This window comes from Lagenorhynchus albirostris, chromosome 1 (genome assembly GCF_949774975.1).
Source record: "Lagenorhynchus albirostris chromosome 1, mLagAlb1.1, whole genome shotgun sequence".
NCBI classification, from domain to species: Eukaryota; Metazoa; Chordata; class Mammalia; order Artiodactyla; family Delphinidae; genus Lagenorhynchus; species Lagenorhynchus albirostris.
Window position 1 is genome coordinate 94,210,832 of NC_083095.1, and position 144,179 is coordinate 94,355,010.

Below are 144,179 nucleotides of genomic sequence, written 5' to 3' on the forward strand. Positions count from 1 at the left end.
TAGTTGAGGATGAAACAGAAATAATATAAACTAAAAGGTAAATCTGAGCCAAAAAGATAAAAGGCAAATTCAAAGCTGTTGTAAAACTAAACGCGATTTTAAATCCAACTAACAAACATGTGGAAATTAAACTTAAATGAGAAAAAGCATAAATGGATAATGCAGGTTTCAGACAGGCAAAGTAAATGTTAACTGTAAACCCATTTCAGCTGTCCACCGATCTGGAGTTTTTACTGTCAGCCATACGGATCCTAGTGGGTCGTAATTCTGAGGAGGAAGTGATTATACTGGGAAAACAGAGGTCATAGGCAAAACAATAACAAAATGCTGGGGCTCGTCTTCAACACAAATTGAAGTCAGAAGTGGAGATGTAACCTCATTTTTGGTGAAAATGACCAGGAAGAATAAACAAAGAAAGAAAACAGTTCTTTCTCTCCTTCAGGCAAAAGGGAATAAAATACCAGTAAACAAGAAAAACTAATAAAGAGAATTCCTAAGCCTAGATAAACAGTCCCCACTTTGATCGGGGTGGGTATGCAAACCAGGCTGCAAGGCCCTTATAGTGGTTCTGAAAAGCAAGCTGAGGAGAGATGCCTTGTGGGTGCTTGTAAGAAATTTCAGCCTAAAGATGTTCACCTCCTTCACCATCTGCTTTCTCTGCTCTGCCTTCTTGGGCTAACAGTATGATGCTAAACTATGGAGCTTGTCTCTCATGCTTACCCAACAATTAAGAGAATTCCTGAGTCCCCCCAAATTCTCTCAGTTTGATTAAGGCAGGTGTCCAAATCAGGTTGCTATGGAATAAGGATCTGTTCTACTGAACGCTGTCAACTCAATGCATAATTTACCTAACCCAGCCATGCCTTCCAAGAGGCCAGAGGCAAAGCTTTTCTAGGAAAACAAAGGAAGAAAAGTGCATCTGCAGTATTTAAGTCGAATGTCCAGAACTCCTGGACAACGAGGAATAAGACTATAGCACAACTAATAGGAACATGACATGGACCTTACAGTAGAAAATTCTTGCTGGGACAATTCTCAACTACAAAAAAATGTACAATGTGGCTCAAGTTTCATATTAAAACTAGTAAATCCCAGGTATCCAGACTTCCACTCATATTTTTTTTTATCAGAATTGTCTGTTATGTGAAGTGCCTAAAGAAAGGAACAATGTACATATGACAGCATTCAAACTCAAAGGCACAGGGCCTTGGAAGGGTCAGTGTAATGAGGGGCTTTAAAGCTTAAGCATCTTTTGCTTCATGGCACATCTATCTCTGCCAATGCATCACTGTGTAGTTCCTTTAAACAGTTGTTTACTGCATTTCATTGACTCATAGACTTTTAACCTGGAAATATGAACTGGCTTGTCCGTGGCCATACAGCTAGCTGGTGGAAAAGTCAGGGATCAAGCCAGTCTTTTGAATCCAAATCCAGAACTGTGTTCCCTACACCCACTACACCTCCAGCTACTTTGTACACACTCCTAATCATCCAAAAGTAGCTCAGATTCTTGGTTTCAGGCAGTCAATAAAAGGTCTTAATTATCTAGCACCTTAAAATAATGAACACTTCTAACATTTAGAAGTAAAGTAACCTAAATGGAAGCTGGCAGGTGTTACATGGTGCCATATGCCACGCTGGTGATAGCCCAGCCCTCTCCTGCTAAAGCTCATGGCTGTTCTCCATTTCTTCTAGAATCAGGTGCCAGGGCTAATTAAATTGCAGATTAAAGCCCAAGGCACCACTAGGGGGCTAGCTGGTGAGCTGGGGCTGTTTAGAAAGCACAAAACAGTCCCTTCTATTTGATTTCCACAGACACTGGGATTAAATTAGTAAAGCAATCCAATATTTCCTCCACATGATATATCCATTCATTCATTCATTCAACATTCTTAATGAGCACCTTAGGACACAGGACACATCAACCTCTCCCCTCAAGAAATTTACAATCCATTTGAGGAGATGATAGGAAATGAACTCATGGAAAGAAGTTAAGATGGAGCAAGCGTAGGAAGATCAGGAGAGGCGAGAGAGAGGTTCCTTGAGGTGGAACTGATCCAGGCAGCCTTCATGGAGGAGGCGGAGCCTATAAGCTCCTGGGAGGAACTAAGCAGGGAGCCTCTTGATCCTTCCACCCCTTGGTTAAACAAAGTAAAGTCTCAGTGACACTAAGGAGCAGGACACATCAGCCACTTGCCTAGGGATCGGTTAATTTCTGAAGTTACCCCAAAGTGGAAGAAAAAGTTATTGGGGACCCAGTCTCCTCACTGTACACAGGCCCCCTGGGATCAGCCTTGGGACTGACAGACAGATGAGCATTTCTTCAGGACACTGGCTCACTTGGAATAGTGGCTCTCAGTCACATTAAACCCAGTGCTCTTTTTATAACAAATCATTTGTAACTCTCCCTTTGTTATGCTCAAATGAAAACCAGAGGTAAAACAATCTGCCTATACAAAGAATTTCCCTTCTGAAATCCATAATTTCAGAAAAATTAATACATTCACTACATTATATTCAAGAAACAAAGAAAAGCAGTTTTAAAGTAAAATAATAAGTATGTCAATACCTGAAAAAAGTGTGTACACAGCTACAACTGGAAGATCTAGTGAGTAGCTGGATGTCTGCACCTACATGCAGAATGACCATGAATGCAGTAGATATAAATGCACACAGATACACACGTGTTTTAAGGGTCACTCAACTACTGTGATTGGCATTGCCATTCATATTATTTTCCAGAATGGTGAACAACCCTCAGTAAAAATTCTGAACAAAATTTACCACCTTCATTCAATCTTGCACTCCTGAGAAATTCAATGTATGTTAAAACTGTAAAAAAAAAAATCCTTTGTGTTTATATATAAAATGAAATTGGATGCTAGACCCAGATAATTATGAACAAGATTTTCACAGACATGAACATCCAGTGGGATGTTTGAAAGTCCAGCAACATAGTCCCTTGTGGTGTGGACTGTCCTGACCACTGTAGAACATCTGACATTTCTGCCCATGTCCACTAAGTATTAGTGGCACCACCCGCCCCTGCCCCCGCCCCCCATCATTGTGACGAATGCCTCCATAAATTTCCAAAAATGCTTCTTAGCAGGTGGAACCACCTCTCTGGGAAGTCTAAATAACAGGGCAGGGGTATATGTTGTTGTGGGGGAATCTTCCAAAAGCTAGAGTTAGGAGTTTTCTGCTCACCCTATTGCCCTCTGTGATGGTTAATTTTATGTGTCAACTTGACTGGGCGGGCCATGGGGTGCCCAGCTATCTGACCAAACATTCTGGGTGTTTCTATGAGTGTATTTTGGGATGAGATTAACATTTAAATCAGCTGAGTAAAGCAGATTGCCCTCCCTAATGTGGGTAGGCCTCATCCAATCCATTGAAGCTCTGAATAGAGTAAAAAGCCTGACACTCCCTCAAGTAAGAGAGAATCCTCCTGTCTGTCTTCAAATTGAAAAATTGACTTTTTCCTGTCTTAGACCTTGAACTGAAACATGGACTCTTCCTGGGCCTTGAGCCTGCTGGCATTCAGACTGGAAGCACACCATCAGACTCCCAGGTCTCCAGCTTGCCAACACCCTCCACGTATTGTCGCCCTCCATAATGACATGAACCAGCTCCTTATAATAAATCTCTGTGTGTGTGTGGGGGGGGGGTGTGTGTGGGGGTGTATACAGACTATCTATATATTATCTATACTTTTCTGTATACACATCCTATTGGTTCTGTTTCTCTGAAGAGCCTTAACTAATACACTCTCACACAAGTTTGAGCCATGTCCTTGCCCTGCCCTGCCTCCTGCCTTCTGGTCCCCCATCCCAGAGTCCTGGGCTCTCACCATCATAGCCATAGTCCACCCTAAGATACCCTGAAGCACTGTATGAGGAGGCTCCAGCTTCAGCACACAGGACCCCACCCCACCCCAAACTCAGCATGAACCAGGCAGTGGCAAACAGGAAGGGGAGGGAAGGCCAACAAGGCACCCTTTAGAACTGACTGGCCCCTGGGGCTTTGGCCCCTTTTTCAGTATCTGTTTGGACATTCAGGTTTAGAGTCTCTTTTGAAACAGGGAGGACCTTTGGGGAAAGACATCGGTATTAGTAGTGCTTCCCCAGGAAGGTCCAGAGGGCCAGGGCCAAAGGCAGGGAAGTTTTACAAGGTAGGCAGATGTAGAGAACCCCCTTCAAACACCACCTGGGATAGAGAGAGTTTCTCAAAGGAGCACCCTCTCTCACTGGACAGAGGAGATGGCAGTGTGCAACTGTGATTACTTCCCCTTCTGCGAGTGAATCCTGTGGTCAGGAAAGGAGGCCTCAGAAAGAAACTGTAGGAAAGATATTTCATTTTATCAGGTATTTGCTCACTCATTCAAAATTGCATTAAATGTCTACTGTATGCCAGGCATGCATTAAGTTCTGAGAATATAATGATGAGCAAGGTGTAGGCCTATACTTAAGGAGCTCACAGCCTGGCAGGAAGATAGGTAAAAAGGCAACTGTAAAATGATGGGATATACACCAGGATAGGTAAACACAATTGCAGTGGGAACACATAGCTGGGGCACCTAACCCTCCCAAGGAGGTGGGGTCAGGGATGAGGAAGGCTCTCCAGAGGGACCACCAGAGGTCAAGTGTTTTATTTATTGAAGTGTAGTTGACATACAATATTATGTTAGTTTCAGGTATAAAACACAGTGATTCAATATTTTTATTTTTTATTTTTTACATCTTTATTGGAGTATAATTGCTTTATAATGGTGCGGTAGTTTCTGCTTTATAACAAAGTGAATCAGTTATACATATACATATGTTCCCATATCCCTTCCCTCTTGCATCTCCCTCCCTCCCACCCTCCCTATCCCACCCCTCTAGGTGGTCACAAAGCACCGAGCTGATCTCCCTGTGCTATGTGGCTGCTTCCCACTAGCCATCTGTTTACGTTTGGTAGTGTATATATGTCCATGCCACTCTCTCGCTTTGTCACAGCTTACCCTTCCCCCTCCCCATATCCTCAAGTCCATTCTCTAGTAGGTCTGTGTCTTTATTCCTGTCTTACCCCTAGGTTCTTCATGACATTTTTTTTTCTTAAATTCCATATATATGTGTTAGCATACGGTATTTGTCTTTCTCTTTCTGACTTACTTCACTCTGTATGACAGACTCTAGGTCCATCCACCTCATTACAAATAGCTCAATTTCGTTTCTTTTTATGGCTGAGTAATATTCCATTGTATATATGTGCCACATCTTCTTTATCCATTCATCCAATGATGGACACTTAGGTTGTTTCCATCTCTGGGCTGTTGTAAATAGAGCTGCAATGAACATTTTGGTACATGACTCTTTTTGAATTATGGTTTTCTCAGGGTATATGCCCAGTAGTGGGATTGCTGGGGTCATCTGGTAGTTCTATTTGTAGTTTTTTAAGGAACCTCCATACTGTTCTCCACAGTGGCTGTATCAATTTACATTCCCACCAACAGTGCAAGAGGGTTCCCTTTTCTCCACACCCTCTCCAGCATTTATTGTTTCTAGATTTTTTGATGATGGCCATTCTGACTGGTGTGAGATGATATCTCATTGTAGTTTTGATTTGCATTTCTCTAATGATTACTGATGTTGAGCATTCTTTCATGTGTTTGTTGACAGACTGTATATCTTCTTTGGAGAAATGTCTATTTAGGTTTTCTGCCCATTTTTGATTTGGGTTGTTTGTTTTTTTGTTATTGAGCTGCATGAGCTGCTTATAAATTTTGGAGATTAATCCTTTGTCAGTTGCTTCGTTTGCAAATATTTTCTCCCATTCTGAGGGTTGTCTTTTGGTCTTCTTTATGGTTTCCTTTGCTGTGCAAAAGCTTTGAAGTTTCATTAGGTCCCATTGGTTTATTTTTGTTTTTATTTCCATTGCTCTAGGAGGTGGGTCAAAAAGGATCTTGCTGTGATTTATGTCATAAAGTGTTCTGCCTATGTTTTCCTCTAAGAGTTTGATAGTTTCTGGCCTTACATTTAGGTCTTTAATCCATTTTGAGCTTATTTTTGTGTATGGTGTTAGGGAGTGATCTAATCTCATACTTTTACATGAACCTGTCCAGTTTTCCCAGCACCACTTATTGAAGAGGCTGTCCTTTCTCCACTGTACATTCCTGCCTCCTTTATCAAAAATAAGGTGACCCTTTGTACCTGGGTTTATTTCTAGGCTTTCTATCCTGTTCCATTGATCTTTCTGTTTTTGTGCCAGTCCCATACTGTCTTGATTACTGTAGCTTTGTAGTATAGTCTGAAGTCAGGGAGCCTGATTCCTCCAGCTCCGTTTTTCGTTCTCAAGATTGCTTTGGCTATTCGGGGTCTTTTGTGTTTCCATACAAATTGTGAAATTTTTTGTTCTAGTTCTGTGAAAAATGCCAGTGGTAGTTTGATAGGGATTGCATTGAATCTGTAGATTGCTCTGGGTAGTAGAGTCATTTTCACAATGTTGATTCTTCCAATCTAAGAACATGGTATATCTCTCCATCTATTTGTATCATCTTTAATTTCTTTCATCAGTGTCTTATAATTTTCTGCATACAGGTCTTTTGTCTCCTTAGGTAGGTTTATTCCTAGATATTTTATTCTTTTTGTTGCAATGGTAAATGGGAGTGTTTTCTTGATTTCACTTTCGGATTTTTTATCATTAGTGTATAGGAATGCCAGAGATTTCTGTGCGTTAATTTTGTATCCTGCTACTTTACCAAATTCATTGATTACCTCTAGTAGTTTTCTGGTAGCATCTTTAGGATTCTCTATGTATAGTGTCATGTCATCTGCAAACAGTGACAGCTTTACTTCTTCTTTTCCAATTTGGATTCCTTTTATTTCCTTTTCTTCTCTGATTTTTGTGGCTAAAACTTCCAAAACTATGTTGAATAAGAGTGGTAAGAGTGGGCAACCTTGTCTTGTTCCTGATCTTAGTGGAAATGCTTTCAGTTTTTCACCATTGAGGACAATGTGGGCTGTGGGTTTGTCATATATGGCCTTTATTACGTTGAGGAAAGTTCCTTCTATGCCTACTTTCTGCAGGGTTTTTATCATAAATGGGTGTTGAATTTTGTCAAAAGCTTTCTCTGCATCTATTGAGATGATCATATGGTTTTTCTCCTTCAGTTTGTTAAGATGGTGTATCACGTTGATTGATTTGCGTATATTGAAGAATCCTTGCATTCCTGGGATAAACCCCACTTGACCATGGTGTATGATCCTTTTAATGTGCTGTTGGATTCTGTTTGCTACTATTTTGTTGAGGATTTTTGTATCTATGTTCATCAGTGATATTGGCCTGTAGTTTTCTTTCTTTGTGACATCCTTGTCTGGTTTTGGTATCAGGGTGATGGTGGCCTCGTAGAATGAGTTTGGGAGTGTTCCTCCCTCTGCTATATTTTGGAAGAGTTTGAGAAGGATAGCTGTTAGCTCTTCTCTAAATGTTTGATAGAATTCGCCTGTGAAGCCATCTGGTCCTGGGCTTTTGTTTGTTGGAAGACTTTTAATCACAGTTTCAACTTCAGTGCTTGTGATTGGTCTGTTCATATTTTCTATTTCTTCCTGATTCAGTCTTGGCAGGTTGTGCATTTCTAAGAATTCCTTCCAGGTTGTCCATTTTATTGGCATAGAGTTGCTTGTAGTAATCTCTCATGATCTTTTGTATTTCTGCAGTGTCAGTTGTTACTTCTTTTTCATTTCTAATTCTATTGATTTGAGTCTTCTCCCTTTTTTTCTTGATGAGTCTGGCTAATGGTTTATCAATTTTGTTTATCTTCTCAAAGAACCAGCTTTTAGTTTTATTGATCTTTGCTACCGTTTCCTTCATTTCCTTTTCATTTATTTCTGATCTGATTTTTATGATTTCCTTCCTTCTGCTAACGTTGGGGTTTTTTTGTTCTTCTTTCTCTAATTGCTTTAGGTGCAAGGTTAGGTTGTTTATTCAAGATGTTTCCTGTTTCTTAAGGTAAGATTGTATTGCTATAAACTTCCCTCTTAGAACTGCTTTTGCTGCATCCCATAGGTTTTGGGTCGTTGTGTCTCCATTGTCATTTGTTTCTAGGTATTTTTTTATTTCCTCTTTGATTTCTTCAGTGATCACTTCGTTATTAAATAGTGTATTGTTTAGCCTCCATGTGTTTGTATTTTTTACAGATCTTTTCCCGTAATTGATATCTAGTCTCATAGCATTGTGGTCGGAAAAGATACTTGATACAATTTCAATGTTCTTAAATTTACCAAGGTTTGATTTGTGACCCAAGATATGATCTATCCTGGAGAATGTTTCATGAGAACTTGAGAAAGATGTGTATTCTGTTGTTTTTGGATGGAATGTCCTATAAATATCAATTAAGTCCATCTTGTTTAATGTATCATTTAAAGCTTGTGTTTCCTTATTTATTTTCATTTTGGATGATCTGTCCATTGGTGAAAGTGTGGTGTTGAAGTCCCCTACTATGAATGTGTTACTGTCGATTTCCCCTTTTATGGCTGTTAGTATTTTCCTCATGTACTGAGGTGCTCCTATGTTGGGTGCATAAATCTTTACAATTGTTATATCTTCTTCTTGGATTGATCCCTTGATCATTATGTAGTGTCCTTCTTTGTCTCTTCTAATAGTCTTTATTTTAAAGTCTATTTTGTCTGATATGAGAATTGCTACTCCAGCTTCCTTTTGGTTTCCATTTACATGGAATATCTTTTTCCATCCCCTTACTTTCAGTCTGTATGTGTCTCTAGGTCTGAAGTGGGTCTCTTGTAGACAGCATATATATGGGTCTTGTTTTTGTATCCATTCAGCCAATCTGTGTCTTTTGGTGGGAGCATTTAGTCCATTTACATTTAAGGTAATTATCGATATGTATGTTCCTATTCCCATTTTCTTAATTGTTTTGGGTTCGTTATTGTAGGTCTTTTCCTTCTCTTGTGTTTCTTGCCTAGAGAAGTTCCTTTAGCATTTGTTGTAAAGCTGGTTTGGTGGGGCTGAACTCTCAGCTTTTGCTTGTCTGTAAAGGTTTTAATTTCTCCATCAAATCTGAATGAGATCCTTGCTGGGTAGAGTAACCTTGGTTGCAGGTTTTTCTCTTTCATCACTTTAAATATGTCCTGCCAGTCCCTTCTGGCTTGCAGTTTCTGCTGAAAGATCAGCTGTTAACCTTATGGGGATTCCCTTGTGTGTTATTTATTGTTTTTTCCCTTGCTGCTTTGAATATGTTTTCTTTGTATTTAATTTTTGACAGTTTGATTAATATGTGTCTTGGCGTATTTCTCATTGGATTTATCCTGTATGGAACTCTCTGTGCTTCCTGGACTTTATTAACTATTTCCTTTCCCATATTAGGGAAGTTTTCAACTATAATCTCTTCAAATATTTTCTCAGTCCCCTTCGTTATCTCTTCTTCTTCTGGAACCCCTATAATTCGAATGTTGGTGCATTTAATGTTGTCCCAGAGGTCTCTGAGACTGTCCTTAATTCTTTTCATTCTTTTTTCTTTATTCTGCTCTGCAGTAGTTATTTCCACTACTTTATCTTCCAGGTCACTTACCGTTCTTCTGCCTCAGTTATTCTGCTATTGATCCCATCTAGAGTACTTCTAATTTCATTTATTGTGTTGTTCATCGTTGCTTGTTTCATCTTTAGTTCTTCTAGGTCCTTGTTACATGTTTCTTGCATTTTGTCTATTTTATTTCCAAGATTTTGGATCATCTTTACTATCATTATTCTGAATTCTTTTTCAGGTAGACTGCCTATTTCCTCTTCATTTGTTAGGTCTGGTGGGTTTTTATCTTGCTCCTTCATCTGCTGTGTGTTTTTCTGTCTCCTCATTTTGCTTATCTTACTGTGTTTGGGGTCTCCTTTTTGTAGGCTGCAGGTTCATAGTTCCCGTTGTTTTTGGTGTCTGTCCCCAGTGGCTAAAGTTGGCTCAGTTGGTTGTGTAGGCTTCCTGGTGGAGGGGACTAGTGCCTGTGTTCTGGTGGATGAGGCTGGATCTTGTCTTTCTGGTGGGCAGGTCCACGTCTGGTGGTGTGTTTTGGGGTGTCTGTGGACTTATTATGATTTTAGGCAGCCTCTCTGCTAATGGGTGGGGTTGTGTTCCTGTCTTGCTAATTGTTTGTCATAGGGTGTCCCGCACTGTAGCTTGCTGGTCGTTGAGTGAAGCTGGGTGCTGGTGTTGAGATGGAGATCTCTGGGAGATTTTCGCCATTTGATATTATGTGGAGCTGGGAGGTCTCTTGTGGACCAGTGTCCTGAAGTTGGCTCTCCCACCTCAGAGGCACAGCACTGACTCCTGGCTGTAGCACCAAGAACCTTTCATCCACACGGCTCAGAATAAAAGGGAGAAAAAGTAGAAAGAAAGAAAGAAAGAGAGAGAGAGAGGGAGGGAGGGAGGGAGGGAGGAAGCCAGGCAGGCGGGAAGGAAGGAAAGAAAGAAAGAACTAAAGAAGATAAAATAAAGTAAGATAAAATAAAATAAAGTTATTAAAATAAAAAATAATTATTAAGAAAAAAACATTTTTTAAAAAAAGAAAAAAAAAAGGACGGATAGAGCCCTAGGACAAATGGTGGAAGCAAAGCTATACAGACAAAATCTCACACAGAAGCATACACATACACACAAAAAGAGGATAAGGGGAAAAAATAATAAATCTTGCTCTCAAAGTCCACCTTCTCAATTTGGGATGATTCGTTGTCTATTCATGTATTCCACAGATGCAGGGTACATCAAGTTGATTGTGGAGCTTTAATCCACTGCTTCTGAGGCTGCTGGGAGAGATTTCCCTTTCTCTTCTTTGTTCTCACAGCTCCCAGGGCTCAGCTTTGGATTTGGCCCGGCCTCTGCGTGTAGGTCGCCGGAGGGCGTCTGTTCTTCGCCCAGACAGGACGGGGTTAAAGGAGCCACTGATTCAGGGCCTCCGGCTCACTCAGGCTGGGGGCAGGGAGGGGTACGGAGTGCGGGCGTGACATTGCACCAGCCTGAGGCGCACCGTGCGTTCTCCCGGGGAAGTTGTCCCTGGGTCCCGGGACCCTGGCAGTGGTGAGGTGCACAGGCTCCCTGGAAGGGGGGTGTGAATAGTGACCTGTGCTCGCACACAGGCTTCTTGGTGGCGGCAGCAGCAGCCTTAGCGTCTCATGCCTGTCTCTGGGGTCAGCGCTTTTAGCCGCGGTTCGCACCCGTCTCTGGAGCTCCTTTAAGCAGCGCTCTTAATCTCTCCTCGTGCACCAGGAAACAAAGCGGGAAGAAAAAGTCTCTTGCCTCTTCGGCAGGTCCAGACTTTTCCCCGAACTCCCTCCCAGCTAGCCGTGGTGCACTAACCCCCTGCAGGCTGTGTTCATGCCGCCAACCCCAGTCCTCTCCCTGCACTCCGACCGAAGCCGAGCCTCAGCTCCCAGCCCCACCCGCCCCGGCGGGTGAGCAGACAAGCCTCTCGGGCTGGTGAGTGCTGGTCGGCACCGATCCTCTGTGTGGGAATCTCCTCGCTTTGCCCTCCGCACCCCTGTTGCTGCGCTCTTCTGCGCGGCTCCGAAGCTTTCCCCCGCCACCACCCGCAGTCTCCACCCGCGAAGGGGCTTCCTAGTGTGTGGAATCCTTTCCTCCTTCACAGCTCCCTCCCACTGGTGCAGGGCCCGTCCCTATTCTTTGTCTCTGTTTATTCTTTTTTCTTTTGCCCTACCCAGGTACGTGGGGACTTTCTAGCCTTTTGGGAGGTCTGAGGTCTTCTGCCAGCGTTCAGTAGGTGTTCTGTAGGAGTTGTTCCACGTGTAGATGTATTTCTGGTGTATCTGTGGGGAGGAAAGTGGTCGCCGCGTCTTACTCTTCCGCCATCTTCCCCTCGTCCTCTCAATATTTTTATACATTATGAAATGGTCACCACTATGAGTCTAGTTACCATCTATCACCGTACAAGTTATCACAGTATTATTAGCTATGTTGCCTGTGCTGTACAGAACATCCCCATGACTTATTTTGTAACTGTAAGTTTGTGCCTCTTAATCCTCTTTACCTATTTTGCCCATCCTCCCACTCCCCTCTCCTCTGGCAACCACTAGTTTGTTCTCTGTATCTGAGTCTATTTCTGTTTTGTTATGTTTGTTCTTTTATTTTATTTTTTTTAGATTCCACGTATAAGTGATATCGTATGGTATTTGTCTTTCTCTGTCTGAGTTATTTCACTTAGCATAATTTTGAAGAATGAATTTAAGTTGGGCAAATAGAGAAGGGAAGAAGGACAAAACAGGCTAGAGATGAGCGGTGCTATGGCAGGGAGCAGGAAAGGAGAAGTTACCTCCCGGAAGCTGGAAGAAGGAATATAAGGTACAGTGTGGAATGGTGAGAGACAGACCAGAGGGAATAGGCAGGGGTCAGATCATGGGGGGCCCTGTATGAACCATGCCAGCAAGTTTGTTTTTCACTTTGAAGGCAATAGGAAGCAACCTAAATATTTTAAGCAAGGGAGTGACATGATCAGATTTGTATGATAAACATATCACTGGGACTGAAGAGTCAAATATAGGTGCATTAACTAGCAGACTGGGAACAGGAAGAGCATTAGGGAAAGTGCTGCAGTGGTCTGGTTGAGGCATGATGGGGACCCAAATTAAGGCACAGGGCAGAAAGGAAGGAAGGGGTATAAGGAATATCAAGTGGGGAAAGGATTCGTGTACACACACACACACACACACACACACACACACACATGCAACTGATTGATAAAATATTTTTTAAAACCTTGCCATCACTAATAAAGCAATAAAAAGTAAAATGGTATGCTGTTTCCTTCCATCAGCTTGATAAGGGTTTTTGTTTTGTTTGAGGGAATAAAGGAGCAGGAGACTTGGGGAAAGTTTGGATGTGTTGAGTTTGAGGTCACTGTGGGCCTCCAGGTGGAGACCATTGGTAGTTGGCTCTGTGGGTCTAGAGCTCAAAAGAGAAGCCTAGGCTACAGACAGAGTTTGGGAGTCCTCCATGGTAGGTGGTGGTCAGAAGCTTTGGAAGTAGGTGAAGTTACCAAGAGAGAGTCTATAGAGAGGCTGTAAGGCAAAACCCAGGAGAATACTGGCCATCAAGGTGAACAGAGGTTGAAGAGCAGTTGAAGGAGGCTGAGAAGGAATGGTCAGAGAAATAGGAGGAAAACTAGAAGAAAGTAATGTCATGGAAGCCAAGGGAGGAAGGAGTGACAAGAAGGAGGGAGTGATGAAGAGTGCCAAATGTTGCAGAGAGGTCAAACAAGACTGACCTTTAGGCTGAAAAGTATGTATTGTATTTAGCAAACAAGTCATCAGTGACTTCTTTTATTTCACTTAATGTTCATTATTTATTTCATCCCTCTCCCCCATTTCCTTTGTATTAATTAACTCAAGTTGCTATTCAGTTCTTTTATTTTCCTTGTTACTTTGGGAGCTGTACTCTTCCATTCTACAATCTGCCTCCTTTGTGTCACTCAGTCAGACCTATTATATGAAGACGTGTCCAACTATTTCCTCCAGATTCTTTATTCTCCTGCTGTTCTTCCTCCTCTGCAGGATGAAATCTTTAGAATGCGTTCACTTCCCACTCTCACACAGCAACATGAGACCTGTGGAAAACTTTTACTTCCCCTCTTTCTCCTTCAGTACTTTTAGTTCCAGGCTTTTCCCCTTGAAATATGTCTCTTCTATTTTGAGCACTTCTATTACACATTTCTAAATGGTCTTTTATTATCCATCCAAATATAACTAATTATATATTGTACAGATTCTTGCTCAACATTATTTGTTTTCTTTTCCATCCTCCCTCTATCCTGAAGCCTTTAAGCTGATTCATTTATTGTTTGGTTAGATCGTTTCTTAACATCTTTTTCTCTGATGAAAGATGTGGGTGACATGTCCTTTGAATCCTTGCATATCCTCAAATATATTCCTATTCCTCTGACAGGGGAGTAAGACCTTGCTACAGTATTCTCAGTATGCAGGGTTTTTTTTCTGGTAATCTTTGCATGATTCACTCCAGTCTTCTCTGCCTCAAGTGTTATAGATAAGAAAGTTGATGCCCCCGTGATACTTCTTCCTCTGTAAGTAACTTGTACTTTCTTTCTGGAAGAGTATAGGTTTTCTTTTTATTCTCAGACCAGTAATTTACCAAGCTATGACTCATTTGTCTTGCCCACAACTTACTGAAACCTTCCAACCAGCAGACTCAGTCCTTTAATTTAGCTTGGAAATTTTACTTCCTATTACTTAAGTACTACCTCTTTTCCATCTCCTTAATTTGCAGATCTTATCTTCTGGTTTCAGAAAGTCTTTTTATGCTCTACTGCAATCTTTACATCCTGATCTTATTTTTAAAGTTATCATTGTTCTCTGCTATTGGTTTGGTTTCATGCAAGCCTCTTCTAAGTATTGCTCGTCCCTCTTATGGTAGTCTTTTCTTATGTCTGCTCTCTGGGCTCCGTTCCAGCCGCTAGGGTACCTTAAGAAGGAGCAGACCCACAAATGGTGGGTATTAGTCCCCTTATCAAGGCCACAGGAGGAAGACTCTCATTTCCCAGTTTTCTCACATCTCCTACTCTCAGGAACAAAGATAAACTCAGTGCACCTGTATGATTCCTCTCCCTCTCATCTAGCCAGGTCCCTTTGCCAGGATACCTACTGATGCCAGATACTGGTGCCTTCTTATGAACACAGAAGAAGGGGCAATTTAGAGAGCAGGTGCTTACATGCCCAGCTTTAAGAAAGCAGGATGATTCCATTCAAGAAGTCATCTCAGAGTAATATCTGAGATGGATCCAGAGTAGGAAGACCTGGGCCCTCCTTCCCCCGACAAACACACCAATTCAGCAGCAATTCATGGACAGATTCTCTCAGTGAGAAATCCAGAAACCAACTGAAAGTCTCATGCACCCCAGGCAAACAGTAAGCCAGACTTGCTGAAGCTACTAGGGACACCCTTTTGCCAGAATTGCTACCCCCAGCACAGCTCTATATGATCAAGAAGAAAAACCTTAGCTCCCAGTTTCTCCTAGGAAGGAAAAGAGTTGTTTCACATGTCCAGTGCCCCAAATTTTCTGCGGGGGCTTCCCATAGAACTGGCTTCCATCTTGCCAGTCTTGGAGCTCTGATGTATCCAGCACAGTCTAACCACACAGAGGAGAACAGAGACAGCTATGTGGACTGGTAGATACCATGGCTTCTCCCCTCTACTCAGCACAGAGTGAACAAACAAAAGCCATAGCTGCCTGATTCTCCTTGGCAAGGGAAAGATTTCTTCAGGCTTCTAATACCACAACTTTCTGGGGGTTTCCTACAGGACTGACATCTGACTTGCTTGTCTTGGAATGTTGATGTGACCTGGCAAAATCTAGCCACCTGGGGGCTAGTGAGAACAGAGAGAGATTTGGGCTGGCAGTCACCATAGTATCCTTTCATGTTTCAGCATAGAGCAAGCAGGTTTTTTTTAAAAACCCAGTTCCCAGATTCTCCCTGTGGAGGGAAGAAGTTGGACAGAGTGTCCAATGACCCTAGACACCTGGGGATTGCAAAGAACAAAAGAAATGGACTAGGTTAGCATGAAAGACTGAGAGGCCCTCAGAATTGCTGGCCAGGCTGATTGGTGGGAGTCTCCTCCTGTACAAGGCCAGTCTGCTTTGTCTAGTGCACAGACACTAACACAGAAGGCCAAGGAAAAGGTGTGCCAAACAATGTAACAACATAAATCTCCAGAGAACTACCCTAATGAAATGGAATTATATGATCTATCTGACAGAGAATTAAAAATAACTGTCATAAAGATACTCACTGGGGTCAAGAAAACAATGCATGAACAAAATTATAATTTTAACTAAGAGATAGAAAATGTTAAGAAAAGGACCAAACAGGAATCATGGAGCTGAAGAACACAATAACTGAACTGAGAAATTTACTAGAGGAGCTCAGCAACTCACTAGATTAAATAGAAAAAAGGATCAGTGAACTCAAAGACGAGTCATTGAAAATAATTCAGTCAGAAGAGCAAAAAGAAAAACAGAATGAAAAACAGTGTAGAAAGTTTTAGGGACTTATGGGACATTATTAAATAGACCGATAGATGCATTGTGAGAATCCCAGAAGGATCAAAGAGAGAATGGACTAGAAAGTTTATTCAAAGAAATAATGGCTGAATACTTCCCAAATATGGGGAAGGAAATAGACATCCAGATCCAAGAAACCCAAAACACATCAAATAAGGTGAACCAAAAAAAAAAAAAACCCACAAAACCCCACATTAGGCACATTATAATCAAATTGTCAAAAGTCAAAGACAAAGAATTTTAAAAGCAGCAAGAGGAAAGCAACTTGTCACATACAAGTGAGCCACCATAAAACAATCAGTGATTTCTCAGCAGAAACTTTGCAGGCCAAAAGGGAATGGTATGATATATTCATAGTGCTCAAAGGAAAAAACTGCCACCAAAAATACTACACCTGGCAAAAACTGCCCTTCAGAAATGAAGATAAGGGACTTTCCTGGCCGTTCAGTGGTTAAGACTCCACGCTTCCGCTGCAGGGGGGTGTGGGTTCGATCCCTGGTCGGGGAACTAAGATCCTGCATGCCGTATGGTGCAGCAAATAAAGAAAGAAAGAAAGAAAGAATTTCCAGACAAACAAAAGCTGAGGGAGTTCATCACCACTAGACCTCCTAATAATAAATGCTAAAGGGAAGTTCTTCAAATTGAAATAAAAGGGTACTAAAAACAACACAATAGTATAAGAAAGCATGAAAATCTTGGTAAAGGTAAATATATACACAAATGCAGAGTTCTGTATTACTGTAATGATGGTGGGTAAATCATTTTTAATTCTCGTATATAAGTTAAAAAACAAAAGTACTAAAAATAACTATAACTAAAAAATATGTTAAAAGAGATACAACATGAATACATGTAAATTGTGACAACAGTAACATAAGGAGGGTCAGGAGAAATTAAAGGGTGGAGTCTTTGTATGTGATTGAATTTAAGTTATCAGCTTAAAATAGATTGTTATAACTATAAGATATTTTATGTAAGCCTCAAAGTAACCATAGACACAAAAATACCTAAAGTTACACAAAAGAAAAAGGAATCAAGGCCTATCAATACAAAAATAAAAATCAACAAAATACAAAGTAAGACAGCAAGAGAGGAAAAAGACAGGCAAAAGAATTACAAGATTAACAGAAAACAACATAATGGTCATAGGAAATCCTTCCCTATAAATAATTACTTTAAATGTAAATGGATTAAACTCTTCAATCAAAAGACAAAGAGTGACTAGAAGGATAAGAAAACAAGACCCAACTACATGCTGTCTACAAGAAACTCAGTTTAGATTAAGGGCATACGTAGCTGAAAATGAAGAGATTGAAAAAGATATTCCATACAAATGGTAACCAAAAGAGAGTAAAAGTGGCTAAGCTTCTATCAGACAAAATAAACTTTAAGGCAAAAATTGTTACAAGAGACAAATAAGTATATAAGATAAAAGTGTCAATCTACCAGGAAGATATAACAATATATATACATATATACACACCCAACATCAGAGCACTTCAACATATAAGTAAACATCAACAGAACTGAAGGGGAAAATAGAAAGCAATAGAAAAATGGTAGAATATTTCAGTACCTCACTTTCAATAATGGATAGAACATTCAGACAGAAGATTGATAAGAAAACATGGGACTTGAACAACACTATAGACCAAATGACCCTAACAGATATACACAGAACATTCTGCCCAATAGCAGAACACACATTCTTCTCAAGTACACATTGAACTTTCTCCAGGGTAGATCACATGTTAGGTCACAAAACAAGTCTTAACAAATTTAAGATTATTATCTTTTCTGACCACAGTGGAATTAAACTAGAAATCAATACCAGAAGGAAAACTGGAAAATTCACAAATGTCTGGAAATTAAACAACACACTCTTAAACAACAATTAGCTCAAAGAAGAGATCAAAAAGAAAATTAGAAAACTACCTCAAGACAAACAGAAACAAAATACAATATACTGAAACATACGGGATGTAGCAAAAAAAATACTAAGAGGAAATTTTATTGAGATAAATGCCTACACTATAAATGAAGGAAGATATCAAATAAAAACCTAACTTTACACCTCAAGAAAAACAATGAACAAACTAAGGCCAGAGTTAGTCAAAGAATGGAAATAAAGATTAGAGCAGAAATAAATAGAGTATAGAAAATCAACAGGAAAAAACAACAAAACTAAGAACTGGTTCTTTGAAATGATAAACCCTAAGCTAGACTAAGAACAAAAGAGAGAAGACTCAAATAAATAAAATCATCAGTGAAAGAGGAGACATTACCACCCATGCCACCGAAATAAAAGGATCAAAAGAGACTACTATGAATAATCATACACCAACAAATTGGATGACCTAGAAGAAATTGGTAAGTTTCTAGAAACATACACTCATGTATGTTTCATGAGACTGAATCATGAAGACATAGAAAATATGAATAGACCTGTAACTCGTATAGCGATTGAATGAGTAATCAAAAACCTCCCAAAAAAGTAAAGCCTAGGCCTAATACCAGTAGTATTAATGCCAATCCTTCTCAAAGTCTTTCAAAAGATTTAAAAGGAGGGAGCATTTCCACACTCATTTTATGAGGCCAACATTACCCTGATAACAAAGGCAGATAAAGACACCGCAAAAAAAAAAAAAAAAAAAAAAAACCCTGCAGGTTAACATCCATGATAAATATAGACGTAAAAATCCTCAACAAAATACTAGCAAATTGAATCCAACAGCACATTAAAAGAATCATACACCATAACCAAATGGAATTTATCTCTGGGTTGCTAAAGTCTTTCAACAGATGGAAATTAATTAATGTGTGCCACCACATAACAGAATAAAGGGAAAAAATCTCATGATTGTTGCAATAGATACAGAATAATATTTGACAGATTCAACATTCTTTCATGATAATAACCCCTCAACAAACTAAGAACAGCATAAAAGTACCTCCATATAATAAAGGTCATATATGAGAAGCCCACAGCTAACATCATACTCAATAGTGAAGAACTAAAGCTTTTCCTCTAAGATCAGAAACAAGGTAAGTATGCCTACATTCACCACTTTTAGTCAACATAGTACTGGAAGTCCTACCAGAGCAAATAGGTAAGAAAAGAAACAAAAGACATCCAAACTGGAAGGAAAGAAATAAAGTTGACCTTGTTTGCAGAAAACACAATTTTATAAATAGAAAACCCTAAAGACTCCATTAGAAACCGTTAGAATAAACAAATTCAGTAAAGATACAAAAATCAGTTGTGTTTCTATACACAAAGAGCAAACTATCTGAAAAGGAAATTAAGAGAACAGTCCCTTTACAATAGCACAAAATAATAAAATACTTAGGAATAAATTTAACTAAGGAAGTAAAAGACTTACATACTGAAAACTACAAAACTGGTGAAAGAAATCAAAGAAAATATACACAAATGGAAAGACAGTTTGTGATCACGGATTAGAAGACTTAATGTTGTTAAAATGTCCATAGTACCCAAAGTTATCTACAGATTCAATCCCTATCAAAATCCCAATGGCAGTTTTTACAGAAATAGGATAAACAATTCTAAAATTCATATGGACCCACAAAAGACCATGAATAGCCAAATCAATCTTGAGAAAGAAGCACAAAGCTGGAGGCATCACACTTCCTGATTTCAACATATATTACAAAACTATAGTAGTCAAAACAGTATGGTACTGGCATGAAGACAGAAGTATAGAGAATGAACCAGAATAGAGATCCCTGAAATAAATCCATGCATATACAATCAATTGATCTTTGACAAGTGTGCTGAGAAATACTCAAAGGGAAAATTATAGTCTCTTCAACAAATGGTGTTGCGAAAACTGGATATATATATAAAAAAGAATGAAATTGGACCCTTATATCATACACAAAAAGCAACTCAAAATGGATTAAAGACTTAAATGTAAGACCTGAAGCTCTGTAACTTCTAGAAGAAAACATAGTGGAAATTCTTCATGACATTGGTCTTGGTAATGATTTCATGGATCTAACACAAAAAGCACAGGCAGCAGAAGCAAAATAGACAAGTGAGACTACATCCAACTAAAAAGCTTCTGCACAGCAAAAGAAACAATCAACAGAGTAAAAAGGCAACATATGGAATGGGAAAAAATATTTGCAAACCATATGTCTGATAAGGGGTTAATCTCCAAACTATATAAGGAACTCCTACAACTCCATAGCACAAAAACTAATAACCTGATTAAAGAAATGGGCTAACTACTTAAATAGACATTTCTCCAAATAATACAAACACATGGCCAACAGGTACATGAAAAACTGCTCAGCATCACTAATCATCATGAAAATACAAATCTAAACCATAATGAGATATCATTTCACACTGGCTATCATCAAAAAACCAAAAGTCAACAGTGTTGGTGAGAATGTAGAGAAACTGAAACCTTTGTACACTGTTGGTAGGATTGTAAAATGGTACAGCTGCTATGGTACAGTATGAAGTTTCCTCAAAAAGTTAAAAATAGGACTATCACATGATCCAGCAATCCCACTCTTGAGTATTCACCCAAAAGAATTGAAATCAGGATCTCAAGGAGATTTCTGCACTTCTGTGTTCATTGTAGCATTATTCACAATAGCCAAGATGTGGAAACAACCTAAATGTCCATCAACAGATGAATGGATAAAGAAAATGTGGTATATACATACAATGGAACATTATACAGCCTTTAAAAAAGAAAGAAATTCTGCAATATGAGACAACATGGATGAGCCTTGAGGACATTATGCTAAAAAGGCATTATGAAAAAAGTCATCATGAAAGACAAATACTACATGATTTCATTTATGTGAGGTATCTAAAATAGTCAAGTTCATAGAAACAAAGAGTGGAATGGTGGTTGCCAGAGACTGGGGATGAGCCAGGGAAGATGAAATAGTTACTAATCAAAGGATGTAATATTTTAGTTAAGCAAGATGAATACATCCTAGAGATCTGCTGTATAACATTGTACCTATAGTCAGCAATACTGTATCATATACTTAAAACTTTGTAAAGCAGGTAGAGCTCATGTTAAGTGTTTTTACCATGATAACATGTTTTGAAAGAAGGTAAAATGACACACAAGAATAATTCATTCCTAGTTGTTTTGTAAGATCGTGAAACAAAGAATGAGAGAGAGAGAGGATGGGAGAGATGAAGCCCAGTATCACAGCTGTGCACATCTCTTAGAAAAAAAGAAAAAGAAGTCATCGCAGTCAGGCTCTGTAGTCTGATCTGCACTCCCCCTGGCTGGGGATAGTCCTCCAATGCCTGGCTTCAGTCCCCTGGCTCTGTAGACGTAGTGCCATCTTCTCCAGTCTTGATATTGGCAGGAATACCTTTTGGTCCCTCCCACTTAGCATCTGGAGAGATGAGGCATATATAATCTTGCTTGTCACTCTGGCTTCTGATCCCAGGAAGAAAAGGTCCTGGGCTCTCAGACTCCTACTTAACCTTTCTTTCAGGTTCACTATTCATCTCTGAGATGCAGAGATGATGGTTCCACTACCTAGTCTCCAGGAAATCATATTCTGACATCATTGCTCTCTGTGAACCCTCCATAAAATGTTAGACTGGGGACTGGTTTCCTCTCCCTTGTGAATCTCACACATTCTAGCATTCAGTGCTTATGCCGCCTTTGTTTTTAAGCCTTGGAGCCAAGTGCCACTCTAAGCCCTTTTCCATTTCATCACATTGAATCCTTTCCCTGCCCTATTTTCCCCTACTTTCTGCCCATGATCTTGAGCATTCCTAACTGGCCAAAATTTGGGCCAAGAAGGTTCCCACTTTCAATGAAGAGGGCATGGATAAATGCTGGTGAGGTTACAACAGGATGATCTTGAGCAAGGCACTTAACCCCACCTGAGCCTTGCTTTTCCATCTGTGAAATGGTTGTAAGACTTACCCTGCTCACTTCACAGGCTTATTATGGGGTTCAAATGACATGAGAAAGTACTTTGAAAACTGAACTGCTCTACACATATAAAGCTTTGTTTTGTCCTTGCAAAAACAGCGGTTCAAGTTTCTTTTAAGTGGGGCTTTGCAGTATTATCTTACTTCCACGGATTTAGCCATTTCAAAGCCAGTCTTGGAGCTCCTCTTCATATTTTTCCTTCAGCCTCTGAAAACAATCACTTTTTTTATTTACTGAAAGGCCATAACTCCAGATGAAAAAGAAGACTTCTCAACAGTCTGACAGGGTTACAATTAAGAGTCTACTAATGTTGGAATTTGGGGACCTGTCTGTCACTAATCAGGTGGAAATGTGGACATGGAGATGTGCCCATGTCCCCCTTCAAGGAAGGACTTGCTGCAGGGAGTGAGGTCAAGGTGTGCCTCAGCTTCAAGAGCCGCGGGGCCCAAGGCCACACCCTCCCCAGGGCAGCCCACATCTGCCCTGTGACCCAGAGAGAAGAGGGAGGAAGCCCAGTCATTCTGGCCTGACACAGGACACTGATGGGCAATGCTCAATCCAGAGCTTCCCAGTGGGCTGGCCAAGGCTTGGCAGAACTGCACTGAGTTGGACTTCTCTTTCTGCCCAATCCTGCTTCCTCTTTCTTTCCTTCATAGGTGCTGATCCCTAATATATATCTTGCACCCCAAATTGTATCTCAGTATCTGCTTCAGGGAACCCAGTCTGTGACAATTGGCTACCATGTGCTAAAAGGGCAGGATGGGATGGGGGGGTATGTTTACTGTAAACAAAGGAAACAAAGCACAGAAAGGGTAGAGGGGAAATTTGAGATAGCACTGCTGTACAACCTTGGATAGCTCCATGTCCAACAATAATTGGGCTGCTCAAAGGCCTAAGAAACTATAACTATGATAGGTGGAAATCTGTTACCTGATCAACTTAGACCAAAATCTCATAAGGGAAGCAATATCATCTAGCCTTATTCCTAACCTAGGCATAACCTGATTTGGTGGTCTCAGCCTGAAGCACCAAAGGCTGACTTCTCAGAAAATGCAAATATCTGCTGGGTATTATATAAAAACCCCAGCTAGTATCAAGATTAGCCAAATCATCTAAATGTTAGTTGCAGTTATATTTTTCAGCTACCTTTAAATGTACAGTGAAAGAGAAAGTGGCACTTTCTAGAACTCAGTGTTTTCTTATTTCATTTGGAAAAGTGGGTTTAAAGGCTGAGATTTAGCCTGGTGTGGGTCAGAGATCATACATAGTTTCTGTAGTGACAGGAGCCACTGCAAACCCTGCAAGAAAAGGTAATCTTTGAAAACGAAACACTGCCTCTGTCATCCACCAAACCAACCCCCCCCACACACACATACACTTAAAACCCCTCACTGGCTTCCCACTCCTCTAACAGTAAAGACCCCAGCCCTACAAAGTCCCACCCTCAGAGACTGGCCCCTAACTCTGTCTCCAGCCTCATTTCACTCCCTCCCCTCCTTGCTTCCAGTGCTCTCCATGCTGCAGCCACATTGGCCTTCTTAATGGTTCCTCAAACAAGCCATGGTACCTCCTGTTATAGGGCCTCACACATGCTCTCCCCTCTGCCTGCAACTCTCCCACCCAAACTGTCACCTAGTTAATGACGACTCACCTTTAGTTTCCAACTCAAGCACCATCAGTTCCTCTGGGAAGCCTTCCCTGGCACCACACTCCACGTCTAGGACAGGTACCTCGGTGATATAATCTCACAGAATCACACTCCTTTATTTCAGGGCATCCATCTCATCATCTCATTTAGAATTATGCCCTCTCATCTGTGAGTACTTGGTTTATCTGTCTCCCCTCTTAGACTGTAGGCTTCAGGAAGGCAGGAATGGTGTCTGGGTTTGCTCTCTATCTTATTCCTAGTTCCTGGCACAGTTCCTGGCAGATAGTAAGCACTCGATTTGTTGAATAAGTGGATAAATGAATCGTTAAATGAATGAACAAACAAGGAAAATGAGAGAATTTCTAACTTTGGTTGGGTGGCTTGAAGTTTCTTGGGGTTAAAATGTAGAAATGGGGAGTTAAAACCAGAGGTGGTTGGGCGGAAGATAGACGTACATGCTGGCAATTATTAGAGAGACTTTCTCCCTAACCGGTGGCAAAGAGGAAGGGTGGGGCTGGGGAGGCAGCAAAGCACCATCAGAAGTCACAACATAGCTGCCAACCTTTGGACCAAAATACCCAAGTGCCAGGCCTTAAAGTAAATGAAAATTATTCACTTCACAATCAGGAGAAAATGCCATGGAATTGAAGTTGGAGCATATTCTTGAATTGGATTTTATTCTCCAGGGCCCTAAAGTTAACCAGCTGGAATCATTTTCTAAGGACCATTCTATTTAACCTTTGGAAACGAAGCATCTGCCTTTTAATGGAAAAACTACTTCTCACCGTAAAGATAGCACATGATGTTCTTGGCTTCTTTGGTCTCCAGAAAAGGAAACTCAGATATCTCCCCATGTCCTTGCTGTGTCTTGAACCCCCTATATCAACAAAACAGGCCAGATTAATAGCTAACTTTATTTTTTAATAATAGGTAGAATGTACCAGCTCATCCAGAGAATACTAGACAGGGCAGCCTACACAGACATACCAGCCTCTCAAAAAGTCTCAGGAGGCTTAGGAAGCCACAGATTGAAGCGCCCCACATAACCAATCTCAAAGTCACTGTATTCAGACAAAAGGCCAAGTTTACCACCCACTCAAAGTTCTGTTCCTTAAAAAGCATTGACAATCAATTAATCAAATATTACTACTTTGCACAAGTCCATGCTGTGATGGACACAGTGAAGAGAGGTCCCTTCCTTAAGCATACTATAACCCAACTAAAGAACTAAGATCTGGAAGAACTAAGGAGTTGGTCAACAGCACAGGCACAGTATATGGATATCAGCAAGTTCAGACAGCCCATAGCCAACCACACTAAAGTCCATTGAACATCTTCTACTGCCTGTGGGCTCTGAACCAGAAAGGGTGGGGATGTGTGTGTCAGGCTACTTTCACTCTCCTGACCATTAGACAGGCAGCCTTCCAAGGAAGGTGGGGCCTGTTCTGTGGCATAAGCAGGGTTTCATTCTTAAGCCCTACCACCACTACACACACATCATTTAACATAGCCTTGCCCTCACCATACAGCCTTTCATTCGTTTGTTAATTTGCTCATTTAACAGGTAATTATTGAATGGCCATTTTAAGCGAGGGACTGTGCTGGTTGTTGGGGGGAGACAGGGTTAAACAGGATGTGACCCCTAACCTCAGGAGCTGTATACTCTGTTGTTAATGGTGGGCATTGGTGACAGATGGTCTGGCAATAGAAACTGTATGAATGTTAGGCTAAAGAGAAGCTCAGGAGGCTCCATGGGACTCCAACTGCTTACACTGAAAAAGCTGCTTGTCTTGTTCATTTCTGTACCTCCAACACCCATTACTGTGCCCAGCACACAGTAGGCGCTCAGTAAGTTTTTAGTGACATAATGAAAATCTTACTGGGGCCGACCGACCTCCAACTCTGTCTCTCCATGGCTTCTCCCCATTGGTCCTAAGCCTGACAGTTGGCATCCTATGCCTAGATGAAAAGAGATGAGGGCACATGGCAGTTCTTCCAATAGGTCATAATATGTTAGAGTTGGGAGGAACTGGACAACATTTTCTGTATCACCCCCATCCCCTCCCATACATCATGTCCCCGTAGTTGAGGTCCTTCATGAACCACTTGGGCCTTCATGCTTTCCTGATTCCTCATCCTGGATGTTCTTTTAAGAATATGCAAGTTGGTCAATGTCCCAATTAAAACTCAGGAATCCAGACCTTGACACAGAACCTTGAAGCTCCAGCTGGCTCAGTGGCAGGGAGCCACCTCCTCCTCTGAGATAATGGGCTGTGGAAACCGCAATCTTGTCTTCTAGTTGTGGCTTCCCACACGACCAGGGCCTCCTGCAGGCCCTGGGGCCCCAGGGAGGCAGAGCCATTCTAGAGAAAGCTGAGAAAAATAGGGATGAAGAGGTCCTTGGAGGAGACTGAGAAGTGACCTCAGTCACTTGGGGGAGGGGGGGACAGTGGCCCTTGAGGCACAGCAAGCAAATGAGCTAACAAGAAATGGTGGGGGCTGTGAAGCGGTAGCCAGGAGGTATGAGGCAACTGCCCCCTCAAGTAAGACAGGCTAAGTAAGGTAAGGTCCAGCAGGGACCCAGAGTCCGAACCCTTCAGCCAGAGAGCACCTCAGAATCAGTCCAGAGTGGTCTTGGGACATGTCAAAGCCCCCCAGCTGGCTAGCAGCATGATAGGGTTTGAACCAGTTCTCCTGATTTCCACTCTGGAGTTTTTTTTTCTCATCACCTTGCTACCTCCCAGATATGGGTCTCATGGGAGAGTTCTTGGCCTGTCACATCCTGAATAATCTCCCTTCACAGATAATTCCTGCTTGTCATGCAGGGCTGGGCTTTTCTGGATGGGTGGCTTTTTTAACCCTCCAATGCCAGCTGTTTCCCTGTCTCTAGCCATTCCCTTCCTAGGAAAGATCGAGTGGGGTCTTCAGTGGCCACATGAGGCCTTATGACCCTGGGGAGGAATGATAGGCAGCCTGGGACCCAGCCCAGCAGCAGACCTCCCAGGGACAGTGGGCACATGCCTTGGCATCTGGGCATGCTGATCCTTTTCTCCAGAGAGGGCAGTGTGGGGGGAGGAGGGGGTGGAATCCAGCGACTTCTCAGGCCATAAGAATTCCTGCTCTCCCCCTCAGTCTGACCCTCGTTCTGCCCGTCTGGGCCACGGCAATGCCCACGCGCAGGGCAGCGGGGGAAAAGGAAGGAGAGACGGGTTTGCTGGTTTGCTTGGCTGGGCACCAGGAGCGTGAGCCCTGCCCCCCTCCGCGGACTGTCTCCACTCGCTCCTCTCCCCCTCTCCGCCTGCCTGTCCCTCCGGGCTGCTCGGGCGCCACCACTACTGTCCCCAACCCGCCCCGCCAGCCAGGCCAAAAGGGCGGCGTGACTCACGGCGCTGCCACCAGCCCACAGCTTGCCCACAGCGTATAAAGGCTGCGGGGTTGAAAGGTGGCAGAGCCTTGCCCGACCTGGCCCGAGGCGCACAGAGTATGGCCGGAGGCGCGGAGCGAGGCCGCGGGGACGCGGGCTGGGGGCTGCGCGGCGCCCTGGCCGCCGTGGCCCTGCTCTCGGCGCTCAATGCTGTGGGCACGGTGTTCGCGCTGTGCCAGTGGCGCGGGCTGAGCGCGGCGCTGCGAGCGCTGGAGGCACAGCGTGGCCGGGAGCAGCGCGAGGATAGCGCCCTGCGCGCCTTCCTGGCGGAGCTGAGTCACGCACCTCGCCGGGCGTCCGCGCCACCGCCAGATCCTGTGAGCGCCGCGCGCAACAAGCGCAGCCACGGCGGGGAGCCGGCGCAGCACATCCGCGCCGAGAGCCACGACATGCTGTTGATGATGACCTACTCCATGGTGCCGGTAGGCGGGGTCTCAGCTCCCCTTGACGCCCCCGCCGGGGTGAGCGGCGTACAGTGTGGGGAGAGAGCCCTAGACGCCCTCTCCTCCCCTGGCCAGACGGCAAGGTGCCGTGGGGAGAGGTCCTGGGTGTGAGCCCTCTGGGGAAGTCACCTTGGCAAGCACCTTAACCCTCTGGGGTCACTTTCTTCATTGTTAAATGGGGGAGGGAGTGAAGGGGTAAGTCTTCCACCTCTGACGTCGTTCAGTCTGCAGATAAATGAGGGGAGTAGGCAGTGTTTTTAAGAGCCTGCTTCCTAACTTTGGACATAAGTTTTCACCTTCTGGTGTGCCAGGAGCCACAGCAGCCCCGGGCTGTGCCTGTGCAATTCGTAGGGGCCCCCTGAGAGCACGGAGGTAGCATTTCTGAGAGAGCGCAGGCTTCTTCAATAAAGGGATTCTTTCCCTGGCATGATCTAGTGGTCCGGCGTTTCACCTGGCCTCGGCTCATCAGCTCAAGACTGCCGACCTAATAGTCTCTGTTTAAGTGAAAACAATCAGCCCTAATTTTACCAACCCCGGGACCTTTCTACGGAGAAACTTAATCTTGTGTCTAAAGTGCTTACAAATAGTGGAAATCAACATAGAGCAATTTTTTAAAACGCAATGTCAAAGCTGTGGTTCATCATATGGGCTCTAAAAAGTCTATGGAACTTCAGAAAATGTCAGCGTGTGCTCTCGCAGGCGCGTGCATCTAGGGAGAGTCCATAGCTTTTCGTTAGATTTTCAAAGGGGCTCCATTGCACTACCCCCAGAAGGTTTAAGAAACACTGCTGTTAAAAAAAGTATTTAAAGCAAAGCCTCAGAAATCTGTTTTCTAGTGTTAACTTTCTTTGCTTTTGCTGATTTTAACTCAGTAATTACACATTTAGATCACATTGCAGTTCCCCATTTCATTTCATTATCCGTTACAACCACTATGGTCTTATTTCACTTTAAAATTACAAAGATTTCAGTTCTGTCACCTCAAGTCAAGTGTGAGCCATATTTTGGAATCCTAGGTATTTGAAGATAAATCCACTTAAACCTGTTATAGAAGTTTAAAAATATCTTACATGAGCTGAAGTGCTTTTAAAACTACATGAAGGACTTCCCTGGTGGCCCAGTGGTTGGGAGTCCGCCTGCCAATGCGAGGGGGGAGGGGGGAGGGGAGGAGGAGGGTGGGGGAAGAGTTCGTGTCCTGGTCCGGCAGGATCCCACATGCGGCATAGCGGCTGGGCCCCTGCACCACGGCTGCTGAGCCTGCGCTCTGGAGCCCCTGCGTGAGCCACAGCTAGTGAGCCTGGGAGCCACAACTGCTGAGGCCCGCGCGCCTGGAGCCCATGCTCTGAGGCAGGAGGGGACCCTGCAATGAGGGGCCCGAGCACCGCGGCTGAGAGTGGCCCCGGCTCGCCGCGGCTGGAGAGGGCCCGTGGGCAGCGGCAGGGACCCAACGCAGCCAAAAATCAATCAATCAATCAAGGAGTATTTTATATAAAAAAGATAAAGTAAAACTACATGGAAGTACTACACACTTCAAACACATCTTTTGAGAAAGATCACATTTTCCATTCCTGGATTCAGTTTTTACCCACGTTATCATTTAGAAATCTGGGCCCAAGCAAAAATTTCGAAAAAAAGAACTCTGTAAAACAAAGAGATCTCCTTAAGAGAATTCACTCTTTCTTGGCTCTCCGCCACACATTTTGAGGGGTTTTTGAAATCATCTGAGAAGGATGCATCTGAACATCAACATTTTATATTTTTAATCCTGCTTTTAAGGTAGAGGCTTATGTATCCAAATTGCATCCTGTTCGGTCGCTAACCCAAGAGAACGCAGAGACTCATTTCTGTGTCAATATGAAAGCTGATTTAACTGCCACCACCTGCTCTGTTGCAAGTCAGCAGAAACATTACATTTGTCAGGCTGAGAAGCACTTGTAGATTATCCCCAACTCATCTTCCACTTGCAATGGGTGTGCTTTGACCTTTTGGAGTCACTGAGGGACTTTCTATGCAGGCCAGGAGAAAGCCACTATCATATTCCTCTTGGGAGTAGTTCTCAAACAGTAGGCTTAGGGATCACCTGGGAACATATTAAAAATGCAGATTTCAGGGCCCCACCCTCAGATTTGTAGAATTATAATCTCCAGAATTGGCTTCCTTCCTGATCCCCATTTCCCCCACCTTCCCAACCCCTTGATGAGTTTCATACAGGTGGTCTAGGTGCCACACTTTGAGAAAAGCTCCTCTAGCCCAAGGCTTCTTTAATGCACATGTGAATATTTTGGGGATCTTGTTAAAATACAGATTCTGATTCAGAAGGTCTAAGTTGGGGCCTGAGCTTCTGCGTTTGTAGCAAGTTCCCGCTGACATCAGTGCTGCTGGTCTGAGAAAAACACTTTGAATAATACCGTTCCAGAGCAGTGGTTGCACATGGAAATCATATGGGGAGTTTAAACATGACTGATACCTAGGCCCCACCTCCCAGAGATTCTGAATTAATTGATAGGGGTGGTGCCCACTCACCAACACAAAGGACCTTGGCATGCCTTCCTGATGACGGTCAGCTGTGTTAAGCATCTCACGCTCATCAGTTCTCCCTTGAGGCCTCTACTTTGGGCAGAGGAACCAACTTAATTGGTGAAAAGCCCTTTACATACTTTATTTTAGCAACACTCTCACCATTCACCTTTGCAGATTTTTCTCATTTTTACTCTCTGTTTTTCTCAGAACAGAGCATTATTCACATGAGGAAACAATTTTTAAGAACTTTCTCAGGGCACCTTGAGTAGAAAAGCTGCTAAGAGAACTATTTAGTGTACAGCATGGAGTTCAATGTGCCCACTTTTGAAGATTGAAGTCTACACTTTCCCTTGCCCTTTTATATAGCACCAGTAGGTCTTGAATGAGGGTGAAATCAGAAGCCCCATGTCCTTAGAGATCTAGGAACAAAGAAGTAAGCTGTATGCAGACTAATTTCAGCATTTCAAAAAGTCTTCCAAAAAAGTCTTCTTAAGCCAACTGACACTTCTAAGTTCTGTGCTTTTGGCTGAAAGTACATCAACTCAGCGTGGTCATTCTGGTTAGCACAGTCTGACCGGAAACTGATTGGCAGCTGTAAATGACTTTGTTGAAAGGGCAACATAACTAATTATTACTTAAGTACAGTTAGTTTGGTACGGCCAAACACATTAAATCTTTAAAAGTAAGTGGCTACTTTGGAGAAAAGTAATAAAAGGGGCCCTGGGTACCAGTGAGTAATGGAACCCATCTGCCAGGAACTCCTGCAGGAGATGCTGCTTCTGTTTAGTCTCCACTCCCTCACCACCCCTCTTCTCCCTCTTCCTCTCATCAGTTGCTCTTTCTCACCCATTCTTCAGATCTCACTCTTATTGATGTTCTGGTAGCTTTATCATCCTCCCTGAAATCTTAGGTCGAGCACCCAAGAAAGTTTCACTTCTCACAATGTGCACCTTAACAAGCTTTAAATAGATCAAAGATTTACATTTAAAAAATGAAACTCTAAAATTGCTAGAAGAAAATATGAGTAAATTCATTTTTAATTTTGGAATGGGGAATACCTTTCTTTCAAACTATAACTCAAAAGCCTGAAGCAAACAATGAAATAAGTAAATTTAACCACATTTAAAAGGCACACACAACAACAAAACTGCATCACAAACAATAAAAACAAATGCATACACCATAAACAGAGGCAAAAGATAAATGACAAACTGGAAAGAAATATTTGCAGCTCATATCATAGGTACAGGGCTACTCTTCTGAATATATATAGCAGTTCTAGAAGTTGATTTAAAAAGATAAGAATTTAATAGGGAAATCTGCAACAGAAATAGGAATTCAGTAGGAGTATGGAACAGATAGTTCTCAGGAAAAGAAATACAAATTTCTCTTAAAAACACAGGAAAAGAACTCTTGATTCAAAAATGCAAATTACAACTGCTCTGAAATATAATTTTTACCTGTCAGAATGGCAACTGCAAAGGTTTGTCGACATATTCTGTTGGGGAAACTGAAGGGAAACAGACATGCTCTTGCATTGCTGTTTGGAGTGCAAAATGCTACAACCCATATGGAAGCCAATTTGGCAATACCTTTGGATTACAAACCCATTTACCCTCTGACCCAGTAATCTTGCTTGTGGGAATTTATCCTGCACAACAGACTTTATCACCTCTGAAATGACGTATGCACATGGTTATTCATTGCAGAATATTTGTAAAAAGAGAAGACTGTTAACCTGTGTCCACTACAGGACTAGTTAAATAAACTGACCTATACATCCACTGGGATACGAGGTAGCTGTAAAACAAGAATAAGTAAATTCTCTGTGTTCTGCTATGGGAACAATCCCCAGGATATATTTTAAGTGACAAAAGTGTAAGGAAGAAGGGGGAAAAAATAAATGAAATTAACAAAAGTATTTACTTAGGGAGGGTGGGGATGAGGTGGGAATGAGCCTTTCACTGCATAGCTTTGTGCATCATTTTGACTTTTGAACCATGTGATTGTGTTACTCTTATCGTGAGTGAAAAGGCCATAAGCACAAGGTTGCATGGCAGCTGCCCCTGGGCTGGGGGCCATAGGGCATGGTAGGGACTGCTCCAGCCCACGGTTCATGTGCTGTGTCTATAGGGGAGGCTTTTGCTATGGCTGCTGTATGAGAACGAGAGCCCAGTGTGCCTGATCTTTTAATTTTGTCAAGAAAAGTAAAAAATCTGACCTTTTATGTGAAATCTCTTGGCTTTGAAGTATTGACAAAAATTCCCTCAAAATGGTTTTGAATTGACTGGCAGTGTGTTGGGCAAACAACACTCACATTGTTAGGGGCCATGTTAGGACTTCCAAGCTTAGTTTGCAGCAGGCTCACCTCATAATAATGAGTAGTTTTGAACAAAAATGGCTTTATTTAGTTCCAGCACAACCTCCACCCCCACCACTGATTTCCCAGCCTGGTTCTGAAAGGATAGTGGTATCTAGGCCATTGTTATCATTATTGGTGGTTAAATGGAGATGGTTTTTTGCATTCAGTTTGGTTTGGTTTGTTTCATTTTGTTTTGTTTCTGGCTGTCTCTAAACATTAACTCCACCTTCGGAGGATGGAGATTTCCTGTCACTATGGCTTTTCACAAACATGTGTTCTGAAGGTCATTCTCAAGGAGGAGATTCCAGATATGTTAAGCAGTAATGCATTATAGCAAACAGAACTTTTCATGATGATTGCTATGAGGTACACTTATATGGATCTATGCATTATCTTGTTTACAGGGGACAAAAATTACATTACCTGTAGTTACAACTTCTGCTTGTATGGATGCTATATTTCCTTGAAGGAAAGGAAGGTAACCCCTGCCTTTCCCACTCGAACTGGGTCACTTCCAGGGTGTAAAAGCTGAGGATTTAGACCAGGGGTTAACAAACTATGGCCTAAGGTCAAATCAAGCCTGCTACTTGTTTTTGTGCAGCCCGTGACTTAAGAATGATTTTTAAATTTATAAATGGATAGGAAAAAAAAAATAAAAAGAGGAATAATATTTCACGACACCTGAACATTATATGAAATTCAGGTTTCAGTAACCATAAATACAGTTTTACTGGAATACATCCATGCCCACTTGTTTATGTACTGTCTGTGGCTGCTTGACACATGACAACCGGAGAACTGAGTAGTTGCGCCAGAGACCATACGGCCCACGAAGCCTAATATATTTTCTGTCTTGTCCTTTGCAGAAAACTTTGCCAACCTCTCATTTAGACAGTGGTCCATGGGAACGGAGGGGTGCTAGGGATGGTTCCTTTGGAGAGCTAATTTAGTAAAATCAGGGTTCTTCTAGCATAGGGTTAACCCTGGAGTTTAAGACCTCCCACAAGGAAACAGAGCCCAGGACAGAGCTGCCCTGAGACTGTGGTTTCACTCTAGAGGGAGGCTGTGGGGCTGAACCAGCCCTTAAGCCTTTGCTCCCCATAAGCTGACTTCCCAAGTCAAGAGCAGTCAGTGTTAGGACAGCTTTTAGCCACCCATTTAACCCCATATCTAGGCCTTGTTTCACACCCCATCTATTCTCTTCAGTTGAAGGGGAGAAACATATACCCCATTAGGTCCTGTCACATGAAGTGGACCCTAATGAGAGCTCAGAGGCCTGATAGAGCAGAACAAAAAAAGACTGGGCAGCCAAAGTAATAACCCACACGGAGAGACTGGGAGGTGGGTTTCTGTGGCCTTCCTCATAGCAGCATGTGCACGTGGGCACTTGGGATGTCACACCTGACACTGTGGGGTTAATTTGCACGTTAGAAGCCATTTCCAGGTATCAAGGGTAAGAGAGAATTTGAAGCTACATCTCTGCTAAGACTGTGTCTGGTATTGGTACTGTGAACACACCCATAAACTTCACTCACGTATCAGGTCATGATGGTATGTGAGGAAGACAGGAGAGAGTTGGCCCCTTAGCTACATCCTTCAGACACTTTCTTCATTGACACATATTTTGCACACATGAAAATAAAGCATTCAGTGTAGATGTACAGTTGTCATGATTCTCTAAGGATTTATGTGAGAAACAAATGGGTCAAGACTGAGCATCTGGACCCGTAGGGACAGGGAAGTTGTGTTGACCACATGAAAGGCATTAAACCATTTGGACCGCTCTCAGGTCCTGTGGCTATTCAAAAGTTCCTAGCTTCTTTCTAGCCAAAGCAGCAGAGGTGAGGGCAACAGGAACAAGCCTGCTGAGCCTTTACAGCCTGAGCAGGATGGACCTGCTTGGGCCTGGTGAATTGTCCACTCTCATCTTTTTCTGCTGTTTCCCTGCCTTTCCTTCAACCTTCACTGCCACTGTGCCAAGGATAAAATGAACTCAAAGTCATGGTCCCCCCCTGGAAAAGTGCCACTCCAGTCTGGGGAGACAGCAGAATCCCTCAGACCTGCCTGTCATTTTGTACCACTGCCCACTAGATGACAGGCTGAGATCCTTGGGCAGAGAGCCCTGTCTGGGTGAGTTGCAGAACAACTGCTCAGATCACGGGTCTTCCAATGCCAAGGGGCTGTTCATCCTCTGTAAAGCCCATGTCTCAGGATCCATCTTTGGCTGTTCCAAGCTCACCTCCACATGGCGCTACTGCCACCTTCAGCCATTGTGTTCCTGCCCTTAACTTGAGAGACCTGGGATTCCTTCTTCACAGTCAGGTTTGCAGCCCAATTCTCTCTCCCTGATGCTTCCCTGAGGTATGTTGTGGCAGTCGTCTGACACACGAGTCAGACAGGTTCTCATCCCGGGCCCACAGCTTGGTAGCTGGGTGACCTTGGGCAAGTCTTTTAATTTCCCCAACCCTCAGTTTCCTCCTCTGTAAGATTAAGATAATAGTATGCACCTCATAGGACTGTTAGGAGGTTTAAGGGAAATAATGTAGGTAAAGGACAGTGCCTGGTATAGTCAGTTTCCAGTAAGTGTTCATTGGTGCTGTTACTGAGATTAATCACTATGACTTTATCATGCAGCCCTCCTTGTCCAAAGCCCTCAGTATCTTGTTTCTGGGTTTACTCTTCATCTCCATTTTCTTCAGAATGCCAAGTTGTCTGATCATATGTGCTTTTATCAGCTGCTGCTTCGGGATCATATTTGGCCTTTTGAAGCCTAGGGTGGCATCACACCAACCTAAATCATCTTGTCATTGAAAACAAAACAGAATTAGCCTTGATATGGGAACAAGCCTTCTTCAACAGTTCAGGCTTTCCTGGGGCCTCACCCCTTCTTCATGGCCACTGATGACGAGGTTTGACACCCACTAGAAGAGAGTCACATTCACCCCATTTCTGACTGGCGTAGCTGTTGTTTACTCCTGCTGATTCCTGTTGGTGGCAGTCCTGAAAAAAGTTTTGGGTGCTTTCATTTGGAAAATTGACAAAATGTGAGTGGAAGGTAGAGCAAAAAACTTCTAAGAAAGGAGAACAATTTACTTCTTAGGGGTCTCATGTTCTCTAGGATATAGGTACCTGTGTGAGAACTATCAAAATAGTCTTTATATCTGATAAAACATACTTATCTGGAAAAAAAGACATTAAAAAAAAATCTACATTATTCAAACTCTCCTTCCCTCCCTCCCCCCCCCGCACCAGAAAAAATCCTTGGCCAAATCTAGTTGACATTCAAGCTTCATTTACATGCATTTTATCTACAGACTAAAGGTCATGTTGTGTAAAACAAGATGATGATTTTAGGTTGTAATTCTTCTACAAAGGGAGCATTTTTCAGCCCATCAGTTGCTTTTTTTTTTATGTAGCTCTTTGGGTTTTAATAGCTCTATATTTTAAGTAGATATAATTTACTTCTAGTCTGACTAAAGTTGAGACACAATTTTCTTTACTGAAAGGTAGAGTTAAAACAACAAGGCCAACTAAAGATCACTTAAAATGCAATTTGTTCTGAACACAATAGGTAGAATAACCCCTTCATCTTGCCACTCAGAAAGTTTCTTGTGCTTATCAAAGTGCTGGGAACTTTGGAGATCCTGCATTGGCTGTATGTAAAAACTGAGAAGGATTTGGAAATGCATTGTGGATAACTGTACCCAAGCTAAAATGATGGGCTGGCAGCTGCAAAATAATTCCCCAGTTTTTCAGTAACTTAGTGTGATTGGGGTCTGGAATCCTTTCCCTCAAAGGTAGAAAAGGCCTTCTCCCTTTAGGCAGCATTTGAGGACCTTGGAATCAATCCCTGTGAACAGGAAGACCTTTAGAGAAAAATCCTTTACAGTAAGTATCAGGGCAGTGACAAAGAGAGAAAATCAATCCTCACTAAAGTGATGAAGGCAGGTTTCATGGAGGAGACAGAACTTGTAATGGGCAATGAAGGGTTGGTGAAATTTGAGCAGGCAAGGAGGGAAAATCATTCCAAGTTCAGGTAATAACTTGAGCCAAGGTCTAGGGACAGGAATGAACGTAGTACAAGGCTTGGAAGAGCAAGAAGCTTTCCTGCACTGGGGAGTTTGGGCTGTGGGAGAGGAATTAAGATGGCTACATGAGAGAGAGCCTTGAATTTCTACTTTTGAAAAGTTGAGAATGAATCTGATGGGCAATTGGGAGAATTTTTCAAGGGGCAATCATGAAGAATGTGGTTTTATAGGACAGGTCTGTCTGTACAATGCAGGAAGGACTGCACAGGGGAGAGACAAGAGACAGGAAGAAAGTTAGGAAATTATTGCATTAGTCCAGGCAGGAAATGGTTCTGTCTGGCTAAGGTGATGGCATCAGAAATGGAGAAGATATAGATCCTAGAAATACCAAGAAATAAGGATGCATTGAAGTTGGGAACTAATTGGATATAAGAAAGAGAAAGGAGCCACCTGGTCCAGATCTATCCAAAGATGGTAGCATCATGGACAGAATTGAGGAACCTAAAGTGGGTTAGTTTAGAAGTGAGGATGCTAAATTTGTTTTGAGACTGAATATGAGAGGAAAAAGAGGGAAGGAAAACTGAAGGGTAAAAGAATATTCAAGGAAAGGAGAACCCATTTCTTCCAAGAAGAATTCTGTCTTCTCTATGAGAGGTCTTTACAAGTCTAAAAATTAAAAGGCAGACCCGAAAGCCTTTATGTGTGTTTACTCCTAGCTCCCCTCTTAGCTGTGTGACCTTTAACAGATCACTCAACCTCTCTGAATCTCAGTTTCCTCATTCTTAAGAAGGCAATGACAGTAGTATCTACCTTAGGTGTTATCATAAGGATTCAATTCAATAATCTATGTGAAGTCCTTAGCATGGTGCCTAGAACTCAATATATGTTAGCTTGTTGTTACTGATATTTAGTATTTCTCAAATCCTTCCTTTTTGTGCTTCAGGGACTTTTGAAGCCTTGTAATTAAAACAATGGAGATTGAATCAATAGAACTTGCCAGAGAAAGGGCAGGTTCTAGAATAACTCCAAGGTCTGGCGTCTCGGGTGCCATAAGGGAAAGACACAGACTTCTAGAAAGAATGTTATTTCCCAGATAGTCATTTTTATGGTTCATGGGTTCAATATATATGCTTGGTATTGAATTTAGGGACGTTAATTATACTAAGGATAATTTGCAAATATTTTATTCATGTTCAAGGTGAACTCATGCATTTATCCTTTCATAGACCAAATCTTTTTGAACCCCATAGGAACAGCATGTTTGTCAAACCAACAGTTCCATCCAGCCAGTGTTCTGATGCTAACATCATCAACGATTATTTTGTGGGTGAGCATCTCAACCCAAGGACCTCCTCTAAATATTTTCTGGGCTAACCACTTGTAGCTATTCTCTGAGCGGAGGGAGGAGGAGACTGAGCAGGGAGTAGGTTGCCAAAACATCTTCACAAATGTTTTTGCTATGTACAAAGAATGCCAAAGGGCAGAGTTTGGGATAATGGATTAATTCTTTGTCCATTCCCCCAACATTGGACAAGTTACTTAACTATGGTTTATGTATACTTTTCTGACTATAAGGTGAAGATAAGAATGCTTAGATAAAAATCAAAAATTAACTGAAGATGCTTGTTGAAGGAAACAATGTGAGCACAAAATATTGTTATTAACAGTTAGTGAGAGATTATTCCAGCAGTACTCCTGCTTCAGAAAACTCCATTAGAGACCTGGGGGAGACAAGTGATTCTTAGCTCACTTCAAAACACTCATCTCTTCCACCCCTAACCTCTTCTGCACTTATTGTCTGTATCACACAACTAAAACTTTGTTTGTGTACAGTTTTGGTCTCTAATTTGTCATCTTTGGTCACCTTGTCTCTTTAAATATATCTCCACTCTTCGCTAGACCTCTAGTGAGGTATTTGATGAATACCTCTTCACTCATAAAATGCATCCACAACTCAGCAAGGGCAAATATAGACTAAGGTATCTGACAGTCTCTGAACCTAGTTCCTTTTCATACTAAGAGTTTTGGAGGTGTGTGTTAGTTTCGGCATGTAGTTACTGAGCACCTACTATATCACAGGCACAACTGTGGGTGCACAAGAAACAGTATGAACAAACCATGCAAATCCCTGTCCTGTTGGGGCTTATGTTCAGTGGGGGAAGGGGGGAGGAGCCGACAAGAACCAAAGTAAGTAAATTATCTACAATATTAGAAAGCGATGAGTGCTGTGAAGAGCAATAAAGCAGTGTTGAGGACTAGGGAGCAGGAAGGGGAAGATGCAACTGGAAGTCTTCTGGGTGGGGAAGGCCTCACTAAGAAGGTGACATTTGAGCAAAAACTTGAAGGAGGTGAGGGAGTGAGCCATGTGGAAATCTAGGGGCAGGCTGTTTAGGCAGAGGGAACAGCAAGTGCAAAGACCCTGAGATAGGAGAGTGTCCCCAGAGCACAAGGAACAGCAAGAAGACTGGGAGAGGATAACTGGGGGAAGGAAAGACAAGAGGACCAGTTCAAGTAGGGCCTTGCAGGCTGTTGTAAAGCCTTTATGGGGAGTCTTTGGAGGATTTTAGGCAGAGGAGTGATATGATCTGACCTGCCTTTTCAAAGGATCACTATGATGGGACTAGACTCTCTGTGTGGGGAGGGTGGGCAGTGGTAGCAGGGAGGCCATTTATTTAGCTACTGCAGTAAAAAAAGACAGTGGCTGAGGCCAGGGTGGTAGCAGTAGAATGATAAATGGACAGGGTCTAGATATGTCTGATGTCCAGCTGATGGAATTTGCTGACAGCTTGAATATGAGTGGGGGAAGAAAGGAGTTCAGTGACTTCAGGGTTAGTGGCCAAGCAGTGGAAAGATAGAATTGCCATTAATGAGATAGAAGAATTGCATATGGAATAATTTTGAGGGGAATATCAGGAGTTCAGTTTGGGGTATGTTGACATTGAGATTTCTGTTAGATGTTCAAGTGAAGATATTGAAGAGGCAGCTGAATACCAGAGTCTGGGAGGGAAGGAATTCCAGTTGGAGGTATACCCAGGAAATAGTGGAGATGCTGAGCATGATAATACTCATGACCTGGACACAGGGAGTTTCTAACCAAGAGTCTATCTACTTCTTATTAAACCCAGATTATTTTACTTAAAACTCTTGTATAAACAACAAATTATATTAATTAACTATATTGCAAGCTTTTTGTACCCAGAGATTGTCTTACCTTTATAAACATAGGGCCCAACTTATCAAGTATTTGTTAATGAATAAATAGGTACTTCTAAGTCATCAGAAATACCTTGGAAAGAAGTTGAAAAGAAATCTTTCAGGGATTAGGTAATATGTAAGTCAGTATAACAGATGCTAAGCGCCTGTTCCAGGCAGTGTGGGTGCACACTGTGGTGATAGGAAAAACAAGAAAGGAGCCCTCAGGGAACTCATCAGCTAGTGGGAGGGGAAAATCCTCAAGCACATATGACAGAACGAAGGGTAGTAAGACCCGAAGAGAAGTAAGAATAAAATCCAGTGGGCAATCAAGAAAGGTTTCAAGAAGAAGGTGGCATTTGAGCTGAAACTTGGGAGATGGGCATGGCTTCAGAAAGGGAAAAAGGCCCTTGAACGGTAGGTGGTTCGTTTTAGGTGGAGCATGATAGAGGGAGATGTAAGAAATGTCTGCAGTCCTGGCCTTCATTCTTGAAAATTATTTTGAATATAGAATTGAGAATGTTTCCCTTTTAGTACTTGAAAGACGTCACCCCACTATCTTCTCACTTGCCTGTTTGCAATGAGAAGCCTGCTGTTCTTGTCTTTGTTCCTCTCTGTGGGTTGTGTCTTTTCTTCCTCTGGCTGCTCCTAAGATTTACCCTTTACTGAATGTTTTAAGCAGTTTTATTATTATATGCCTTAGTGTCATTTTCTTCATGTTTCTTTTGCTTGTGTTTTGCTGAGCTTATTGGAAATGTGGGTTTATAGTTCTCATTAAAATTGGGAAATTTTCTGCCATTATTTCTTCAGATATTTTTCTGCCCACCCTGCCAGCCGGGGACTCTAATTACACATGTATTGGGCTACTTTAAGTTTTTCCACAGCTCACTGATGACCTGTTTGCTTTTTAAGTCTTTTTTCTCCATGTGTTCCATTTTGTCTAGTTTCTATTGTTATGTCTTCAAATTCATTAATCTTTCTTCTGCTCTTAGTCCCACTCAGTGTACTTTTCACCTCAGACATTCTAACTTTCATTTCTATAAATTTGAATTGGGTGTTTTTTAATATTTTTTAATTTTCTATTTAACATGTTTAGTCTTCCCTCTAGCTTATTTTTTTTTTTTTTTTTGTGGTACGCAGTCCTCTCACTGTTGTGGCCACTCCAGTTGTGGAGCACAGGCTCCGGATGCGCAGGCTCAGTGGCCATGGCTCACGGGCCCAGCCGCTCCACGGCATGTGGGATCTTCCCGGACCGGGGCACGAACCCGTGTCCCCTGCACTGGCAGGCGGACTCTCAGCCACTGCGCCACCAGGGAAGCCCGCCTCTAGCTTCTTGAATGTTCTCTTTCCTGCTGAGGAATGAAGAATTCATTCATTCACAGCTTACTGTGTGGAAACTATTGGCTATGTGTTGAGGTTATAAAAATAAACAAGATATATACTTCCCCTCCCCAAAGTGCTTACAATTAGTGGGGAACAAACAAGTAACCAGGCAATGACAAGAGTGCCCTGATGGGAGAAGTGAGGGATGCTGTGGGGGAGATAAGAACATCTCCAACCTGAGATGGGGAAGAAAGACTTTTGGGAAAGCGACATCAGAGCTACCGCTAGAATGATATACGAAGTGTGAGAATGACTAGGAGTTTTGCAACCTTTTTTCCTTGTTAATGTTAATGTTTAACCTTGTTAATGTTTCCATTATAGTAACTTGGAAAATACAGAAAGATATAAAAACTCTAATTTTAAAAGTGGTTTGCATGTCAATAAGTTAACAAAGCATGGTGACTTATGGAGAAATTACCCTGTGATCCTTTCTGGTTTTTTTTTTTTTTTTAATTGCTGAAGAATCATCAGGAGAAGAACAAAAAGAGCCCCACCTCGTTAGTCAGGACTCTGTTCTCAAGGTCTGAGTTCTTAGGGAGTTTTCTGGGAGAGGAAAACAGAGAGAGAGAGAGAGACTGCAGGAACTGAAAGACGCTGGAACAAGCCCTTGTTTTTGATGGTACAGGGTAGAACTTCTCAAAGTGTGGGTGGGGGTCATCTTCATCAAAGAGACCTGGGAGCATCTGTTTAAAAATGCTGATGTCTGGGCTACATTCTGGATCTGCTGAGTCAGAATCAGTGGAGGTTGAGTCTGGAAATCTGTATGTAGATTACACTCTAGGTGATTCTAATACATCCTAAATTGGAGAATCATTGGCCAGATCAGGTGGGAGAAGATATTAGAGGCTTGGTAGTTTGATGTTTAAAAGAGGAGGGCCCAGGAGAGGGTTCAAGGTGGCAGCATAGGAAGATCCTGAACTCACCTCCACCCACAGACACAATAAATCTACAACTACATATGGAATAATTCCCTCTAAAAAGGACATGAAAACTGGATGAACAGAGTCTCCAGGACAAAAGGTAAAAGGACAACATCAAGGCGAACAAGAGAAACAGAAATATGGTCATGCCAAGGAAAAAAACCACACCCTAGCCATGGAAATCCACAATCGGGAAGGATCACAAAGACAGAGTTTTTTCTGAGGAGCAAGGGATTTGAGCTCCACATGAGGCACCCCAGCCCTTAGATCATGCACAGGAGAGATGAGCACCCAAAACACCTGGCTTTGAAAACCAACAGGAAATATGTCCAGGAAAATTATGGAACTTCAGAGAACAGAAAACCACAGCTTAAAGAGCTCATGCACAGACTCACTCAACCTGAAAATCAGTGCAAAAACACCAGATTGAAAGTGCCTGGACCATAGGTGAGGGGGACCCACTTACTAATCTTGAAGTATCTGCCAAAGAGGCAGGAACCAGTTGGGACACTACCCTGGGACTGAGACACTGACGAGAGCCATTTTTGTGATCTCAGGCTGCCTTGCTAATACTGGCACTGGAGGGCACCATTTTGGAAATCTCTATATAACCTGTTAGCATCAATGGGCATGCCCCACCAAGAGCCCTGCCTACCCCTGTGCCTTGGCCAGGCCTTACAGCCAGCTGTGCAATAACTCATCCACCAGTGCGTGGAAGCCACCGTGGCAGCCACACAGCCATTTCAAGGACTAGCCCCACCCACCAGCATACAACAGCCACCACAACCAGGCTGCACAACCATTCATGGGGCCAGCTTCACCCACCAATGTACCGCAGGAGTAGCTACAACCTGGACACAACAGGAGGGCACATGCAGCCCACATAGGGGACACCCCTGATTACTGGCACTGGTGGCCAGGTGGGATTGCACTTCTGAGCCTCACAGGACATCTCCCACATAAGGCCACTTCTTCAAGACTGGGAAAGGTAGCTGATACATAGAAACAAACACAGAAAATTAGGCAAAATGAGGAGACAGAGGAATATGTTCCAATTAAAAGAACAAGGCAAAACCTCAAAATAGGAACTAAGTGAAATGGAGATAAGCAATATACCTGATCAAGTGTTCATAATAATGATCATAAAGATGCTCATGAACTCAGGAGAAGAATGGACAAATGCAGTGAGAATTTCACAAAAAGATAGAATATATAAGAAAATACCAAACAGAAGTTGTAAATGAATTGAAAAAAATCCACTAGAGGGGTTCAACAGCAGATTGGATGAGGTAGAAGAAGAAATCAGTGAACTGGAAGACAAAGCAATGGAACTCACCCAAACAGAGCAGCAAAATGAAAAAAATAATTTAAAAAAATGAAGAATACCCTAAGAGAACTTTGGGACAACATCAAGTGGAATAACATTTGCATTATAGGGGTTCCAAAAGGAGAAGAGAGAGAGAAAAGGCCAGAATAATTATTTGAAGAAATTGTGGCTGAAAACTTTCCTAATCTGGGGAAGGAAACAGACATTCAAGACCAGGGAGCCTAGAGAGTTCCAAATAAGATGAACCCAAAGAGACACACACTAAGATACATTATGATTAAAATGGTAAAAGTTAAGGATAAAGAGAGAATCTTAAAATCAGCAAGGGAAAAACAACTTGTTACATACAAGAAGAACCCCATATGACTATCAGCAGATTTTTCAGCAGAAACCTTATGGGCCAGAAGGGAGTGGCATAACATATTCAAAGTGCTGAAAGGAAAAAGCTTCCAATCAAGAATTCTCTACCAAGCAAGGCGATCATTCAGAATTGAAGGAAAAATTGAGTTTTCCAGTTAAGCAAAAGCTAAAGACATTCACCACCACTAAACTGGCTCTATAAGAAATATTAAAGGGACTTCTTTAAGCTGAAAAAATGGCACTAATTAATTATATGAAAACGTATGAAAGTAAAAGATTTCACTGGAAAAAGTAAATATTATATGAAGCTGGTGGATAATCACCTATAAAGCAACCAGGAATGTTAAAAATACAAAAGTAGTAAAATTAACTACAATTAAAATAATTAGTTAAGGGATACATAAAATTAAAAGATTTAAAATGTCTCATCACAAGTATAAATGTGGAGGGGTGTAAAAATATAAAGTTTTGGAATGTGTTCACATTTAAGTTGCTACCAACTTGGAACAGACTGCTACTTACATAGGATGTTGTATGTGAACCTCATGGTAACCACAGGGGAAAAACTTATAGTAAATACCCAAAAGAAAATGAGAAATGAATTGAAATATACCACTAAAGAAAACCACCAAAACACAAGGATAGAAAGAGAAGAAGAAAGGAACAAATAGGAACCACAAAAACAGCCAGAAAACAATTAACAAAATGGCAATAAGTAAATACCTATCAATAATTACTTTAAATGTAGATGGAATAAATTTTCCAATCAAAAGACAAAGTAGCTGAATGGATTGAAAAAAACAAACAAACAAGACTCATCTATATACTGCCTACAAGAGACTCACTTCAGAAGTAAGTATACACACACACTACTATATTTAAAAAGGATAATCAACATGGACCTACTGTATCGCACAGGGAACTCTGCTTAATGTTATGTGGCAGCCTGGATGGGAGGGGAGTCTGGGGGAGAATGGATATGTGTATGTTTATGTCTGAGTTGCTTTGCTGTGCATCTGAAACTATCACAACATTATTAATTGGCTACACTCCAGCATAAAATAAAAAGTTAAAAAAAAGTGCAACAAAAAAATAAGAAGAAGAGGTAAGATTTTTGCAAAAAAAAAAAAAAAAAAAACAGAAGAAGAAGTAAGTACACACACAGACCAAAGTTGAAGGATGGAAAAAATATTCTATGTAAATGGAAAAGAAAAGAAAGCTGGAGTAGATATACTCATATCAGACAAAATAGGCATTAAACAAAGACTGTACTAAAAGACAAAGAAGGGCATTAGATAATGATAAAGGGATCAATCCAGTAAGAAGATGTAACATTTATAAATGTATATGCACCCAACAGAGGAGCACCAAGATATATAAAGCAAATAGTAATGGACTTAAAGGGAGAAATTAAAAGCAATATAATAATAGTAGGGAACTATAACACCCCATTTACATCAATGGATAAACCATACAGAAATAAAATCAATAAGGAAACCAGCAGACTTAAATGACACATTAAACCAGATGTATTTTATTTTTTAACATCTTTATTGGAGTATAATTGCTTCACAATATTGTGCTAGTTTATGCTGTACAGCAAAGTGAATCAGCCACATGCACACACACATCCCCATATCTCCTCCCTCGTGTGTCTCCCTCCCACCCTCCCTATCCCACCCCTCTAAGCACCGAGCTGATCTCCCTGTGCCATGCAGCTGCCTCCCACCAGCTATCCACTTCACATTTTAGACTAGATATATTTTAATACAATAGATGCAGAAAAAGCATTTGTCAAAATTCAACATCCATTAATGATAAAAAACTCTCAACAAAGTAGGTATAAAAGGAACATACCTCAGCATAATAAAGGCCATATATGACAGATCCACAACTAACATCACACTCAACAACAAAAAGCTGAAAACTTTTCCTCTAAGATCATAAACAAGACAAGGATGCCCACTCTAACCACTGTTGCTCAACATAGTATTGGAAGTTCTAGCCATAGAAACTTGGCAAGAAAAATTAATAAAAGGTATACAAATAGGAAAGGAAGAAGTAAAAACTGTCACTATTTCCAGATGACATGATAATATACATAGAAAACCCTAGACTCTATCAAAAAATTGTTGGAACTAATAAATGAATTCAGAACAGTAGCAGGATACAAAATCAATATATAAAAATCTGTGGTGGGAATTCCCTGGCAGTCCAGTGGTTAGGATTCTGCGCTTCCACTGCAGGAGGCCCAGGTTCAATCCCTGGTCAGGAAACTAAGATCCCTCAGAACTGCTTGGTGTGGGCAAAAAAAAAAATAAATCTGTGACATATCTATACACTAAGAACAAACTATCCGAAAGAGAAATTAAGAAAACAAACCCATTAGCAATGCAAACCCAAATCAAAAAGAATAAAATACTTAGGAATAAAATTAACCAAGGAGGGGCTTCCCTGGTGGTGCAGTGGTTTAGAATCTGCCTGCCAATGCAGGGGACACGAGTTCGAGCCCTGGTCCAGGAAGATCCCACATGCCGTGGAGCAACTAAGCCCATGTACCACAACTACTGAGCCTGCGCCCTAGAGCCCATGAGCCACAACTACTGAAGCCCGTGCACTTAGAGCCCGTGCTCCTCTGCAAGAGAAGCCACCACAATAAGAAGCCTGTGCACCACAACGAAGAGTAGCCCCCACTTGCCACAACTAGAGAAAGCCTGTGTGCAGCAACAAAGACCCAACACAACCAAAAATAAATATAAATAAAATAAATAAATTTATATAAAAAAAATTAACCAAGGAGGTAAAAGACCTATATGTTGAAAACTACAAGACATTAATGAAAGAAATTGAAGGAGTCATAAATAAGTGGAAAGATATTCTGTGCTCATGGATTGCAATAATTAATATTGTTAAAGTGTCCAAACTACCCAAAGCAATCTACAGATTCAACGCAATCACTATCAAAATGTCAATGGCAAATTTCACAGAACTTAAACAAATAATTCTAAAATTTGTACAGAACTACAAAAGACCCTGAATAGCCAAAATAATCTTGATAAAGAAGAACAAAGCTGGGGAAGTATCACATTCCCTGATTTCAAACTATACTATACTATACTATACTGTACTATACTATACTATACTGATACTGGCACAAAAACTGACACATAGATCAGTGGAACAGAATTAAGAACTAAGAAATTAACCTACACATATATGGACAATTAATATATGACAAAGGAGCAGTAGAGAACATACAATGGAGAAAGACTCTCTCTTCAGTACATATTGTGAAAACTGGACAGCCATATGCCAAAAAAAAAAAAAGGAAGAAAGAAACTAGACCACTATCTTACACCATACACAAAAATTAACTCAAAATAGATTAAAGACTTGAAAGAAAGACCTAAAGAAAGACCATAACCATTACTAGAAGAAAACATAGGCAGTAACCTGATTGACGTCAGTCTTAGCTATGTTTTTGTGGATCTTACTCCAAAGGCAAGGGCAACAAAAGCAAAAATAAACAAATGGGACCAAATCAAACTAAAAAGCTTCTGCACAGCAAAGGGAACCATCAACAAAACGAAGAACAATCTACTGAATGGTAGAAGTTATTTGCAAATCATATATCCGATAAGGGGTTATTTTCCAAAATTTAAAAACTCCTACATCAACAACAACAAAAACCTGATTCAAGAAATGGACAGAGGATCTGAATAGACATTTTTCCAAAGAAGATATAGAGAAGGCCAACAGGCACATGAAAAAAATGTTCAACATCACTAGTTATCAGGGAAATACAAATCAAAACCACGATGAGATATCACCTCACACCTGTTAGAATGGCTATTATTGAAAATACAGGTAATAACAAATATTGGGGAGGATGTGGAGAAAAGGGAACCCTTATGCACTATTGGTGGGACTGTAAATTGGTGCAGCCACTATGGAAATTAGTATGGAGATTCATCAAAAAATTAAAAATATAACTACCATATGACCCAGCTATTCCGCTTCTGGGTATTTACCTGAAGAACACAAAAGCACTAATTTGAAAAGATATATGCACCCTTTTGTTCATTGCAGCATTATTTACAATAGCCAAGATATGGAAACAACCTAAGTGCCCATCGATGAATGAACGGATAAAGAAGATGGAATGGAATACTATTCAGCCATAAAACATAATGTAGTCATGCCATTTGTGACAACATAGATGGACCTTGAGAGTATTATACTAAGTGAAATTAGATGGAGAAAGACAGATACCATATGGTTTCACTCAAGTGTGAAATCTTAAACAAAAAACCCAAGAAACAAAATAAAACAAACTCATAGATACAGAGAAGAGATTAGTGATTACCAGAGGCGAAGGAGGTTGGAGGGTTGGGTGAAAGTAGTCAACTGTGTGTTGATGGATGGTAACTAGACTTATGGTAGTCTACTCTACTGTATACAGATGTTGAACTATAATACTGTACACCTGAAACACAAGTTTTTGAAAGGAAGAATTAGTTGAATTGTAGGACACTAAGTAAATAAATAAATAAATAAATAAGTGGGACCCAACCCTGGGACAGGTTGCATCCCTAACATCAGGGAGGGGGCTGCAGGTGTTTGATTACAGTGAGGATGAATTTTTTTTTCATATGTTTATTGGTGATTTGAAATCATTGTGGGAGATTTTTCATGTTTTAACTCATTTTTTAATTTGTTTTTAAAAATTTTTTCCTACTAACTTACAAATACCTTTTATATAGAAAAGCTATTTGCTTTTAGTGTATTACACGTGTTGCAATATTTTTCCCTTAGTAATGATTATAACATTTATTGAGAACCTAAAACTTGCCAGGCACTATGCTAAGAGCTTTACATATGTGTGTCAAAAAAGTCCTTATCCTAGTAACAACCTTATGAGGTAGTTGCTATTATTATCATTATTATGATTATTCCCATTTTACAGACAGGTCGCTGAGGCTTAGAGAGCATCCTGCTCAAGGACACAGAGCCAGTGAGTGAAGGAATTGGCACTCAGATCAGACTTAGCTGTATCTGACTCCCAAAACTCATGTTCTTTACACCACACCGTTCAGCCCTGGGTGTTATTTTTTAATTTTGTTTGCTGGGGTTTTTTTTGGTGGGGAGTATTTAAAATTTTCCATTTTCATGTAGTCAAATCTATAAAGTCCTTCATTTATGGGTTCTTTTGCTTTTATGCTTAAAATGTTCTTTCCTACCTCAGGTCTCAAGATCAAATAGTTACCAATATTTTCTCATAGTTACATATAATTTCACTTGAAAGCTGTTTCATTACATTTGCATGTGTTTAAAATACACAGAGATAGAAAGAGCTTTTCCCCTTTAAGAAACAACTCGCCAGAATAAATTGTACAATTGCTGGGCTTGAAAATAGGCAATTCAATACAAAACAACTTCTTAAAGTTGGATTTGAACTTAGTAACTTGATTTTTAGCTGCTACTTTTTCTTATGACTGGGGGAGAACTGTGTCAGGATGAGATGCAGTATAAGTACATAAAACATCATGTTGTCTCCATGTTTGGGTCTATCTCCGACCTGGAGGAAGAAAGATGTGAGCACAGGAGATAGTGGGAGAAGGCGTTCAGAGCCTCCTCTGAGAGTGGCCCATCACTCCTGGTTCTGGAGCCGGGTCAGCATGTTAGCGTGAGGAGTCCAGGCTGTCGGCAGCTCCCAACTAAGCAGGCGACAGGAGGAAATGCAAAAGGACAGGCCATTCCTGAGAGGCAGCTGCTTGAACTGCAGACAGGACAAGGCTGAGAACTGGGGCTTGCTGGCACCTGAGGGGCTCCTGGTGGGAGAAGGGAATGGTTTAGGAAGAGAGTTATAATACCAATCGAGGCTTATATTTAATGGGTTAGGGCAATTATCAATTTATATCTGGCTATTTCTATAAATCCTACTCTGTTTTACATTTCGAAACTAGTAATCAGGCTTTGATTAAAATAGTATGAATTGACGATTTTTTAAAAAGCAGAATCAGCTGATTTACGTTCAAATCATGGGAAATCATGTTTATGTAACACTAGTACGAACACCAAAAAGTTGTTTTTATAAGGACTCCTTCATTTACTCCTCACAGCCACTCCCTGGGGTAAGTATTGCCATGAGTCCTGTTTTGTCAAGGGGCTGGGGAGCTAATAGGGGATCCTGCTCAGACAACAAGAAGCAAGTCACTCATCTCCCCCATCAGGTCAGACCTAAAGAAGGCCTCCAAGCACACCTGGGGAAGGAATTGCTCCTTCAGGGACTTCTGTCATGCATTTTTAGGTGTCCCCAGGGTTAATAAATGTCACAGGGCTGTTCCCCCAGGCCCTGATCCGAGCTGAAAGTAATCTTGCTGGAGACATTGGGTGAGGGCATTTGCTGGAACTGCCCCTTCCAACTGGGATTGCTGAGGAGGCCTGGGCCCAGCCTGAGCTGCTTCAACTTCTGTGACTCCCCAGCCTTTGTGTGCAAGAGGGCTGGCCAAGGCTGTGGGTGGACTCTAAAGCAATACATGTTAACTGTTTGTTCAGCATTTTATTAGAGAATCCAGGCAATTACTGAGGCAGGGTGAGAAAGAGGGCGATGGGAGGCCGCACCGTCACTAGCAATTCAGTTCAGCCCTTGTAAGCTACTCAGGAAAATAAATGCCTTAGGGACAAGTAGTCTGAGACCCCTGCTCCTTGGAGGGCAGGCTGGTCTTCACCTCCATTCTGATCTACTTAGCAAAGCAGGAAGAGCTGGGGAATACCATGTTTTCCCTATGGCATTGCATTTTCATTGATGTTTGAGACTCCTTTTCATTCAGCACCCCAGTCTCTACCTGGCCAACTCAGCCCTAACCAGGTATTTCTACTCAAGACAGCATGAAGTGTTTCTGTTATTTTCTGTTAGCCATGTATCAGGGACCCTATAGGATAACCCTAGCATCTCCAAGCTCCTATTTTCTAAGGATTAGTGGAGTGTTTGCCAAAAAGTTTATCTTAAGCAAACGGGCACAAAGAGAAACAGGTAACCACATGCTAGATGTTCGGTTCCCATATACTGCTGGTCAAAAAAGGAATAATATCTTTGGTTGAAGAGCACATTCCCCTCCCAATTGATTGAGTAGTCAATAATGAAGTATTTATTGAATGTCTACTACGTGCTCAATGCCATTCTAATGCTGGCAAAGGGACCAGATGAGTGAATGCGGTGTACAGGAAGAGTACGTCCCTACCAATAGGAGCCTATCTGGTTGAAGAGCCCAAAAAACATGACAGAGCGTGCCAACAAGCAGCCATGTGGTGATGCTGCTGGGCTGTAAAGGGGGCAGTTAGTGGGAATGGGTGTCTTTGGGGAAGACTCGTTAGGATTTAGCTGGGCTCCGAGGATACCAGTTTCAACTGACAAGAGCACTCGGCCCCAGGCCATTAGTGTGGGATGGCCAGGGTTTGTTCACTTGCGACAAATGCCTAGACCTTTGGCTGATCTTCCTGTGGGGCTGCAGGAAGAAGGTCGTGACTCAGTATTTCACCCCGTACATAGCAAACCCCACCTTCCTGTTGGGGTTTGCAGATTGTCATCACCACGTCTTGGTCCCAGTGTGAATTCCTGCCTTTCAGAGGGATGAGTCCAGGGTAGCTCACCGCAGCTTCAGACCCCATGAGGGCTTCCGCCAATACCTGTGGTCTAAACCTGCAGCAGCTGGGCCACCACATTCATAGCTCAATGTTTTCTAAAGGATCATTTGCGTACACAAAATAACAGCAATTTGCATAATTAAGGAGCACCATAAAGGGTATTCAGTTGTCTAAGAAAATGGAAATTTAAGTTACAAAATAGGGTCAGATCTGAAAGGTGACTTGGAATTTAAACATTGTTCCCCCCAGCAAACCAGAACCTGTACTTGGGGAACTTCAGAGGAGCCATGACAGGACACATTATTTTAGCAATACATAAACTGGTGATGACAGGCAGGTTTGCTCCCTTACTTTTTCGTGAATCAGTCCTGAGAGTAAAAGGTGAGAGGAAGGGAGTTCAAGAGGGAGGCCAGCCAACCACCTGAGGTTTTGTGTTCTGATGATCAGTGGCAGCACACGGCATTTAGCTCTATTCATTCTGATGAGAGACACTTTTGATTAAACCTTTCTCTTTTGCACAGAAGAGATTTCTTGAAGTTGATGCATAATCAACTGGTAAAAATCTAATATCTTGTTCACATTCAAAGTAAACTAAAGCAAAAATTTGCATTTCCTGTTGAATTTCAGACAATTCCTTTTGCAAAGGCTAAATGGTATGAAAAAGTAGATGCGGAGGAAAAACAGGACTCTATTCTGGAACCAGCTAGGGGAGGCTGGGCCAGCTACTTCACTTGCTTTCTTTGGACCTCAGCTTTCTTATCCCTCCTCCCCTGACTCTAGGTCTCCAGGTGTCCCTCCCCACTTCCTCCCCTGATTCCTCCTGGGAGCAGAGTTTGAAATCATCTATCTAGTCCAACCCTCTCATTTTACAGATAAGTTAACCCAGACTAGCTTCATTCTATTTGGTTTTTTATTTGGAGGGTTGGCAATTTATGTGGGAAAAAGAAAAATCTTATGACTAATGAACAATTTGAAACTCACTAGACAGCTGTTCTAGTTCATTCTATGTCCATTTGTCTAGAAGCAACAGAGATCTGTCCAGGTTATTCCAAGTGATGGGGGTTATTGTGAAGGCATGATATTTGGATTCCCGGGAAAGCTGGATCATTAGACCCATCTTTTGGCTTCATATAATGCTTGCATGCTCTCTTCTCTCTCTCTGAATTATTAAAAGCATAGCCAAGTAAAATTCACCCATAATCCCAACATATCTTTTAAAACAATACAAACTAAGAAATGAAAATCCCCCTTTTATCTCCTAGTCTCAGTCTCCAGGAGAAAAAAAATCTGTTAATGGTTTGGTTCATGAGCCTTCCAACTTTTCTCTGTGCTTATCCAGACATATCTAAATATTCTTTTTCAACCAAAAAGTTGTATTGTGTTATATGGCTTGGGCTGCACCTTGCTTTTATCACTTAACAGTATGCCAAGGCCATCTTTCCAGATTAGTACATATAGATCTACTTCATTCTTTCTCATCTGTTTAACAAGTGCCTTACTGATGAACATTTAGATTTTTTGCATGCCTTTGCCATCACAATGTTGCAATAAGCATTCTTGCCCAGATATCCTTGTATAAGCTTCCTGCAAGTGAGATTCCCAGTTCATAGCATTTTCTTTCTCATAGAGGCTGCCAAATTAGTCCCATCTATTTTTAGTTTGAATTAGAGCCAGCTCAAGCCATCTGATGCCAGATTAGCAAGAAGTCCATTACTTTTCTTCAGGGGCCCCTTCCTTGCCCATGAATTTCCTAAGATCCCATGAGTCCTACTGATCCAGTGAGACCAGTTCTGTATCCAGAGAGAAAACTGGAAGGTCTGGTCAGGCCACTAATGGGACCCATTTTGGCTGTTTTTCTCCCATTGCTGCCATATGTTGTCAAAGCTGAAAACAAGTCCCCATGCCTTATAAAGCATGGCAAAGACCAGTGATGATGGCCAGTGTGATTGGAGCAGAGCAATGGGGGAGAGCAGGGGGAGATGGCCTCGAGAAGGGGCAGGGCCACGTCCTGGATGGGTCCTGCCTGACACCCCCAGGACAATGAGCTCTAAGACCTCTTCCAGCTTCACCGTTCTCAAATCCTAAATCAAGATCTAGGAAGCCTTGTATACCAAATATGACTCCTTAATTTGACAAGCTAGATTTTGTGACTTTCAATTTTGACTTTTCTTATTTTCTTCCAAACTCTTAATCATTATTATCAGGAAAAAAAAAAAGTTTCTGATTTTCTTATGGCCATACCTTTTCATACCATGTTTTACCTTGGTACAATCTTATATAGACCATGTTTGTTAAAAGAATATTCCCGAGTGAAGATTAACACAATTTACTGGTAAATATCTAAATTAACTTTTAGCATATAAATGAAGCCAAAAGATCAGGGAATGAAAACTCCTTCTTCATCATTTTTTATAGAAGCTGTGCCAACTGCAGACCAGTGATGAGCATAAAAGAGAGAAAGGTTAATTTTCCCTATTGATGCTTCTGTTGTTTCTAACTACTCCTTCTGCTGTGATCCCCCAGGCAACAAATGAAGCATTGTGAAGCCTCTAATGGTCCTCTCAATGGACAATTATACATTTCTTAAGATGATAAATTTTGTAGTGCAGCTGATTGCATTAATTTATGAGCATGACTAAACACAGTGAATCGAAATTTCTTCTGGTTACGTTAAGATACTCATCAGAGCCATAATAGAAAGTGCAGTAAACCTGGAATCAGGAAACCTGGAGCTGAGCCTGTCTTTTCCAAGAGCAAGCTGTGTGACCGAATAAATGACCTCACCTCGCTAAGCCTCTCTGTTGCTATCTGTACAAAAAGGAGAGTTTCATGGCCCAATATACTTCAGCTCAGGGAGTGGTTGTGGCTGGGAGGGAAGGGTGTGTTTTGGGAGGGGCACCTGGGATGCTCTAAAGCCTTGCTTAGCTGAAGGTGGTGTATACATGTTTGTTTTATTATTCATCTTTAAACTGTTGGCACACCTTTCATATTTTTGTGACATGTATGATATATTTCACAATAAATTTCTAAAGCAGTTAGTAAGCACCTGCTGACACACTTCACAAAAAGTAAATACCGTACAAGTTTCCCTCTGGATCTCCTAGCAAACAAAATAAACCTAGGTAGAAGACAAAACAAATTTTCCCTTCAAACCAAAACATGTTCTTTTTACAAAGAGTTTAATTGAGAGAGAAATCAGCGAAAATTTTGAATAAAACAGAAGGGCCAATCATGCTTAGTATAGCTCCCTCTGACCCTGGCTCTCTACTGCTCCTTACTTGAGGAGGAGTTTTTAGGTTTCAGTTCTCCTTCTTAGGTTTCTCTCCAGAAATATTCTAGAAAGTCAAAGACAAAGAGAGAATCTGGAAAGCAGCAAGAGAGAAGCATAAAGTAGCATTTTCGTATGTACTACTTTTTTTATATAAATGAAAGGACACTATACATACTATTCTGTACCTTGTATTTTTTCGTTTATCTTGGAGATCTTTCAATATCAGCTTTATGGATTTAAATTTACTCTTTTTCACAGTATTTCCTTATGTGAATATGCTACAATTTCTCTAACCAGACCTCACTGATAATTATTTAGGTTGTTTCTACTTTTTGCTTTTGCCCACATTTTTGCAACAACCATCTTTGTACTTACATCTTCTCATGCATATATGAGTGTATCTGTAGAATAAATCTCAAAGTGTAATTGATGGGTCAAAATGTAGATCCATTTAAATTTTAGTAGATATTGTCAAAATGCCATCCAAAGAGGCAGTATCCCTTTACATTTCCGTCAACACAATATGAGAGTGCTACTTTCCTGACACCCTTGTGAGAAGTGCTCTGTTATTCTTTTTATTAGCAAACCTAAGAAGTAAAAATAGTATTTCATTATTTGATGTTTTTCTTCAACTGTAAGTGAAGATAAGGCACTATTTTTTTTCTTTGAACTTTCTGCCTGGTTCCAATGCCCATTTTCCTTTGTTTTTGTTTTTTTCCCTTTACTTATTGCTTTGTAACAGCTCTTTATATACAAGCCCTTTGCAATTATTTTTCTAAGTTTGTGTTTCTCCTTTGTTATTGTTTGTAGTATTTTACCTCTTGCAGAAATTTTTAATTATTAGACAGTTGAATTTATCACATTTTTCCTATATATAGCATGAGGGTTATTTCTTTCTTAGAAAAGTCTTTCTTACTCTAATACCATTATAAATATTTTTCCCAAGGTTTCCTTCAGTATTTTCACTAGTTTGTTTTTAACTTTTAATTTTTTGATTAATGGGGCTCACTTAACTTGTTTAGTGTAAGGAGTGAAATAGGGATCCATCTTTTCAATTTTTCCCCACATTTCTATCCAGCTGTCTCAACTCCATTTCCCAACTAATGATGTTTCTTCCCACAGTTTTGAAATGCCACATTATTTGGGTCTAAAAATTGCTCTATGTATAACTTTTAAATTCTTGGATGATAAATTGATAAATTAACTAAGTCATTCCAGGCATATCCAAGGAACCATCAAAACAGTAGCATAAATAGAGTTTGCTTATCATATGCCGGGCCCTGTTGTAAGAGTATCGCATGTATTCACTCATTTATCCACATAACCATGCTTTAAGTAAGGTAGGTACTGTTAACTCCATTTACAGACAAGGACACTGCAGCACAGAGAGGTTAAGTAATTTTCCCAAGGTCACACTGCTTGTGAATGGCAAAGCCATGATTAGAACACAAGCAGTTTGACTTCAGGATTCATGCCTCTATCTGCACTCTCTGCTGCCTCCACAAAACAGAAAACACTTTTGTGTGTGCTTCCTACATGCCAGGCACTGTTCTAAGAGCTTCACATATAACTCCACTAAAGCTTCACAACAATCCTAAGATGTAAGTACTACAAATATCCCCATTTTACAGATGAGCAAACTGAGGCAGAGTAGAACTATAGAACAGAAAGGGAGGGGGGAATGGTGTGAGCTGAGGCCGGAGAAGGAGGAACTTTGCTGTATCTTCAGAGCAGCAAGGAGTCACAAAAGTGTTTGAAGCAGGACTGACCTGATCAGATTTGGGTTTTGTGAAGCTCATTAGCAGCAGCGTGGAAAATGCATGGGGGGAAGAGTGTAAAGTGGTGTGTGGGAACCAGGTGTAAGGATGGTACCACAATGCAGTGACCATGTATTCCAGGTGGCCATCCAGTGGCAAGTAGGCAGTGTCCACATGGCATGAGAATCACTCCTCTAAGGGCAGTTTCCACATGCCAGACATGGAGCTGCCTAACCCTCAAGACAGCTACTCATATAATCTACAATTTCAGAGGACACCAAAGTGTCAAGGAGTTAAGTACCTCACCCGTACTCACTCAGATAGTTAAGTGTTTGCTTCTGACTGCTAAGCTCACCAGCCCTCTTTATTCAGACCCACAGGTTGAGCCCTTCAGACACTGTGGGGGCCAGCCTGGCTGTAGATTTGGTGATTCCTTCCCCATCCTCGGCCTTCTCAGAGTTTGGTAGAAATCAAGGAGATTCTGTTGACAATGTTGATAGATGAGCTGCAGATATAAAAAAAATCTTTAGATCTTTTAAGGGTTTCTTTTCAGTTTTAGGTTAACTTTTCCTCAGACTTCTACATATTCTCCTGAAGTTATTTTGTTAATTTTTATCATTGCTTTCTGCTTGTCTGAATAAAGGGCAAGTTCAGGGTCCACTGCCTACCATACCGCTATTAATGGTTCTCTCTTCCTGCAGATCCGAGTGATGGTGGACCTGTGCAACAGCACCAGGGGTATCTGCCTGACAGGTAGGCTGGCCGAGCACTGACCAAGAGCAGCTTATGCGGGAAACACATATGCTGGCCAAAGGGCTGGGGCAGAATGAACGCCTAGGAACTCCTTAGGTTATAAAAATATATGTTGGTTTACTTGTATACCAGATGTTTTCAATGGGCTGAAAATCAATAGTAATATAATTTTGAAAAATAATAATATTTTTGGTATTGCCACAGAAATACAGCCATGGAAAATAACTCGGTCTTGGGTAATTAGAAATATTGTGGTACCCTGAACTGAGGTCATTGATGTTTTCCTTATTTCCATTAGTTTTTTAAACGGGAAAAGAAAGGAAAAAGACCTCGCTAAATAGTAGAGAGCTCTTACCAGAAGTAATTATTTCCCTATATCATACATACAGCTTGAATGGGAAGCTCTAGATGCAAACCGCTAATTAGTTAAGAAAATACTTTTTATGAAGAGTGCTTTGTGTGGTGCCTACTATGTGCTGGGTGGGACTGGAGGTTGGTCATACTCTGTCCCCCTCCACGCAGTGAATCAAGGACAAGTAGAAAGGAGGGAGGGAATTAACCTCAAGGCACATCAAGCCTTAGGACCTGGAATGGCTGGTGGGTGGGGCAGGGGAAGAACACAGTGGTCTTTTTTCTTGTTTTCTTTTGGCTGCTCAAGGTCTTAGTTCCCTGACCAGAGATTGAACCCACACCCCCTGCAGTGGAAGCACAGTCTTAACCACTGGACGGCCAGGGAAGTCCCAGGGGAATGGTCTTGATGTGATTATTCCAGAGTCTGAGAGAGACCAGCCTCTTGTCTCAGGGCAGGGACGCCTGCCTCCTGCCCTTCAGAAGCTCATGTGGGGAGCACCTTTGCTGGCCAATGGGCCAGGGACAGAATGAATACCTAGGAACCCTTTAGGTTATGAAAATACATGTTGGTTTGCTTTTACCATATGTTTTTACTGGGCTAAAAACCAATTATAATGTAATTATGAAAAATAATAATATTTTCAATATGGCCATGGAAAATAACTTGATCTTGGGTAATTAGAAATGTATGGTACCTTGTGCTGAGGCCAGTCACCCAATTCATCACTCTCTGCCCCAGCCAGGCACTAACCAGGCCCAAGGATGGGCCTACGGTGCCTGATTTCAAACACTGCATTTCCTGCCTCTGAGAAGGGGGTGTAGCATTCTGAGGAAACAGAGGGAAATTATTTTTGCATTAAATGTGTATTATGGAGAGGTCCACATCCAGAGGGCAGAGTGGGAAGACCCTGAGCTCACTCCCTCCCATGGACACACTGAAACTACAATTACTTACAGAACAACTATCTCTGAGAACCACCTGAAGACTAGCAGAACAGATTTTCTAAACTAAGAATAGAAAGCAAAGGACACAGTGAGACAGGCAGGAGTGGCAGAGACACAGTCTAGTCCAACCCACACCCCCAGTGCAGCAACCCACACACAGGAGGGACGTCACAGCCACAGAGATTCCCCCTGAGGAGCAAGGGCTACAAGCCCCACATCAGGCTCCCCAGCCTGGGAGATCTGTACTGGGAAGACAAGCCCCCATAATGCCTGGCTTTGCAAACCAGTAAGGTTTACGTTTAGGCGAGTGGAAGGGCTGTGGGAGACTGAGACTCTCCTGAGGGGCTTTCACACACATTCATTCACTCTGACTCCCAGCACAGAGGCAGCAGCTTGAAAGTGCTTGGGTCACATGAGAAGGAGACTCACTGATGAATTTTAAGGCGTGTGCTGGAGGGGCAGGGTTCTGGGGATGGAAGCACTGGCAGGCACCATTTCTGTCACTGTCCATCAACCTGACTAACACTGTGTGCCCCACCCTGACTTTCCCCTGAGGACCCACTCCAGCTGGTCCCTCCAAAACACTTTCTGCCCTGCCCCAACCGCTGGGCAGCCCTGGCTGGCACCAGCATCCCTCCAAAGTGGCTCCCACTCCAGGGGGCCAGCCCCGTACCACAGAGCACCCACAATAGTTCCAGACTGGCCTCAAAGTCAGTTGCACTGAGGCCAGTCCCGTGCATCAGCATGCCCACAGCAGTGCTCTGGTGACCATGGGGGATTGCACCACTGAGCCCCACAGGACACCTTTCACGTAAGGCCACTCTTGCAAGACTAGGAGATTTAGCCAACATCCCTAATACATAGAAACAAACACAGAGAGTTAGGCAAAATAAAGAGACAAAGGAATACCTTCCAAATGAAAAAACAAGACAAAACATCAGAAAAGGAACTAAATTAAACAGAGATAAGCAATTTATAAGATAAAGAGTTCAGAGTAGTAGTCATAAAGATACCCACTGACTCTAGAGAACAATGGATGAACTCAGTGAGAATTTCAACAAAGAAAGAAAATATAAAAAAGAACCAATCAGAACTGAAGGATACAATAATTGAAATGAAAAATACACTAGAATGAATCAATAACAGATTAGAGGATGAAGAACAGATCAGCAATCTGGAAGACAGAATAATGAAAATCACCTAATCAAAACAGTGAAAAGAAAAAGAATTTTAAACAATGAGATAATTTAAGGGACCTCTGGGTCAAGCAAACATTTGAATTACAGGGGTCCCATAGGAAGAAGAGAGAGAGAGAGAAAGGGACAGAAAGCCTACTTGAAGAAATAATATCTGAAAACTTCCCTAACTTGGCAAAGGAAATAGACATCCAAGTCCAGGAGGCACAGGAAATCCTCAGAAAGATGAACCCAAAGAGGCCCACACCAAGACACATTATAATTAAAATGTCAAAAGTTAAAGAATCTTATAAGCAGCAATAAAAAAACTAGTTATGTACAGGGAAACCCCCATAAGACTATCAGCTGATTTTTCAGCAGAAACTTCATAGCCAGAAGGAACCCCTATGTTCATTGCAGCATTATTTACAATATCCAAAATATGAAGGCAACCTAAGTGCCCATTGATAGATGAATGGCTAAAGAAGATGTGGTATATATATACAATGGAATACTACTCAGCCACTAAAAAAGAATGAGGGCTTCCCTGGTGGCTCAGTGGTTGAGAGTCCGCCTGCCGATGCAGGAGACATGGGTTCGTGCCCCGGTCCGGGAAGATCCCACATGCCGCGGAGTGGCTGGGCCCGTGAGCCATGGCCGATGAGCCTGCGCGTCCTGAGCCTGTGCTCCGCAACAGGAGAGGCCACAACAGTGAGAGGCCAGCGTACCACAAAAAAAAAAAAAAAAAAAGGAATGAGATTTTTCCCATTTGCGGCCAAATGGATGGACCTAGAGGGTAATATGCTAAGTGAAATAAGTCTGACAGAGAAAGACAAATATTGTATGATTTCACTTATATGTGGAAACTAGAAAACAAAACAAATGAACAAACATAAAACAGAAACAGATTCACAGATATAGAGAACAAACAGGGAGGAAAGGGGGGTTAGGGGGTAAGTGAAATAAGTGAGGGAGATTAAGGGGTACAAACTTCCAGTTATAAAATAAATGAGTCATGGGGATGTAGTGTCCAGCATAGGGAATATAGTCAATATTATTGCAGTAACTTTGTACTGTGACAAATTACTAGACTTATGGTGATCAATTTATAATGTATATAAATGTTGAATCACTATGTAGTGTACCTGAAACTAATATAATATTGTAGGTCAACTCTACTTCAATTTAAAAAAGAAAGAAAAAATCCTTTTATGGAGTAAATGCACAGCTCTCATGGACTTTAAAAATAACCACAAGACTTTGAAGCCATCTGAAGCTTGTGTTGGATCTCCTCAGTCTATGGCCCCAGGCTCTGGGGAGGTCCTGGTCACTTCACAGTGCACAGTGTGTGTGCAGTTGTAAGAAACCTCTTCTGCAATATTCTCCCCAGTACCTCTCGTTACCTGCTGTGTGTTAGGAGCTCAACTCTGGTTGAGTCTGTTGAATGACTAAACCTGTGATTTATGTAAGTGATTAATAGGAGTGGTGGGCTGGTAAGAAAGATGCTTCTCTGAGGAACTCTGTGTCCAAGTCTGACTCTTGTTCGCTTAGTTTAGCCTCAGAGAGAAAAGCCATAATCCTGTGGCTTCTTAGAAAATGCTAATTGAGTTACTCAAGTCACATTTCAGCCCTCACAGAAAATTAAATATCTTCAGAACAGCTTGATCCTTTATTCTGAAACCCTTGTGGCTTAAGCACCTTTCTTCCATCGCCGGGAGTCCCTTTTCAGCGTTCCCGTGTGTGACAGTAATGAGCGCTAGAGAAATGCTCAAATGGATGGAATTACAGTCACAAAAGCCCTGTTGAGAGGCACAGGAAAAGCCTCTTTCTTTCTGATTTTTATAGTGATAGAATGAGAGCCAAGCTGTTCAGTGAATGTGGGCTGGAGCTATTGAGACCACTTAGGAGAGACTGGCGGGATCGCATCTATGCTGGAAATGGGTTGAGGAGGTTATTCTTTGGCACCTAAAAATGCTTTTCAAATGCCAGCCCCTTCATTTTTCATGGTAGCTTGAAATTGGGCCTCCTTTTACACTGAAAGCCCTTCAATTAAAACTTAGGTGTGAAAAGTGCAAGTTGAAAGGCAAGGAGGTACCTAGGGATAGGCCAAGCTGCCTGGATTGGGGGCGGGGAGATGACAGGACCCAGGACTGAATTGAGGAACTTCGGGGAGAGGGGCAGAGAGCCTTGGTCCAGAACTCCCAGAAAATGCCTTCAGGAAGGATTGCCAGGGCAGACCCTGGGCTTGGGGCCTGAGAACAAGATCTAGCTCCACACTAGATTCATCTTTAAAAAAGCAGGTGCATGTGACTTGAGGCTAGTCCAGCTGTGACCATGAAACCCCATTCCTGTCCCTTTCCCAGGACTCAGCTGTGGTTGCTCTGGGGACAAAGACAGATGCCGTGTAGTTTTGTGCAGCTGGTGACATCTCAGGTGAATAGTGAGGGCACTTCACTAGCTAGAGTAGTCTGGGGTTTTTGCTAGTGCAGAGTTTGTCAAATGATATGTGGTTTTCTGGATGCATCTTGCCCCTGAGCCCAGGTTTCCTTGGGACCCCAGAAGCATATCTTCTGGAAGAGCAGATATCTTGAAGAAGGCAGGTCTTGGGTAATTCTTCACCTCCAGTGGCCTCCACGTAGGGGCTTGTTGGAAAATCTCTAAACCATAATATTGCTGAACTGCTTGTTGCAACAGAGTTGCTTGAAATCCACAGTGCCCATTCTCCTTGCAGCCACAAGACTCCAACCCAGTGATAACACTTCTTATCCTATTTCCAGGCAGACATCAATAGTGGATCACAGTTGCTGCCAAGCATGGCCTCGGGTCTCAGGTCATTCTTTTCTGGTGTTGCAGAAAGTTGTACTAATTGATTAGAATTGGCACTTGAAATAAAAGCTATTTGCTGGAACTTCCCTCGTGGTCCAGTGGTAAAGAATCCGCCTTCCAATGCAGGGGACACGGGTTCGATTCCTGGTCAGGGAACTAAGATGCCACGGGGCAACTAAGTCCACGCACCACAACTACTGAGCTCACATGCCTCAACTAGAGAGCCCACGTGCTGCAAACTACAGAGCCCACGCACTCTGGAACCCACCCGCCACGACTACAGAGCCCACACGCCCTGGAGCCTGCACGCCACAGCTAAAGAAGAGAAAACCCGCACGCCACAACTAGAGAGAGAAAACCCACACGCCACAACTAGAGAGAAGCCCATGCACCGCAACAAAGAGCTCGCGTGTCGCAACTAAGACCCAACGTGGCAAAAAAAAAATGAAATTAAAAACAAAAAAACTTATTTGCCATCCCTACTGTACTCATTTTTAAGGTTGCCATGGTCATAATCCAAAGTTGAAATGCACCAAATAAATGAGATTGGACCAAAGCTTCAGTTTAATGGGGGCATGTGAGGAAAGATACATACTTTCCCATGTCAGGTGCCCTGGGACTGGCAGAATAGCTGGCAGCAGGGGTGGTTGCAGAGGATGGACCAGCAACACAGAGGGTGGGAACTGAGGCCTCAAAGCTGTAGACAGTTCAGCCTTTGGTAAACAAATGGATAGGCCATTCTCAGAACAGCTAGTGTAGCTGATGATGATCTCACTCAACTGGCCTCACTGAGCAAACTAGCAAGTTGTTTTAGTGTTGGTGGATTCGGGCTCCAAATGTGGATTCGGGCTTGGACCCTGTCAGGCCATCCCTTAAGGAAAGCCAAGCATGCCTGCCTCCCAAGGGAAAGAGGGGATCACCCCCACTCTGGCCAGAGCTCCTCTCTGGCACTGAAGCCGTGGCTCACATGAATCCTGAGCCCCAGGGAGTCCTTGCTGGGAGCAGGAGTAGGAAAGAGTCAAGACTACAGACCTCGGAGGTGTTCCAGGCCTGGAAATATCAGGTTTATGAAGTTGCATCTTTCACTAGTTCTTCCTATGGCAGCAGAACCAGGCCTTACTTTCTTTTCTTTTTTTTTTAACATCATTATTGGAGTATAATTGCTTTACAATGTTGTGTTAGTTTCTGCTGTATAACAAAGTGCATCAGCTATACGTATACATATATCCCCATATATTCTCCCTGTTGCGTCTCCCTCCCACCCTCCCTATCCCACCCCTCTAGGTGGTCACAAAGCACCGAACTGATCTCCCTGCGCTTTGCAGCTGCTTCCAACTAGCTATCTATTTTACACTTGGTTGTGTATATATGTCAGTGCTACTCGGTCACTTCGTCCCAGCTTGCCCTTCCCCCTCCCCATGTCCTCAAGTCCATTCTCTACGTCTACAACTTTATTTCTGTCCTGCCCCTAGGTTCGTCAGAACCATTTTTTTTTAGATTCCATATATATATGTTAGCATACAGTATTTGTTTTTCTTTCCGACTTAACTTCACTCTATATGGCAGACTCTAGGCACATCCACCTCACTACAAATAACTCAATTTCACTTCTTTTTGTGGCTGAGTAATATTCCATTGTATATATATGCCACATCTTCTTTATCCATTCATCTGTTGATGGACACTTAGGTTGCTTCCATGTCCTGGTTATTGTAAATAGTGCTGCAATGAACACTGTGGTACATGTCTCCTTTTTCTTTTTCAATAATTTAACTTTTTTAACATCTTTATTGGAGTATAATTGCTTTACAATGTTGTGTTAGTTTCTGCTGTATAACGAATCAGTTATACATATACATATATCCCCATATCTCCTCCCTCTTGCGTCTCCCTCCCACCCTCCCTATCCCACCCCTCTAGGTGGTCACAAAGCACTGAGCTGATCTCCCTGTGCTATGCAGCTGCTTCCCACTAGCTAGCTATTTTACATTTGGGAGTGTATATATGTCCATGCCACTCTCTCACTTCATCCCAGCTTACCCTTCCCCCTCCCCTTGTCCTCAAGTCCATTCTCTACATCTGCATCTTTATTCCTGTCCTGCCCCTAGGTTCTTCAGAACCTCTTTTTTTTTTTAGATTCCATATATGTGTGTTAGCATACAGTATTTGTTTTTCTCTTTCTGACTTACTTCACTCTGTATGACAGACTGTAGGTCCTTCCACCTCACTACAAATAACTCAATTTCGTTTCTTTTTATGGCTGAGTAATATTCCATTGTATATATATGCCACATCTTTTTTATCCATTCATGTGTCAATGGACACTTAGGTTACTTCCATGTCCTGACTACTGTAAATAGTGCTGCAGTGAACATTGTGGTACATGACTCTTTTTGAATTTTGGTTTTCTCAGGGTATTGCTGGGTCTTATGGTAGTTCTAGTTTTAGTTTTTTAAGGAACCTCCATACTGTTATCCATAGTGGCTGTATCAATTTACATTCCCACCAACAGTGTAAGAGGGTTCCCTTTTCTCCACACCCTCTCCAGCATTTATTGTTTGTAGATTTTTGGTGATGGCCATTCTGACTGGTGTGAGGTGACACCTCATTGTGGTTGTGATTTGCATTTCTTTAATGATTGATGATGTTGAGCATCCTTTCACATGTTTGTTGGCAATCTGTATATCTTCTTTGGAGAAATGTCTGTTTAGGTCTTCCACCCATTTTTGGATTGGGTTGTTTGTTTTCTTGACATTGAGTTGCATGAGTTGCTTGTATATTTTGGAGATTAATCCTTTGTCAGTTGCTTCATTTGCAAATATTTTCTCCCATTCTAGGGTTGTCTTTTCATCTTGTTTATTTTTTCCTTCACTGTGCAAAAGCTTTTAAGTTTCATTAGGTCTCATTTGTTTTTGTTTTTATTTCCATTTCTCTAGGAGGTGGGTCAAAAAGGACCTTGCTATGATTTATGTCATAGCATGTTCTGCCTATGTTTTCCTCTAAGAGCTTGATAGTGTCTGGCCTTACATCTAGGTCTCTAATCCATTTTGAGTTTATTTTTGTGTATGGTGTTAGGAAGTGTTCTAATTTATTTCTTTTACATGTAGCTGTCTAGTTTACCCAGCACTACTTATTGAAGAGACTGTATTTTCTCCATTGTTTATTATTGCCTCCTTTATCAAAGATAAGGTGACCATATGTGCGTGGGTTTATCTCTGGGCTTTCTATCCTGTTCCATTGATCTATCTTTCTGTTTTTGTGCCAGTCCCATACTGTCTTGATTACTGTAGCTTTGTAGTATAGTCTGAAGTCAGGGAGCCTGATTCCTCCAGCTCCGTTTTTCGTTCTCAAGATTGCTTTGGCTATTCGGAGTCTTTTGTGTTTCCATACAAACTGTGAAATTTCTTGTTCTAATTCTGTGAAAAATGCCATTGGTAGGGTTTGCATTGAATCTGTAGATTGCTTTGGGTAGTAGAGTCATTTTCACAATGTTGATTCTTCAATCCAAGAACATGGTATATCTCTCCATCTGTTTGTATCATCTTTAATTTCTTTCATCAGTGTCTTATAGTTTTCTGCATATAGGTCTTTTGTGCCCTTAGGTAGGTTTATGCCTATGTGTTTTATTCTTTTTGTTGCAATGATAAATCTATTTGGATTTTTTGGCTTCTTTTTTTCCTCTACCAGCAAGGCTTTGGGAAATGTGTAGCCACTTCCTCTGTGGTCATTGATGTGCTAAGCAGGTCACTTGGGTCAGGCAACATCAGTTCTGACACCAACCCAGGGTGAAAAGTGAGGCTACTAAATGGAAATTAGAGATAAACATCTTCTCCTATGACTTGGAATGGCTGTGGTGGGAGGATCCAAGGAGTCAGGTTTTTCAGAAGCCTGTAGTGTTAGCCACTGGCCAGCGCCTGCCCTTGAAGACAGGAAGTGAGACTTACACTTCTTTATTATTCACTCCCCATAACTCTGGTGCCTATATATCCTGTCTCGATTAAGATTCTACTGTTTGCTTGTAGCAGGGACCCGTTAGAGCTTACCTGAGGAAAAGCGGGTGAGAGATTATAAATTATTAAAAAGATAGAGGGATGTATTTGTCAAGCTCGGTTTGGTCATGCTCTGGTAAAAATTAAACCTTAAAATCTCAGCGGCTTAACACAGCAAAGGCTTATTTCCCACTCCACAAAGTCCAGCGAAATTTGGGTGACTCTCCTAGGCAGTTCTGGGGACTCAGAGATCCAAGTGCTGCTGTCTTGTAGCTCCATCATCTGAGCACCAGGCACCAAGGTCACTCCCAAGGGAAGAGAGGGGAACAAAGGATGGCATCCATTGGGTGCTTTAAAAGGTCAGGCCTGGAGGTATCTCACTTCCCCACCCCCACCATGGAAGGAAGGCAGGGTAACGCAGTCTGTCTGTGGGTCCAGGAAGATGACAATGAAACCCAGTCTGGTGAAAACAAAGCTTGCCTCATGAGACAGAAGGGTATCTCACAGACAGACCAGGAGGGCAGTGGAAGCAGCCTGACCCAGGGAGCTGGAGCCAGGAACTGGAAAGCCACTGGGAACCCACACAGCTCCTCTCTCAGCCTTTCTGACTCTCTAGCAGACACCCAGTCCCTCATCTCTGCTTCTCTCTCCTTCATTTTCTTCTCTCTGCAGACTGAGTTTTCACTGTGCATGGCCATCCACAGACCTCTACTTTACATAAGTAAGGGCATTGTGGGTCAATTTTAGACTGCAAGGAGAAAAAAATCTAAGTGGTTCAGCTCCTACCATGCATCTACCCAATTCTAATCAACTCCAGCTAGGAGTGTTGGGTGGGGTAATCACCCAACCATTTGCAGGGCCCAGTGCAAAATGAAAATGCAGGGTCCCTTGTTCATGAAGCAGGAAAAAGGCTTTTTCCTTTCTTCCACAACCTCTCTTGACCTGCCATGGTGGGGCTTTTCATTTGCTACTTAATGTTGTACTCCTTGAGGCATGGGCTACTCACCACATGAGTACAGACCCTCACAGGCACAGGGGCTCCCTGGGACAAAAGCACGCAGGGCACACACCCAACGCTAGCCTCCCCTGCACTCGAGCCTGGTTCCCCACTGGGGTGGCAGGTGGCAGCAGACACTGATGGGGCAGGGAGTGGGGAGGACACGTCAAGGGGCACAGGAGCAGGCAGTGGAAAATCTGTCCTAGGGAGGCAGGGAGGAGATAGGAGGCAGGGCCACATACCAACCAAGACTCAAAGCCCCTGGGCCATGCTCCACTGTCCCATCAGACTTCACTTACAAAGCACAAATTCAAAGAAAAAATGGTTAAGAATGTCCAAACGGCAACTGCAGAGCATTTAAACCCAAGCAGGGAGCTCCCTTCTTAGCATGGAGTCCTGTGTAGCTGCACTGCTGGCAGGCCCAGGAAACAGCCCTGCGTACAGTGTTAACATGAATGTGGCTGCCCACACGTGTTCCTAGAGGGTCTGTTATTCCAGAAGAGGAGAAGGGTCAGGAGCTAAAAAAAAATTCTGAAAGATGGTTTGCTAAATAGCTAGTAGGCACACATTTGACATTTGACATTATTATAATGACTTACATTTGGGGCTTCTTCTGGGTGTAAGGGGCCGTGAGCAGCTCAATTGGCGTCCCGGGATATTGGGACAGTCATCATCACTGTAGCACTCTGCTCCTGAGCTCTTTGGAACCGTTTGTCATCCTTTCTCTTCTGAAATTCTCTAGCTTCAAGGCATGAGACCTGCTGGCTTCCCTCCTCCATCTTCAGATCACTCTCTCTTTCCTGGTGCTTCTTCTGTCACCTGCCTCCCTCCAGATGGGGTGTGTCCCCCTCTCTACATCCCCAAATTTGGCTCAGACATTTCACTCTTACCTGAAGGCTAGTAGCTCCCAATATTTCTAGGGTCAGGAACCCCTTTAAGGAGAGTGACTGACTCTTTTCCCAGAAAATTTTCACATCAGGTCGAGGGGACCCGGGACCAACTGCATCCCATACACCTGTGGTGCTTGGTAAAAATGCCAGTTCCTGGGCCTTACTCTAAATCCAAACCAAATCAGAATCTCCAGATGGGGCCTAGGTATCTGCATTTTTACAAGCATTCTAGTTGATTTTGTGGCCTCAAATGTGTAAAAACTGTAGCCATAGGGTATCAAGGATCTCAGGTCAGTGTCAAGAAACCCTAATCTAAACACTTCATCATAGTGATACCCTTGGCCATAACTAATGTGTCCTAAGTATACAGCTCCAGCCAGGCCCTCTCTCCAATACTCCACTGCATGGAAATGGTTATTGGACTGTCCTCTTTTTTTTTAATTAATTTTTATTGGAGTATAGTTGATTTACAATGTTGTGTTAGTTTCTGCTGTACAGCAAAGTAAATCAGTTATGCATATACATATATCCACTCGTTTTTAGATTCTATTCCCATATAGATCATTACAGAGTATTGAGTAGAGTTCCCTGTGCTCTACAGCAGTTTCTTATTAGTTATCTATTTTATATATAGTAGTGTGTATATTGTCAGTCCCAATCTCCCAATTTGTCCCTCCCTGAGAACTCTTGAAACCTACTATATGCAGTTGATTCTTGCTTGTTTACCTTTTTCTACCAATCTGCACATCTGAATTTGGCTCCATCTGCAGTCGGGACTGACGATTGATTGATTTCTTCTGACAGCTCTCAAAGGGCCATATCACCTCCTTACCAGGGCATGTGTGTGCCATCTGGCGGTAAACTGACCACACTGACTACAGGCTACGCTGACCCTAGAAAATGCTGTGCCGTTTTCAGCAAATCATTTTTGTCCAACATAGGACTGTATGTATTGAAAGCATACCTTCAAACACTTATTCTTCCAAAAGTTTTCATGTCTGTCAAATAGGCTTATCAGTATCCAGGCTCAGTCTTCTGAGAGGCCTCCTCAGCTGTCTCCTACCCAACCAGACATGGACATGTCCTGCCCATTCTTCTGCTGAAATACCTCTCGAATGTCTAGCTCCCTCTAGAACTCTACAGTCACCAACCGCATTTATCTACAACCTTGTCCCAAACTTTAACTACAAAGATCCTCTGGATATTTTCTCCCTGCCCCACCCCCTTCCTTCCCTGTCTCTTTCTCTCATCTCATTCCCTAGTTCTATTCCACATCCATCTACGGAGAGGATATCAAACACACGCAGATATCAGTGTCATCCCCCGCTGCTTAAGAATCTACTGTAGCTCCGCACTGCCTTGCACATACCGTCTACACCCCTCCACTTGGTCTTTAAGTGCTGCTGCCCCACATCCCTCTGCCAAGTATACACTTCAGCCTCATCTCTACACACTCCAGCTGAGCCATTCTTCCTCCTTTCTCTCACCCTGAATCACGCAAGCTCCCACCCCTGTACCTTTTCTCCAGCTGGTCTCCTGCATGGGATGCCCAGCCCTCACCCCTGCAGCCATCTCAGGCCACTGTGTCTTCAGAGCCACAGCTCAAGGCTCACTCTCTCTGAGGGCCTTCTCTGACTGCCATGTGCCCAGACTTCCCCAGTACCTCTGTAGGGGTTTGCTTCTCTGTAGCTCCCTCATCTCATTGTGGTTTCAAAGTATTCACCTTCCTCAGATAGGTTGTAAACACAGCAGACATAAGGATCAAGATTTCTACTTATGGGAAGATTTTGGTGCACACAGAAGTGCTTAGTAAATGGTGGTTTTCTTTTATATATATATATATATATATACACACACATAGATATATATGTGTGTATATATATATATTCTTATTGGAGTATAACTGCTATTCAATGTTGTGTGTGTTAGTTTCTGCTGTACAACAAAGTGAATCAGCTATATGTATACATATACCCCCATATCTCCTCCCTCTTGTGTCTCCTCCCTCCCACCCTCCCTATCCCACCCCTCTAGGTGGTCACAAAGCACAGAGCTGATCTCCCTGTGCCATGCAGCTGCTTCCCACTAGCTATCTATTTTACATTTGGTAGTGTATATATGTCAATGCTACTCTCTCACTTCGTCCCAGCTTACCCTTCCCCCATAGTGTCCTCAAGTCCATTCTCTACATCTGCATTTTTATTCCTGCCCTGCCACTAGGTTCATCAGTATAAATGGTGGTTTTCTGAAGAGTCACAGGCTTGGATCTTTAGAAAGACCTACCCACTCCAATATTGGTGATTGTTATATGTGGTCCGGAGAAACAAAAGACCCTCAACTGTTCATGTTGCGACCTCACTGGCTTGTCCGAGTGCTTAAATGGAATAATTGACACTAAGACTATTTGTGGAAGCAAAATTATTGTGTTAGATTATGTGTAAATTATTCACGTGAACCCCTTAGATCCTTGGGTAATTACACACTAAGAAAGGTATCTGTTACCTGATCTGGGCCCTCGAGTTTTCTCAGGCTATTTTATGCAACAAAATAGAGACCAAGCAAACCAGCTTCTGCTCTCAATTCCCCTTGGTGGCCTAGAAGAGACAGGCTGGCTGGATGAGCATGTTTGGGGCTGCTCCTGGGACACCTGGATCTCAGCCATGCAAAAGCAGCACTTCCTGACACCTACCTGTGCCAGGGCTTCACTAGTGCCCACCCACATTGTCACCAGATCTCATTTAATTACATTGATTGCTTGAGAGATGACTGATTTATGAGTCTATAGTGAAGCCACTTAGAAATTATTCTTAGTCCATTGGAACTTAAGCAAAAGTGGTTTTGATTGGCAAACGGGTCTTTGTTGAATTGTTTTTAAGAATCTTTGGGCAAATATACTGAGTTCTAAATAAAAGGCATGGGGTGGTTCCTTAGGGCCCATAGATGATTAGTATGTTTTAAGAGGGGGAAGGTGCTCTTTGTTTTTTGGGTTGTGGTGTTGGCTTCACTTTCTTCCATCTGTGGTTTATCATCTAAATTTCTTTTTCTGTTGTAGGACCACCTGGCCCAGCAGGTAAGAGCCCATGGATTTTCCAAGTTCATGGGAAGGATATGGGTGGCTGGCCCCCCAGGATCACTCATAAGGGACTGAGGCAGGGAAGGAAGAAGAGTCTGAAGGCAGCCTTGACTATCACTGTGTCCCCCTCCTCTCTGCCCCAATCACCAGCTCTCCTGTTCCCTCCCACTTGAGAACTTGCTGTCACCATTCCCCACCTGTCCCTGCTTCAGGCGGGGGCAGGGAAGGTAGAGAAGGAAAGGAAGAAGCAGGAGAAGATCTGGAAGAGGTGTCAATGCCTGGCCAGTTTCACTGGCTAAAGGAAGTCATGTTAACTTCTATTAAGATTTTTTTAAATGTTCCCATTTCCCGTGTTTTGATGCAGGACCTCCAGGAATTGGTGGGTTACCAGGACACAACGGATCAGATGGACGGCCTGGACCCCAGGGCCCAAAAGGCGAAAAAGGAGCAAATGGAAAAAGAGGAAAAATGGGTATTTTGTCACTCTTCTAATTCATTTCCTTGTTTTTTGTCTCCATTATTGCATTTTGGATGAACCAAAGTTGGCACAGTGGGGGAAAAGTGCTGCATCTCTGAATGCAAGGCTGGTTAATGCTTGCCTGGAAGCTGCTGTGTTCTGGGGCAGCAAGGGCCTTCTCTTTGGTCCAACCCTGATAAGATTTATATCCAGTCTGCCCGAGAGAAGCAGTATACCTGAGAGCTGATGTCCACTCCTCTGCTTGCTCTGATGCAGGCAGACAGATGGAAGGGGCAAGAGTGAGCAGTCCTGGGGAGGGGCACTACACGGGCTGTGAAGGCTGTCTGTGCTGGTACCCCAAGTTCTCTCAAGGGTCGTTCCCGCCCGACCCTCTCACTGCCTGCTCCTGCCCAGCAGATTTTTGTGTTTGACTGAAAATCAGTTGACTGATACTGACCTCTAGGTTTTCCTGGCTGGAGGAATCACTAGAATGATTTGAGTAGAAAGGCAGCATCCAGGCTGACACTCAGGTTGTGTGGTCCCAGCTGTCAGGGTCTCCTGTCCAGGGGTCACAGGACTATTAAGAAGATGTGGCTGGCATCTCTGAGAGACCTCCTGTGCCCTGCTGTGAGTGGTGGCATTGCCACCACCCAAGCAAAGACCTGGAAACACCAAGGTGTCAGATGTGTCAGGGAGCAGTGACCAGCAGGGGCTCAGGTAAGGCCTGGCAGGGTCTGGGGGCTGGGGCAGGGTGAGTTCTGAGGGGCTCTGAGCACCAGTCCTGGGAAGTCCATGGGGAAGGCCGGGGCAGAGTCACCTGAAGAGAGCTGGCACGTGGCACAGTGGAGGCTTGAGGACAGGGGTTAGAGACTCCTCAGGACGCTTCAAGGAAGGCGTGGTTCTTAGCCACAGCTGAGGGTGGAGGCTCCACTAACCCTCTTATCTATTTTCAATCTCTTGGTTACACTGCCCTAACTCACCTGGACAGGCCCCAGGCTAGAAGAACCACTAGAACAACTCTTCCAGACAACACAGGAACCCCTTCCAGCGTTTCTGCTCTTAAACAATTTGAGTGAGAGCCAGTGGAAAGGGAGAAAATTGTTGAGGGGCTCTGCCACTTGCCAAAAGCCTGCATACCTGTGCTCCCAGGGGCAGCCTCTGTGAAAATGGGCCCACGCAGCCCATGTCAACTCTATCCCCAGAAGTCCAGCAGTTACAGCCAGAACTGCAGAGCAGAATGGACCCTTACATGTCAGATAATAACTATAATTATAAATGAATATCAGCATCAGTTAATGATGACTGTCAGTGTTCAGGCACTTGGTTTATCCCAGAAAGACCCCAGAAATGTGATCCAGTCCTGAGGATTCAGTAATGAGTATTATGAGAGCCAACAGTGAGAGGGAGGGACCACCATGCAGCACTGGATGTGGGTCAGGTGAGAAAGGGGTAGCTCCAAAAAGGTCTGAGACAGATCTCTAGCTTTGAAGAGATATGCTTATCATGCAGCCCACAACCCAGTGAGGGCAGAAAAGAAAAAGTCTATTTATTTCTGTAAGACATATTTATGTGGCAGGTATTATTCTAGATGCTGGAGATCCAGAAATGAAAAAGCTGACAACATCTCTGCCCTCATAAGGCTGACATCCTAGTCTGGGCAGATGGACAATCAACAAGATAAATAAGTAGAATATATTGTCTGTTACGCGGTGCTAAGTGCTAAACAGAAAAATAGAGCAAGGGGAAGGGATAGGAAGTGTGTAGGGTGGGGCGTGACTGTAGGCTGGGAGGCCAGGTGAGCCCCCTGAGAAGGGACCTTTGAGCAGACACCTGGAGGAGAGGAGAGCGCAGGTGGCGGACTGTCTGGGGGAGAGGGTTCCAGTGGAGCCTGTAAGTCCAGTGTACCTGCAGACGCTGAGGAGTGGCAGGGAAGCCAGCGTAGCCGGACAGAAAGGATGAGAGGTGAGCATGGTCAAGTTGAAACCAGAGAGGTAACAAGACCAAATCAGGTTAGCCCTGAGCATTTTAAGAACTGGGGTTTGTACTCAGACACCTGCCCTGCACACCTCCCTGGCAGCCACACAAAGGAGCCTGCAGGAGGGAAAGGAGGAGGTTTTGAAAAGGCTACCTCTATGAATAGGTTGTTGGAAGCATTACTCAGCCCTCGGCCAGCTCAGACTCTAGCCTGGACCATCCGACGCCAGAGCAAGGGCTGTGCTGTCCCCGTCACCCTGCCAAAGCCGCATACCTATGCTTTTCCTCCCCTGATCCCTTCCTGAGCCCAGGATGGATTCCCATCCCACCCAGCAATCAACAGAATTGCAGGGAGTGGGAGGCAGGACGAGAGCTGGCAGGCCCACGGAGGGGAATTGGCTTTATTCCAGGAGCCGTGAGAAGCCACGAAGGGGTTTCAGGTAGGAGAGTGACATGATCACATCTGCCTTTCTGTAATACCCCCGCCGCTGCTGGTGGGGGACACACTGGAGTGAGCGCACAGGCGCTGCTGTTAGGGAAGCAGGGCAGAAGCTACTCAGCGTGAGGGCGGAAGGGATGCAGGTGGGGTGTGCAAAGGCCGATGAGCTGAGTGACATTTGGAGGTGAAATCAACAGGACTTGGGGGAAGGTAGATATGAGAAGGAAGGGGAAGGGGTCACCAAGACTGACTGTGAGATTTTCATCCTGCCTGACTGCTCTTCCCTGAGGTGAGGGGCCCCAGACCGACTCAGGTCCAGGGAGACAGTCATGGCTCAGCATGGGATGTGCTGAGTTTGAAATGCCTTGAAACATCCAGGAGGAGGGGGGCCTTGAAGATGCAGTCTGCAGTTGGAGAAGTCCCTGGGGCTAGAGGTATACATTAGGGTGTCACCCAAGGCAATGGACTTGTGGGCCAGGGTGCAGTCCCTTAGGGAGGGAGCTACCAGCAGAGGAGAGCCTGGGTCAAGCCCTGAGAAGTAACAGCGTCTAGTGACCAAGTAGAAGGGGAGGAGCCAGCAAAGGAGGCCAAGGACAGACTGAGCAGCAGGAAGAACAGCAGGAGAGGATGGGAACATTTGTCAGCAAATACTTACTGAGAGGGTTCCAAGTACTAGTGGGGAAACAAAATAGACGTAGCCCCTATTGTGGAACTTTCCATCTTTGGTGGGGAGGCAGACATAAATAGTCAACACACATACATCTGTAATCACAATGTGAGGTGCACATTTGAAGGAAAGAACAGGGTGTTATAAGCTACAGTGCAGAGAGGGCGGGTCGGGAGGTAACGTCTGAGGTCAGACCTGAGGGATGAGGGTGAGGCAGAGGGTGGCCCAGGTGGAGGGCACACACCTGCCAAGGCCCTGCTGGGGCAGCTGGGGGAGGGGGCGTGCAGCAAGGTGAGATGGGAGGCGGGGGCCAGGCCCTTCCAGAGCCTTCAGGTTAGTGGTCTGGGGTCTCTCTGTCAGCCACAGGGACTCATGCAGGATGTGACCTGCTGGGCCAGGATCATGGCTGTGGAGAACGAAGGGCCGTCATTTCAGCTGAGAGTTCCACTAAATCGTTAGTGGTTTGCCAGGCACGGGGTGGGAGAGGGGAGGAGTGGGCATGCGTTCCAGAAAGAGGGAACAACAAGTGCTATTACCAAAATCAGGAAAAAGAGACTGTGTTCCACAGAGATAGGACTGGGCTAGGCTGGACCATACCCTCTAGCAGTGATCCTCTGGACAATAGTAAATAGCTGACATTTACTGTCAGGCACACTACCTAGTCCTCTCTACACTCACCTCATTTAGTCTTCACAACACCCCCAAGGAGTTGGGTATTTTTACCAGCCGTATTTTTCCCAGATGAAGAAACCTAATCTTTCTGTTTTCCAAACAGGCCAGGCCCACCCTTGTCCCAGGGCCTTTGCACTGCTGTGGCCCGGCCCTTCCTGAGGCCCGTCCTTCCCACAGAGCAGATCTCAGCTTATAAGTCACCTCCTCTTCAAGATCGTCCCTGACCTCTGTGTCTGGCCCCTGCCTCACCAACTCAGTCACATTCCCTGCTCTTTTCCAATAACATATCCCTCCCTGAAATTCTCTCCCAGTGTTGCCTGTTGATATGCTGATGGTCTGACTCCCTAGGGAGAACGTGAGGTCCGTGAGAACCAGGCCATGTCACTCTCGCTTAGACTCAACCTCCAGAGCCTGGAACAGCCAGCGAAAGAGGGCAATCAAGTCATGGTTGAACTAATGGACGTAACTTGTCCAATGTCCAAAAGCTAATAAGTGGAGGAGGTGGGATTTGAACCCAGGCCTCTCTGACTCCTGGACCCCTGCTCTTAAACACGACTGCACTAAACGTCTAGGCTCGAAGGGGTCGGGCCCAAGCTGTGAGGGCGGCGTTAGCCCGAGCCAAGGGAAGGAAGGCTGGGCCTTGGGAGCTAGTGCTGTTAATTGTCGAAGGATGATGCTGAGTCTGACCCTGAGTCTTCCCGGGAGGCTGGGAGAGCGCCAGCCCTTCAGAGAGACCCGCAGGACGTGTGCAGGAACGCACAGTTCAATGAGTACTAACCTGTCAGGCAGAAAGAATGGTCTCTGCTCTCCTGGCAGAGGGGAGCCAGGAAAGGAGTTCCGGGAGCACCTGCCTCGAACCCCGACTGGCTCTGAGGCCTTGGGCAGGTCAGTCCCTCATCGGGCCTTGGTCTCCTCTGTACGCTAAGGAGGTTGTCTTCCAACAACTCTAGCATGGCTTCCGGTTTTTAAACAGCCTGCTCTAGTGTTTGCCTATGAAGGAGAGACTATTACTTGACATAGCTCTCAGCCAACCCCAGCTGAGGCTCAGTAAATAATTAATGAGTGAAAAATGAAGGAATGTATGAATGAGAAGAATAGAACATAATTTCTGTCCATAAGAGCTTACAGTCCTGTTGAAAGAGAAGATATAGTGTATATACAGGATGAATTCAATAACTGGTTATTCTGATATGAAGACGCTTTGTACTACACACCAGAGAATACTGCCGGAAGAAAAATCTGAACTTTGCTGTGCAGATAATGAACAAATAGGATCCAGTGTAAAGGATGGATTGTACAGTAGAAACAAGTGTAAAGGACAAGAGAGATAAGTGTGATCAACATCTTGGACACAAACAGAGGGGAGATGGGGAGGGCACTGCAGGGGGGAGAACAGAAAGGCCACGCTCGGAGGAACTTCTAAGGAGGCTGCCCCTGCGTATAAGAGGGGACCCAGGTGAGCCTGGGGTGGGGTCAGGGTCTTTAGCTCCATGTCTGCTGGAGGCCGCCGGGAGCCACTGCGGGCTCTTGAGAAGAAGACTAACCTGACGAAACCAGAGTTTAGAGCTTTAGACCAACAGTTGTTTCCAGGATATTGAAATATGAAGATAACCCTCAATGTCTGACCTTAGGGATGCTAAGAACAAGGGTGCAGTAGGCCAGAGCCAGAGCTTGAAGTCTTGGTTTGGGTCCCGGATCTTCCGCTTACTAGCTGTGTGCACTTGGGCAAGTTACTTAATCACTCTGTTTCCTTATCTGTAAAATGAGAACAGTCATAGTATCAGCCTCATAGTGTTGTAAGGAAGATTAAATTAATTAATATATATATAAAATGCTTAGAATAGGGCCTGACACATAGCAAGTGCTATGTTAGTGTTAGATATTACTGTTGTTGTTGTTTCCAAGGGTGAGGAAGGAAATCTGAGTGGAAATGCCTGTATTTATTTGAAAACACTGACTTAGATTTAGAGAGAAGAATTGGACTTACATGTTGTCAATTTTGCAACTAGCGTCTTTTTCGAAGTTTGATGTGCTATGCCTCAAAACCAAGCATTTTCTTTCCCTCCATCTGCCTCTCACTTTCTCACTCAAGAGTTAATGCCTCAGTGTCTTCTCTAAGAATCGAATCTCCACCAAAACAGAAATAAACGCCCTCCTCCTTATTCATCCCAGTCTTGGGTCTGGGTTTTTCCTAACACCCTTGGCTCCCTTTCCTCTGCCTCAGTCGATCACAGATGGTCCTGCCAAAAATAAGATGTCCTCCCTCACCCCTTGCAGTGAAGATGATGGCGTTGACCCCAGCTGGTCACACAACCCCAAACTCTAAAGCTGGGAAAACAGCTTGTTTTGAGTGGGCGCCACCGGGGAAGGAAAAGAGCAGAAAGCCACACCCAGCACCCGAGCGAAGCAAGAGGAATCTGGCCTTTCTTTCCTGGCAGAATGTGCTGACTCAAAGCCTGCCAGGAATCACGGGACAACAATGCCGAGGTCCAGGCCACACAATGTTTAACAGTGTCCCTGTGCACAGCTGAGTCAGGGGAAGGTAGAAAGTGCCACATTCAAGTCCTCGGATGAGGTGGCGATATACTTCTGACATACCATGGCCAGTGCGTGGCCAAGACAAGGGAAAACTTTGTGGAGGCAGCAAAGACGGTACGTAGTCAAAACATCCCCTACCCTTTCTTAATGAAAGCTGAAAAATTATCATGCAGACATAGCTGAGAGTCAGAATACACCCATAAGCAAAGGTCCTTAATATCCTGAGCTTTAAACACCTGCCCCTGTGCAGGCTGCATTATAGCAGCTGCATTACAGTATGAATGTTTTTCTATTTCACGCCTTGCCTTTTTGAGAAAGGGGGAAAAATGCATAAGAGGAAGGAATAAAAGAAAAGAAGGGGAAATCAAACGATTATGCAGAGGCTCTTTGTGACTAGAATAAATGCCTGAAAAAGAAACCCCTTAAGTAACTAGAAGATACCATTTCCCTGAGCATTGCTGAATGTAGGTCATGTGACACCTTTAGGAGGTATCAGTTATACTCGGTGCATTGTGCTGGCTGGACACTATGGCAACGTTCTCTTTTGTGTCCTTCAGATAATGTGCTAAATTGCCTATTTAAAATACTGACTAAAGAACGTGTGCTCATGCAGAGGTCCCTGATTAAGAGAGGTCCCTGCTCTTCTTCACATCCTCTTCCACTGTGTCCCCAGCAACTCCATCAGTGCAAGATGACACCCAAGATCACCCCTGGCAGAGGCAGGGAACCAGGGGCTTCTGACCCCCATCTACAGCTGAATTGCATGGTTTCCACTGAGTTGTTTTTTTTAGTAGTTGGCTGAAATCTAGTGAATATTTCTTTGTTCACCACATTTTTTAACAGTGATCAACACTTTAAGTTTCTTTCATATACTGCTGACTTCCTTGGGATGGTCTGTGTAGGGTGCCTTGAGTCTGGAAGTCCTTATCATTCCCTCGGCATAAGGGAAAGCTGCTAAGAGCTCCAGATGTATGTTTTAGGGAATAATGGCCTCCGATGGCAGTGCAGAGTATTCCAGCGCGATCTGTGGTGTGATGTGATATAATAACCTCCCCATTGCTGCAAGGGCTTGAAAGGAGCCAGTCGGGTGGTGGAGAGGGGCTTTCAGGGTTGGATGGGAGGTTAATCTAAGTGACCCCTAAGGTGCCTTCCGATCTGGAATTCTATGATTCTCTTCAGACAGCTGTATAGGAATCCTATGGGGCTGGTAGGAAGTTGGGGGTAGGGTTCAGAATTGGTCTTAAATCTGGGGGGAAGACAATTGCAATGGCACAGAATGACAATTGGAGAATGGGGATTGGCCGAGTTGATGGGGCACAGGAGAGGGGTGAATGGGCAGTCACTCAGCCAGAACCTATAAGAAGGGGCTTGGGACTGGCCAGGTAATTAGAAAAAACAATGAATGCTAAGCCCTCTTGGTTAAAGAGGTTGAGAGAAACTGAAGTTTTGCACTAAAACTTGCCTCTGGCTCTTCCCTATTGCCTGAAATCTCTTTGCCCCTTTGAAAAATATCTCTATTGAGCAGTATCTCCAGGAGGCTCTTGTCAAAATGAGCAAATGATCCCTGCAATAGGGTATCATATTAACTGATCCATATCTGGCAATACCTTTGCACAATAGTAAGTAATCACTTTCCCTCTCAGTGTGCCTAGGTGCTCATGAGTTCTAGCAACCTTTTTGTAGATTTTCTACATAAATAATCATGTCATCTGCATATAAAGACAATTTTAATTCATCCTTTCTAATCTGTTTGCCTTTATTTCTTTGTCTTTGCTTTATTGCACTGGCTAGAACCTCCAGTACAGTGTGAAATAAAAGTGATGAGAATAGATGCCATTGTCTTTTTCCTGATCTTAGGGGGAAATCATTTAGTCTTTCATCATTAGGGATGATGTTAGCTGTAGGTTTTTTCATAGATGCTCTTTTTCAGATTGAGGAAGTTTCCTTCTATTCCTCTTTTTTTTTCATAAATTTTTATTTATTCATTTGTTTTTGGCTGCTTGGCTGCTTTGGGTCTTCATTGCTGCGCGCGGGCTTTCTCTAGTTGTGGCGAGTGGGGGCTACTGTTCGTTGTGGTGTGCAGGCTTCTCATTGCAGCGGCTTCTCTTGTTGCGGAGCACAGGCTCTAGGCACACGGGATTCAGTAGTTGCAGCACACGGGCTCAGTTGTTGTGGCACGTGGGCTCGGTAGTTGTGGCTCGCAGGCTCTAGAGAGCAGGCTCAGTAGTTGTGGCGCACAGGCTTAGTTACTCCGCGGCATGTGGGATCTTCCTGGACCAGGGCTCGAACCTGTGTCCCCTGCATTGGCAGGTGGATTCTTAACCACTGCACCACCAGGGAAGTCCCCTTCTATTCCTCATTTGATGAGAATTTTTATTAAGAATGGGTGTTGTATTTTATCAAATGTCTTTTCTGCCTCCACGAAGATGGTCATATAATTTTTTTCTTGCTTAAATTATTAATATGCTACATTACATTGACTAAATGATTAAACTACTTTCAGTAGTTTAAACTACAGTTTAGAGACATCTGGCTGGGTAGTTAAACTACTTTCTGCTCAGTTTAATCCTTTTGAAGCTTGTTTTTAAGCTTTGTTATGATAGATCCACGGCAGCCTTGACTCTTGTGCTAATTTAGCCTCACTACTAAGAGAAGACTTTCCACGGACTCGACCTAACAGCGCACCATTCTCTGAGATCTCTCTGCTTTGACTGGTGGGAATGAGAACCTTTCCCTGTGCAAGCTCTGAGAGTTGTGTAGTGAGTGGCTTTCTTTTCATTCTTTTCCCTACCTTGTAGATTTTCACCCTGCACAGACTATTACTCTGACAAAGACTTGAGGAAACACCTCTGAAGTTCTCCAGAGCTCTTTCTACGTGATTACCCCCTCTCTCATATTCTGTCTCATGAATCCTAGCCACCTTTATCTCCCCAAACTCTACTTTTTGTCTCCTCACCTCAGTGAAATTGGTGGGCCTTGTTTAGGTTCCCCGTCCCTGAGCTGCTGTGTGGAAACTACTATGAGCCAAGGCAATCATATTATGCATGTTGTTTGCTTCCTTTCTCCCAGGCATCAGAATACTAACTATGCTGCTGTCCTACAATGCTGAGAAGAGTCACTGCATAGATCTTGACTATTCCTAGCTGTGGGTGGTAGGACTGTAGTTCCTCTAGTGATGCCTCCCTGTGAGCAGAGACAGAGATTTCCTCCATTATATTTTGTTCACACTATCACCATCCCTTGTAATGCTTGTCCTAAAGCAGCTTTACCTGTTTTGCTACTTTGATTAAAAGCATTTTGCATTGGAATGTCACAGAAAAGGGCATTGGAGTTGGAATCAAGATTTTTGCTTCTCACTTAGCATCAATTGTAACCCCTGAGGCCTTAGTTCCGACTTCTGTAAAATGAGAGTAAGGATAACTGACCAGCCTACCACTCCCATGTTGTGAGGAATATACCAGATAATGCAGAGGACAACATCCACCCTTATGGTGCCAAACAAACCCCTCTGAGTTCTCAGTCCTTCCTGCTGGGGTGAGGAGGGCGTGGGGTGGGGGAGGGCAGACTTCCAATTAGGCTTTACCTTCTTTCTGCTCTTGCTGTGACTGTCCTTCTAGGGGTTCACTCCTCTCCAACCTGTTGGCCCAGCCAAATGTCTCTAAAAAGAATTCAACAGAACCACCTGGAGATACTATTCGTTCATGAATTGAGAACATGCTGCTGTCCTAAAATGGTTATGAAGTGTTATGTATTTGGTTTCTGAAGCTACTTCACCTTAAAAATACAAAGTACGATATTACAAAGTAGTTAGTGTGTCAGAATTCCCTGCACAACAGGCTAATAAATCATTTTTTTCTCAGGGCCACCTGGAGCCACAGGAACTCCAGGGGAAAAGGGAGACCCTGGTGAGCTGGGCTTGACTGGAAACGAGGGCCCAGCAGGGCAGAAGGGTGACAAGGGAGACAAAGGGGACGTGTCTAATGATGTACTTCCTTCAGGTAAGGGGCTGGCGCTCAGGCCCTCTCCCAGGGTGAATGGGCCCAGAACTTGGCCTGGCTTCTAGCACCAAGGCTGCTCCGGGTCTTCTCTCCTTAGCTGCCTATGTGCCCATCTGTTTCTCAGCATGTTTTAGAGTTCTGTGCTTTCAACAAGGAGAGAACCATGCATGTAAGCCCAATGTTTGTTGGTGAGACCAAATCTGATATCTAAGCATGAGCAGTTGAGATAATGCAGGTCTAAGTGTCATGGCTGGATGGATTTCGGATGAAGGAAGCTTTCTTTTTCCAAATAGCTATTAAATCCAGCACAATCCAGAACAAGACAAGTAAGCGAGCAATTTCAAATACCTCAGAGGACAACAGACAGAAAGCACAGCTTCAGAGTTGAGCTAGAGCCATCCTCAGGCCCTTATCCTAAGACTTTTGACATAGAATTGGGGGAGACATCGTTGCTGATCTTCTTTTTCTGGTTTCCAGCCCAGGTTAAAAACAGATAATTGCTGTCTATGGGGGAGGAGGTGGAGGCACAACAAGCCTCAGAAAGACAATTACATGGTGGAAAGAGTAGGCGACAGCTGATGGTCATGGCACAGAAAGAGGCAGAAGAATTTTAAAAGCACACTACTTTGGAGACCATTTATACCATAAAAACATAACTATCCTATTAATGTGGTCAATAAGCATTTTTTAATATCAGAGAACACCATTTATGAATTAGGGATTTTGCTAGTAGCTGGAAATAGGAATATGAAAATGAGTTAAGACATAATATCTGTCCTCAAGAAGCTAGGATGATAGATGTTCAGAACAATGACCCTGAATCAGTTGCCCATCCAGCCATTCAAAATTTATTGAGCATCTGCTATTTGCCAGGTACTGTGCTAAGACCAAAGCACCAAGGAAAGATCAAATTAGGTTTAGCATGCTTTGTTTAACAAACAGGGAAGTTGCCATGCAAAATACGTAAAATGTAATAAGTGTTTTGACAGGATCATATATATGTGAATATACTTTGAAAATATAAGGTCATGTTATACTCAGTTATACGGGAAATCTACACATCCAGAATACCACACTCCCCTATACTACCAGACAAGTGAGGGTGACCACAAACCATTCAGGAAAGCCACATCTCTGAGTGTACCCCAGTTCTAGAGAACAGGCCAGAGCTGAGTGTGTCCTCTTGGCCAGAGAGCAGAGAAGGAATAGGAGGGTTGGATTGTGTTTGCCCTGCCTGCAGATCTCTGCCCCTTCCACAGTGGGCTTAGACCCACTGTTAGCCTCTGTGACCCCTGCTTGCCCACTCCAAAGCAACTGAAAGTGCTTATTTGGTGGGGCTGGGAAGAGGCAGCTAAAGAGATCTTAGATCACCAGTCAGCCCAGGAAAGGAGGGTAGAACAAAAGGACTGAATATCCCAGCCTAGCGGCATCTTTATGAAAGTTCCATAACCAATGGCCCCTGCAAAGGGCTGTACCCACACTGGCCACCTGAAGCTGGGAGTGTGTAGGGGTTCCACCTGCTGATGTGTAGAGAATCCAACTGTCCAAGCACTCACCCCGATGACTTCAGTGGATTCTCACAAGTCAGGACAGGGAGTATGAGACAATCTGGAAATGAAGAACCAGTCTCGGAGGGTTAAGCTGCCTGCCCAAGGTCACAGAGCAGGACAGGAGCCCCTGATTTCTTCTACCACATAGAGGCATGTTTCTCATACCTGACATCTTAGGAAGAAAACATCTTAGGAAGTTTTTAAAAATACAGATGACCAGCTTCCCCACCATTTTGATCTAATTGATCTGGGAGGGGGCCCAGGCATTAGAATTGTGTTTGAGCCCCTTGGGTGATTCTAATAAGTAGTCAGGGTTGAGCTTTCCCAACATCAGCCAATGAAAAAAGGATGAGCTTAGGAGCAAGACACCCCTAAGGGAGAGTCCCAGCTCTATTCCAGTTGTGACCTGGGGCAAAGCACTGAACTTCCCTGGGACTCGGGTCACTGAGGAACCGCTGATACTAGCTCACAGAGTGGCTGAGAAGGACAAAGGGGAGGAGATTTATAAAATTCCTAGCACAATTCCTGGCACATAGTTGGAACTCAGCCCCTGCTATGGGTGCTCCCTCGACTCTGTGTGAACAAGTGCTGGAGGACATCTGTGTCTGGGAAGGGGGACTCAGCAAGCCTTCCTGGAGATGCTGGGTCCCCTTCTCCCTTGTTTGAAGCCCTTCTCTGCCAATGGCTCTTTAATCAACCCCCATCCCTACTTCTCTCTCTCTTTCTCCAGGTGCCAAAGGTGACCAAGGCCCACCCGGCCCACCTGGGCCCCCGGGCCCTCCGGGTCCCCCAGGGCCCCCCGGAAGCAGAAGATCCAAAGGCCCTCGTCAGCCAAACATGTTCAACGGCCAGTGCCCAGGTCACCCACCCCTGCCCCAGGGAACCACCTCTTCAGTTAATGATCCCAAACTCTCAGGCTTCACCCAGGCTTTGTGACCAGATTTGTTTTAAACAGAGGGAAATTTTGCCCAAAGCGAGTGTCCCCACCTTGCGACATGTTCCTGGGAGGCCTGAGCAGTCTGCCTGGGGTGAGGACTGGTGGCAGGTTTAGAATTGGGCCTCCCACCCCCTGGCCTCATCCCTCTCCCTTCACTTATCACCAGACTCTTTGCTCCTCCCTGCCAGATCCGCCATCCCTGGAGCATGAAGGGCTTGACTGATGCTGGGGAGATGGAGATGATGGGGAGATTCAGGTCGGCTAACTTCCCACAACACCCCAGTACTACCATGACCACCACTAATGTTGATGTTCCAGGCACAGGGCTAAGCGCTCAGTTCATTTAATTCTACAACAGTCCTATGATATAGGAGTCGTATTCTTACCAGTTTACAGATACAAAGCTGAAACCCCAGGGAAATACATAGCCTGTCCACGGTCACTCAGTTAGTAAGTGACAGAGCTAGGATTCAAACCCAGATGTGCCTGCTTGAAAAGCCCCTGCTTAGAGCATCTTCCTTTCAGAGACGGAAGTCCACACTTTGAGAATAAGGCAGTCAAGGCCAAGGGACACCTGGTCTCTGGCAGGCCTGGACGGTTTGTTCTTCGGCCAGTTGTTACAGGGGTGGCCATGGGGTTGAAAGCTAAGGAGAAATCAAGGGCCCTATTAACGGGAAATCCTTCTAGGGTAGAGCTAGAACTTCTCCCCACAGTGGTGACCGGGGACTAATTCACCTAACTTAGGCCGTGAGAAAGCACAACTTGATGCCTTGCTTCCTGGCAGAGAGGAGGGTCCTGACTGGAGTTTCTTTGTCACTTGCTGTGGATTTCATTGCCACTTTCTTAAACATCTTTCATTCTGTCTGGTGCACTGTTCCTTCTGGAAGACATTTGGGGAGCACACACAGTCAGAGTGGGTGAATCTGAGCTTTCAAAGATGTTACCACCCCCAGTAAATGGAGCCTAATTACATCCTGCCCAGCAGTTATCTGCCTGTTAAATCACCACAGAGCTGCTTCCGCCCCGGGTCAGTGCCACCCCCTCCATTAGCATCACCCTTTGTTCAGCCTCCCTTGGACTGTGAGCTCAGTGGGAACCTTCCCCCGAGCGGAGGCGAGGTCTGACCTTGCTCTTTGGGAATTCTGATTTGCCAGAGGCTCTGTCAGCAGCGAGAGGGGTGCTGGAGAGGTGCTCTCCTCCACCTCGCCTGTCCACCAAGAGGCTGGTCTGCAGGGGATGGGCTCCAGGGTTGTGAAAACTGCTTTAAAAGAGAGCCCATTATCTTCCACTCTTCCTCCTGGAAATGAGTCCTCCTTGCACCCAGCATCTGAACTTGACCCTCTCTCCTGCTCCAACTCCCTTGCTTTAACCCCCATCCCACTCCCACAGCCTTAGAAGCTGGTGGGCGCTACATGACTTAATGAGGGCCTTTTCTTCAGACTAAGAATGGGAGGGTCTCTCTGTCCCCCTCTTGTGCAAAGCCCAAGCCCCTAAGAGGAAACTCCAGACGAAACCCAGGACAGCAGCATTGCGTGGTGGTGGGGGGAGTCTAACAGATCCCGAGACTGCTCTCTTTGGGTGACAAAGGGCTTCAGAGAGACACAGGCTCATCCAGCTAAAGGAAGATTAGAGACCACGGAGGGTCCTGCCTCCTTATTTTGCCGATAAAGAAACCTCTCTAGTTTATTCTGGGAGTTTCCCTAGTGACAGTTGAGGTGCTCCTTTCTATCAAGCAACCACAGGGTGATTGGAAATCCTCAGAATTTGTCTAGGGAAGTGGGCCTGGCCTTTCTCAGAAAGCCTGATTTGCCCCAACCTGCCCCCAGGTAGGGAGTCCTTACCCCCAGGCAGTCCACTCCCTCTCATCTTCACAATGACCATATTCCTCCCTGCCTCCTGTCCTGCTTCTGCCACCCCGAGCCACCTCTCTACCAAAGGTCTGAATTAAGCCTGTTTGCTAAGGGGAACAATGACAAGCCAAGGAGGATGAATTTGAGCTCAGTTGTAGCCTCAAACCAACTATGGATCAGGTGCCCCTCAAGGACCTGGGTCCTCCAGGCCTTCAAGCAGAAACAGGTGGGAAATGGGGTGGGAAGGGGCTCAAATCTCTCTGTGCTGGGCTGCCTCTAGGCTCATTCTTCCTCTGTGATTCTACTCCCTGGCAGTTCAGGAAGACAGGGTAAAGTGGGTCATCCCGTCATGAGACTGCTCCCTCATCCCCATCAGCTTCCCTGAAAGTGAAAATCCCTCCAGAAAAATGAAGACTGTGATAGATTCCCACTGGCCCAGAGGGACCAGGAACATGTCAGTAAGCCTGTCTTTCTCCCAGGTTGCTCAGGGCTTGGATGGCTGACTCAGGTGACATTTTCCTGATTGTAGTATCTTAGCAACTATTGTCATGGAACGCTTGTTGGAAACTCCCCGGGGAGGGGAAAAAATTTGGAAGTGTATGACTTGGGGCTTAAAAGCAAGCAAGCAAAAACCTCGGTGAGCCTATTGTAAAGGATGCTTATGGAACTAGAGTCTGGATTGAGGTTATGTAACCAGTTATAAAGCTATATATATCTCACTGTGCCAACTAGTTTGCTCTGATTATCATTGTTGTTGTTTTAGGTGAGACGTGTGCTGTACCAAATGATGATACCTTGGTTGGAAAAGCTGATGAGAAAGTCAGTGAACACCATTCCCTGCAAGCAGGTACAGAAACAAAGCATCCTGTTTTAAAATTCAGAAATCAGATGGCTAAAAGTCATAATTGGTAGGTGGGTAACTTTCCTTTCTCTTCTTTTGGTAGAATCCATGATCATGTCCATTGGAAACCCAACACAAGTTTTGAAAGTTAAAGAGACGTTTGGGACTTGGATAAGAGAGTCTGCTAACAAGAGTGATGAACGGATCTGGGTTACTGAACATTTTTCAGGTGCTTTCACTTGGCGGATGATCCATATCTGTGTTGTAATTGTACCTTTCATCAGTTGCCCCCTTTCAGGCTTATCCTATTTCTGTGTCTGAAGTCCCTGCTAATTGGTGTAACAGACTTGCTCTTTATTTTAGAAAGCCCAAATGAGTAGGCAGAATACTTTTCTCAGTTGAGCACACTGGTGACAAGTCTTGCAGTTCAGGTCACAGGGGCATGACCAGGGCACCCTCAGTGTAGCTTATTCCAATTTTCAGCAAAGTGTCCAGAAGGAAACAAATAGCATTATGACTTATGGGTTTATAAACCCCAAAAACCGTAATGTGGAAGAAATGTCGGAGACAAATTCTTCTGCATGGTCTATCTTTCTTTAAGGAGAGTACTTTTGGCCACTTTTCTAAGATATCCGTGGGCAGAGAGCCCAGGGGAGAGGGTGAAGTGTCATCTTGCAGGTCTGCTGCATCTGAGCATGACCCTGGTCACACTGCCTCAAAGGAATTGCCAGTGGTAGTAGCAGTGGCCCCATGACAGAAGAGGCCTGGCCATACCTACTAGTCAGAGCAATAGCTGAGATACGCTGCTTCATTTCATCAAGGCTCACACGTCAGCTGGCAGTGACTGCCTGGATGACCAGCTGAGAAGGATTCTGTGGCTCAAAAGGAAAGAACAAGGTCATGAGTCAGCATGGCCACTGTGGAGTGCAAGAGGCAGAAGGTGACTGCATGGTGCTCTTCCCGATACAGGCCTATGTCAGCCTGATAGAAAATGTTATAAAATCGTAGGGGAGAGGGTGATGCCATTTTCCTGGGAGGATCAAAGCCAACTCTGTGGTTACTATGTTGAAAAGATGGTTCGGAAAAAGAAACAAAACGGAGTTATTTGTAGTGAGGTGGCAGGAGCTAGAGTCTGTCATACAGAGTGAAGTAAGTCAGAAAGAGAAAAACGAATACCGTATGCTAACGCATATATATGGAATCTAAAAAAAAAATGGTTCTGAAGAACCTAGGGGCAGGACAGGAATAAAGACGCAGACGTAGAGAATGGACTTGAGGACACGGAGAGGGGGAAGGATAAGCTGGGATGAAGTGAGAGTGGCATTGACATATATACACTACCAAATGTAAAATAGCTAGCTAGTGGGAAGCAGCCGCATAGCACAGGGAGATCAGCTCAGTGCTTTGTGACCACCTAGAGGGGTGGGATAGGGAGGGTGGGAGGGAGACACAAGAGGAGGGGGATATGGGGATATACGTATGCATATAGCTGATTCACTTCGTTATACAGCAGAAACCAACACACCACTGTAAAGCAATTATACTCCAGTAAAGACGTTAAAAAAAAAAACTAAAAAAAACCGATGGTTTGGGAATCCATAGAAGAGAATTGGCCTTTGAGTTTGAGAGCCTGAGACTCTTGAAAGTGGACAAGCACCCTTACAGGACATCTCACTCTCACCTTCCATCCTTTTAACTTCCTCCCCGGACTCACTGCCAAGCTGTGATTGCCTTTCGCTGGCTTCCCTCCTGCAGGCCTCAGGGTGAAGGAATTCCAGGACCAGCCCTCACTGCTGAACGGCAGTTACACGCTCATCCACCTCCCGCACTATTTCCATGGCTGTGGGCACACCGTTCACAACAACTCTCTCTACTACCACAAAGGAGGCTCCAACACCATAGTGAGGTGAGTCCCCTGGGGCCCCTGGCACCCTCCTCTCTGCCCCACAGCCCATCCTTCAACGACTTAGGGGAAGGGACTGTGGTTCCATCATCTTTATGTCCCTAGGGTTGACACACAGCCAGAGATCAGTGAGGGTTTGCTGACCAAATGAACCACAGGACACGATGAGTGAGCCCCATATCTGCATTTATTGCTGGTCTGGACACTAAGAGTAAGGTCAGGGCCAGAGAGAAGGAGGCCTGGAGTGATAACAGCAGGAGCTTTCTCATCCTTTGGGAAAGGAAGCAGCAGAACCCAGAGCTCCCTCTAGCAGGAAGGTATCATACCCTGAAATCAGTTTTGCTCTGAAAAATGTTGGGTATGAAGAATTTCATGTCACGGCTGAGATCACCGAGGACTAGAGACTGCAAGGCAAAGTCAGGGTTCCCGCCTTCAGATCACTCTGTCATCCTGACGGAGCCCTCGCCAGGCCACCTCCCCTGCTCCCTCCGCTTTCCCACGGGGAGGGGAGGTGGCCACACGGGTAGTCGGTGCCCAGGGCAGCAGCCCAAGCTTCCTGGCTTCACACAAGAATTGCTGAAAGTTGTCTGCATGGCTCCGGAAGAAATTGAGTTCTGGGCTTTAGAGGCAGAAGCGGGTCATCTTGGGCAAATCAAGAGAGCAGTGAACTCAAGTTCCAACTCTCCTGCATACTTACTCGTGGCCTCAGGGGAGAGACTCCGCCTCCTATGATCTCCATGTCCTCATTAAAAATGCAAAGGCGGACCAGAGCCTCTGCAGCCCTCCACTCTGAAATGACAATTCCAGTGTTACGAAAGCCATGGTCCTCGTCATTCCAAACAAGAGACAAGGATCTTGAGGGAGGACTGGGTCCCTTCTCTCTCTCCCTCTGTGAGATCCAGCTTCAGCAACCTTGTTGGTGCTGCAGAGCTAGGCTAGGATCGGGGCAGGTCTCCTAGTACATCGTGCAGTTAAACCAGCCACATTAGACACACGTGTCAGCCGTGGCTGCAAGCATCCCCTCCTGTGCCTCTTACCCCCCTCTACTGGGCTTCTGCACTACCTCGTCATCTGGACAGCATCTTGCGCTAACAGAATAAGATAACTGACCCTCCTCCCGTTGAGAGGCCCTCTCTCCCCAGACACACTCCTTTCTGTGACATTTGTTTTCATTCAATCCTGTGGCTCCCGGGGACCGCTGTTACGTGGGGTGGTAGGAGGGGAGCTCTGGGGTAAATGAGCCCAAAGGAGGACTGGCCACCCTAAGAAAGAGTCTTCTAATGACACTAAGTTTGCGTGAGGCACTGGTTAGGAGACCTATGCTGGGGCCCTGCTCCAGTGCCAGGCCACAGACTGGGAGGAGAAGGAGAGGCAGACTGGAATTAGACGCTTTTTTTGCTGGGAGAGGCAAGCCTCATCAAGGAATGCAGTTGTAGGTGCCAGTACTAGTCAGGAACCCAATGGCAGTCCTGAATCCCGGGCATTCAGAGGAAGGAGAACCCCGAGAGCTGAGATGGGCAAGCAGGGCCTTCTCAAGCCCTCACTCTTGTTTCTTTTCAAGCTTACTTCAGGGTTTCTTGATTGGTTTCAAGGTCGCTATGTTCCAGTGCATACCCGCAGCTTCACACCCTTCACAGTTCTTCTGCTGCTCAATGGCGCCCTCTAGTGTTTTTTCTTTTCCTTTATAAAGCCTAAAGTTCCTGAATTTTCATTCCTGCAGTTGAATCATAATCCACTTTTGATATGATCTAGATGTGGAGTCTGCCAAATCAGACAGTCTCTGGGAGCTGAGGGGCATGGGCTTTCATGCCGTCACTTCATTGATCCAGTCACTTACCAGACAAGAAAAATGACGTCACAGCCATGACTTTGCTGCTTTGCTTCTCAGTTGGTGACTTCCTTCGTTGAGCCTCCTGTGAAACTTTTGTCTTAAAACTCCAGCATGGAGTAGACGAAGAACCCCCAAACTTGGAGTCAAAAGCCTGAGTTTAAACTCTGGCTCTGATACTTACCTGTGTTCCTGGGCCAGTCACTTCTCCTTTTCTCATTAGTAAAATGAAACGACTGGACTAGATTATCTTTTAAGGCCCCTTGCAACTTTGAGAGGGCATTTCAGGAGGTCAGCAAACACCTGAGGATTCAGGAGGTTAAGGAATTTTATCGGGGTCACATGGCTAGTAGGTGGACACTGAGATGTAGTCACCATCCTCTACATCCTTGCTGCTCACAGCACTGCAGATGGAACAGTAGAATGAGCACAACCTGGGAACTTACTAGAAATGCAGTATCTCAGGCCCCACCCCAGTTTAATGGAGGACCCTAAAAAACCACTCTTGTCCACAAAAATGGTGGCTCATATCTACTTTTTTATACATTTCAGATTTGAATTTGGCAAAGAGACATCCCAAACTCTGAAGCTTGAAAATGCCTTGTATTTTGATCGAAAATACCTCTTTGCAAATTCCAAGACGTACTTCAATTTAGCTGTAGATGAAAAGGGCCTTTGGATTATCTATGCTTCCAGTGTGGATGGCTCGAGCATCCTTGTCGCACAGCTGGACGAGAGGACCTTCTCTGTGGTGCAGCACATCAACACCACGTACCCCAAATCCAAGGCTGGCAACGCCTTCATTGCCCGAGGGATCCTCTATGTCACGGACACCAAAGATATGAGGATAACATTTGCCTTTGATTTGTTAGGAGGGAAACAGATCAATGCAAACTTCGATTTAAGAACTTCCCCATCTGTTCTTGCCATGTTATCATACAATATGAGAGACCAGAATTTATATTCTTGGGAAGATGGCCATTTAATGCTTTATCCTGTACAGTTTTTGTCAGCTACATTAAACCAGTGATGGTATGCATTCTATTCCCCTCAGTAAATTTCAGCTGTTCTCTGGTACCATGCATATCCCAATAGAAAACTTGTCTTTAAGGGTGGTCAGGTACTTAGCTGTCATAATCACATGACATGGGTATTTATATGGTTGGTGACCCACTTTTAATTCAGATTCTGTAGGAGAAAATAACAGATTGGAACTCAAAAATGGCTGATATTTGGTGATTCCTTTACAAACTAGCTGGGCAAGTTACCTCTCCCTCTTTAGGTTTTGTTTTCCCCACTGGTAATTTGAAAGGGCTGGCTAAGATGATAGGTAAGATTTCCTCAAGTTGTAGGGAATTCTGTGATTCTTAGTTGTTGCCGCTCTCACAACTTTTACATATTTGGTTTTGTTTTTTTGGTTTTTAGCTACATGCTGAGCAATTTTACCTCTGAGTTGATCAGCCTGATTGCTTGAGCAACAAATTCCTTAGTGATGACTTGGTGCCTTGGAAGCTGCACTGACCCCTTAAGGCTGCTGAGGTACCTTATTACCCCTAATGTATTACCTTTCTCTGCATCTGCACCTGCTGCCAGAGTACCAGAGTGGCCATTATCCTCAGCTCCTGATTACCACTCCAAGATTAGCAAAAGCCAGGAACAGCTACCTGCTCGTGTTTCCTAATGAAACAGAAACAGGCCCTTCCAGGTTCCTATCAATTTTTGATCATGCTGATATGCAGGTTGGGTCATAAACATTGAATCCTCAGGTCTTGCAGGGTTCTTCTGCCACAGATATGGATCTGCTATCAGAGTAAATTCTGTGCTAGTGGGCATTACTCTGGCGAGAACCTTGGGAAGCACTTTGCAGTTTTCAGAAGAGAGGCACCATTAGTGGTTATTATCTAGAAGAGGGATGAGCAAACTATGACCCTCAGGCCAAAGACAGCCCATCGTCTGTTTTTGTAAACAAAGTTTTATTCCACACGGTCACAGGCATTTGGTTATGTATTATAGTATATGACTACTTTTCCTCGACACTGGCAGAGCTGAATCACTGCGAGAAAGTTGAGTAACAGCCCAAAAAACCTAAAACATTTACTCTCTGGCCCTTTACAGCAGAAGTTTGCCAACCCCTGATCTAGAATATAAAGTGAGCCTGATTCTTGAAAGGGCTTATTCACCTGAGCCTGTTTGTTATATTTTGTTTTGTTCCAGATGAAAAAGTGGTCATTTATATGGCTTGAGTTTTTGGTAAAGAAGAAGGGTGAGAACAGCATAAAATTAAGTGGCCCTCCCAAAAAGTAGTTAATGAACTGTTCTTACCCTAATATAATTTTAAAGAATGTGATCTGGTTCCTTCGGATGCAAGGAGAAAATATAATTTAACCTGCTCCTAAATGCCCTTAGATACGCATATTTTCTGCCAATTCAGTTCTTCGAACATCCTTCAGCCCAGCACTGAGGCCCAGGCAGCGCCACTGAGAGTCGAAAGGAATCTGGAAAGTTTCTGCGGTCCTGCAGCCAGGAAAGAGACCTAGGGAAATACTTATGTAAAGATTTTTCAGCAACTTGCCCTCACTGAGTACATGAATGTATTGGGGGGAGAGCTTCTGAAACTTTTTCACTGGAGCCAAATCGATTCTCAGTGGCCCTGAGTCCTGGTTTTATACCTTATTAATAGAAGCATTTTAAAACTTAGGGAATGTACAGATTTAAATATTTAAATCTCCCCACACCCTGCATAAACGTAGGCAGCTATTAGGGAATTTATTATTGTTGTGTTCTCAAAATAATGGGTATTTGAAACTTTTTTCCTCACTTTTTAATTAGATTGGTTGTGCCATGTCATCACAGCTTTTAAAAAATACTCTCTTCAGATTCATGTTTTATAACAAAGTAAAATAGAGTTTCATGTTCAGGATCAATGTGTTTAATATATACTAGTCTTCTTTTAAACTATTTAAAAATATGCATTGCTGTTTCTGGACATAGGGGACCTGAATATGTATATAATTTCATAGTGATAGTTGTAATAGTAATATATACAATACTAATTGTATATACAGTAGCAGCCAAAAGAGGTTACTTATTGAGTTAGCACATATTTCTTTTAGAAAAAAAGTTTTAGAAACCCTAGTCTTTATATTTGAACTATCTTAGCACCCTTAATTTTTGGTAAGGAATCATATACTCACTCACTCACATATACTCACATATAGCGAAGTTTATACTGGGATTTCTCTCTCTCTCTCTTTTTTTTTGCTATGGCAGAGTAATATAAGGACAACTGAGTTTGACCAACAAACAAAAATGAGTAATTTCATAATAAGGGTGACAAGTTTGTCTTTACAGAGTGAGAAGAAATCAGATTTTACTAATTCTTTCCTGCAAACAGTGTTTGATTTAAAAAAAATAAAAGAGAGAAAGGTTTGAGCTCACTGCTAAAATAGAATGTACCACCTAATGTTTTTAAGTCAAGATATCATTTTAGCAGTTTACATTGTCACTTATAACCAAAGTTACTTTTAAAGCACTTTCCAAATGTTTGCACTTCTGATGTCAGAATCAAACCAGATAATTCTCTAATTCTTCTTTAATCTAAAGCAGATAGCTTCCCACCAGGAAGTAAATAAAACCACCCCTCCCAACCTCAAATGTGGGTGAACCCTATTTCAAAGCATTTTCTTGCAAACTGATAATGTGTCCTATTGAAGCCATGTGGTGGTTATGGGCTCAACGTATCACTAAGCACAGGTGTTACGACAAAGAAAGAGTCCTGGGGGAAAAGTTTTAAAATGAGGAATTCTGATCTTAGGTACCTTCACAGTCTCTTACCTTCCAAGTTTGCAAGATAAAAAAGTCAAACGAGACACCAAAATGCTTGAAGAACCAGGTGTCATTTTATAGCTGCGCAGACTACACTTTGGCTGTGACTGGCTGTTCACAAACCAGATGAAGGAGAAGTTCGTGATCAGGCTTTTCAGTCTTCATGAAGCTGCTGTGACCTGGTGTACCACACTGCATTCAAAGCCATAATATCCAGTCTGTAACGACAGATTCTGAACTATTCTGAACAACAAATGAATCATGGTGAATGTCTCGTTTTTAGTTGGAATTTATTTAACTTTAATCTAATTAGACAATAAAAATAATCATTGCTGAACACAATCACGTGTTGAAACAAGTGTAGTGTTATCTTTACCTCTTATTAATTTACATGTAACATTTAAAAGAAATAACAACCAAAAACCAATATTGTGGTAGAGTTATATTTGTTGCTCCTCTGTTCAAACTCTCACAGTTTGCTAGCTCTTTTGAATATTGAAAAAAATCATTGATATGGACTATGTTTTCTCTATAGGAAAACATGAAAAAGGTACAACTAGTTACTAAAACCAGATACTTACAGACATAAATGCAATGAATATTTGCTAACTTATTGGCTTAGGTGAGGCAACTACAAAGGACATGACTTTTTAGGCTAAAAATAAAGAAGAAGAAATTTTTTAAATTGGATTTGTGTGAATTTGGGCAAGTCTCTCAATCCCTCAGAGCCTCTGTTTCATATGTAAAATGTGGATAATAGTACTATGTACCTCCTTTGATTTTTCTATGTGAAATGAGAAATGCTCTAAAAATTATATGATTCTTAATAAATTATAAATGCAACTTTTATAGTTCATCCCTACAGGGAACCAGGGTGACCCTGTTATTCTTACAGCCTTATTCAAGGGCTGCAGAGATGAGTGAGGGGCACAGCATCAACAGTTTCTATCTATTGGTCTGTTTGATGAGGTAGTTAACACTTCATGTCACCAAAAAATGGTCCCTTAGTCACACAACAAATTTACAATAAAACTGCCCTCAAATAATGAAAAAACAATTCAAGGACCTGCTGCCTTGATCTACACAGCTTCTTTATAACCTTCCCTAGAAGTGTCTCTGTTACTGGGAGGCCCACGCATGCGCTAATGATGACTTTTGTCTTTAAAATAATACAAAGCAAAAAAGAAATAAAAGTCCATGAAGAACATAGCCTTGCCCCTTTAATTGAACCATTCAGACCTTGCATGGGATGTTAACATATCCAATCTTATAGCTGTTCACTCTGAGATTTAAAATAAGAAAGAAATTAACTTGTCTTCCTACCTTTCCCTCCAAGCAATTTGCCATGATCAGTCTCAAAAACTGAGCTACTTGAAAAGTGGTGGTTAAACTACTTTCTAAAATCTAAAAAATTAATTTTAAAATTGCTGAAGTCTTGTGTCTAGCAATCTGGCATGGTCAGTGTCCCAAACTCATTTGCCAAGAGGCCACATACACAATCACAGGATTACAAATGGTCAACACTAGATAGAACCTTCACAGAATACCCACTCCAACCCCCTCTCATTTAAAAGCCTAGACAAGTGAGGCCAGAGAAGATTCACCCAACATCACAGCTTAAGTGCCAAGGTAAACATGAGACACTGTTTGCTGACTTTATGATCAAGTTTTCCACCTAACTCTGCCACTTTCAAAGGAAAGATCTGGTCTCTGTAACAGGAAAGAGAAAATAATTAACTTTGAAGATTGTTTCAAAAGGCATTGCTTTTTGAAAAGCTCTATCTAGAGGAAAATGCCAAATCAAGCCTAGTCAGGCAGAGAACACTCCCCACCAAAGAATTTCTCAACAGTCATCACCTTCTGACTGTTGGTAGATAAGCATGCTGAAGCAGCACCACCTGTTACTCTAAAAACTGCCCCACCACTGGACAATCCTTCCCGCCCAAAGTTTTAGAGACATCAACACAACTACTGCCTGTTGTTTACCAGCTATGGGCCATGGTCTCTTCTAGGCAATCTGAACACATTATTTCACTTAATCATAGATGCTCAAGTGGAAAAGTCCTTAAATATCATCTGTTCTCTCTGCTCAATGTTTTAATCCTCTCTCCAAGCGTAGTAGACACTGTGATGCACTCACCGCATGGATTCCACTTCAGGAAAGACTTTCTGCCCCTGGTGCTGGGAGTGCTGTTGGCATTATAGCCTTCAGCCGTCGGTCCCTTCAGGAATTGCCTCGTCTGCAGAGATCCCCTCCATCCAGAAAGCACTCCCTCATCCAATGATGGATCAGTGTGAGTATAAGGGCCTGGACAGCTCAGCCCAACTTGGAACTACTCTAAAGGGCCATTCTAGTGCCAGAGATCCCCAGGGCTCAGCCAAATCTGTCACTGGACCTGCATCACAGACTGACATTTCCTTCTGCCCTCTTGCTTCCTTCTCCTCCAATCCTTCCAAAGGTACTGATAAAAAGGGCACTCTTTAATGACATCCTACTAGCTAAACTCCATCTCAGAGTTTGCTTCCTGAGGAACGCAACCTGTTGTAGAGTTACTACGTGAAATACAGGATGCCCAGCTAAATTTTAATTTCAGGTAAAGAACAACAATTTTTTAAGTATATAAATATGTCCCGGATAAGGCATGGGATATACTTACACTAAAAATTTTTGTTTTTCCGAAATTCTTACTTAACTGAGAGTCCTGTATTTACATTTACCAAGTCTGGGAACCCTAACCATATGTGGTCCCAGAATGAAGCCACTGATGGGGCTTTGGAGCTGAGTGCTTCACCACCCTGTTTGCAATAAGGACCTCATGGCTGAGAGTAGATTGAGCACAGATAGCCACTGGAACAATGTGGTGGTCCAGTCATTAGAACTTTCATTGGTGGGAAGCTGGACTGGTATAGCAGTGGAAAGAAATACATCAGCTAATGTTTTATATCAGGTGTTTGAGATCATGGAGAAATAGGGACTAAAAGGATAATGAAATCAGGTGGCTATTGCTAAGCTTGATTGACCCTCTAAAAGGAAAAAGATAATAAAAAGCTGAGAGCAATTAATTGCCAACTGAAAGCTATGTGGGAAAGCTCAGGGCCTCCTTAGCAGCGCACAAAAAGGCTCTTGTCTCCTGAAGTAGAAGGGCAGAAAAAGCTGAGGACCAGACCCCAGTCTTGAAGATCAGCTCCAAAGAAGCTTTTTGCCACGCTCCAAAGAAGATTAACCTCCCAACAGAAGAAAGTCGCTATACCCAGGTGAGGACCTGGCCAGAGGAAGATTGGGACTCTGCCATTTGGGATGGAGATAATCTGGGTCGGCAGTTTCCAAGTTGCAGTTTGTGTAGTGTTTGTGGTCATTTAGAAACAAGGGGGAAGTTCAAGGATGCATTAAATCAAGCTTGTTGGCAAATTATTTTCTGTGAAAGGTCTGATAATAAATATATTAGGCTTTGTGGGGCACGCGGTCTCTGAACTGTTGCAACTCCTGAACTCTGCTGTTGTGGCTGAAAACACTCAGTACGCCAATGAGTGAGCATGGCTGATTCCAATACAACTTATGGACACTGAAATTTGAATGTTATCATTTTCATGTGTCACAAAATGGTTTTAACTATTTAAAAACATAAAAAGCATTCTTAGCTTGCAGACTGCACAAAAAAGGTGTGGGCCAGATTTCACCTACACCTGGTTTCAAGTTGCTGAAACCTGGTGTGACCTTGTGATTTATAATAAGAAATATATATTGGTCTTTGTCTCCTTTCTGGCACGGAGCTCCTAGACCTCAGAATTTCTTGTGATGAGAGCCATAAAGGTGTCTTTTGTTGTTAATGAAGTGACTTTTGGAAAGCCCCAAGGTAACATAGCATAGGGGCAGGTTGCCATTATCGCCAACCATGATTAGAGGGTTGGAACTTTCAGTCCCACACCAACCCCTGGGGAGGGGAGAGGGGCTGGAGGTTGAATCAATCACCAATGATTTAATTATGTAGGCATAATTTAATCAATCATGCCTGTATAATGAAGTCTCCATAAGAAAACCAAAAAGACAAGGTTTGGAGAACTTCTGGGTTGGTGAACATGTGGAGATTTGGGGACAGTGGTGCCCTCAGGGCATGACAGCTCCAAGTCCTTTTTCCATACCTTGCCCTATGCTTCTCCTCCAACTGGCTATTCCTGAGTTTTATCATTTTATAATAAACTGGTGATCTAGTAAGGAAAATGTTTCTCTGAATTCTGTGAGATGCTGTAGCAAATTAATCAAAACCAAAGAGGAAGTCATTGGAACTTCTGATCTATAGCCGGTTAGTCAGAAGCACAGGTAACAATGTGGACTTGCAATTGGCATCTGAAGCAGGGGCAACCTTGTAGGACAGAGCCTTTATCCTGTGGGCTCTCATGCTATCTCCAGGTAGATAATGTCAGAATTGAGTTGAATTTTAAGACACCAACCAGTATCCAAGAATTTCATAGTGGGAGAAAACTCCCACACATCTGGTGTCAGAAGTATTGTGTGTTGTAGGAGTGTGAGAGTAAAGGGGAAATGTGGAAAACTGAGTTTTTCCTTATTCACCTGGGTTAAGTCATGCCACCCCAAATGGTACTTTTTTTTACATATACATATATCCACTCTTTTTTAGGTTCTTTTCCCATAGAGTTCATTCCAGAGTATTGAGTAGAGTTCTCTGTACTATATAGTAGGTCCTTATTAGTTATCTATTTTCCAAATGGTACTTATATTTAAGAACATTTTACTCCTACAGGATGGGGGTCATTGTGTCAACTTAAAGATTGTTGCACAAACAGGATACAATGCTTCATTTTCTCCAAAGGAATACCACAGTGGTTGGCAACATCAGTGTCATCATCATAGTTCACATTTATTAAGTACTGACTATGTGCCAGGTGCTGTACCAAATGCTTCACATGTATTAACTCATGTAATTCTCATGGGAAGCCCATAAGGTACAAATCTTATCCCCATTTTCCAGATTAAAAGAGATAAAGAAACTCACTCTCACTCGGTTTGTAAATGGTAAAATTAAGATTCAAATTCAGGCAGTCTGACACAAGAGCCCACACTGTTAGTAACTATTCTTTACTGCCTCTCAGAAAGAAGCTTAGTATTCCTCCATTCTTTCCAGCTCCTTTGACCCTTCTAGTACAGTAGCAAGGGCTAAAGGCACACCCACATGAAGGAGGTTCGACGAGTCCTTTTCTGTCTTACTTGGTTGGCCCCATTCCTAGGAGTCTGGCATTGAAATACGTATTGGCAACCTGATCCATTGGGCAGAAGATGTAGCCATCTTTCTGCTTGCTAACTCTCTTTGCACCGTATCCCTCTTTTTGCTCTCCAGGTGTACTCTGGCTAATATTAACATAGGCCCTCCAGCTTTCTTTTGATTCATATTAACATGGTATATCTTTTTCCATCCTTTTACTTTTAATCGGTAGGTATCATGTTAAAATATTTTTTTGTAGGCAGCATATATTTAGGTCTTGCTTTTTTCCCCAATCTATTTCTGTCTTTGAATTGAGGTAAACAAGGGACTAGTAAACTATGGCCTGCTGTGCTGCCTGTTTTTGTAAATGTTTTATTGGAACACAGCCACATCCATTTCTCTATGTATTGACTGTGGCTGCTTTTGTGCTACAACAGCAGAGTTAGGTAGTGACAACAGAGACTTTATAACTTGCAAAGGTAAAATATGTACTATATGGCCTTTAAGAAAATGTTTGCTGACCTGTGGTTTACAACATTTACGTATGATGTAATTGTTGATATGGTTGGTTTAAATCTACCATCTTGCTATGGTCTCATCTGTCCTTTGTTCCTTTTTTTCTCTCCTTCTGCTACCTTGTGGACTAATGAAAACTTTTTTATAATTTCACTTTACTTCCTTTCTTCGCTTATTAGTTATATTATTTTGTGTTATTTTACTTTAGTTTATACTGTTTATCACAGTCCATCTTCAAGCAATACACCATTTTACACATAGTGTAAGAACTTTTTGACAATATACTTTCATTCTTCTCTCCTAGTCTTTGTGATATTTTTGTCATGTATTTCACCAGTACATAGGTTATAAAACCAGAAGTATATTTTTATTATTTTTGCTTCAAGCAATCAATTGTCTTTTTTTTATTGGAGTATAGCTGTTTTACAATGTGTTAGTTTCTGCTGTACAGCAGTGAATCAGCCACACGTATACGTATATCCCCTCTTCCTTGGATTTCCTTCCCATTTAGGTCACCACATAGCATTGAGCAGAGTTCCCTGTGCTATACAGTCGGTTTTCATTTGTTATCTATTTTATACATAGTAGTGTATATATTCAGTTGTCTTTTAAAGAGATATAAATAGTGAGGTAAAAGTCTTTATATAATTTATCTATATAGTTACCGCTACTGGTGCTCTTCACTCTTTTGTGTAGATCCAAACATCCATCTAGTATCATTTTCTTTTGGTTTCAAAGACTGACTGCCTTTACATTCCTTTTACATTTCTTATTGTACAGATCTGCTGGTGACATTGACCTTTAGCACATTTAAGTCTTTATTTCACATTTGGGGGGAACAGGCAATCATTGGTTTGGTTGGTTTTTTTCCCTCCAGTTTTATTGAGATATAATTGACATATAGCATTAGTTTTAGGTGTACAACATAATGATTTGATAAATGTATGTATATGTATATATAATGCAAAATGATTATCACAGTAAGTTTAGTTAACATCCATCACCTCACATAGTTAAAACTTTTTTTTCCTTGTGAGAAGTTTTAAGATCTACTCTCTTAGCAGCTTAAAAAAATGTAATACAGTATTATTAACTATACTCAGCATGTTGTACATTACATCCTCAGGACTTATTATATAAATGGAAGTTTGTATCTTTTCAACACCTTCTTCTATTCCCCCACCACCACAACACCCTCCTCTGGCAACCACCAGTCAGTTCTCTGTATCTATTAGTTTGGGATTTATATTTTCCACTTTTAAGAAATCATATGGTACTTGTATTTCTGTCTGACTTATTTCACTTAGCATAATGCTGGTGAGGTCCATCCATGTTGTCAAAATTGGCAAGATTTCATTCTTTTCATGGCTAAATAATATTCCATTGTATGTATATCACATTTTCCTTATCCATTCGTCTAACAGTAGACACTTAGGTGGCTTCCATATCTTGGCTGTTGTAAATAAGGCTGTAATGAATATAGGGGTGTATATATCTTTTTGAGTTAGTGTTTTCATTTTCTCAGCTAAATACCCAGAAGTAGAATTGCTGGATCATATGGTAGTTCTATTTTTAATTTTTTGAGGAACCCTCATACTGTTTTCCATAGTGGCTGCACAAATTTACATTCCCACCAACAGTGCAAGAGGGTTCCTGCTCCACATCCTCACTAACACTTGTTACCGCTTGTCTTTTTGAAAATAGCCATTCTGAGAAGTGTGAGGTAATATCTCATCATGGTTTTAATTTGCATTTATCTGATGATTAGTGATGTTCAACATATATTCCTGTACCTATTGGCCATCTGTATATCTTCTTTGAAAAAATATCTACTCAGATCTTCTGCCAATTTTTAATCAGTTTTGTGTTTTTTTGCTATTGAGTTTGTTCTTTATTTATTTTGGATATTAATCCCTTATCAGATGTATGATTTGAAATATTTTCTCCCATTCAGTAGGTTGCCTTTTCATTTTGTTAATGGTTTCTTTTGCTGTATAGAAGTTTTTCAGTTTGATGAAAAACTTGTTTTTCATTCCTGTTTGTTTTTGCTTTTGTTGCCTTTGCTTTTAGTGTCAAATCCAAGAAAATCATTGCCAAGACCTATATCAAGGAACTTACCACCTATGTTTTCTTCTAGGAGTTTTATGATTTCAGGTCTTATATTCAAGTCTTTAATCCATTTTGAGTTGATTTTTGTGTATAGTATAAGATAGTAGTCTAGTTTCATTCTTTTGCATGTTGCTGTCCAGTTTTTCCAAAACCATTTATTGCAGAGACTGCCTTTTTTCCACTGCCTATTCTTGGCTCCTCTGTCATAAATTAGTTAACCATATGTGGTTGGGTTTATTTCTGGGCTCTCCATTCCGTTAACTTATTAACTTATCTCTCCATTAACCTACGTGTCCGTTTTTATTCCAATACCATACTGTTTTTATTACTATAGCTCTGTAATATAGTTTGACATCAGTAAGTGTGATGCCTCCAGTGTTGTTCCTCTTTCTCAGGATTGCTTTGACTATTAGGGGTCTTCAGTGGTTCCATATAAATTTTAGGATTATTTGTTCTATTTCTGTGAAAAGATGTCCTTGGAATTTTTATAGGAATTTCAATGAATCAGTAGGTTGCTTTGTGTAGAGCAGACATTTTAACAATATTGATTCTTCTAATCCATGAGCACAGAATTTATTTGTACCTTCAATTTCTTTTTTTTAATTTTTATTTTATATTGGAGCATAGTTGATTAACAGTGTTGTTAAACTAACAGTGTTAGTTTCAGGTGTACAGCAAAGTGATTCAGTTATACATATACATGTATCTATTCTTTTTCAAATTATTTTCCCATTTAGGTTATAACAGGATACTGAACAGAGTTCCCTGTGCTATACAGTAGGTCCTTGTTGGTTTTCTATTTTAAATATAGTAGTGTGTGTGCATGTCAATCCCAAACTCCCAATCTATCCCTCCCCCCAACAATTGCCCCCGATAAGCATAAGTTCATTCTCTAAGTCTTTGAGTCTGTTTCTGTTTTGTAAATAGGTTCATTTGTATCATTTTTTAAATTACACATATAAACGATATCATATGATATTTGTCTTTCTCTGACTTACTTAACTTAGTGTGATAATCTCCAGCTCCATCCATGTTACTGTAAATAGCATTATTTCATTTTTTATGCCTGAGTAATATTCCATTGTATATATGTACCACACTTTTATACATATATCTGTTGGCGGACATTTAGGTTGCTTCTGTGTCTTGGCTATTGTAAACAGCGCTGCAATGAATATTGGAGTGGATGTATCCTTTCAAACCATGTTTTTCTCCAGATATATGCCCAGGAGTGGGATTGCTGGATCATAGAGTAGCTCTATTTTTAGTTTCCTAAGGAACATCCATACTGTTCTTCATAGTGGCTATACCAGTTTACATTCCCACCAACAATATAAGAGGGTTCCCTTTTCTCCACACCCTCTCCAGCATTTATTGTGTGTAGACCTTTTGATGATGGCCATTCTGACCAGTGAGAGGTTGAATCTCATTGTAGTTTTGATCTGCATTTCTCTAATAATTAGTAATGTTGAGCATTTTTCATGTACCTCTTGTCATCTGTATGTCTTTGGAGAAATATTTATTTAGGTCTTTTGCCCATTTTTCAATTGGTTGTTTTTTTGATATTGAGCTGCATGAGCTGTGTGGAAATTTTGGAAATTAATCTAGGTCTCATTGTTTGCAAATATTTTCCTTCATTCTGTGGGTTGTCTTTTCATTTTGTGTATGGTTTCTTTTCCTCTGCAAAAGCTTTTGAGTTTAATTAGGTCCCTTTTGTTTATTTTTGTTTTTAATTTCCACTACTCTAGAAGACAGATCAAAAAAGATATTGCTGAGATTTACGTTGAAGTGTGTTCAGCCTATAATACTCTAAGAGTTTTACAATATCCGGTCTTACATTTAGGTATTTAATCCATTTTGAGTTTATTTTTGTGTATGGTGTTAGGGAGTGTTCTAACTTCATTCTTTTACATGTAGCTGTCCAGTTTTCCCAGCACCACTTATTGAAGAGGCTGTCTTTTCTCCATTTTATATTCTTGCCTCCTTTTCAAAAATAAGGTAACCATATGTGCGTGGGTTTACCTCTGGGCTTTCTATCCTGTTCCATTGATCTACATTTCTGTTTTTGTGCCAGTACCATACTGTCTTTATTACTGTAACTTTGTAGTATAGTTGGAAGTCAGGGAGGCTGATTCGTCTAGCTCTGTTTTTCTTTCTCATGATTGCTTTGGCTCTTCAGGGTCTTTCGTGTTTCCATACAAATTAAAAAAATTTTGTTCTAGTTCTGTGAACAATGTCATTGGTAATTTGATAGGGATTGCATTGAATCTGTACATTGCCTTGGGTGATGTAGTCATTTTGACAATATTGATTCTTCCAGTCCAAGAACATAGTATATCTTTCCATCTGTTTGTGTCGTCTTTGATTTCTTTCATCAATGTCTTATAGTTTTTGGAATACAGGTTTTTGCCTCCTCAGGTAGGTTTATTCCTAGGTATTTTATTATTTTTGATGCAATGGTAAATGGCATTGTTCCTTTAATTTCTCTTTCTGATCTTTCATTGTTAGTGTATAGAAATGCAACAGATCTCTGTATTTATTTTGTATCCTGCAACTTTGCCAAATGCACTGATGAGCTCTAGCAGTTTTCTGGTAGCATCTTTAGGATTTTCTCTGTATAGTATCATGTCATCTGCAAACAGCAACAGTTTTCCTTCTTCTTTTCCAATTTGGATTCCTTTTATTTCTATTTCTTATCTGATTGCTGAGGATACAATTTCCAAAAATATGTTGCATAACAGTGGAAAGAGTGCACATCTATGTCTTGTTCCTGATCTTAGAGGAAATGCTTTCAGTTTTTGAGAATGATGTGAGCTGTGGGTTTGTCATACATGACCTTTATTATGCTGAGGTAGGTTCCTTCTATGCCCACTTTCAGGAGAGTTTTTATCATAAATCAGTGTTGAATTTTGTCAAAATTTTTTTCTGCATCTATTGAGATGATCACATGGTTTTTATTCTTCAAGTTGTTGATGTGGTGAATCATGCTGAGTGATTTGCAGATATTGAAAAATATTTGCATCCCTGGGATAAATCTCCACTTAAATCATACACCACTTGATCATGGTGTATGATCCTTTAAATGTATTATTGGATTCAGTTTCCTACTGTTTTGTTGTGGATTTTTGTATCTATGTTCATCAGTGATATTGGCTGGTAATTTTCTTTTTTTTTTGGAGGAATCTTTGTCTGGTTTTGGTATCAGGGTGTTGGTGGCCTCATAGAATGAGTTTGGGAGTGTTCCTTCCTCTGCAATTTTTTGGAATAGTTTCAGACGGACAGGTGTTAGCTCTTCTCTAAATATTTTTTTTTAATTTTTAAATTTTATTTATTTTTTATACAGTAGTTCCTTATTAGTCATCAGTTTTATACACATCAGTGTATACATGTCAATCCCAATTGCCCAATTCATCCCACCCCCACACCACTTTCCTCCCTTGGTGTCCATACATTTGTTCCCTACATCTGTGTCTCAATTTCTGCCCTGCAAACCAGTTCATCTGTACCATTTTTCTAGGTTCCACATACATGCATTAATATACAATATTTGTTTTTCTGTTTCTGACTTACTGCACTCTGTATGACAGTCTCTAGATCCATCCATGTCTCTACAAATGACCCAATTTCGTTCCTTTTTATGGCTGAGTAATATTCCATTGTATATATTTACCACATCTTCTTTATCCCCTCATCTGCCGATGGGCGTTTAGGTTGCTTCCGTGACCTGGCTGTTGTAAATAGTGCTGCAATGAACATTGGGGTGCATGTGTCTTTTTGAATTATGGTTTTCTCTGGATATATGCCCAGTAGTGGGATTGCTGGATCATATGGTTATTCAATTTTTCGTTTTTTAAGGAACCTCCATACTGTTCTCCATAGTGGCTGTATCAATTTACATTCCCACCAACTCCCTTTTCTCCACACTCTCTCCAGCATTTGTCATTTATACATTTTCTGATAATGCCCATTCTAACTGGTGTGATTTGCATTTCTCTAATAATTAGTGATGTTGAGCAGCTTTTCATGTGCTTCTTGGCCATCTGTATGTCTTCTTTGGAGAAATGTCTAGTTAGGTCTCCTGCCCTTTTTTGGATTGGGTTGTTTGTTTTTCTAATATTGAGCTGCATGAGCTGTTTATATATTTTGGAGATTAATCCTTTGTCCGTTGATTCGTTTGCAAATATTTTCTCCCATTCTGAGGGTTGTCATTTCGTCTTGTTTATGGTTTCCTTTGCTGGACAAAAGCTTTGAAGTTTCATTAGGTCCCATTTGTTTATTTTTGTTTTTATTTCCATTACTCTAGGAGGTGGATCAAAAAAGATCTAGCTGTGATTTATGTCAAAGAGTGTTCTTCCTATGTTTTCCTCTAAGAGTCTTATAGTGTCCGGTCTTACATTTAGGTCTTGAATCCATTTTGAGTTTATTTTTGTGTATGGTGTTAGGGAGTATTCTAATTTCATTCTTTTACATGTAGCTGTCCAGTTTTCCCAGCACCACTTATTGAAGAGACTGTCTTTTCTCCATTGTAGATCCTCGCCTCCTTTGTCATAGATTAGTTGACCATAGGTGCGTGGGTTTATCTCTGGGCTTTCTATCTTGTTCCATTGATCTATGTTTCTGTTTTTGTGCCAGTACCTTATTATCTTGATTACTGTAGTTTTGTAGTATAGTCTGAAGTCAGGGAGCCTGATTCCTCTAGCTCCGTTTCTTTCCCTCAAGACTGCTTTGGCTATTCGGGGTCTTTTGTGTCTCCATACAAATTTTAAGGTTTTTTATTCTAGTTCCATAAAAAATGCCATTGGTAATTTCATAGGGATTGCATTGAATAGATTGCTTTGGGTAGTATAGTCATTTTCACAATATTGATTCTTCCAATCCAAGAACACGGTATATCTCTCCATCTGTTGGTATCATCTTTAACTTCTTTCATCAGTGTCTTATAGTTTTCTGCATACAGGTCTTTTGTCTCCCTCGGTAGGTTTATTCCTAAGTATTTTACTCTTTTTGTTGCAGTGGTAAATGGGAGTGTTTCCTTAATTTCTCTTTCAGATTTTTCATCATTAGTGTATAGGAATGCAAGAGATTGATGTGCATTAATTTTCTGTCCTGCAACTTTACCAAGTTCATTGATTAGCTATCGTAGTTTTCTGGTGGCATCTTTAGGATTCTCTACGTAGACTATCATGTCATCTGCAAACAATGACAGTTTTACTTCTTCTTTTCCAATTTGTATTCCTTTTATTTCTTTTTCTTCTCTGATTGCCATGGCTAGGACTTCCAAAACTATGTTGAATAATAGTGGTGAGAGTGGGCATCCTTGTCTTGTTCCTGATCTGAGAGGAAATGCTTTCAGTTTTTCAACATTGAGAATGATGTTTGCTGTGGGTTTGTCATATATGGCCTTTATTATGTTGAGGTAGGTGCCCTCTATGCCCACTTTCTGGAGAGTTTTTATCATAAATGGCTGTTGAATTTTATCCAAAGCTTTTTCTGCATCTATTGAGATGATCATATGGTTTTTATTCTTCAGTTTGTCAATATGGTTTATCACATTGATTGATTTACGTATATTGAAGAATCCTTGCATCCCTGTCATAAATCCCACTTGATCATGGTGCATGATCCTTTTAATGTGTTTTTGGATTCTGTTTGCTAGTATTTTGTTGAGGATTTTTGAATCTATATTTGTCAGTAATATTGGTCTGTAATTTTCTTTTTTTGTACCATCTTTGTCTGGTTTTGGTATCAGGGTGATGGTGGCCTTATAGAATGAGTTTGAGAGTGTTCCTTCCTGTGCAATTTTTTGGAAGAGTTTGAGAAGGATGGGTGTTAGCTCTTCTCTAAATGTTTGGTAGATTTCACCTGTGAAGACATCTGGTCCTGGACTTTTTTTGTTGGAAGATTTTTAATCACAGTTTCAATTTCATTACTTGTGATTGGTCTGTTCGTATTTTCTATTTCTTCCTGGTTCAGTCTTGGAAGGTTATACTTTTCTAAGAATTTGTCCATTTCTTCTAGGTTGTCCATTTTATTGGCATAGAGTTGCTTGTAGTAGTCTCTTAGGATGCTTTGTATTTCTGTGGTGTCTGTGGTAATTTCTCCTTTTTCATTTCTAATTTTATTGATTTGAGTCCCCTCTCTCTTTTTCTTGATGAGTCTGGCTAATGGTTTATCAATTTTGTTTATCTTCTCAAAGAACCAGGTTTTTGTTTTATTGATCCTTGCTATTGTTTCCTGTGTTTCTATTTCATTTATTTCTGCTCTGATCTGTATGATTTCTTTCCTTCTGCTAACTTTGGGTTTTGTTTGTTCTTCTTTCTCTAGTTCCTTTAGGTGTAAGGTTAGATATTTTACTTGAGATGTTTCTTGTTTCTTGACGTAGGCTTGTATAGCTATAAACTTCCCTCTTAGAACTGCTTTTGCTGCATGCCATAGGTTTTGGATCATCTGTCTTCATTGTCATTTTTCTCTAGGTATATTTTGATTTCCTCTTTGATTTCTTCAGTGATCTCTTGGTTATTTAGTAACTTATTGTTTAGCCTCCATTTTTTTTGTGTGTTTTTTATGTTTTTTTTCCCTGTATCTCATTTCTAATCTCATAGCGTTGTGGTCAGAAAAGATGCTTGATATGATTTCAATTTTCTTAAATTTCCTGTGGCTTGATTTGTGTCCCAAGATGTGATCTATCCTGGAGAATGTTCCATGCTCAGTTGAGGAGAAAGTGTAATCTGCTGTTTCTGGATGGAATGTCCTATAAATCTCAATTAAACCTATCTGGTCTGTTGTGTCAATTAAAGCTTCTGTTTCCTTATTTATTTTCACTTTGGACAATCTGTCCATTGGTGTAAGTGAGGTGTTAAAGTCCCCCACTCGTATTGTGTTACTGTCAGTTTCCTCTTTTAGAGCTGTTAGCAGTTGCCTTATGTATTGAGGTGCTCCTATGTTGGGTGCATATATATTTATAATTGTTATATCTTGGATTGATCCCTTGATCATTATGTGGTGTCCTTCCTTTTCTCTGGTAAGATTTAAAGTCTATTTTATCTGATATGAGTATTGCTACTCCAGTTTTCTTTTGATTTCCATTTGCATGGAATATCTTTTTCCATCCCCTCAATTTCAGTCCGTGTGTCCCTAGGTCTGAAGTGGGTCTCTTGTAGACAGCATATAGATGGGTCTTGTTTTTGTGTCCATTCAGCAAGCCTGTGTCTTTTGGTTGGAGCATTTAATCCATTCACATTTAAGGTAATTATCGATATGTATGTTCCTATGACCATTTTCTTAATTGTTTTGCATTTGTTTTTGTAGGTGTTTTTCTTTTCTTGTGTTTCCCACTTAGAGAAGTTCCTTTAGCATTTGTTGTAGAGCTGGTTTGGTGGTTCTGAATTCTCTTAGCTTACGCTTGTCTGGAAAGCTTTTGATTTCTCCATCGAATCTGAATGAGATCCTTGCCAGGTAGAGTAATCTTGGCTGTAGGTTCTTCCCTTTCAACACTTTAAGTATCATGCCACTCCCTTCTGGCTTGTAGAGTTTCTGCTGAGAAATCAGTTCTTAACCTTATGGGAGTTCCCTTGTATGTTATTTGTTATTTTTCCCTTGCTGCTGTCAATAATTTTTCTTTGTCTTCAATTTTCACCAGTTTGATTACTATGTGTCTTGGCATGTTTCTCCTTGGGTTTATCCTGTATGGGACTCACTGCACTTCCTGGACTTGGGTGGCTATTTCCTTTCCCATGTTAAGGAAGTTTCCGACTTTAATCTCTTCAAATATTTTCTAGAGTCCTTCCTCTCTCTCTTCTCCTTCTGGGACCATTATAATGTGAATGTTACTGTGTTTAATGTTGTCCCAGAGGTCTCTTAGACTGTCTTCATTTCCTTTCATTCTTTTTTCTTTATTCTGTTCCACAGCAGTGAATTACACCATTCTGTCTTCCAGGTCACTTATCCATTCTTCTGCCTCAGTTGTTCTGCTATTGATTCCTTCTAGTGCAGTTTTCATTTCAGTTACTGTATTGTTCATCTCTGTTTGTTTGTTCTTTAATTCTTCTAGGTGTTTGTTAAAAATTTCTTCCATCTTCTTGATCTTTGCCTCCATTCTTTTCCTGAGGTCCTGGATCATATTCACTATCATTACTCTGATTTCTTTTTCTGGAAGGTTGCCTATCTCCACTTCATTTAGTTGTTTTTCTGGGGCTTTATCTTGTTCCTTCATCTGCTACATAGCCCTCTGCCTTTTCATCTTGTCTATCTTTCTGTGAATGTGGTTTTTGTTCCACAGGCTGCAGGATTGTAGTTTTTCTTGCTTCTGCTGTCTGGTGGATCTTCTCTAAGTGTTTGCTAGAATTTGCCTGTGAAGCAATCTGGTCCTGGACTTTTGTATGTTGGCAGTTTTATTTATTTTTAAACATCTTTATTGGAGTATAATTACTTTACAATGGTGTGTTAGTTTGTGCTGTATAACACAGTGAATCACTGCACATACACATATATCCCCATATCTTCCCCTTCTTGTGTATCTATCACTACCCTTCTAGGTGGTCACAAAGCACTGAGCTGTTCTCCCTGTGCTGTGTGGCTGCTTCCCACTAGCTCTCTATTTTACACTTGGTAGTGTATATATGTCCATGCTACTCTCTCACTTCGTCCCAGCTTACCCCCAAAAGCCCTTATGGGGGTTATGCTGCAGACAAAAAACCCATAAGTTTATGTCTCAGTACATCCATTCCCACATCTGGTTACTAGGGCAAAAGAGCCTGCCTGGGTGTAATGTTCCAACTTGTAAATTAGAATGGAATGTGCCAAGAAAAAAACCCATATATTTATGTCTCATTACTTCTTGTTGATTTTCTTAATTTAATTTTTGTTATCACAGAAAATTTGATTACAATGTTTTGTTTGTTCTAGGTGTTCAAGATATAGTTATTTTACACATATATATGTATCTCTTCATCTTCGGATCCATTTCCCATGTGGGTTATGACACAATGTTGAGTAGCCTCCTGTTGGTATTCCGCAGGTCTCTGGTGCTTATATACTTCACATGTGTTGATATATCTCTATTTACCAATATCCTAATTTATCCAATCCTCACACCTTTGCATTTGGTTCACCATACGTTTGTTGATTGAATCTTTGATTTCCTCTTTCTCTGTGGAAAAATCTTCATTGGTATCCATTTTTAGGTAACACAAATAAGTGATATCATAGGATATGTGTCCTTTGCTTTCTGACTTACTTCAAGTTGTGATTACCTCTAGACTCGTCTATGGTGCTGCAAACGGCATTGTTCCATTTTTTTCCTCGGCTAATATTCCACCTGTACATGTACCAGTTCTTCTTTTCCATTCATCTGTTGATGGACTTTTTGGTAGCTTCCCTCTCTTGGCTATTGTAAAAGTGCTGCAGTGCAGTTTTGCCTGCCTGTGTCTTTCTAATTCTGTCTTCTTAGGTCATAGTCCCAGGAGCGGGCCTGCTGAATCACATGGTAGCTCAATGTGTGCCTTTTAAAAGCACCTCCATTCTGTATTCATTAGTGGCTCTTACCAGTTTAGTCCCACTTAGAGCTGAGGGTACACATTTCTCCACAGCCCCTTCAGCATTTATTGTCTGCAGAAGTTTTGCTGATGGTCATTCTCACCGGTGTGAGCTGATACGTGTTTGGAGACTGAATTTGCATGTCTTTAATAATTCCTAATGATGAACATTTTTCCACGCCTTTTTGTCATTGTTAAAAAAAAAAGTTCAAGTAAAATATACCTGTTGAAATTGTCTTCTTAAGACCTTGCCCTCTTTTGCATTGTTTGGTCGATTTTCGACCCCAAGCTTTTTTTTGAGGGCGCCTGTTACTTACAGGCTTGCAATTGTTGTTAATATTTAGTGACCGTTAGCACTTGGTTGAAAGCTGCTGCTGTGGGAAACGGCCACACCGCGGCAGCGTTTCTCCATTCCCAATTCTGGTTACTAGGGCAGCAGAGCTTTCCTGATAGTCATGTTCCTAGGTTGTCAATTAGAATGGAATGTGCCAGGAAAACCCCCATCAGTTTATATCTGAGTACATCTTCTTCGTTGTGTGAATTTAATTATTTTAATCAGGGTAATGATTAGAATACTATTCGTTCTAGGTGTACACACTCTCTCATTTGTACATTATATGTATCTATTCATGTACACATCCTCTTCTCATGTAAATTAATACAGAGTGTTCTGTAGACCTCCCTTGGTATACGGTCGGTCTTTTTGTTATATGTATTTAATATATATTGGTATACGTGTGGTAAGCCTAATCTTAATTTATCCATTTCTCCCACCTTTCCCTTTAGATAACCATAGTTTGTTTTCTAAGTCTGTGAGTGTCTTTCTCTGTGGAAATAAGTTGATTTGTGTCAGTTGTTAGATAACACCTATAAATGATATCATAAAATATTTGTCTTTTGCTTTCCGACTAAACTTATGTTCTGTGATTATCTCTAGGATCATCTATGGTGCTGCAAAGAGCAGTGTTTCATTGTTTTCCATGGCTAATATTCCATTGTGTGCATGGACCACTTCTTCATTTTCCATTCCTCTGTTGATGGACATTTTGGTTGCTTCCATGTCTTGGCTTTTGTGGATATTGCTGCAGTGCACCTTTGCCAGCCTGTGTCTTCTCAACTCTGGTCTTCTCAGGTGAAAGGCCCAGTGGTGGGCCTGCTGGATTGAATGGTATCTCAGTTTTTACTCTGAAACGCAGTTCCTTTCTGTTCTCATTATTGGCTCTTACCACTTTACATCTCACCAGCAGCTAGAGGGTACACAGTTCTCTAAGACCTCTTCAGCATTTATTGTTTTTAGACTTTTTGCTGATGGCCATTCGACTGGTGTGTGTTGAAACCGTTTTGTAGATTAGATTTGCATGAGTCTAATAATTCCTCATGTTGACCTTTTATCCATTTTCCATTTTTTTTAAAGAGTGTGTAAAACTTACCTCTCATACGAAATTCTTGAAAAATTGGCTCTCATTTGAGTTTTTTTGGCTACTCCTTACCTCAGAACCTATTTTTGAGGGCAGGTGTCCTTTACAGCCCTGAGTCCTTGTGGATATTAAGTGACCGTTAGCCGTGATTTAAAGCCGCTCTTGCGGGAAACTGTCAGAAGGCGGCAAAATTTCTACATTTACAACTCAGGGTACTTGGGCAACAGAGCCTTCCTGGAAATCGTGTTAGTAGGCTGTAAATTAGAGTGGAATGTGCCAAGGCAAAGCCCCAACAGCTTATATCTCCTTACTTCTTCTTTGTTTTTAAATTTAATTTTTATTTTTTATCAGCAAATTTGATAAAAATGTTGTATATCTTCTAGTTGTATAGAATCTGGCTCATTATATCTATGTATCTATCCATCTTTGGATCATTTCCCATGTACATTATTACAGAGTGTTGAATAGACCTCTCTTGGTATTCCATAGGTCTTGGGTGATTATATGTTTCATATGTGTTAGTATAGGTCTGTCACCCCCATATCCTAATTTATCCATTCCTCACACCTTTCCGTTTGGTTAAATGTAATTTTGGATTCGTAATCCATGAGTGGCCTTTACTTGGAAATAATCCATGGGTATCATTTTTTAGGTAACACCTATAAGTGATACCATAGGATATCTTTCTTTCGGTTTCTTTCTTACTTTAAGTTGTGTGATTATATCTAGGTCCTTCTGTGGTGGTGTAAACAGCACTGTTTCATGGTCTTCCATGGCTAATATTCCATTGTGTAGATGGACCAGTTCTTGGTGCATTCCTCGGTTGATGGACATTTCGGTGGCTTCCAAGTCCTGGCTGAGGTAAATATTACTGCAGTGTAGGATTGCCAGCCTGTGTCTTTTTGATTCTGGTGTTCTCAGGCGATAGGCCCAGAGGTGGGCCTACCAGATCATATGGTAGCTCAATTTTTACCTTGAAACGCACGTTCATTCTGTTCTCACCAGTGGCTGTTACCAATTTACATCCCACCAGCAGCTAGAGGGTCCACAGTTCTCTAAAACCCCTTCAGCATGTACTGTTTGTGGACTGTTTTGCCAATGATCATTCTGACTGTTGTGAGATGAATGTTTTTATACATTGGATTTGCATGTCTTTATTAATTTCTGATGTTGAGCATTTTTCCATGCCCTTTTTTTAAGTTAAAGAAAAAGAAAAGAGAAAATGTGTGTAAAATATGCCTCTTGAAATTTTCTTCTTGAAAGGTTGCCCTGCTTTGAAGTTTTTGGTTGCTTTTCGACCCCAGAAATTTTTTGAGGGCCGGTGTCATTTACAAGCCTGCAATTGAGGTGAATTTTAACTGGCCATTAGCACTGGGTTTAAAAGTGCTGTTGCAGGAAGGCCAAAATGCTACAGGATTTCTCCATTATCAAATCTGGATACTAGGTCAACAGAGCCTTCCTGGAAGCTGTGTTCCAAGCTTGTAAGATAGAATGGAATGAGCCAGGAAGAACCCCCATAATTTTATGCCTCATTACTTCTTGTTCGTTTCTTTAATTTTTTATCACAGGAGATTTGATTATAATTTTTTTTTGTTCTAGATGTGCAAGATGCATTTGTTTTACACCTATACATATATCTATTCATCTTGGGATCCATTTGCCATGTAGGTTATGACACAGTGTTGAGTAGTCTTCTCTTGGAATTCCGTAGGTCTTCGGTGACCATATATTTCACATGTGTTTGTATGTCTCTCTTAACCCCAATATCATAATATATCTTAGGATCTTCACAACTTTCAAATTGGTTAACCATAAGTTTGTTTAATAAATATGTGATTGCCTTTCTCTGTGGAAATATCTTCATTCGTATCAATTTTTAAATAGCACCTAAAATTGATATTATAGCATATGTGCCTTCTGACTTACTTCAAGTTGTGTGATTACCTCCAGACTCATCTATAGTTCTGCAAACTGCATTGTTTCTTTTTTTTCCTGTGGCTAATATTCCATGTGTACCCATGCCAGTTATTCTGTCCATTCGTCCCTTGATGGACTTTTTAGTTTTTTCTATATCTTGGTTATTGTAATACTGCTGCAGTGCAGTGGTGCCTGCCTGTGTCTTTATGTTTCTGTCTTGTTATGTTATTGGCCAGGGAGTGGGCCTGTGGGATCATACAGTATCCCAGTGTTTACCTTGTAAAGGCAGCTCCATTCTGTTTTCATTAGTGGCACTTACCATTTTACAAGCCACTTAAAGTTGAGGGTATGCATTTCTCCACAACCCATTCAGGATTTATTGTTTGTATTTTATTGCTGAAGGTCATTCTGACCGCTGTGATCTGATACATTTTGTGGTTGGATCTGCATAAGCCTAATAATTTGTTATATTGAGCTTATAGACATGTCCCTTTTTTTTTTAAGAGTGAGTATAGCTTACGTATTCAAATGGCTTCTTGAAGTACGTGCCATATTTTGAAATTTTTTGACCATTATCTCCCTCAACCCATTTTGTTGACAGGTGTCATTTATAGCCCTGCAGTCCTTGTGGATATGAAGTGACCTGTAGCAAAGGTTTTAAAGCCTCTGTTGTGGCAAAAGGCCACCAGGCGGCAGCATTTCTACATTCCCCACTCTGTTTACTGGGGACACAGTACCTCCCAGGAAGTAGTGTTCCTTGGTTGTAAAATAGAGTGGATTGTGCCCGGATACACCCTGAAAGCTTATGTCTCCTTATTTATGGTTGTTTTTTATATTTAATTTACATTTTTTAAAGGAGTAATATTTCTTTGTGTACATGGACCACTTCTTCTTTGTGGATTCATCTCTTAATGGACATTTTGGTGGTTCCAAGCCTTGGCTAGGGTAAATAGTGCTGCAGGATTTACCCTAGGATAAATCCTAGGGTAGGATTGTCAGCCTGTGTCTTTTTGATTCTGGTCTGCTCAGGTGATAGGGCCAGTAGTGGGCCTACCAGATCATATGGTAGCTCAATTTTTACCTTTAAATGCACTTCCTCCCTGTTCTCACTACTGGCTGTTACCAGTTGACATCCCACCAGAAGCTAGAGGGTACACCGTTCTCTAAAACCCCTTGAGCACTTATTGGTTAGAGATTTTTGCTTATGATCATTCTGACTGTTGTCAGGTAAAAGTTTTTGTAGATTGGATTTGCATGTCTTTATTAATTCCTGATGTTGAGCTTTTTCCATGGCCTTTATTGTTAAACCAAAAAAAAAAGAAAGAAAAGAAAAAATGTAAGTTAAATATGCCTCTTGAAATTGTCTTCTTGAAAGGTTGCCCTCTTTTGAACTTTTTCGTCGATATTCGAAACCAGGGTTGTTTTTGAGGGCAGGTGTCATTTACAATGCTGCAATTCTTGTGAATATTAAGTGAGCCTTAGCAGTGTGTTTAAAGCTGCTTTTTCAGGAAACGGTCACAAGGCTGTGGCATTTATCCATTCCCACATCTGGTTACTATGGCAAAAGAGTCTTCCTGGGTGTAATGTTCCAACTTGTAAATTAGAATGGAATGTGCCACAAAAACCGCTGTATGTTTTAGTCTCATTACTTCTTGTTGGTTTTCTTAATTTAATTATTGTTATCACAGCAAATTTGATTACAATGTTTTGCCTGTTCTAGGTGTGCAAGATGTGGTTCTTTTACACATATACATATATCGATTCATCTTCGGATCCATTTCCCATGTGGGTTATGACACAATGTTGAGTAGTCTTCTCTTGGTATTCCATAGGTCTCTGGTGCTTATATACTTCACATGTGTTGGTATATTTCTGTTTACTCCAATATCCTAATTTATCCAATCATCACACCTTTGCATTTGGTTCACCATACGTTTGTTGATTGAATCTTTGATTTCCTCTTTCTCTGTGGAAAAATCTTCATTGGTATCCATTTTTAGGTAACACCAATAAGTGATATCATAGGATATGTGTCCTTTGCTCTCTGACTTACTTCAAGTTGTGATTACCTCTAGACTCGTCTATGGTGCTGCAAACAGCATTGTTCCATTTTTTTCCTCGTGAATATTCCACCTGTACATGTACCAGTTCTTCTTTTCCATTCATCTGTTGATGGACTTTTTGGTAGCTTCCCTCTCTTGGCTATTGTAAAAGTGCTGCAGTGCAGTTTTGCCTGCCTGTGTCTTTCTAATTCTGTCTTCTTAGGTCATAGTCCCAGGAGCGGGCCTGCTGAATCACATGGTAGCTCAATGTGTGCCTTTTAAAAGCACCTCCATTCTGTATTCATTAGTGGCTCTTACCAGTTTAGTCCCACTTAGAGCTGAGGGTACACATTTCTCCACAGCCCTTTCAGCATTTATTGTTTGCAGAAGTTTTGCTGATGGTCATTCTCACCGGTGTGAGCTGATATGTGTTTGGAGATTGGATTTGCATGTCTTTAATAATTCCTAATGATGAGCATTTTCCCTTTTTGTTGTTGTTAAAAAAAAAGTGCGAGTAAAATATAGCTGTTGAAATTGTCTTCTTAAAACCTTGCCCTCTTTTGAATTGTTTGGTCGATTATCGACCCCAGGATTTTTTTTGAGGGCGCCTGTTTTTTACAGGCTTGCAATTGTTGTTAATATTTAGTGACCTGTAGCACTGGGTTGAAAACTGCTGTTGTGGGAAACGGCCACATGGTGGCAGCGTTTCTTCATTCCCAAATCTGCTTACTAGGGCAGCAGTGCTTTCCTGGAAGTCGTGTTTCTAGGTTGTCAATTAGAATGGAATGTGCAAGGAAAAAAACCCATAAATTTATGTCTCAGTACATCTTCTTTGTTGTTTTAATTTAATTTTTTAAATCAGGGTAATGTTTAGAATATTATTTATCTAGGTGTACACAATATGGTTTATTTGAACATTATATATATCTTTATGTACAGATCCTCTTCCCATATAAATTAATACAGAGTGTTCAGAACCTTCCTGGAAGTAGGTTTCCTAAGTTGTAAAGAAGAATGGAATGTGCCAGGAAAAACCCCATAAGTTTATGTCTTTTTACTTCTTGTTCATTTTTTTAATTTGATTTTTATTTTTTAAAATAACAAATCTGTTTACAATGTTTCATTTGTTGTAGTTGTGAAAGCTGTGGTTCTTTGATACATATACATATATCTATTCATCTTCGGATCCATTTCCTCTGTGGGTCATGGCACAATGTTGAGTAGTCTTCACTTGGAATTCCACAGGTCTTTGGCAATTATATATTTCACATGTGTTCGTATATCTCTGTTAATCCCAATATTCTAGTGTATACAATCCTCACACCTTTCCATTCAGTTAACCATGTTTCTTTAATGAATCTGTGGTTGCCTATCTTTGTGGAAATATCTTCACGGGTATCGGTTTTCAGGTAACACCTATAAGTGAAACCATAGGATATGTATCTTTTGCCTTCTGAGTTACTTCAAGTTGTGTGATTACCTGTAGACTCATCTATGGTGCTGCAACCAACGTTGTTTCAGTTTTTTCCTTGGCTAATATTCCATCTGTACATGTACCAGTTCTTCTTTGGCCAATTCATCTTTTGAAGGACTTTTTGTTTGTTTTCATTTCTTGTCTATTGTAATACTGCTACAGTGCACGATTGCCTGCCAGTGTCATTCAATTCTGTCTTCCTAGATCATAGGCCTAGGATGGGCCCACTGAATCATATGGTAGCTCAAAGTTTACCTTTTAAATGCACCTTTTTCTGTTTCATTAGTGGCTGTTTCCAGTTTACGTCCCACTTAAATTTGAGAGTATGCATTTCTCCACAACCACTTCGGCATTTATTGTTTGTAGATTTTTGCTGATGGTCCTTCTCACTGGAGTGAGCTGATACCTTTTTGTTGTTGAATTTGCATGCGTCTAATAAATCCTTATATTGAGATATTAGCCATATGCTTTTTTTTAAAGAGTGAGCAAAACTTACATATTCAAATTGTTTTCGTGTAGTATGCGCCACATTTTGAATATTTTTCGTTATTACCTCCCTCAAGATATTTAGATGGCAGGTTTCATTTACCACCCTGCAGTGATTGTGAATATGAAGTGAGCATTAGCACAGCTTTTAAAGCTGCTATTGTGGGTAACAGCCACAGGGTGGTAGCATTTCTACATTACACACTCTGGTACTAGGGAAACAGAATCTTCCTGAAAGTTGTGTTCCTTGATTTTACATTATAGTGGAATGTGCCCGGATAAACCTCCAAAGCTTATGTCTCCTTCCTTATGTTTGTTTTTTAAATTTAATTTATATTTTTTCTCGGAGTAATATTCCATTGTGTATATGGACCACTTCTTTGTGCACTCATCTGTTGATGGACATTTTGGTTGCTTCCAAGTCTTGGCTGTGGTAAATATTGCTGCAAAGCGGGATTGCCAGCCTGTGTCTTTTTGATTCTCGTCTTCTCAGGTGATAGGCCCGGCAGTGAGCCTGCTGGATTGAATTGTAGCTCAATTTTTACCTTGTAAAGGCTCCTCCATTCTGTTTTTATTAATGGCTCTTACAAGTTTACATCCCATTTAGAGCTGAGGGTATGCAATTCTCCACAACCCCTTCGGCATTTATTGTTTGCAGAATTTTTGCTGATGGTCATTCGGATACGTTTTTGTAGACTGGATTTGCATGTCTTTAATAATTCCTAATGTTGAGCACTTTGCCACGCCTTTTTTGTTGTTGTTTAAAAAAAAGAAAAAAAGTGGAGGAAAATACACCTTTTGAAATTGTTGTGTTGAAATGTCCTGTTTTCAATTTCTTGGTCAATTTTCGATCCCAGGATTTTTTTTTTGATGGCTGGTGTCATTTACAGGTCTGCAATTATTGTGAATATTAAGTAACCATTATCCCTGAGTTTACAGCTGCTGTTGCGGGATATGGTCACAAGGCTGCAGCATTTCTCCATGCTCAAATCTGGTTACTAGGGCAACAGAGCCTTCCTGGAAGTCCTGTTCCTAGGTTGTAAATTAGAATGGAATGTGCCAGGAAAACCCCCATAAGTTTGTCTCATTACGTCTTGTCTGTTTTTTAAAATTAAATTTTTATTTTTTATCACAGCAAATTTTATTACAATGTTTTGTTTGTTCTAGGTGTGCAAGATGTGGTTATTTTACACATATACATATATCTATTTATCTTCGGATCCCTACCCAATGTAGGTTATGACACTGTTGAGTAGTCTTCTCTTGGTATTCCGTAGGTCTTTGGTGATTATATATGTCACATGTGTTTGTATATTTCTGTTAATCCCAATATCCTTATTTTTCCAATCCTCACACACCTTTCCATTTGGTTATCCTTGAGATTGTTGAGTGAATCTGTGATTGTCTTTCTCTGTGCAAATATCTTCAGTGGTATAAGTTTTTAGGTAATACCTGTAAGTGATTTCATACGATATGTGTCTTTCGTTTTCTGAGTTATTTCAAGTTGTGTGAATACCTCTAAATTCATCTATGGTGCTGCAAATGGCATTGTTTCATTTTTTTCCTTGGCAAATATATCATCTCTACATGTACCAGTTTTTCTTTGTCCATTCATTTGTTGATGGACATTTTGGTTGCTTCCATGTCTTGGCTATTGTGAGTATTGCTGCAGTGCACCTTTGCCGGCCTGCGTCTTCTTGATTCTGGTCTTCTCAGGTGAAAGGCCCAGCCGTGGGCCTGCTGGATCGAATTGTAGCTCAATTTTTACTTTTCAATGTAGCTTCTTTGTGTTCTCATTATTGGCTGTTACCACTTTACATCTCACCCACAGCTAGAGAGTACAGAGTTCTCTAAAACCCCTTCAGCATTTAGTGTTTGTAGACATATTGCTGATGGGCATTCAACTGCTTTGTGTTGAAACCTCTTTGTAGATTAGATTTGCATGAGTGTAATAATTCCTGATGTTGAGCTTTTATCAGAATGATCACCAGCAAGAAAGTCTACAAACAATAAATGCTGAAGGGGTTTTAGAGAACTGCGTACCCTCTAGCTGCTGGGGCGATGTAAACTGGTAATGGCCGAAGGTGAAAACAGAATGGAGGTGCATTTAAAGGTAAAAACTCAGCTACCATATGATCTGGTAGGCCCAAGGCTTGGCCTGTCACCAGAGAAGACCAGAATCCAAAAGACAAGGGCTGGTAATCTTGCACTGCAGCAATATTTACAGTAGCCAAGACTTGGAAAAAATGAAAATACCCATCAACAGATGAATGCACAAAGAAGAGGAAGTCCACGTACACAGTGGAATATTAGCCTTCGAAAACAATGAAACACTGCTCTTTGTAGCACCATAGATGAGCCTTGAAGTAATCAGAGAATGTGAGGTAAGTTGGAAAGCAAAAGACAAATATCCTATGATATCACCTATAAGTGTTATGTAACAACTGACACAATTGAACTTATTTCCACAGAGAAAGACACTCACAGACTTAGAAAACAAACTATGGCTATCTAAAAGGAATGGTGGGAGGAATGGAAAAATTAAGATTAGGGTTACCATACGTATACAAATACCTATACGTATACAAATACCTATCAAATACATATATCAAAAAGACCGACCATATACCAAGGGAGGTCTACTGAACACTTTGTAATAATTTATATGGGAAGAGGATCTGTACATGAATATATAGATATAATGTACAAATAAACCAGATTTTGTACACCTACAACAAACAGTATTCTAATCATTACCCCGATTTAAAGAATTAAAACATCGAACAAGAAGTAATGGACATAAACTTACGGGGGTTTTCCTGGCACATTCCATTCTAATTTACAACCTAGGAACACGACTTCCAGGAAGGCTCTGCTGTCCTATTAACCGTATCTGGGAATGGAGAAATGCTGCCGCCTTGTGGCCATTTCCCACAGCAGCAGCTTTAAACCCAGAGCTAATGGTCACTTAATATTCACAATAATTTCAGGGCTGTAAATGACATTTGCCCTGAAAAAGCATCCTGCGGTAGGGAATGGCCAAAAATTCAAAACACGCAAACGTTTTCAAGAAAACAATTGAAAGAGGTAAGTTTTATTCACTCTTTTATTTAGGGGAATAAAAGGACAGGGATAAAAGCTCAATATCAGGAGTTATTGGTCGCATGCAAATCCAAACTACAAAAAGTTATTACCACCCAACATTCAAAGTGCCATCAGTAAAATGTCTACAAACAATGACTGCTGAAGGGGTTGTGGAGAAATGCATACCCACTATGCTGTTGGTTGCATGTAAACTGGTAACAGCTAATAATGAGAACAGAATAGAGCTGTGTTTAAAATGTAAAAATTGAGCTACCATATGATCCGGCTGATCCAGTAATGGGCCTATAACCTAAAAAGACCAGAATCGGAAAGACACAGGCAGGCAAACATGCACTGCAACAATATTTACAATAGCCAAGACATGCAAGCAAACAAAATGTCCATCAACAGATAAATGGACCAAGCAGCAATGGTACATGTATCTAATGGATTATTAACCTCGGAAAAAATGAAACAGTGCCGTTTTCATGGCCACACATGAGCCTAGAAATAATCATATTATGTGAAATAAGTCGAAAGGGAAAAATAAATACCGTATTATATCATTTATACATGTTATCCTAATATTGTTACCAATGAACATATTTCCACAGAAAAAGACACTCACAGACTTATAAAACCAACTAATGGTTAACCAAAATGAAAGGTGGGAGGAATGGATTAATTAAGATTATGGGCTTAACATACATATACTCATGTATGTTATATGTATACAAACATATAAAATATAAAAATTATATAATCACTAATACATATAAAGTATATAATCACCAAACACCTACCAATTACCAAGGGAGGTCTACTCAACACTCTGTAATAACCTACATGGGAACAGGATCAGAAGATGAACAGCTATATATATATGAATAATTGACCAGATTCTATACACCCAGATAATCATAACACTCTAATTAAATAAACTCCGATAATCTTTGGGGGTTTGTCCGGGCACATTCCACTCTAATTTACAACCAAGGAACAAGACTTCCAGGAGGGTTCTGTATCCCTAGTGACCAGAGTGGGGAATGTAGAAATGCTGCTGCCCTGTGGCCGTTACCCGCAACAGCAGCTTTAAAACCTGTGCTAATGATCAGTTCATATTCACAAGGAATGCAGGGCTGCAAATGACACCTGCCCTCAAAATGTCTTGAGGGAGGTAATGGCCTAAAATATTCAAAATATGACACATACTTCCAGAAAACTATTTGAATAGGTAAGATGTACTCACTCTTTAAAAAAAAACGACATGGCTAATATCTCAATATAAGGAATTATTAGACGCATGGAAATCCAACTACATAAAGGTATCAGCTCACACCAGTCAGAATGACCATCAGCAAAAAAACCTGCAAACAATTAAATGCCGAAAGGGCTGTGGAGAAATGCATACCCTCAACCTAAATTGGGACGTAAAGTGGTAAGAGCCACTAATGAAAACAGAATGGAGGTGTCTTTAAAGGTAACACTGAGCTACGATATGATCCAGCAGGCCCACTCCTGGGCCTATAACTTAAGAAGACAGAATTGGAAAGACACAAAACTGACTGCAGCAGTATTCCAATAGCCAAGACATGGAAGCAACCAAAAAGTCCATCAACAGATTAGTGGACAAAGAAGAACTGGTACATGTACAGATGGAATATTAGCCAAGGAAAAATATGAAACAATGCCATTTGAAGCACCGTAGATGAGTCTAGAGATAATCACACACAACTTGAAGTAAGACAGAGAGCCAAAGACATATATCCTGTGATATCACTTATATCTGTTACCTAAAAATTGATACCAATGAAGATATTTCCACAGTGAAAGGCAATCAGAGATTCATTAAACAAACTTATGGTTAACCAAATTGAAAGGTGTGAGGATTGGATAAATTAGGATATTGTGGTTAACAGAGATATACAAACACATGATAAATATATAATCAGCAAAGACCTAGGGAATACCAAGAGAAGACTACTCAACATTGTGTCATCACCTACATGAGAAATGGATCCTAAGATGAATAGATATATGTATATGTGTAAAAGAACCGCATCTTGGACACCTAGAACAAATAAAATATTGTAATCAAATTTGCTGTGATAAAAAATAGAAATTAAATTTAGAAAAACGAACAAGTAATGACAAATCAACTTATGGGGGTTTTTCCTGGCACATTCCATTCTAATTTACAACCTAGGAACACGACTTCCAGAAAGGCTCTGCTGCCTTAGTAACCAGATTTGGGAATGGAGAAATGCTGCAGCCTTGTCTCCGTTTCCTGCAACAACAGCTTTAAATCCAGTGCTAATGGTCACTTAATATTCACAATTGTTACAGGCCTGCAAATGACACCTACCCCGAAAAAATTAATCCTGGGGTTGAAAATCGACCACAAAATTCAAAAGAAGGCTACCTTTGTAAAAGACAATTACAAGAGGCATATTTTACTCACATTTTTTCTTTTCTTTTCTTTTTTTAACAATAAAAGGGCATGGAAAAATGCTCAACATCAGCAATTAATAAACCATGCAAATTCAGCCTACAAAAACGTTCACCTCACAATAGTCAGAATGATCATCAGCAAGAGTCCACAAACAATACATGTTGAAGCGGTTTTAGAGAACTGTGGACACTCTAGCAGCTGGTGGGATGTAAACTGGTAACAGCCAGTAGTGAGAACAGAAAGGAGATGATTTAAAGGTAAAAGTTAAGCTACCATATGATCTGGTAGGACCACTGATGGGCCTATCACCTCAGTAGACCAGAATCCAAAAGACACAGGCTGGGGGAACGGGGACTGTTGAGGGTCCAGGTTAGGGTACGACAGAGGTTTAGGGTTAGAGTACGTGTTAGGGGACGGGTTAGGATTGGGGACGGGTTAGTGTAAGGCTTCGGGTAAGGGTTAAGCTTAGGAACGGGGACTGTTGAGGGTCCAGGTTAGGGTTCGACAGAGGTTTAGGGTTAGAGTACGTGTTGGGGGACGGGTGAGGCTTAGGAATGGGGACTGTTGAGGGTCCAGGTTAGGATACAACAGAGGTTAGGGTTAGAGTACGTGTTAGGGGACGGGTTAGGATTGGGGATGGGTTAGGCTTAGGAACGAGGACTGTTGAGGGTCCAGGTTAGGGTTCGACAGAGGTTTAGGGTTAGAGTACATGTTAGGGGACGGGTTAGGATGGGGACGGGTTAGTGTAAGGCTCCGGGTAAGGGTTAGGCTTATGAATGGGGACTGCTGAGGGTCCAGTTTAGGGTACGACAGAGGTTTAGGGTTACAGTACGTGTTAGGGGACGGGTTAGGCTTAGGAACGGGGACTGTTGAGGGTCCAGGGTAGGGTACGACAGAGGTTTAGGGTTAGAGTACGTGTTAGGGGACGGGTTAGGATTGCGGACGGGTTAGGCTTAGGAACGGGGACTGTGGAGGGTCCACGTTACGGTATGACAGAGGTTTAGGGTTAGAGTACGAGTAAGGGGATGGGTTAGGATTGGGGACGGGTTAATGTAAGGCTGCGGTTAAGGGTTCGGCTTAGGAACGGGGACTGTTGAGGGTCCAGGTAAGGGTACGACAGAGGTTTAGGGTTAGAGTATGTGTTAGGGGACGGGTTAGGATTGGGGACGTGATAGTGCAAGGCTTCATGTAAGGGTTAGGCTTAGGAACGGACACTATTTAGGGTCCAGGTTAGGGTACGAGTGAGGTTTAGCATTAGAGTACTTGTTAGGGGATGGGTTAGGATTGGGGATGGGATAGGCTTAGGAACGGGGACTGTTGAGTGTCCAGGTAGGGTACGACGGAAGTTTAGGGTTAGAGTACACGTTAGGGGACGGGTTAAGATAGCGGACCGGTTAGTGTAAGGCTTCGAGTAAGGGATAGACTTAGGACGGGGACTATTGAGGGTCCTGGTTAGGGTACGACAGAGGTTTAGGGTTAGAATACGTGTTAGGGGACAGGATAGGCTCAGGAAAGGACTGTTGAGGGTCCAGGTTAGGGTACGACAGAGGTTTAGTATTAAGGTACGTGTTAGGGGACGGGTTAAGATAGAGGATGGGTTAGGCTTAGGAATGGGGACTGCTGAGGGTCCAGGATAGGGTACGACAGCGTTTTAGGATTAGAGTACGTGTTAGGGGACGGGTTAGGATTGGGGACAGGTCAGGCTTAGGAACAGGGACTGTTGAGGGTCCAGGTTAGGGTACGACAGAGGTTTAGTGTTAGAGTATGTGTTAGGGGATGGGCTAGGATTGGGGACGGATTAGTGTAAGGCTTCGGGTAAGGGTTAGGCTTAGGAATGGGGACTGTTGAGGGTCCAGGTAATGGTACGAAAGAGGTGTAGGTTTAGAGTACGTTTTAGGGGATGGATTAGGCTTAAGAACAGGGACTGTTGAGGGTCCAGGTTAGGGTAGGACAGATGTTTAGGGTTAGAGTACATGTTAGAGGACGGGTTAGGATTGTGGACGGGTTAGTGTAAGGCTTCGGGTAAGAGTTAGGCTTAGGAACGTGGACTGTTGAGGGTCCAGGTTAGGGAACAACAGACGTTTAGTGTTAAAGTACGTGTTAGGGGACGGGTTAGGATTGGGGACGGGTTAGGCTTAGGAACGGGGAATGTTGAGGATCCAGGTTAGGGTACGACAAAGGTTTAGGGTTAGAGTACGTGTTAGGGGATGGGTTAGGATTGGGGACGGGTTAGTGTAAGGCTTCGGGTAAGGGTTAGGCTTAGGAACATGGACTGTTGAGGGTCCAGGTTAGGGAACGACAGACGTTTAGTGTTAGAGTACGTGTTAGGGGACGGGTTAGGATTGGGGACGGGTTAGGCTTAGGAACGGGGACTGTTGAGGGTCCAGGTTAGGGTACGACAAAGGTTTAGGGTTAGAGTACGTGTTAGGCAACCGGTTAGGATTGGGGACGGGTTAGGCTTAGGAACGGGGACTGTTGAGTGTCCAGGATAGGGTACGACAGAGGTTTAGGGTTAGAGTACGTGTTAGGGGACCGGTTAGGATTGGGGACAGGTTAGTGTAAGGCTTCGTGTAAGGGTAAGGCTTAGGAACGTGGACTGTTGAGGGTCCAGTTTAGGGTACGACAGTGGTTTAGGGCTAGAGTACGTGTTTGGGGACGGGTTAGGATAGGGGATGGATTACGCTTCGGAATGGGACTGTTGAGTGTCCAGGTTAGGGTACGACTGAGGTTTAGGGTTAGAGTACGTGTTAGGGGATGGGTTAGAATTGGGGACGGATTAGTGTAAGGCTTCATGTAAGGGTTAGGCTTAGGAACGGGGACTGTTGAGGGTCCAGGTTTGGGTATGATATTGGTTTATGCTTAAAGTACGTGTTAGGGGACGGGTTAGGATTGGGGACAGGTTAGGCTTAGGAACGGGGACTGTTGAGTTTCCAGGTTAGGGTACGACAGAGGTTTAGGTTTAGAGTACGTTTTAGGGGATGGGTTAGGATTGGGACGGGTTAGGCTTCGGAACGTGGACTGTTGAGGGTCCAGGATAGGGTACGACAGAGGTTTAGGGTTAGAGTACGTGTTAGGGGACGGGTTAGGATTGGGGACGGGTTAGTGTAAGGCTTCGGGTAAGTGTTAGGCTTAGGAACGGGGACTTTTGACGGTCCAGGTTAGGGTACGACTGAGGTTTATGGTTAGAGTACGTGTTAGGGGATGGGTTAGGATTGGTGATGGGTCAGGCTTGGGAACGGGGCTAGTTGAGGGTCCAGGTTAGGGTACGACCGAGTTTTAGTGTTAGAGTACGTGTTAGGGGACGGGTTTGGATTGGGGACGGATTAGTGTAAGGCTTTGGGTAAGGGTTAAGCTTAGGAATGGAAACTGTTTAGGGTCCAGGTTAGGGTATGACATAGGTTTAGGGTTAGAGTACATGTTGGGGGACGGGTTAGGATTGGGGATGGGTTAGGCTTAGGAACGGGGACTGTTGAGTGTCCAGGTTAGGGTACGAGAGAGGTTTAGAGTTAGACTACGTGTTAGAGGATGGGTTAGGATTGGGGACGGATTAGGCTTAGGAACGGAGACTGTTGCGGGTGCAGGTTAGGATATGACAGATGTTTAGGGTTAGAGTACGTGTTAAGGGATGGGTTAGCATTGGGTACGGGTTAGTGTAAGGCTTCGAGTAAGGGTTAGGCTTAGGAACGGGGACTGTTGAGGATCCAGATTAGGGTACGACAGAGGTTTAGGTTTAGAGTACGTGTTAGGGGACGGGTTAGGATTGGGACGGTTTAGCCTTCAGAACGGGGACTGTTGAGGGACCAGGATAGGGTATGACAGAGGTTTAGAGTTAGAGTACGTGTTAGAGGATGGGTTAGGATTGGGGATGGGTTAGGATTGGGCACGGGTTAGGCTTAAGAACGGGGACTGTTGAGGGTCCAGGTTAGGGTACGACAGGTGTTTAGGGTTAGAGTATGTGTTAAGGGATGGGTTAGCATTGGGTATGGGTTAGTGTAAGGCTTCGGGTAAGGGTTAGGCTTAGGAACGGGGACTGTTGAGGGTCCAGCTTAGGGTACGACAGAGGTTTAGGGTTAGAGTACGTGTTAGGGGACAGGTTAGGTTTGGGGACGGATTAGTGTAAGGCTTCGGGTAAGGGTTAGGCTTAGGAATGGAAACTGTTGGGGGTCCAGGTTAGGGTACAACAGAGGTTTAGGGTTAGAGTACGTGTTAGGGGACGGGATAGGATTGGGGACGGGTTAGTGTAAGGCTTTGGTAAGGGTTAGGCTTAGGAACGGGGACTGTTGAGGGTCCAGGTTAGGGTACGACAGAGGTTTAGGGTTAGAGTACGTGTTAGGGGACGGGTTAGGATTGGGGACTGCTTAGTGTAAGGCTTCAGGTAAGGGTTAGGCTTAAGAATGGGGAGTGTTGAGGGTCCAGGTTAGGGTACGACAGAGGTTTAGGTTTATAGTTCATGTTAGGTGATGGGTTAGGCTTAGGAACGAGGACTGTTGAGTGTCCAGGTTAGGGTACGACAGAGGTTTATGGTTAGAGTACGTATTAGGGGATGGGTTAGGATTGGAGACAGGTTAGGCTTAGGAACGGGGATTTTAGAGGGTCATGTTTAGGGTACGACAGAGGTTTAGGTTTAGAGTACGTGTTAGGGGATGGGTTAGGCTTAGGAACGGGGACTCTTGAGGGTCCAGGTTAGGGTACGACAGAGGTTTATGGTTAGAGTACGTGTTAGGGGACAGGTTAGGATTGGGGATGGGTTAGGATTAGGTTCGGGGACTGTTGAGGGCCTAGCTTAGAGTAAGAGGTTTAGGGGTAGAATATGTGTTAGGGGACGGTTTAGAATTGAGGACAGGTTAGGCTTAGGAAAGGGGACTGTTGAGGGTCCAGGTTAGGGTACGACAGAGGTTTAGGGTTAGAGTACGTGTTAGGGGAAGGGTTAGGATTGGGGACGGTTTAGGCTTAGGAACGGAGACTGTTGAGGGTCCAGGTTAGGGTACAACAGAGTTTTAGGGTTAGAGTACGTGTTAGGGGAAGGTTTAGGATTGGGGCGGGTTAGTGCAAGGCTTCGTGTAAGGGTTAGGCTTAGGAACGGACACTGTTGAGGGTCCAGGTTTGGGTACGAGAGAGATTTAGGGTTAGAGTAGTTGTTAGGGGACGGGTTAGGATTGGGGACGGATTAGGCTTAGGAATGGAGACTCTTGAGTGTCCAGGTTAGGGTACGACAGAGGTTTAGGTTTAGAGTACGTGTTAGGGGATGGGTTAGGATTGGGGACGGGTTAGGCTTCAGAACGGGGACTGTTGAGTGTCCAGGTTAGGGTACGTAAGAGGTTTAGTGTTAGAGTATGTGTTAGGGAACGGGTTAGGAGTGGGGACGGGTTAGTGTAAGGCTTCGGGTAAGGGTTAGGCTTAGGAACGTGGACTGTTGAGGGTCTAGGTTAGGGTACGACAGAGGTTTAGGGTTCGAGTACTTGTTAGGGGATGGGTTAGAATTGGGGACGGGTTGGCTTAGGATCGGGGACTGTTGATGGTCCAGGTTAGTGTATGACAGAGGTTTAGTGTTAGAGTACGTGTTACGGGACAGGTTAGGATTGGGGACGGTTTAGTGTAAGGCTTCAGGTAAGGGTTAGACTTAGGAACGGGGATTGTTGAGGGTCTAAGTTAGGATCCGACAAAGGTTTAGTGATAGAGTACGTGTTACGGACGGGTTACGCTTAGGAATGGGGACTGTTGAGGGTCCAGGTTAGGGTATGACAGAAGTTTAGGGTTAGAGTACATGTTAGGAGACGGGTTAGGATTGGGGACGGGTTAGTGTAAAGCTTTGGGTAAAGGTTATGCTTAGGAACGGGGACTGTTGAAGGTCCAGGTTAGGGTACAACAGAGGTTTAGGGTTAGAGTACGTGTTAGGGTCCAGGATAGGCTCAGGAATGAGGACTGTTGAGGGTCTAGGTTACAGTACGACAGAGGTTTAGGGTTAGAGTATGTGTTAGGGGACGGGTTAGGATTGGGGATGGAGTAGGCTTAGGAACGGAGACTGTTGCGGGTCCAGGTTAGGATATGACAGATATTTAGGGTTAGAGTACGTGTTAAGGGATGGGTTAGCGTTCGGTACGGGTTAGTGTAAGGCTTCTGGTAAGGGTTAGGCTTAGGAACGGGGACTGTTGCAGGTCCTGGTTAGGCTATGACAGAGGTTTAGGGTTAGAGTACGTGTTACGGGACAGGTTAGGATTGGGGACGGGTTAGGATTAGGATCGGGGACTGTTGAGGGCCTAGCTTAGAGTAAGAGGTTTAGGGGTAGAGTACGTGTTAGGGGAAAAGTTAGGATGGGGGATGGGTTAGGCTTAGGAACGGAGACTGTTGAGGGTCCAGGTTAGGGTACGACAGTGTTTTAGGGTTAGAGTACGTGTTAGGGGAAGGGTTAGGATTGGGGCGGGTTAGTGCAAGGCTTCGTGTAAGGGTTAGGCGTAGGAACGGACACTGTTGAGGGTCCAGGTTTGGGTACGAGAGATTTAGGGTTAGAGTAGTTGTTAGGGGACGGGTTAGGATTGGGGACGGGTTAGGCTTAGGTAGGGGGACTGTTGAGGGTCCAGGTTAGGGTACGACAGAGGTTTAGGTTTAGAGTACGTGTTAGGGGACGGGTTAGGATTGGGGACGGGTTCAGCTTAGGAACGGGGACTGTTGAGGTTCCAGGTTAGTGTACGACAGAGGTTTAGGGTTAGAGTACGTGTTAGGGGACTGGTAAGGATTGGGGATGGGTTAGTGTAAGGCTTCGGGTAAGGGTTAGGCTTAGGAACGGGGACTGTTGAGGGTCCAGGTTAGGGTACGACAGAGGTTCAAGGTTAGAGTACATGTTAGGGAACGGGTTAGGATTGGGGACGTGTTAGGCTTAGGAACGGGGACGGTTGATGGTCCAGGTTAGGGTACGACAGAGGTTTAGTGTTAGAGTTCGTGTTAGGGGACGGGTTAGGATTGGGGACGGGTTAGTGCAAGGCTTTGTGTAAGGGTTAGGCTTAGGAACGGGGACTGTTGACGGTCCAGGTTAGGGTACGACAGAGGTTTAGGGTTAGAGTACATGTTAGGGGTCGGGTTAGAATTGGGGACGGGCTAGGCTTAGGAACGGGGACTGTGGTGGGTCCAGGATAGGGCATGACAGAGGATTAGGGTTAGAGTACGTGTTAGGGGACAGGTTTGGATTGGGGACGGGTTACTGTAAGGCTTCGGGTAAGGGTTAGGATTAGGAACGGGGACTGTTGAGGAACCAGTTTAGGATACGAAGGAGGTTTAGGGTTAGAGTACGTGTTAGGGGACGGGTTAGGCTTAGGAACGGGGACTTTTGAGGGTCCAGGCTAGGGTATGACAGAGGTTTAGGGTTAGAGTACGTGTTAGGGGATGGGTTAGGATTGAGGACAGGTTAGTGTAAGGCTGCGGGTAAGGGATAGGCTTAGGAATGGGGACAGTTTAGCATCGAGGTTAGGTTACGACAGAGGTTTAGGGTTAGAGTACGTGTTAGGAGAATGGTTAGGCTTATGAACGGGGACTTTTGTGGGTCCAGGTTAGGGTACGACAGAGGTTTAAGGTTAGAGTACGTGTTAGGGGATGGGTTAGGATTGGGGACGGGTTAGTGTAACGCTGTGGGTAAGGGTTAGGCTTAGGAACGGGCACTGTTGAGGGTTCATCTTAGGGTACGACAGGTTTAGTGTTAGAGTACGTGTTAGGGGATGTGTTACTATTGGGGTGGGTTAGTGCAAGTCTTTGGGTAAGGGTTAGGCTTAGGAACGAGTACTGTTGAGGGTCCAGGTTAGGGTAAGACAGAGGTTTAGGGTTAGCATACATGCTAGGGGACGGTTTAGAATTTTGGACGGGTTAGGCTTAGGAACGGGGATTGTTGAGTGTCCAGGTTAGGGTACGACAGAGGTTTAGGTTTAGAGTACGTGTTAGGGGACGGGTTAGGATTGGGGACGGGTTCTGCTTAGGAACGGGGCCTCTTGAGGGTCCATGTTAGGGTACGACAGAGGTTTAGGGTTAGAGTACATGTTAGGGGATGGGAAAGGATTGGGGATCGGTTAGTGTAAGGCTTCGGGTAAGGGTTAGGCTTAGGAACGGGGACTGTTGAGGGTCCAGGTTAGGGTACAACAGAGGTTCAGGGTTAGAGTACGTGTTAGGGGATGGGTTAGGATTGCAGACGTGTTAGGCTTAGGAACGGGGACAGTTGATGGTCCAGGATATGGTACCACAGAGGTTTAGGGTTAGAGTATATGTTAGGGGACGGGTTAGGCTTGGGGACGGGTTAGTGTAAGGGTGCAGGTAAGGGTTAGGCTTGGGAATGGGGACTGATGAGCCCCCAGGTTAGGGTACGAGAGTGGTTTAGGATTACAGTACGTGTTAGGGGATGGTTTAGGATTGGGGACGGGTTAGTATAAGTCTTCGGGTAAGGGTTAGGCTTATGGAACAGTATCTGTGCTAATTTCAGTCTCTGGTTCTATGCAGCACCCCAACTCACCTTTCCTCTTAAGCAAGCATAAGTTGGTTTTATCAATTTGCGACCCTGTTCTGTTTTGTAATTCAGTTCATGTGTAGCCAAGTTTTCATTCCGTGTATTAGTGATATCTTATGATGTTTCTTTTTCTGTGTGACTTATTTCACTTAGAATCATTGTAACTGAATCCACTCACTATGCTGTTACGGGCCTGATGACATAGATTTCATTGCTGAGTGATATTGCATTTTACGTAAGTACCACAACTTCTTTATCCATTTTTAATTTTCTGGGATATTGAACTTGTACTGTAAACGAGGTTCTTGTAAACAGAGCCATCCCAAATTTTGGGGTGGCTGTGTCTTTTTTATTTGAATTTCCCTAAGCTATAGGACCATAAGTGGAAGTGCCCTAGGCCCTGTTGCTTTGATTTTTAGATGTTTCAGGAAACACCATACACTTCTCCAGAGTGGCTGTTGGCAATGTACATCCCGCGAATCAGCATAACAAGGCTCCCTGTTCTCCATGGCCTGTCCTGCCTTTCTGGATTTTACACTTTTTTCAGATGGCCCTTTTGACCGGGGGAAAGTGAGACTTCAACATAGTGCAGATTTCCTTTGCAAGCTTGCTTGGTTGGCCAAAAAGGGCGTATGCGTTTTTTCCTGAATATATTCAGGAAAAAACGCATACGCCCTTTTTGGCCAAGTGCATCATTGTGGACGTTCTGCCTCTTTTCCTATGCTTTAAATAGAATTCCAGTCTACCTCCTGAAATCGGTTTCCTGCAATTCTGCCCTGCTTTCAAGTCCTCTTGGCAGCCTTCCTTCAATATATTTTTGGATGATAGCTGTCATTTATAACTCTGCAGGTTTGTGAATTACAGTGCCCCTGAGCTCCTTTCTTCAACTCGCTTTCTTGTGAGCTGGCCACAAAACCGCAGGATCGCTTCAGGTCCTAATCTGGTTCTGGCACGGCACGTTGATCCTTTGGTTAATTCCTCTTCCTGGTGGGAAATTACAGTTAAATTTGCCCGTCCAGACACCTACACCTAGTCTCTCATTGGTTCTCCCTATTCCTGTTCATCTTCTGCAGAAATTGCAAACTGGGCCGAACAGGAGGTTTAAGGCACTGACTTTCCAAGTGGGGAGAGTGTTAGTAAAGCGTCTGGAATGTTGCACAAGAGTACCAGGGGACGAACACTGAGACACATTTGAACACGTTTCCCGATCACACGGTGGATCATACTCTGGGTTCCACATGCATGTTTTAGCTGAAGGAAGAATCCCTTAAACCTGGAGAGTTGGGACCCTTGGAATGGGTACCGTGCAATATGACTTCAAATGGTCTGCATTAGCTCACCGAACCTCACAAATCCTATCAGCCCCAAGTGTCCAGCCTTATGTGTGCCCCAACTCTGGGTGTAGATGTGGTAAATCCAGGTTGCATCACAAGCCCTGAATGACTTATTTAAGAATTGCTCTCTATTTCACTGTCATTGTGTTTTATTTAAGAAATTTATTTTTATAACGGGATTTAGCTGATTTTCACTGCTGCGTTTATGCCGCTGTACACACGCTTGATTCCTTTCCGGAGACATATAAATCCATAGGTTTTAAGATTCTTACTATTCAGGTATATTTTTAGGCGTTTAATATGGGGTGTTGAGTCCACTTCGTTGAGCAAGGTGTAGCTCTTGTCTATTACATATTTGGCTTATGAAACGGTATCTGTGCTAATTTCAATCTCTGGATTTTTTTTTTTTTCTTTGCTGTACGCAGGCCTCTCATTGTTGTGGCCTCTCCCGTTGCAGAGCACAGGCTCCAGTCGCGCAGGCTCAGCGGCCATGGCTCTCGGGCCCAGCCATTCCGCGGAAAGTGGGATCCTCCAGGAACGGGGTACGAACCCGTGTCCCCTGCATCGGCAGGCGGACTTTCAACCACTGAGCCACCAGGGAAGCCCTCAATCCCTGGTTTTATGCAGCACCCCAACTCACCTTTCCCCTTAAGCAAGCGTAAGTTGGTTTTCTACATTTGAGACCCTGTTCTGTTTTGTAATTCAGTTCCTGTGTAGCCAAGTTTACATTCCGTGTATTAGTGATATCTTATGATGTTTCTTTTTCTGTGTGACTTATTTCACTTAGAATCATCGTACCTGAATCCACTCATTATGCTGCTACGGGCCTGATGACATAGATTTGATTGCTGAGTGATAGTGCATTGTACGTAAGTACCACTACTTCTTTATCCATTTTTCGCTTTCTCTGAGATTGAACTTGTACCGTAAACGAGGTTCTTGTAAACAGAGCCGTCCCAAACTTTGGGGTGGCTGTGTCTTTTTGATTTTAATTTCCCTAAGCTATAGGACCATAAGTGGAATTGCCCTAGGCTGTGTTGCTTTGGTTTTTAGATGTTTCAGGAAACACCATACACTTCTCCAGAGTGGCTGTTGGCAATTTCCATCCCGCCCATCAGCATAACAAGGCTCCCAGTTCTCCATGGCCTGTCCTGCCTTTCTGGATTTTACACTTTTTTCAGATGGCCCTTTTGCCCGGGGGGCAGTTAGACTTCATTGTAGTGCAGATTTCCTTTGCAAGCTTGCTTGGTTGGCCAGAAAGGGCGTATGCGTTTTTTCCTGAATATATTCATGAAGAAACGCATACGCCCTTTTTGGCCAAGTGCATCATTGTGGACGTTCTGACTGTTTTCCTATGCTTTACATGCAATTCTAGTCTACCTCCTGAAATCGGTTTCTTGCAATTCTGCCGCACTTTCAAGTCCTCTTGGCAGCCTTACTTCAATATATTTTGGACGATAGCTGTCATTTATAACTCTGCAGGTTTGTGAATTACAGTGCCCCTGAGCTCCTTTCTTCAACTCGCTTTCTTGTGAGCTGGCCGCAACACCGCAGGATTGCTTCAGGCCCTAGTGTGGTTCCGGCACGGAACGATGAGCCTTTGGTTAATTCCTCCTCCTGGTGGGAAATGAGAGTTAAATTTGCCCGTCCCGACACCTCCTGCTAGTCTCTCATTGGTTCTCCCTATTCCTGTTCATTTTCCGCAGAAATTGCAAATTGGGCCAAACGGGAGGTTAAAGACACTGACTCTCCAAGTGGGGAGATTGTTAGTAAAGCATCTGGAATATTGCACCCGAGTACCAGGGGACGAAAACTGAGACATATTTGAACACATTTCCCGATCACATGGTGGATCATACTCTGGGTTCCACATGCATGTTTTAGCTGAAGGAAGAATCCCTTAAACCTGGAGAGTTGAGACCCATGGAATGGGTACCATGCAATATGACTTCAAAAGGTCTGCATTTGCTCACCACACCTCACCAATCCTATCACTGCTGCGTTTATGCCGCTGTACACTCACTTGATTCTCTTTCGGAGACATATAAATGCATAGGTTTTAAGATTCTTACTAGTCAGGTATATTCTTAGGCGTTTAATATGGGGTGTTGAGTCCACTTCGTTGAGCAAGGAGTAGCTCTTGTCTATTACATATTTGGCTTATGGAACGGTATCTGTGCTAATTTCAATCTTTGGATTTTTTTTTTTTTTTTTTTGCTGTACACAGGCCTCTCATTGTTGTGGTCTCTCCTGTTGCGGAGCACAGGCTCCTGTTGCGCAGGCTCAGCGGCCATGGCTCACGGGCCCAGCCATTCCGCGCCATGTGGGATTCTCTAGGAACGGGGTACAAACCCGTGTCCCCTGCATCGGCAGGCGGACTTTCATCCACTGCGCCACCAGGGAAGCCCTCAATCCCTGGTTTTATGCAGCACCCCAACTCACCTATCCCCTTAAGCAACCATAAGTTGCTTTTCTACATTTGAGACCCTGTTCTGTTTTGTAATTCAGTTCCTGTGTAGCCAAGTTTATATTCCGTGTAGTAGTGATATCTTATGATGTTTCTTTTTCTGTGTCACTTATTTCACTTAGAATCATCGTACCTGAATCCACTCATTATGCTGCTACGGTCCTGATGACATAGATTTCATTGCTGAGTGATATTGCATTGTACGTAAGTACCACAACTTCTTTATCCATTTTTCGCTTTCTGTGATATTGAACTTGTACCGTAAACGAGGTTCTTGTAAACAGAGCCGTCCCTAACTTTGGGGTGGCTGTGTCTTTTTGATTTTAATTTCCCTAAGCTATAGGAGCATAAGTGGAAGTGCCCTAGGCCCTGTTGCTTTGATTTTTAGATGTTTCAGGAAACACCATACACTTCTCCAGAGTGGCTGTTGGCAATTTCCATCCCGCACATCTGCATAACAAGGCTCCCAGTTCTCCATGGCCTGTCCTGCCTTTCTGGATTTTACACTTTTTTCAGATGGCCCTTTTGACCGGGGGAAAGTGAGACTTCAACATAGTGCAGATTCCTTTGCAAGCTTGCTTGGTTGGCCAAAAAGGGCGTATGCGTTTTTCCTGAATATATTCAGGAAAAAACACATACGCCCTTTTTGGCCAAGTGCATCATTGTGGACGTTCTGCCTCTTTTCCTATGCTTTACAGGCAATTACAGTCTACCTCCTGAAATCGGTTTCCTGCAATTCTGCCCCGCTTTCAAGTCCTCTTGGCAGACTTACTTCAATATATTTTTGGATGATAGCTGTCATTTATAACTCTGCAGGTTTGTGAATTACAGTGCCCCTGAGCTCCTTTCTTCAACTCGCTTTCTTATGAGCTGGCCGCAACACCTCAGGATTGCTTCAGGCCCTAGTGTGGTTCCGGCACGGCACGCTGAGTCTTTGGTTAATTCCTCTTCCTGGTGGGGAATGAGAGTTAAATTTGCCCGTCCAGACACCTCCAGCTAGTCTCTAATTGCTTCTCCCTAGTCCTGTTCATCTTACGCAGAGATTGCTAACTGGGCCAAACAGGAGGTTAAAGGCACTGACTCTCCAAGTGGGGAGAGTGTTAGTAAAGCATCTGGAATGTTGCACCCGAGTACCAGGGGACGAAAACTGAGACACATTTGAACACATTTCCCGATCACATGGTAGATCATACTCTGGGTTCCACATGCATGTTTTAGCTGAAGGAAGAATCCCTTAAACCTGGAGAGTTGAGACCCATGGAATGGGTACCATGCAGTATGACTTCAAAGGGTCTGCATTTGCTCACCTCACCTCACCAATCCTATCACTGCTGTGTTTATGCCACTGTACACACGCTTGATTCTCTTTCGGAGACATATAAATGCATAGGTTTTAAGATTCTTACTAGTCAGGTATATTCTTAGGCGTTTAATATGGGGTGTTGAGTCCACTTCGTTGAGCAAGGAGTAGCTCTTGTCTATTACATATTTGGCTTATGGAACGGTATCTGTGCTAATTTCAATCTCTGGTTTTATGCAGCACCCCAACTCACCTTTCCCCTTAAGCAAGCATAAGTTGGTTTTCTACATTTCAGACCCTGTTCTGTTTTGTAATTCAGTTCCTGTGTAGCCAAGTTTACATTCCGTGTAGTAGTGATATCTTATGATGTTTCTTTTTCTGTGTGACTTATTTCACTTAGAATCATCATACCTGAATCCACTCATTATGCTGCTACGGGCCTGATGACATAGATTTCATTGCTGAGTGATATTGCATTGTACATAAGTACCACAACTTCTTTATCCATTTTTCACTTTCTGTGATATTGAAATTGTACCGTAAACGAGGTTCTTGTAAACAGAGCCGTCCCAAACTTTGGGGTGGCTGTGTCTTTTTGATTTTAATTTCCCTAAGCTATAGGAGCATAAGTGGAAGTGCCCTAGGCTCTGTTGCTTTGTTTTTTAGATGTTTCAGGAAACACCATACACTTCTCCAGAGTGGCTGTTGGCAATTTACATCCCACCCATCAGCATAACAAGGCTCCCAGTTCTCCATGGCCTGTCCTGCCTTTCTGGATTTTACACTTTTTTCAGATGGCCCTTTTGACCGGGGGAAAGTGAGACTTCAACATAGTGCAGATTCCTTTGCAAGCTTGCTTGGTTGGCCAAAAAGGGCGTATGCGTTTTTCCTGAATATATTCAGGAAAAAACACATACGCCCTTTTTGGCCAAGTGCATCATTGTGGACGTTCTGCCTGTTTTCCTATGCTTTATATGCAATTCTATTCTACCTCCTGAAATCAGTTTCTTGCAATTCTGCCCCGCTTTCAAGTCCTCTTGGCAGTCTTACTTCAATATATTTTGGACGATAGCTGTCATTTATAACTCTGCAGGTTTGTGAATTACAGTGCCCCTGAGCTCCTTTCTTCAACTCGCTTTCTTGTGAGCTGGCCGCAACACCGCAGGATTGCTTCAGGCCCTAGTGTGGTTCTGGCAAGGCATGCTGAGCCTTTGGTTAATTCCTCTTCCTGGTGGGAAATGAGAGTTAAATTTGCCCGTCCAGACACCTCCTGCTAGTCTCCTATTGGTTCTCCCTATTCCTGTTCATTTCCCACAGAAAATGCAAACTGGGCCAAACAGGAGGTTAAAGGCACTGACTCTCCAAGTGGGGAGAGTGTTAGTAAAGCATCTGGAATGTTGCACCCGAGTACCAGGGGACGAAAACTGAGACACATTTGAACACATTTCCCGATCACATGGTGGATCATACTCTGGGTTCCACATGCATGTTTTAGCTGAAGGAAGAATCCCTTAAACCTGGAATGGGTAGCATGCAATATGACCTCAAAGGGACTGCTTTTGCTCACCGAACCTCACCAATCCTATCACTGCTGCGTTTATGCTGCTGTACACACGCTTGATTCTCTTTCGGAGACATATAAATGCATAGGTTTTAAGATTCTTACTAGTCAGGTATATTCTTAGGCGTTTAATATGGGGTGTTGAGTCCACTTCGTTGAGCAAGGAGTAGCTCTTGTCTATTACATATTTGGCTTATGGAACGGTATCTGTGCTAATTTCAATCTCTGGATTTTTTTTTTTTTTTTTTTTTTTTTTTTGCTGTACGCAGGGCTCTCATTGTTGTGGCCTCTCCCGTTGCGGAGCACAGGCTCCAGTCGCGCAGGCTCGGCGGCCATGGCTCACGGGCCCAGCCATTCCGCGGAAAGTGGGATCCTCCAGGCACGGGGTACGACCCGTGTCCCCTGCATCGGCAGGTGGACTTTCAACCACTGCGCCACCAGGGAAGCCCTCAATCCCTGGTTTTATGCAGCACCCCAACTCACCTTTCCCCTTAAGCAAGCGTAAGTTGGTTTTCTACATTTGAGACCCTGTTCTGTTTTGTAATTCAGTTCCTGTGTAGCCAAGTTTACATTCCGTGTATTAGTGATATCTTATGATGTTTCTTTTTCTGTGTGACTTATTTCACTTAGAATCATCGTACCTGAATCCACTCATTATGCTGCTACGGGCCTGATGACATAGATTTGATTGCTGAGTGATAGTGCATTGTACGTAAGTACCACTACTTCTTTATCCATTTTTCGCTTTCTGTGAGATTGAACTTGTACCGTAAACGAGGTTCTTGTAAACAGAGCCGTCCCAAACTTTGGGGTGGCTGTGTCTTTTTGATTTTAATTTCCCTAAGCTATAGGACCATAAGTGGAATTGCCCTAGGCTGTGTTGCTTTGGTTTTTAGATGTTTCAGGAAACACCATACACTTCTCCAGAGTGGCTGTTGGCAATTTCCATCCCGCCCATCAGCATAACAAGGCTCCCAGTTCTCCATGGCCTGTCCTGCCTTTCTGGATTTTACACTTTTTTCAGATGGCCCTTTTGCCCGGGGGGCAGTTAGACTTCATTGTAGTGCAGATTTCCTTTGCAAGCTTGCTTGGTTGGCCAGAAAGGGCGTATGCGTTTTTTCCTGAATATATTCATGAAGAAACGCATACGCCCTTTTTGGCCAAGTGCATCATTGTGGACGTTCTGACTGTTTTCCTATGCTTTACATGCAATTCTAGTCTACCTCCTGAAATCGGTTTCTTGCAATTCTGCCGCACTTTCAAGTCCTCTTGGCAGCCTTACTTCAATATATTTTGGACGATAGCTGTCATTTATAACTCTGCAGGTTTGTGAATTACAGTGCCCCTGAGCTCCTTTCTTCAACTCGCTTTCTTGTGAGCTGGCCGCAACACCGCAGGATTGCTTCAGGCCCTAGTGTGGTTCCGGCACGGAACGATGAGCCTTTGGTTAATTCCTCCTCCTGGTGGGAAATGAGAGTTAAATTTGCCCGTCCCGACACCTCCTGCTAGTCTCTCATTGGTTCTCCCTATTCCTGTTCATTTTCCGCAGAAATTGCAAATTGGGCCAAACGGGAGGTTAAAGACACTGACTCTCCAAGTGGGGAGATTGTTAGTAAAGCATCTGGAATATTGCACCCGAGTACCAGGGGACGAAAACTGAGACATATTTGAACACATTTCCCGATCACATGGTGGATCATACTCTGGGTTCCACATGCATGTTTTAGCTGAAGGAAGAATCCCTTAAACCTGGAGAGTTGAGACCCATGGAATGGGTACCATGCAATATGACTTCAAAAGGTCTGCATTTGCTCACCACACCTCACCAATCCTATCACTGCTGCGTTTATGCCGCTGTACACTCACTTGATTCTCTTTCGGAGACATATAAATGCATAGGTTTTAAGATTCTTACTAGTCAGGTATATTCTTAGGCGTTTAATATGGGGTGTTGAGTCCACTTCGTTGAGCAAGGAGTAGCTCTTGTCTATTACATATTTGGCTTATGGAACGGTATCTGTGCTAATTTCAATCTTTGGATTTTTTTTTTTTTTTTTTTGCTGTACACAGGCCTCTCATTGTTGTGGTCTCTCCTGTTGCGGAGCACAGGCTCCTGTTGCGCAGGCTCAGCGGCCATGGCTCACGGGCCCAGCCATTCCGCGCCATGTGGGATTCTCTAGGAACGGGGTACAAACCCGTGTCCCCTGCATCGGCAGGCGGACTTTCATCCACTGCGCCACCAGGGAAGCCCTCAATCCCTGGTTTTATGCAGCACCCCAACTCACCTATCCCCTTAAGCAACCATAAGTTGCTTTTCTACATTTGAGACCCTGTTCTGTTTTGTAATTCAGTTCCTGTGTAGCCAAGTTTATATTCCGTGTAGTAGTGATATCTTATGATGTTTCTTTTTCTGTGTCACTTATTTCACTTAGAATCATCGTACCTGAATCCACTCATTATGCTGCTACGGTCCTGATGACATAGATTTCATTGCTGAGTGATATTGCATTGTACGTAAGTACCACAACTTCTTTATCCATTTTTCGCTTTCTGTGATATTGAACTTGTACCGTAAACGAGGTTCTTGTAAACAGAGCCGTCCCTAACTTTGGGGTGGCTGTGTCTTTTTGATTTTAATTTCCCTAAGCTATAGGACCATAAGTGGAAGTGCCCTAGGCCCTGTTGCTTTGATTTTTAGATGTTTCAGGAAACACCATACACTTCTCCAGAGTGGCTGTTGGCAATGTACATCCCGCGAATCAGCATAACAAGGCTCCCTGTTCTCCATGGCCTGTCCTGCCTTTCTGGATTTTACACTTTTTTCAGATGGCCCTTTTGACCGGGGGAAAGTGAGACTTCAACATAGTGCAGATTCCTTTGCAAGCTTGCTTGGTTGGCCAAAAAGGGCGTATGCGTTTTTCCTGAATATATTCAGGAAAAAACACATACGCCCTTTTTGGCCAAGTGCATCATTGTGGACGTTCTGCCTCTTTTCCTATGCTTTACAGGCAATTACAGTCTACCTCCTGAAATCGGTTTCCTGCAATTCTGCCCCGCTTTCAAGTCCTCTTGGCAGACTTACTTCAATATATTTTTGGATGATAGCTGTCATTTATAACTCTGCAGGTTTGTGAATTACAGTGCCCCTGAGCTCCTTTCTTCAACTCGCTTTCTTATGAGCTGGCCGCAACACCTCAGGATTGCTTCAGGCCCTAGTGTGGTTCCGGCACGGCACGCTGAGTCTTTGGTTAATTCCTCTTCCTGGTGGGGAATGAGAGTTAAATTTGCCCGTCCAGACACCTCCAGCTAGTCTCTAATTGCTTCTCCCTAGTCCTGTTCATCTTACGCAGAGATTGCTAACTGGGCCAAACAGGAGGTTAAAGGCACTGACTCTCCAAGTGGGGAGAGTGTTAGTAAAGCATCTGGAATGTTGCACCCGAGTACCAGGGGACGAAAACTGAGACACATTTGAACACATTTCCCGATCACATGGTAGATCATACTCTGGGTTCCACATGCATGTTTTAGCTGAAGGAACAATCCCTTAAACCTGGAGAGTTGAGACCCATGGAATGGGTACCATGCAGTATGACTTCAAAGGGTCTGCATTTGCTCACCTCACCTCACCAATCCTATCACTGCTGTGTTTATGCCGCTGTACACACGCTTGATTCTCTTTCGGAGACATATAAATGCATAGGTTTTAAGATTCTTACTAGTCAGGTATATTCTTAGGCGTTTAATATGGGGTGTTGAGTCCACTTCGTTGAGCAAGGAGTAGCTCTTGTCTATTACATATTTGGCTTATGGAACGGTATCTGTGCTAATTTCAATCTCTGGTTTTATGCAGCACCCCAACTCACCTTTCCCCTTAAGCAAGCATAAGTTGGTTTTCTACATTTCAGACCCTGTTCTGTTTTGTAATTCAGTTCCTGTGTAGCCAAGTTTACATTCCGTGTAGTAGTGATATCTTATGATGTTTCTTTTTCTGTGTGACTTATTTCACTTAG

At 42.6% G+C, this 144,179-nt stretch overlaps 1 protein-coding gene across 4 annotated transcripts; it reads left to right on the forward strand.

Moving 5' to 3' along the window:
- The first annotated feature begins 27,117 nt into the window (after positions 1-27,117).
- GLDN (gliomedin) lies at positions 27,118-92,408 on the forward strand. Of its 4 annotated transcripts, XM_060169180.1 has the most exons (11): positions 27,118-27,509; positions 56,999-57,050; positions 71,276-71,293; positions 71,661-71,768; positions 81,904-82,041; positions 84,322-84,450; positions 87,142-87,225; positions 87,323-87,448; positions 88,975-89,125; positions 91,503-91,982; positions 92,376-92,408. In XM_060169180.1, the coding sequence occupies exons 1-10, from the start codon at positions 27,147-27,149 to the stop codon at positions 91,978-91,980; spliced, it is 1,647 nt and encodes a 548-aa protein (XP_060025163.1). In that variant the 5' UTR covers positions 27,118-27,146; the 3' UTR covers positions 91,981-91,982; positions 92,376-92,408. The 4 variants fall into 4 exon arrangements, with proteins under 4 accessions (XP_060025163.1, XP_060025157.1, XP_060025173.1 ...); XM_060169174.1 differs by lacking the exon at positions 92,376-92,408 and having other exon boundaries at positions 91,503-91,989; XM_060169190.1 differs by lacking the exons at positions 84,322-84,450; positions 92,376-92,408 and having other exon boundaries at positions 91,503-91,989.
- The last annotated feature ends 51,771 nt before the right edge of the window (positions 92,409-144,179 follow it).

Bases quoted from the DNA above. Each gene is read 5' to 3' on its own strand.
- GLDN (XM_060169180.1), top strand. From the start codon at position 27,147: ATGGCCGGAGGCGCGGAGCGAGGCCGCGGGGACGCGGGCTGGGGGCTG. The intron at 82,042-84,321 runs GTAAGGGGCTGG...CTCTTTCTCCAG, and splicing joins TAATGATGTACTTCCTTCAG to GTGCCAAAGGTGACCAAGGC. The intron at 87,226-87,322 runs GTACAGAAACAA...TTCTTTTGGTAG, and splicing joins ACACCATTCCCTGCAAGCAG to AATCCATGATCATGTCCATT.